Raw genomic sequence first — 115710 nt, 5'->3', positions numbered from 1 at the left:
GTCCCAATTGTATATGTATTTATGTTTGTTGACCCGATCCCTCTGTGTCCGTCTCTGACTTTTCTGAGTTCCCTTCCCCTCTCTTTGCTCCTTCTTTTTCTCTCCTTCTCTCCCCATTCTGCCATTCTTGTCTTTCCTTGCTGCCCCTGTACCCCCGTTCCTCGATAATAATAATAATTATGATGGTCTTTGTTAATCGCTTACTATGTGTCAAGCACTGTTCTATGCCCTGGGGCAGATACAAGCTAATCAGGTTGGGCAGAGTCCCTGTCTCATTTGGGGCTCACAGTCTGAGTCCCCATTTTATAGTCGAGGTAACGGTAGCACAGAGAAGTGAAGTGACTTGCCCGGGGTCACACAGCGGACAAATGGAGCCCTCTGCCCTGCGCCCCAGGACCCTTTGACCACCTTCTGCTGCTGCCATTTCCTGGGGCTCGAGGCTCCATCCTCACCGTGCTCTCCCACCAGTCAGCTCTGGGGATAAACTCCACCTCTGGGGTGGGCTTCCATCCCAGCCCCCCCTCCAGGTCGTGTTCCAATCATCAATAGTCAATCAGCGGTATTTATTGAGTGCCTATTATGTGCAGAGCACTGTATTAAGCATTTGGGACAGTACAGTATAATAGTTAGGCACAGAGAAGCAGCATGGCATAGCAGAATACGAGCCTGAGAGTCAGAAGGTCACGATGGTGATGATGATGATGGTATTTGTTAAGTGTTTACTATGTGCAAAGCACTGTTCTAAGTGCTAGGGTAGATACAAGGTGATCAGGTTGTCCCACTTGGGGCTCACAGTCTTAATCCCCATTTTACAGATGAGGCAACTGAGGCACAGAGAAATTAAGTGACTTACCCAAAGTCACACAGCTGACAAGTGGCCGAGCTGGGATTAATAATAATAATAGTGGTATTTGTTAAGCACTTACTATGTGCAAAGCACCATTCTAAGCGCTGGGGGGGGGGTGCTACAAGGTGCTCAGGTTGTCCCACTCGGGGCTCACAGTCTTAATCCCGATTTTACAAATTAGGTAACTGAGGCACAGAGAAGTTAAGTGACTTGGCCAAAGTCGTACAGCTGACAAGTGGCAGAACTGGGATTAGAACCCATGACCTCTGACTCCCAAACCTGGGATCTTTCCACTAAGCCACGCTGCTTCCTCATGGGTTCACTTGTCTGCTGTGTGATCTTGAGCAAGTCACTTCACTTCTCTGGGCCTCGAAACTTCATCTGTAAAATGGGGATGGAGACTGTGAGCCCCATGTGGGACAGGGACAGTGTCCAACACGATTTGCTCATATCCACCCAAGTACTTAGTACAGTGCCTGGCACATAGTAAGTGCTTAACAAATACCATTATCATCATTATTATGATGATAGCATATATCATCGGAGAAGCAGCGTGGCTCAGTGGAAAGAGCACGGGCTTTGGAGTCAGGGCTCATGAGTTCGAATCCCAGCTCTGCCACTTGTCGGCTGTGTGACTGTGGGCAAGTCACTTAACTTCTCTGTGCCTCAGTTCCCTCATCTGTAAAAGGGGGATGAAGACTGTGAGCCCCACGTGGGACAACCTGATTCCCCTATGTCTACCCCAGCGCTTAGAACAGTGCTCGGCACAGAGTAAGCGCTTAACAAATACCAACATTATTATTATTATGATGATTTTCATTCTTGCCATAAAGGAGCCTCCAGTCTAGTGTGGGAGACAGACATTAATAGAGAAGCAGCATGACTCAGTGGAAAGAGCCCGGGCTTGAGAGTCAGCGGTCATGGATTCGAATCCTGATTCTGCCACTTAGCTGTGTGACTGTGGGCAAGTCACTTAACTTCTCTGTGCCTCAGTTCCCTCATCTGTAAAATGGCGATTAACTGTGAGCCTCACGTGGGACAACCTGATTACCCTGTATCTACCCCTGCACTTAGAACAGTGCTCTGCACATAGTAAACGCTTAACAAATACCTACTTTTTCTTTTTAAGATAAATTACAGATAAGGGAAGCAACAGAGTGTATCTGGACACGAGCTCTTTGGGGGTGATTATCAGAGTGGTTAAGAGGGCATAGACTCACCTGTGAAGGAGACATAGCGGGTGGTGAATGGGATGAGAAAATGAGGGCATAGCCAGGGAAGGCCTCTCGGAGGAGGTGTGATTTTAATAAGATTTTGAATACAATAGAGTAGGTAATAATAACAATAATTGTGGTATTTGTTAATCGCTTACTATGTCCCAGGCACTGTACTAAGCCCTGGGGTGGACATGAGTAATTTGGGTTGGGCACAATCCCTGCCCAGAAGGAGCTTACAGGCTAGAGGGGGAGATGGACATGAAAGTAAGTTACGGATGGGGAAAAATGGGAGACTGTAAGGGTATGGACATGAGGGATGAGTGGCGAGGGTGATCGTCAGTGTGTTTAAGGGATACCCAGCCAAGCTTGTAGGTGGCACAAAGGGAAGAATAACTTGGGGAGATGAGGGCTCAGTCGGGGAAGGCCTCTTGGAGGAGGTGCGCTTTCAGTAAGGCTTTGGAGGGAGGGGAGAGTGATCTTCTGTCGGATATGAAGGGGGAGGGCGTTCCAGGCCGGAGGCAGGACGTGGGCGAGAAGTTGGCGGTGAGAGAGGTGAGATGGAGGGGCAGTGAGTAGGTTGTTGTTAGAGGAGCGAAGTATGTGGGCTGGGTTGGAGTAGGAGACCAGAGAGGTGAGGTAGGAGGGGGCAAGGGGATTGAGCGCTTTTAGGCTGATGGTGAGGAGTTTCTGTTTGATGGCAGAGGGAGGTGGGCAACCACTGAAGGGTCTCGAGGAGTGGGGAGACAAAGTCTTGACCCGCTCTTACTGCTGTTGGAGGGCTTCACTTCACTCTCCTTCCCCTCTTCTCTCGGTCAGGGGCTGTGGGCCATCTGGCTCAGCCGGGTCCCTCGTCGTGGTCTCCGTCCCCACCGCCAGGTTCAGCCGGGCCCCGAGTTCCCGGTTTTTGTCCCTTTCCGTGTGTCACCCATTCACCCCAGCTTCCCCCTTGGCCTGGCTATTCCCAGTGCCGGCAGGGCCTCCTGGGAAGCCACCCCCTCCATTCCTTCGCCTCTCCCAGGACTCTGGATTCCAATCCTCCGAACGGAGCAGCATTTCTTTTCCTCTTTCCCGACCCCTCTTGTTGTCCCTGCACGCCCCCCTCCCCCGACCGGCCAACCACTCCCGGCTTCCGTGGAGATTGAAGGGGTTCTGGCTGGAGCTCATGTTGTAGGCTCAGTGAAGAGTGTGGCTTAGTGGATAGAGCGCATGCTCCGAGCCAGAGGACCTGGGTCCTGATCCTGCCTCTGACATTTACTGCTGGGTGACCTTGGTGCAGTCACTCAACTTCTCTGTGCCTCAGTTTCCTGTAAAATGGGGATTCAATACCTGTTCTCCCTCTCACTTAGTGAGTCTCATGTGGGACAGGGACTATGCCTGGCCTGATTTTATTGGATCTACCTCGGCTTTTAGAACATTGCTTGGTCCATAGTAGGCGCTTAGCAAATACCATAATTGTCACTGTTGATCCCAAATTACAATGATTAAGGTATTGCTTTAGCACTGTGACTCTGGGCCAAGCACTATGCTCAATGCTGGAGTAGATGCAGGATGTTCAGGTTGGGCACAGCCTCCGTTCCTCCTCTGGGCTCCGGATCTGAAAGGGAATGAGAGCAAGGATCTCAACTCCATTTCGCAGACTGGGAAATGGAGGCTCAGAGAGGGAAAGCGACTTGCCCAAGGTCACACAGCAGGCCGATCGTCTCAATCAATAGACGACAACTTACTCTCTGTCCTTTTAGCTCGTCTATTTCTCGGCCTACCCCTCACCCACGTCCTCCCTCTGGCCTAGACCCCCCTCCCACTCCATATTCGACAGACCGTCAGTCTTCACACCTTCAAAGCCCTCCTAACATTCAATAGTATTTATTGAGCGCTTACTATGTGCAGAGCACTGTACTAAGCGCTTGGGATGAACAAGTCTGCACCGTCAAAGCCCTCCTAACATGTCATGTTCTCCTCCAAAAGCCCTTCCCCGACTAAGCCCTCATTTCCCTGCCCTATTTGCCCTCCCCTTGCTCATTGTCTCCAAGCACTTGGGTCTATACCCCTTAAGCTCATCGATGCTCACCTCAGCCCTACAGCACTTGGGAGTCAGAGGCATGGGTTCGAAACCCAGCTCTGCCACTTGGCAGCTGTGTGACTTTGGGCAAGTCACTTAACTTCTCCGTGCCTCAGTTACCTCATCTGTAAAATGGGGATTAAGACTGTGAGCCTCACGTGGGACAACCTGATTACCCTGTATCTACCCCAGCGCTTAAAACAGTGCTCTGCACATAGTAAGTGCTTACCAAATACCAACATTATTATGTCCCACACCAGCTGTCATTTATTTTAATGTCTGTCTTCCCCGCTAGACTGTCAGCTTCTTGTGGGCGGGGAACATGTCTACCAGCTCTGTTACACTGTACTCTCCCAATTTATTGAGCACTCTGGACTGCAGCACTTAAATATATGATTTAGTGGAAAGAGCATGGGCTTCGGAGCCAGAGAACGTGGGTTCTAATCCCATCTCCGTCACCTGTCTGCTGTGTGACCTTGGGGAAGTCTCTTAACTTCTCTGTGCCTCAGTTATCTCATCTGTAAAATGGTGTTTAAGACTGTGACCTCATATGGTGCAACCTTGTATCTCCCACAGTGCTTGGAACAGTGCTTGGCACATATAAGCACCTAACAAATATCATAATAATAATAATTATTAAAACAATGCTTGGCACAGAGTAAATTCTTAACAAATACCATCATTATTATACATATCTGTAATTTTATTGATTTATATTGATGTCTGTCTTCCCCTCTAGACTATCAGCTCATTGTGGGCAGGGAATGTATTTGTGATATTGTGACACTGTAATAATGTTGGTATTTGTTAAGTGCTTACTATGTGCAAAGCCCTGTTCTAAGCGCTGGGGGTATACAAGGTGATGAGGTCATCCCTCATGGGACTCACAGTCTTCATCCCCATTTTACAAATGAGGTCACTGAGGCCCAGAGAAGTGAAGTGACTTGCCCAAAGTCACACAGCTGACAAGTGATGGAGGCAGGATTAGAACCCATGACCTCTGATTCCCACGCCTGGGCTCTTTCCACTGAGCCACGCTGCTTCTCTACTCCAGTGCATAATACAGTGCTCTGAACACAGTAAGCACTCAATAAATACAATTGAATGAATGGAAGCTTGTTGTGGGCAGGGAATGTGTCTTCCAACCCTATTACAGTGCACTCTCCCAAGCGCTCCATAAGGGTCTCTGCAGACAGTAACTGAGTCACTTCACTTCTCTGGGCCTCAGTTCCTTCACCTGTCAAATGGGGATGAAGACTGTGAGCCCCACAGGGGACAACCTGATTACCTTGCAGTGTGGCTCAGTGGAAAGAGCCCGGGCTTGGGAATCAGAGGTCATGGGTTCGAATCCTACCTCTGCCACTTGTCAGCTGTGTGACTGTGGGCAAGTCACTTCACTTCTCTGTGCCTCAGTTCCCTCCTCTGTAAAATGGGGATGAAGACTGTGAGCTTCACGGGGGACAACCTGACTACCCTATATCGACCACAGCGCTTAGATCAGTGCTCTGCACATAGTAAGCGCTTCATACCAACATTATTATTATCATTACTATTACCCCAGCAATTAGAACAGTGCTTGGCACATAGTAAGCGCTTAAGAAATACCAGCATTATGATGAGGCGCTCAACAGATAGCATTGATTGATTGATATTTATATCAATATTACATTTACATCGATACAAATAATTTCATATAATTAAGATCTATATATTAATAATATAATGCTAATTAATATGAATAATATTTATATCAATATATAAATATTCTATTTATTGCTATGTTTCAATGAGATGTTCATCCCCTCGATTCTTTTTATTGCTATTGTTCTTGTCCGTCCGTCTCCCCCGATTAGACTGTAAGCCCGTCAAAGGGCAGGGACTGTCTCTATCTGTTCCCGATCTGTCCATTCCAAGCGCTTAGTCCAGTGCTCTGCACATAGTAAGCGCTCAATAAATACGATTGAATGAATGAACTGATGGCTGGATTGAGGAGAGAGGAGATGTTGCTTGTTGTGCTCAGGTGCGGACGCCGGGGGCGCGCGTGTGCTCTTTGTTTCCCGCTCTCTTCCCGGTGGCGCTCTCCGGCGCCCTCTCTTGGCAGCTCCAGGGAGCGGCCCGGGCTCCGGCCCCGCCCCAAAGCCCCGTCACGAAGCCCCGCCCCCTGTCAATCAAGACGGCCCCGGGCTCCATCCCAGGCCGCGCCCACGGGCCAATTCATTCATTCATTCAATCTTACTTATTCATTCATTCAATCGTATTTATTGAGCGCTACTGTATGCAGAGCACTGGACTAAGCACTTGGAAAGTACAATTCAGCAGCAAAGAGGCAATCCCTGCCCGCAACGGGCTCACATTCTAGAAGGGGGGAGACGGACATCAGAACAAGTCAGCAGGCATCAGTAACATCAATATAAATAAATAGAATTAGATATATGTATATATATACATCGGGACAAGTAAAGCAGAAATTCCCCTTCCAGTTATCGCCCTATCTCCCTACTAACCTTCCTTTCCAAGCTTCTAGAACGAGTCGTCTACACTCGCTGCCTAGAATTCCTTAACTCCCATTCTTTCCCGGACCCCCTCCGATTTGGCTTCCGTCCCCTCCACTCTACCGAGACCGCTCTCTCTAAGGTCACCCGTGACCTCCTTCTTGCCAAATCCAATGGCTCCTACTCTATCCAGCGTGGTTCAGTGGAAAGAACACGGGCTTTGGAGTCAGAGGTCATGAGTTCGAATCCCTGCTCTGCCACTTGTCAGCTGTGTGACTGTGGGCAAGTCACTTCACTTCTCTGGGCCTCAGTTACCTCATCTGTAAAATGGGGATTAAGACTGTGAGCCCCACGTGGGACAACCTGATTCCCCTGTGTCTACCCCAGCGCTTAGAACAGTGCTCTGCACATAGTAAGCGCTTAACAAATACCAACATTATTATCCTAAGCCTCCTCGACCTCTCAGCTGCCTTTGACAGTGTCCCCTTCTCCTCCACACCTTATCTCACCTTGGTTTCACGGACTCAGTCCTTTGCTGGTTCTCCTCTTATCTCTCTGGCCGTTCATTCTCGGTCTCCTTCGCTGGCTCCTCCTCCCCTTCCCATCCACTAACTGTCGGGGTTCCTCAGGGGTCAGTTCTTGGCCCCCCTCTGTTCTCCATCTACACTCATTCTCTCGGTGAACTCATTCACTCTCACGGCTTCCACTATCATCTCTATGCAGATGACACACAGATCTACATCTCTGGCCCTGTCCTCTCCCCTTCCCTTCAGGCTCGTATCTCCTCCTGCCTCCAGGACGTCTCTACCTGGATGTCTGCCCGCCACCTAAAACTCAACATGGCCAAAACTGAGCTCCTCATCTTCCCTCCCAAGCCCTGTCCTCTTCCTGACTTCCCTATCACTACGGATGGTACAGACCATCCTTCCTGTCTCTCAAGCCCGCAACTCTGAAATCCCTCTCTCGGACCATAACCTTCTCACCTGCCTCATCTCTCACACTCCCTCCCCCTGCAAATCTTCGCTACTGCCCCACAGAGACCTCCGCTCTCTCGATCCCATCCGTCTTTCCAATAGCATCTCGCCTCACCTTGCCGCCCTGTCCTCTCTTCCCACTCTCGACGATCAGGTCTCCGCTCTCAACTCCACCCTCTCTACTCATCTCGACTCTCTCGCCCCCCTTTCCCTCCGCCGCTCTCGCGCCACTAACCCACAGCCCCGGATCACCTCCTCTGTCCGCCTCCTACGCTCCTATGCTCGAGCCGCTGAGCGCTGCTGGCGAAAGTCCAAGCACCAAGCCGACCTCACACACTTAAAATTTATCCTTTCCTGCCTTAACTCTGCCCTCTCCTCCGCCAGGCAAAGCTTCTTCTCCTCCCTCATCGACACCCATGCCCGTCACCCCCGCCGATCGTTCCGGACCTTTAACTCTCTCCTTAGGCCCCCTGTTCCTCCCCCTCCCCCATCTCTCACCCCTAATGATCTGGCCACCTATTTCCTCACGAAAATCAACACGATCAGGTCTGAGCTCCCCAAAGTCACCCCTCCGCCTCTCCCCTCCCCCCCAACAACCCACTCCCCTACCTTCCCATCCTTCCCTGCAGTATCCTCAGAGGAGATCTCCTCCCTCCTCGCAAGTGCCACCCCCTCCACCTGCGCCTCGGACCCCATTCCCTCTCACCTTCTTAAAACCATCGCCCCTGCCCTCCTCCCTTCCTTAACTTCTATTTTTAACCACTCAATCTCCAAGGGCTCCTTCCCCTCTGCCTTCAAACACGCCCACGTCTCCCCCATCCTAAAAAAACCCGCTCTTGACCCCACTTCCCCCTCCAGTTATCGTCCTATCTCCCTACTACCCTTCCTTTCCAAAATCTTAGAACGAGTCGTCTACAATCGATGCCTAGAATTCCTTAACTCCCATTCTCTCCTAGACCCCCTCCAATCTGGCTTCCGTCCCCTCCACTCTACCGAGACTGCTCTCTCTAAGGTCACCCGTGACCTCCTTCTTGCCAAATCCGATGGCTCCTACTCCATTCTGATCCTCCTTGACCTCTCTGCTGCCTTTGACACCGTCGACCATCCCCTCCTCCTCCATACCTTATCTCACCTTGGCTTCACGGACTCTGTCCTCTCCCGGTTCTCCTCTTACCTCTCTGGCCGATCATTCTCGGTCTCCTACGCCGGAGCCTCCTCCCCCTCCCATCCTTTAACTGTTGGAGTTCCTCAAGGGTCAGTTCTTGGCCCTCTTCTGTTCTCCATTTACACTCACTCCCTCGGTGAACTCATCCGCTCTCACGGCTTTGACTACCATCTCTACGCAGATGACACGCTGATCTACATCTCCGCCCCTGTCCTCTCCCCCTCCCTTCAGGCTCGCATCTCCTCCTGCCTCCGGGACGTCTCCACCTGGATGTCGGCCCGCCACCTCAAACTCAACATGAGCGAGACTGAGCTCCTCATCTTCCCTCCCAAGCCTGGTCCGCTCCCAGACTTCTCCATCACCGTGGATGGCACGACCATCCTTCCCGTCCCGCAGGCCCGCAATCTCGGTGTCATCCTTGACTCGTCCCTCTCGTTCACCCCACACATCCTATCCGTTACCGAGACCTGCCGGTATCACCTCTACAATATCGCCCAGATCCGCCCTTTCCTCTCCACCCAAACGGCTACCTTACTATTACGGGCTCTCGTTATATCCTGGCTAGACTACTGTGTCGGCCTTCTCTCTGACCTCCCTTCCTCCTCTCTCGCCCCGCTCCGGTCTATTCTTCACTCCGCCGCCCGGCTCATCTTCCTGCAGAAACGATCTGGGCATGTCACTCCCCTTCTTAAACAACTCCAGTGGTTGCCTATCGACCTCCGCTCCAAACAAAAACTCCTCACTCTAGGCTTCGAGGCTCTCCATCACCTTGCCCCTTCCTACCTCTCCTCCCTTCTCTCTTTCTACCGCCCACCCCGCACGCTCCGCTCCTCCGCCGCCCACCTCCTCGCCGTCCCTCGGTCTCGCCTATCCCGCCGTCGACCCCTGGGTCACGTCCTCCCGCGGTCCCGGAACGCCCTCCCTCCTCACCTCCGCCAAACTGATTCTCTTTCCCTCTTCAAAACCTTATTTAAAAATCACCTCCTCCAAGAGGCCTTCCCAGACTGAGCTCCTCTTCCCCCTCTACTCCCTCTGCCATCCCCCCTTTACCTCTCCGCAGCTAAAGCCTCATTTTCCCCTTTTCCCTCCGCTCCTCCACCTCTCCCTTCCCATCCCCACAGCACCGTACCCGTCCGCTCAACTGTATATATTTTCGTTACCCTATTTATTTTGTTAATGAATTGTACATCGCCTCGATTCTATTTAGTTGCCATCGGTTTTTACGAGATGTTCTTCCCCTTGACGCTGTTTAGTGCCATTGTTCTTGTCTGTCCGTCTCCCCCGATTAGACTGTAAGCCCGTCAAACGGCAGGGACCGTCTCTATCTGTTGCCGACTTGTTCATCCCAAGTGCTTAGTACAGTGCTCTGCACATAGTAGGCGCTCAATAAATACTATTGAATGAATGAATGAACCTCGGTGTCATCTTCGACTCGGCTCTCTCGTTCACCCCACACATCCAATCCGTCACCAAAACCTGCTGGTCTCACCTTTATAATATTGCCAAGATCCACCCTTTCCTCTCCATCCAAACAGCTATCTTACTGGTACGAGCTCTCGTAAAATCCCGGCTGGATTATTGTGTCAGCCTTCTCTCTGATCTCCCTTCCTCCTGTCTCTCCCCACTCCAGTCTATTCTTCTTTCCGCTGCCCGCCTCATCTTCCTGCAGAAAGGCTCTGGGCCTGTCACTCCCCTTCTTAAAAACCTCCAGTGGTTGCCTATCGACCTCCAGACGAAACAAAAACTTCTCACTCTAGGCTTCGAGGCTCTCCATCACCTCGTCCCTTCCTGCCTCTCCTCCCTTCTCTCTTTCTACCGCCCACCCCGCACGCTCTGCTCCTCTGCCGCCCACCTCCTCACCGTCCCCCGTTCTCACCTATCCCGCCGTCGACCCCCGGGCCACGTCCTTCCGCGGTGCTGGAACACCCTCCTCCTCACCTCCGCCAAACTCTCTTCCCCTCTTCAAAACCCTACTTAGAGCTCACCTCCTCCGAGAGGCCTTTCCAGACTGAGCTTCCCCTTTTCCCTCTGCTCCTTCTGCTGCCCCTCTACCACTCCCTTCACCTCCCCTCAGCTAAGCTCTCTTTTCCCCTCTCCCTCTGCTCCTCCCCCTCTCCCTTCCCCTCCCCCAGCACTGTGCTCGTCTGCTCAATTGTATATATTTTCATTACCTATTTATTTTGTTAATGAGATGTACATCACCTTGATTCTATTTATTGCTATTGTTTCAATGAGATGTTCATCCCCTTGATTCTATTTATTGCTATAGTTTTTGTCTGTCCGTCTCCCCCGATTAGACTGCCCGTCAGTGGGCAGGGACTGTCTCTATCTGTTGCCGATTTGTCCATTCCAAGCTCTTAGTACAGTGCTCTGCACATAGCAGGCGCTCCATAAATACTATTGAATGAATGAATGAATGAGTTAAGTGATGCATCCAAGGTCACAGAACAGGCAAGTGGCAGAGCCGCGATTAGAATCCAGGTCCTCTGGCTCCCAGGCCCACGCTCCCACATCCCGTTGCCACATCGTGAGGACTCGGGTCAGTCAGCTGCCACCTCTCCCCGATTCGCCCGTTCAGCTCAGGTAGGGAGTGCCCGCAGCCAAGGCCTGACCGTGGTGTTTGCCACCGGCTCTGAGGGTGGGATGGAAGGGAGCTGCCCCAACCCCAGGCTCAGGCTGCAATCAGTGTCAGTCAGTCCATCATATTTATTGATCGCTTATTGTGTGCAGAGCACTGTACTAAGTGTGTGAGAGAGTACAGTAGAAGAATAAACACATTCGCTGCCTACAGCGAGCTTACAGTCTAGAGGGAGAGACAGACGTTAATATAAATGAATAAATGATAGATTCACTCATCCATTCAGCTGTATTTATCAAGCACTTACTGTATGCGGAACACTGGACTATGCACTTGGGACAGCGCAATATAATGCTAAACAGACACATTCCCTGCCCACAGCGAGCTTATAGTCTAGAGGGGAAGATAGATGTTAATATAAACAAATTGCAGATATGTATATAAGTAGTGTGGGGCTGGGAGGCTGGAGGAAAAAAGGGAGTGAGTCAGGGTGACGCAGAAGGGAGTGAGAGAAGAGGAAAGGAGGGTTTAGTCAGGGAAGGCCTCTTGGAGGAGATGGGCCTTCAATAAGGCTTTGAAGTGGGGAAGAGTCATTGTCTGTGAGATATGAGGAGGGAGGGTGTTCCAGGCTGGAGTCAGGACAATTTGGCAGCGAGAATTTGGCAGCGGGATAGACGAGTTGGAGGTAGAGTGAGAAGGTTGGCATTAGAGAAGCAAAGTGTGCGGGCTGGATTGGAGTAGGAGAGCAGCAAGGTGAGGTACGAGGGGGCCAGGGGATTGACGGCTTTAAAGCCGACGGTGACGAGTTTCTGTTTGATGAGGGGGTGGTTGGGCAACTGCTGGAGGGTCTCGAGGAGGGGGAAACCTGGCCTGAACATTTTTGTAGAAAAATGCTCTGGGCAGAAGAGTGAAGTATGGATTGGAATGGGGACAGACAGGAGGCAGGGAGGTCAGGAGAAGGAGGCTGATACAGTAAGTCAGGCAGGATAGGATAAATGTTTGGATTAATGCAGTAGCAGTTGGGATGGAGAGGAAAGGGAGGATATTAGCAACGTTGTGAGGATCGGGCTGACAAGATTTAGTGGTGGGTCGAATATGTGGGTTGAATGAGAGAGAGGAGTCAAGGTTAAAGCCAGGGTTACGGGCTCGTGAGACAGGAAGGATGGTGGTCCCGTCTACGGTGATGGGAAAGTCAGGGGAGGACAGGGTTTGGGTGAGAAGTCATTTTAAGTTTGAGGTGATGGGAGGACATTGAAGTAGAGATGTCTTGAAGGCAGAAGGAAAGGCAAGACTGCAGAGAGGGAGAGAGATCAGTGCTGCAGAGGAAGATTTGGGAATCGTCCACACAGAGGTAGTAGTTGAAGCCATGGGAGCGAATGAGTTCTCCAAGGAATTGAGCGTAGCTGGAAAATAGAAGGGGACCCAGAACTTTGTCTTGAGGGACCCCACAGTTAAGGGGTGGGAAGCAGAGGAGGAGCCCACGAGGGAGATTGAGAGTGAGCGGCCAGAGAGACAGGAGGAGAACCAGGAGAGGACAGTGTCTGTGAAACTGAGATTGGATAACGTTTCCAGGAGAAAGGGGTTGTCGACGGGGTGATGGTGCCGTCTATAGTAATGGGAAAGTCACAGGGAGGACAGGGTTTGGGAGGGAAGATAAAGAGTTCTGTTTAGTACAGAGCACAGTACTAAGAACCCGGAAGAGTACAACACAACAATATAACAGACACATTCTTTGCCCAAGAGCTTACAGTCTAGAGGGGGAAACAGACATTAATACAAATAAATAAATTATGGGTATGGGCATAAGTGCTGTGGGGCTGTGGGGGGGGGATAAAGGGAGCAATTTAGAGTGACGCAGAAGGGAACGGAAGAAGAGGAAATGAGGGTTTGGTCAGGGAAGGCCTCTGGGAGGAGATGGGCCTTCAATAAGGCTTTGAAGGCGGGGAGAGTCATCACCTGTGGGATTTGAGGAGGGAGGGCGTCCCAGGCCAGAGGCGGGACGCAGGCCAGGGGTCAGTGGTGAGATGGACGAGATGGAGGCCCAGTGAGAAGGTTGGCATTGGAGGAGCAAAGGGTGCGGGCCGGGTGGGAGGAGGAGAGCAGTGAGGTGAGGTAGGAGAGGGCAAGGGGATTGAGCTCCTCCAAGCCGATGGGGAGCACTGTGCCCTCTTAGCGGTGCTGTAATAATAATTAGGGGATTTGTTAAGCGCTTACTATGTGCCAAGCACTGTTCTAAACGCTGGGGTAGATACCAGCTAATGAAGTTGTCCCACGTGGAACTCACAGTCTTAATCTCCATTTTACAGATGATGTCACCGAGGCCCAGAGAAGTGAAATGACTTGCCCAAGGTCACACAGCAGACAAGTGGCAGAGGCGGAATTAGGATGTAGTCCTCTGAGTCCTAAACCCGTGCTCTTGCCGATTGGTCCTGCTGCTAGTTGTGGGCAGGGAATGTCACTGTTCGTTGTGGTAGTGTACTCTTCCCATCGCATATGGTGGTGCGCTGTGCCCACTTGGTTTTATTTTATTTTATTGGTATTTATTGAGCTCTTACCATGTGCAGAGCATTGTACTAAGCGCTTGGAATGTACAAATCGGCAACAGATACAGTCCCTGCCCATTGACGGGCTTACAGTCTAATCATAATGTTGGTATTTGCTAAGCGCTTACTATGTGCAGAGCACTGGTCTAAGCGCTGGGGTAGATACAGGGTCATCAAATTGTCCCACGTGAGGCTCCCAGTCTTAATCCCCATTTTACAGAGGAGGTAACTGAGGCCCCGAGAAGTGAAGTGACTTGCCCACAGTCACACAGCTAAGTGGCAGAGGAGCATTAGAACCCATGACCTCTGACTCCCAAGCCCGGGCTCTTTCCACTGGGCCTCGCTGCGGGGTGACGAGCGGCGGCCACTGGGGGGCGCCCTGATCCCACTCGGAAGCACCATCACCGGCGGTGACGAGCGGCGGCCGCTGGGGGGCGCCGTCACAGGTGGTGACGAGCAGCGGCCGCTGGGCGGCGCCCTGATCGCATGTGGATGCGCCATCGCCGGCGGTGACGAGCGGCGGCCGCTGGGCGGCGCCCTGATCGCATGTGGATGCGCCATCGCCGGCGGCGCCGAGCGGCGGCCGCTGGGGGGCGCCCCGATCCCACTCGGAAGCGCCATCGCCGGCGGTGACGAGCGGCGGCCGCTGGGGGGCGCCCTGATCGCATGTGGAAGCGCCATCCCAGGCGGTGCCGAGCGGCGGCCGCTGGGTGGCGCCGTCACAGGCGGTGCCGAGCGGCGGCCGCTGGGGGGCGCCCCGATCCCACTCGGAAGCGCCATCGCCGGCGGTGACGAGCGGCGGCCGCTGGGGGGCGCCCTGATCGCATGTGGAAGCGCCATCCCAGGCGGTGCCGAGCGGCGGCCGCTGGGTGGCGCCGTCACAGGCGGTGCCGAGCGGCGGCCGCTGGGGGGCGCCCCGATCCCACTCGGAAGCGCCATCGCCGGCGGTGACGAGCGGCGGCCGCTGGGGGGCGCCCTGATCGCATGTGGAAGCGCCATCCCAGGCGGTGCCGAGCGGCGGCCGCTGGGGGGCGCCCCGAACCCACCTGGCGGGGCGCGGCGGCCCCACCTGGGCGGCGCCGCTGCGGGCCGCCCCGGACAGGGGTCACGACCCCCGGCCCCCGGGCCCCGGCCCCGCCCCGCCCCCCGGCCCCTCCCCGAGCCCCGCCCCCACCCCGCCCCACCCCCATCCTCCCCGCCCAGCCGTGGGACAGTCCTGGCCGCCGGGCACCGGTCCCTCCCTCTGTCCTTGTGTCCGTCCGTGTGTCCGCCCTCGTCGGAGGCGACCGGAGCGCTCAGCCGGTCGGTGCCCGGGACCGTCCGCCAGCCGACAGGTAGCACCGGCCGGCCCTCCGCTTCTCCGTCCCTCCGTCCCTCCGTCCTGCCGGACCTGCCCGGGGAGCGAGGGGGTCTCTGTCTGTCTGTGTGTGTGAGCTTGGGATTGTGCACGAGTAAGTGTGTCTGGGAGTGTGCATGGGGTGTGTGGGTGTGAGTTTCTGGGGTGGGGAGGCGTGGAGGGGAGCAGCTTTGTCCCCGGCCCGGGGGTGGGGGGCACACAAAGAGCCGGGGGATGGGGGATGGGGGGAGGAGAGGGATGGGAGGAGGGGGATTCACTCATTCATTCGTTCAATCGTCTTTATTGAGCGCTGACTCTGTGCGGAGCACCGTACTAAGCGCCTGGAATGGACAATTGGGCGACAGCTAGGGGAAGGGAGGAGGGGGGTCCCGACTGGGGTGGGAGGGAGGGGAGGATGAGGGGGGACAAGGAGGGGAGGGGGCCCGGTCCCGCCCAACAGCAACAGCAGCTGCTTCGACTCCCGCCCCGCTCCTTTGTTCCGTTGCTTAGGGCGGCATCTCTGGGTGCGGAACGTGTGAGTGTGTGTGGGCACCCCGGCCCGGATGGGGGGACCCCCCCCCGCGCCCCCACCCCCAGTCCCTGAGCTCCTTCAGGGCCGGGGTCTCCTCTCTCTCTCTCTCTGTAGTCGACTGTCCCGGGCGCCGAGTCCGGTGCCCTGCGGGCGCAAAGCGCTCAGTAAATACAACGGGATGAATGGATCTTTGTGTGGAAGGTGCGGCCGTGGGCCTTTGTGAAGGTGCCGTCCGGGGGATGGCGTCCGCCCACTCGGTTGTGCTGGACTCCCCCGACCGCTCGGTACGGGGCGAGGGGGCGCAGGAAGCGCTCAATAAGTACCGGGGATTGAATGATCGTGTGTGAGTGTGGGAGGCAAGGAGGGCAGGCAAAGCTAGCTGTCTGTCTGTCTGTCGGGAAAGGAGTCCGCGGCCCAGCTGGGCCCCCGGCCAGCGCTTTGTGCGAAGGGGCAGCGAATAATCGTCGTGGGCGGCAACACCAAGTTGTGCGATTGGCCGTCCGTCCCCGGCCGGGCGCTCAGGGACCTGCCTGCCGGCCTGCATGCCCGCCCAGGGGGTCCTGCCCATCCTCGGAGTCCGGCCTGCCCGCTCCCAGGGTCCTGCCCACCCTCGGGGTCCGGCCTGTTTGCCCTCGGGGTCCGTCCTGCCCGCTCTCGGGGTCCTGCCCATCCTCGGGGTCCGGCCTGCCCACTCTCAGGGTCCTGCTTGCCCTTGGGCTCCATCCTGCCCGCTCTCAGGGTCCTGCTCGCACTCGGGGTCCGGCCTGCCCGCCCTCGTGGGCTTGGGGGTTGGGGTCTGGGCAGATATCCGGGGTCAACAGGCAGCCCTCCGGCCCACAGAGGCAGACAGAGACAGACAGAGAGAGAGCCCAGAGCCCAGAGCCGGGCCCACCCGCACTGACCCGAGACTGACCCGGACTGACCCAAGCGCTCCTCCCCTCCACGCTGTTCCGCTCCTCTCCTGGGGAATCGGACTGAGACACCAGAGACAGAGAGACAGCTCTAGACTGTCAGCTCCTTGTGGGCAGGGAATGTAACTGTATATTGTTGTATTGTCCTCTCCCAAACGCTTAGTACATCCTCTGCGCAGATTAAGTGCTCAATGAATAAGACTGAATGTGTGTGTGTGTGTGTGTGTGCAAGCTCTATACTGTCAGCTCACTGTGGGCAGGGAATGTAACTGTTTATTGTTGTATCGTCCTCTCCCAAATGGTTAGTACATTGCTCCAAAACAGTAAGCGCTCAATAAGTACGACTGAATGAATGAGTGTGTGTGTGTGTGTAAACTCTAGATTGTAAGGTCATTGTGGGCAGGAAATGTACCTGTTTACTGTTGTGTTGTCCTCTCCCAACGCTTAGTACAGTCCTCTGCACACAGTAAGCGCCCAGTAAATTGTGTGTGTGTGTGCACGTGAAATCCCTCCAAAGTCTTTCCCAGCAGATAAAGCCCCTTGGGGAGGAGCAGCAGGGTGGGGAGAGGGGCCCTGGGCCCAGGACTTGGGGCAGCTGTATTTTAGAATGGATTTGGCGTGGCAGGAGGGGTTTCTCTGCGTGAGGAGGACCTGGAGGACCTGCAGGCCCGTGTTACTCCTGCCGGACACGTTCTGGCCCCGGGGGATCCCTGGGGCGGTGCCCTGGTCTGCTCCAGGCGCAGGGGTTCAGGGGATGAGCAGGGGTGGGGGGAATGTCTGAGAGTCTCTGCCTCCAGTGCCCCAGTGTGCTCGGGGGCGGAGCAGGTATCTGACATGAGGTGGGGGTCCTCGTCTGAGGTAGAGCGGGCAGTTGGCCGGGGCCTGGTGAGGTGGGAAGGGGCAGTTATGCGGGGCGGGGTAGTGGTCTGTGTCAGGGAGGGGCAGTGGTCCGGGGTGGGGCAGGGCAGTGGTGTGGGGCGGCGTGGGGCGGTCATCTCTGGCGTTTGGGGCAGTGATCTGTATCGGGGTGGGGCAGGGCAGTTGTCTGTGGCAGGAAGGGGCAGTTGTGTGTGTGTGGGGGGGGAGGGCAGTGGTCTGAGGTGGGCAGGACAGTTATCCGAGGCGGGGTGGGACAGGGCAGCTGCGGGCCCCTTGAGTGGTGACCGCCAAGGGCTGGATGCAGAAGCCGGAAGGAAAGAGGAGGGAAGAGGGTCCAGTATATTGTTGGCGGTTCCCAGGGGGCCTTCCGTGCTATTGTTTGGCAGCTTGCAGCATCTGGCGGGGGCTGGCAGGCACCCAGCCAGCCTGTCCCCCGCGCTGACGAGTAACTGCTGCCGTGGGAGCCCTGAGGCTCGGGCCGGGCCCGCCCCGGCCCGCCCACTGGCCCTCCTCCCACTGGCCCTCCTCCCACTGGCCCTCTGCCCACTGACCCCCCACCCGCCCACCCACCCACCTGGCAGCCTGATCCCAGCTGGGCAGGGAATCCGGATGCTTCCTGGGGAAATCCTTAGAGGGGAGTGGGCTGGGCCGTTGAGGGCCGGGATTTTGTCTACTCACTCTGATGTCCTCTCTCCAGAGCTCAATCCAGTGCTCTGCACACAGTAGACAATAAGCTTCTTGAGGGCAAGGGATCTTATCTACTAATTACATCCCTAAAATCCACCTCTTTCCATCCAAACTGCTCCTGTGTTGATCCAAGGCCTTATATCCTATCCCACCTTGATTATTCATTCATTCAGTCAGTCATTTATCGAGGACTTATTGTGTGCAGAGCACTGTACTAAGCACTTGGGAGAGGACAGTGATAATAAATAACAGATTGTCTATCTTCTTTGCTGTATTGTACTTTCCCAAGCCCTTAGTACAGTGCTCTGCACACAGTAAGCAGTCAATAAATACAATTGAATGAATGAATAATAATGATCTTACTGATGTGCCAAGCACTTACTATGTGCCAAGCACTGTTCTAAGTGCTGGCGTAGATACAAGGTAATCAGGTTGTCCCACGTGGGGCTCACGGTCGTAATCCTCTTTTTACAGATGAGGTAACTAAGTGCGCACTATGTGTCAGGACTGTTCTAAGAGTTGGGGCAGATCCAAGCAAATCGGGTTGGACACAGTCCCTGTCCCATGTGGGGCTCACAGTCTCAATCCCCTTTTTAAAGATGAGGGCATTGAGGCCCAGAAAAGTGAAGTGATTTGCCCAAGGTCACAGAGCATAAAAGTGTCAGAGTGAGGATTAGAACCCCATGACCTTCTGACTCCCGGGGCCCAAGCTCTATCCACTCCGCCGTGCTGCTTCTACATTACAGCAATAAACAGTCACATTCCCTGCCCACATTGAGCTTACAGTCTAATAATAATGGTGGTATTTGTTAAGCGTGTACTATGTGCAAAGCACTGTACTAAGCACTGGGGGGATACAAGGTGATCAGGTTGTCCCATGTGGGGCTCACAGTCTTCATCCTCATTTTACAGATGAGGTAACAGGCACAGAGAAGTTAAGTGACTTGCCCACAGTCACACAGCTGGCAAGTGGCGGAGCTGGGATTCGAACCCATGACCTCGGACTCCCAAGCCCGGGCTCTTTCCACTGGGCCACGCTGCTTCTCAGACTAGAAGGGGGGGAGACAGACATCGATACAAATAAATGAAATGACGGATATGGACATAGTGGTGTGGGGCTGGGAGTGGAGATGAGCAAAGGGAGCCAGTCAGGGCGACGCAGAAGGGAGTGGGAGAAGAGGAAGGCTTCTTGGAGGAGATGGGCCTTCAATAAAGCTTTCAAGTGGGGCAGAAGTGTCAGAAGTGAGGAGGGAGGGAGTTCCAGGTCAGAGGCAGGGTGTGGGCAAGGGGGTTGGTGATGGGCGAGGCGAGATTGAGGCAGAGTGAGAAGATTCGCAGTAGACGAGAGGAGCGTATGGGCTGGGTTGGAGAAGGAGAGAAGTGAGGTGAGCTAGGAGGGGGCAAGGGGTGGAAGGCTTTAAGACAATGGTGACGAGTTTTTGTTTGATGCGGAGGTAGATGGGCAACCACTGGAGTTTTCTGAGGAGCGGGGTGACATGTCCCAAACCTTTTTGTAGAAAAATGACATGGGCAGCAGAGTTCAGTATGACCTGGATTAGGGAGAGAGAGGAGGCAAGGAGGTTGATGCAATAATCCAGGCGGGGTAGGATAAATGCTTGGATTAACGTGGTAGCAGTTAGGATGGAGAGGAAAGGGTGGATTTTAGCGATGTTGTGAAGGTGGAACCGGCAGGATTTGGTGACGGATTGAATACGTGGGTTGAATGAGAGAGAAGGGTCAAGGATAACGCCAAGGTTACGAGCTTGTGAGACCGGAAGGATGGTGGTGCCCGCCTGTGTCTCCCCGCTTCCAGAATGTGAGTCCACTGTTGGGTAGGGATTGTCTCTGTTGTTGCCAAATTGTACTTTCCAAGTGCTTAATACAGTGCTCTGCACACAGTAAGCACTCAATAAATATGATTGAATAAATGAATGAATGAATGAATGAATGAATGAATATAGTGATGGGAAAGGCAGAGAGAGGACAGGGTTTGGGTGGGAAGTTAAGGAGCTCTGTTTGGGACATGTTAAGTTTGCAGTGATGGGAGGTCATCCAAGTAGAGATGTCTTGATGGCAGGAGGAGATGTGAGACTGCAGAAGGGGAGAGAGATCAGGGGAGGAGATGTAGATTTAGATATCATCCGCATAGAGGTGGTAGTTGAAGCCGTGATTACTGCATCAGCCTCCTGGCTGACCTCCCTGCCTCCCGTCTCTCCCCGCTCCAGTCCATACTTCACTCTGCTGCCCTTTTCTGCAAAGCCATTCGGTTCACGTTTTACTACTCCTCAAGACCCTCCAGTAGTTGCCCATCCACCTCTGCATCAGATAGAAACTCCTTCCCTTCAGCTTTAAAGCCCTCAGTCAGCTTGCCCCCTCCTACCTCGCCTTCCTGATTTCCTACTACATCCCAGCCCGCACACTCCTCTTCTCGAACACCAACCTACTCACTGGGCCTTCATTCCGCTGAGCTCTCGCCTACATCCTGCCTCTGGCCTGGAACACCCTCCCCCTGTATATCCGACAGACAGTGACTCTCCCCGCCCCATTAAAGCCTTACTGAAGGTCCATCTCCTCCAAGGGACCTTCCCCCACTATGCCCTCATTTCCTCTTCTCCCACTCCCTTCTGCACATCCCTTCGCATCCTTTATTCACCCCTCCCTCATCCCCGCAGCACTTTATATACACAGCTGTAATTTATTTACATCAATGTCTGTCTCCCCTTCTAGACAGTAAGCTCTTTGTGATCGGGAAATGTGTCTATCAACGCTGTTATATTGTAGTCTCCCAGGCGCTTAGTACAGAGCTCTTCCCACAGTAAGTGTTCAATAGATATGATTGATTACTCTCCCAAATGATCAATGCAGTGCTTTGCACACGGTAGACTGCAGCTCCTTGAGGTGACCTAGGGAATGTGGTTACTTTCATTCATTCAATCGTTTTTATTGAGTGCTCAGTGGGTGCGGAGAACTGTACTAAGCACTTGGGAGAATACAGTACAAAAATAGACACATTCCCTGCCCACAACGAGCTCACTAGAGGGGAAGACAGACATTAATGGAAATAAGTAAATGACAGATATGGACATTAGTGCTGTGAGGGTGGGTAAGGGGGATGAATAAAGGGAACAAATCAGGGCAGAAGGGCGTGGGAGATGAGGAAAAGTGGGGCTTAGTCAGGGAAGACCTTTTGGAGGAGATGGGCCTTCAATAAGGCTTTGAAGGCGGGAAGAGGTATTGTCTTTAGGATATGAGGAGGGAAGGCCTTCCAGGCCAGAGGCAGAAGGTGGGCGAGAGGTCGGTGGCGAGATAGATGTGATGGAAGCCCGGTGAGAAGGTTGGCATTAGAGGAACCAAGTGTGCACGTTGGGTTGGAGTAGGAGAATAGCAAGGGGAGGTGAGAGGAGACAAGGGAATTGAGGACTTTAAAGCCAATGGGGAGGAGTTTCTGTTTGATGATAACTAAGGCTCTTGGACTCCCTGAAGTACTTAGTACACAGGATAAGTGCTCAGTAAATATCGTTAAAGATAGATAGATGGTACTTGGTAGAACACCCTCCTCGCTGTAGAAACCTCAATACAAAGCTCTGAATTGAAGTCAGTCACTAAACTGAGCCCCTGTTTCCCGATCTATAAAATGGGGATAAGATCTTTGCTCTCTCAAACCCTCTCCCTGATGGGACAGGGATTGTCCAATATGATTATCTCGTATCAACTTCAGTCAAAGGCATTTATTGAGTGCTTACAATGGCCAGAGCACTGTACTAAGCATTTGGGAGAGTACATTTTAATAGAGTTAGTGGGCCTGATGTTGCCCTCAAGGAACTTAGAATCAAGCCGGGGAGACAGATGATAAAAGTACAGTAGCAGAGAGGAGAAGCACAGAGTCTAAGGACATGCTCATTATTATTATTATTGTTGTTGTTATGGCATTTGTTAAAAACTTATAATGTGCCAAGCACTATTCTAAGTGCTGGGGGAGACACAAGGTAATCAGGTTGTCCCACGTATTGCCCACCGTCTCCATCCCCATTTGACAGATGAGGTAACTGAGGCACAGAGAAGTGAAATGGCTTGCCCAAGGTCACTCAGCAGACAAGCGGTGGAGCCGGGAATAGAAGCCACAACCTCTGATTCCCAAGCCTGGATTCTTGCCACTAGGCCATGCTGCTTCCCCCACAGCTTCATAAGTGCTCTGGGGCTGGGGGTGGAGCGAGGATCAAAGGGCTTAGGGAAAACAGACCAAAGTTCACAGGTGATGCTGAGGGGAGGGTGAATAGAGAGAGAAGATTGATCAGTCGTATTTACTGAGCGTTTACCGTGTGCTGGGCATGGTACTAAACACTTGAGAGAGTACAACACATTATGAGAGACACATTCCTGGCCCTCAGCGAGCTTACAGGGAAACCGATCAGGGAAGGCTTTCTGCAGATGTGACTTGAGGAAGGCCTTGAGGACGGGGAGAGTGGCAATCTGCCAGATGTGAATAATAATAATAATTATGTTGGTATTTATTAAGCACTTATTATGTGTCAAGCCCTGTTCTAAGCTCTGGAGTAGATACAAGGTCATCAGGTTGTCCCACTGGGGCTCACAGTCTTTCTCCCCATTTTCCAGATGAGGTCACTGAGGTCCAGAGTAGTTAAGTGGCTTGCCCTAGGTCACATAGCAGACAAGTGGCAGAGGCGGGATTAGAACCCACATCCTCTGACTCCCAAGCCCGGGGTCTTGCCACTAAGCCACGCTGCTTCTCACCCAGCCACCCTGCAAAGTATAACATAATATAAGAGACACATTCCCAACCCAAAACGAGCTTACATGAGAAACTGATCCGGGAAGGCTTTCCAGAGATGTGATTTTCGGAGGGCTTTGAGGACGGGGAGAGTGGTGGTCTGTCAGATGTGGAGGCGGTCCTGGCCAGGAGGGAGGACGATGTGGGGTAAGGATGGGCGGCACGCTCAATAAATACGATTGAATGAATGAATGAGATAGACAAGATCGAAGGACAGGGAGTAGGTTGGTGTTAGAGGAGCGAAGTGTGTGGGCTGGGCTGGAGTGGGAGAGCAGCGAGGTGAGCTGGGGGAGAAGCAATTGAGCGTTTTAAGGTCGTCGGTGAGGAGTTTCCGATCGATACGGAGGTGGTTGGGCCAGGAGGGGTTCCTGGAGGGTCTTGAGTGGGGAGATGCGGACCAAACGTTTTATAGAAAAATGGCTTGTGCAGAGCTGATGAAGCAGTCCGTGGCTGAGTGCTGTGAGGGGTGGGAGGCTTCCTGGAAGCAGGGGGCTTCTGGGCAGCCAGCAAGGGCCCCCAACCTGAACCATGGGCCTCTCCGAGCCCCCAACCCCTGCCCCGTGGCAGCTCCAACAGTACAGCCAGCCGTGGACCGGTGCTGACAATAATCAATCCATCAATCAGTGGTGTTTACTGAGAACTTACTGCGTGCACGGCAGCATGGCCTAATGGCTAGACCCCCGGCCTGGGAGTCAGAAGGACCTGGGTTCTAATCCTGTCTCCGCCACTTGTCTTCTGTGTGACTTTGGGCAAGTCACTTTGCTGGGCTTCAGTTCCTTCGTCTGCAAAATGGGGATTAAGACTGTGAGCCCTATGTGGAACCGGGACTGTGTTCAACCTGATTACCTAGTATCTACCCCAGCACTTAGAACATTGCTTAGCACAGAGTAAGCGCTTAACAAATGCCATCATTATTGTTGTTATTATTATTATAGTTACCAAGTGCTTGGGAGAGGACAGAACAGCAGATTGGGTAGACCCGTTCCTTGCCCACGAGGAGGTTACAGTCTAGAGGGGGAGTCAGATGTTAATAGAAATAAATTAGAGTTCTAGACATAAGGGCTGTGGGGCCGAAGAAGGGGTGAAGAAAGGGAGCAAATCCAAATGCAAGAAGCAGCGTGGCTTAGTGGAAAGAGCCCGGGCTTGGGAGTCAGAGGTTGTGGGTTCTAATTCTGACTCCACCACTTGTCTGCTGTGTGACCTTGGGCAAGTCACTTCACTTCTCTGTGCCTCAGTTGCCTCATCTGTAAAAATAGGCATTAAAAATTGTGAGCCCCACGTGGGACAATCTGATTACCCTGTATCTACCCCAGCGCTTAAAACAGTGCTTAGCACATAGTAAGCGCTTAACAAATGCCAACATTATTATTATTATTATTAGAAGGAGTGGGAGAAGAGGAAATGAGGGCCTCGTTGGACACATGGGATATCCCAGACATTGTGGCATCCTGTGCTGTGTCCATCCCGGACAGACCCCTGGCCATCAGATAGTCACCATGGGGTCAACCAGACAGTCACCATGGGGTCAAACGCAATGGCTGAACCCCCATTCCCCCCCCCGCCCCCGCCCCCCGCTTCCCCTGGGGCTGGGCCACTGAGGGGGTGAGGGAGAGGTGCTATATAAAGGAGCGGCTGCTAATTCCAGCTCTGGGGACAGGCGGGGTGGAGAGCCGGTGGTTTTTCAGGAGATTTTTTTAGGAGTTTTTCTGGGATAATGACAGGCGGAGGGTGAGGGCGAGTCCGGAGTGAGTGGCTGAGGGCGGAGCCCAGGGCAGAGGCCGGGGGTCCGGCTGTGGGGCCGGGGGCACCGGGAGGCCCTCTGACCCCCTGGATCTGATATGCCCAGACACGGTGGGGTGGGGCATTCCCCTCTGTCCACGCTGGGCCAGGCCTGTGGTCCATTAGGTGGGTCAGGGTACCTGGGGGAAAGAGAAGCGGAGTGGTCTAGTAGAAAGAGCCGAGGCCTGGGTTCTAATCCCCCCTCCTCCACTCGCCTGCTATGTGAAGCAGAGAAGCAGCGTGGCTCAGTGGAAAGAGCATGGGCTTTGGAGTCAGAGGTCATGAGTTCGAATCCCAGCTCTGCCACTTGTCAGCTGTGTGACTGTGGGCAAGTCACTTCACTTCTCTGGGCCTCGGTTACCTCATCTGTAAAATGGGGATTAAGACTGTGAGCCCCATGTGGGACAACCTGATTCCCCCCGTGTCTCCCCCAGCGCTTCGAACAGTGCTCTGCACATAGTAAGCGCTTAACAAATACCAACATTATTATTATTATTATGTGACCCTGGGCAAGTCATTTCACTTCTCCTGGCCTCAGTTCCCTCATCTGTGAAATGGGGATTCAATGCCTCTTCTCCCTCCTACTTCCAATGTGAGCCCCTTGTGGGACCTGATGATCTTTTATGCTCTCCGGCACTTAGGACATAGCTTGGCACCTTGTAGGTGCTTAACAAATACCCAATTATTGTTATTATTCTGTCCCAGCTTCTCTAAGGGCCTGCTGGGCGACCTTGGGCAGGCCGCTTACCCTCCCTGGGCCTCCATTTCCTCCACTGTAGAATGGGATATAAATTTGTAGAATGCAGAGGGGCTCAGTGGATAAATCATGGGGCTGGGAGTCAGAAAGACCTGAATTATAATTCTCGTTCCCGTCACTTCTCTGCTGTGTGACCTTGGGCAAATCATTTCACTTCTCTGGACCTCAGTTACCTCATCTGTAAAATGGGAATTAAGAAGGTGAGCCCCATGTGGAACAAGGGACTGTGTCCAACCTGAGTAACTGGTATCTACCCCAGTGCTTAGAACAGTGCTTGGCACATAGTAAGTACCTAACAAGTATCAGCTTGTTGGTGTGGGGAATGTGTCTGTTTATGGTTAAATTGTCCTCTCCCAAGCGCTTAGTACAGTGCTTTGCACACACAGTAAGCGATCAATAAATACAATTGAATGAATAAATAATTTTTCTCCCCCTCTAAACTGTAAGCTCGTTGTGGACAGGTAATATGTCTATTTATTCTTTTATTGTCCTCTTCAAAGCGCTTAGTACAGTGTTCCACACACAGTAAGCGTTCAATAAATGCGATCTAATGAATCCACCTCTTTCTTCTCCAAGACTATGAACCCCATCGTGGGCACAGGCTGGGTCAGATCTGATTATTCCATGTTGGCCCGAGTGCTTGGCACACAGTGAGCACCAAATTGATACACACAGGCCAACTTGGAGGCCAGCTTGCACGGAGCTGGACCGTGATGGAATTCCTCTGCCTTTCTCCGGTGCCCGGGCCAGGCATTGCCCACAGCTGGTGCCTGGCACACGCCGGACCCCGCGGGCACGTGCTCGTCCCCAAGGGTCCGTGCCCGGCCCCACGGGCACACGCATGTTAAGCTCAGGCGGACTCCTGTCGTCACGCGGGAGGGACCGGGCCGGGGGAGGGGGCGGTCACCCCTCTCTGTCCCCCGCTGGTGCAGAGACGTCTCCGGGCCGTTTCCGGACTGGCCTGGGCCATCTGGGGCTGCTCTGCCCACGGGACCCTAAATTTAGGCTTTAATTGTCAGGCCCGAAAGCCGGCCTTGCCCTGCCCTGCCCTGCCCTCCCCTGCCCGAGGTCTGGCTCAGGGTGGACAGCGGGGGCGTGCGAGGAAAGGCTATTTCGAGGCGCCCCCTGGACGGTCATTGGCGGGCAGTCACTGGGCATTCAGGCAATCAGATCCTGGGTGGCCCATCTCCTCCAAGAGGCCTTCCCTGACTGAGCCCTCCTTTCCTCTTGTCCCACTCCCTTCTGCATCGCTCCGACTTGCTCTCTTTCTTCATCCTCCCAGCCCCACAGCATTTAGATCCATATCTGTCATTTATTTATTTGCTTCTAATAATGTCTGTCTCCTCCTCTAAACTGTAAGCTCACTTGGGCAATAAAAGTGTCTATTGTATTGTTCTGTAGTCCTCTCCCAAGTGCTCAGTCCAGTGTTCTGCCCCTGTAAGTGCTCAATAAATCTGATTGACTGACTGACCCTCCCCGACCCCCGGGAGGGGGCTGCTCTGGGGGCCTAGAGGGGTCCAGGAATTAGGAACAATGCCCCTCTATGCCTGGGAAGGAAGCTGTTCTAAGGCCTGGTTTGGCCCCTCTCATTCATTCAATCAATCATATTTATTGAGCGCTTTCTCTCCTCCTTGGTTCAGAATCCACTGCGACCCCTCCTGCCCTCCTCTGTTTGCCAAACATTTTTCATTCCCTGGGCATGGGCAGAGTGCTCTTAATAATAATTATAATAATTATGGTATCTGTTCGACACTTACTATGTGCCGGGCACTGTACTAAGCGCTGGGGTGGATACAAGCAAATCGGGTTGGACCCAGACCCTGTCCCACTTGGGGCTCACACTCTCAATCCCCATTTTACAGATGAGGTAATTGAGGCCCAGCGATGTGAAGTGATTTACCCAAGTTCACATAGAATACAAGTGGTGGAACCAGAATTAGAACCCGTGACCTTCTGACTCCTAGGCCCGGGCTTTACCCACCCTGCCCCGGTCCCCATTTCTGAGAGAGACTCGATGGTGCTGTCTAGGCTGGAGCAGGGGCCGGGGCCATGTGGCCCGATGTCATCACCAGTTAGAATCGGCCACGTGCTGAGCACTGTGCTGAACACTGCACCAGCTACCTGAGAGTCAGATCCAACAACTGGCGGGCCGGCATCGATAGAGCAGCAATAATTGGTATCCATTAAATGCTTAATGTGGGCAGAACGCTGTTCTAAAAGCTGGGAGCAAGTACCCAGCTGGAAATTAGACACGCACGTTGTCTCTCGCGAGGCTCTCCACCCGAAAGGGAGAGAAACAGATAGATTCTACCCATATATGATGGATGGGGAGAGGGAGGCTCAGAGTGGGTTGGTACTTGCCCAAAACCACAAAAGTAGAGCTGAGACTCGAATCCAAACCTCCTAATAATAATCAATTGTATTTATTGAGTGCTTACTATGTGCAGAGCACTGTACTGAGTGTGGGAGAGTACGATTATAATAATGGTGGGATCTGTTTAGTGCTTCCTATGAGCCAAAAATTGAGCTGAGCGCTGGGGTAGTTACAGTCAATCAATCGTATTTACTGAGTGCTTTCTGGGTGTAGAGCATTGTACTAAGCATTTGGGGAGAGCCTAATCTAACAGATTTGGTAGACACAACAATCTCACAGTCTAGAGGACGGTCAGAAACAGTGAGTCCACATGGGATTCACAGTTTAAGGGGGAAGGAGAGCAGGTATTGAACCCCCATTTTACAGTTGAGGAAATTGAAGTCAAGAGCAAGGGACTAGACCAAGCCCACGCAGCAGGCAAGTGATTGAGTTATTGGGACCGGCCTCTGCCTCTTCGTCCTGTTCCACTAAGCCACGCTGCTTCTCACTGATTATTATTATCATCAAGTGCCGTTGAGTCATTTCTGATTCGTAGCGACTCTATGGATATACTTTCTCTAGAACATCCTGTCTAGAAGCAGCGTGGCTCAGTGGAAAGAGCACGGGCTTTGGAGTCAGAGGTCATGGGTTCGAAACCCGGCTTGGCCACTTGTCAGCTGTGTGACTTTGGGCAAGTCACTTAACTTCTCGGTGCCTCAGTTACCTCATCTGTAAAATGGGGATTGAGACTGTGAGCCCCACGTGGGACAACCTGATTCCCCTGTGTCTACCCCAGTGCTTAGAACAGTGCTCGGCACAAAGTAAGCGCTTAACAAATACCAACATTATTATTATTATTATTATCCTGTCTGCTGCCATAATCCATAACCTTTCTAACAGTTTTTCTGTTATGGTTGTTACGGTCTCTCTCCATCTAGCTGCCGGTCTGTCTCTTCCACGTTTTCCCTGGACTTTTCCTAGCATTAGTGTCTTCTCCAGAGCATCAGTCCTCCTAATTCTGTGTCCAAAATATGCTCATCCAAGTCGAGTCATTTGGCCTTCCAAGGACCACTTGAGCTTAATTTGCTCCAAAATCCATCTGTTTGTTTTTCGGGCAGACCAGGGTATTCACAGAAGCCTTCTCCAACTCCACATTTCAAAAGAACTTTTCTATCCTCTTAGAAAGAATCCTTTCTATCTTTCTATCCTACTTTTTCACTGTCCAGCTTTCGGATCCATATACTGTCAATGGAAACACCATAGAATTGACAATTTGTATTTTCGTGGCAATTGTTACATCAGCATGTTTCATGACTTTTTCTAGGCTCTTCATAGCAAGTCTTCCTAACATTAATCTTTGGTGTATTTCTTGTCTACTAGTTCCTTGATTATTGATTCTTAACTACTGTTGCAAAATCAGTCAACTACTGTGCTCAGAGGACTGTACTGAGCCCTTGGGAGAATGCAAGCGACTCTGTGGATACCATCGCTGCCTTCAAGAAGCTTACAGTTTACTGTATGCAGACCACTGTACTGAGCGCCTGGGAGAGTTCAGTCACAATAGTAGAGGTGATCCTTGCCCTCAAGAAGCTTCCAGTCTACTGTGTGTAGTGCACTGTACCGAGCACTTGGGAGAGGACAATAGAGTTAGTGGACGTGAGCCATCCCCTCAAGAAGCTTACGGTTTACTGTGGGCAGAGCACTGTGCTGAGTGTTTGAAAGAGAACAATAGAGTTAGGAGACTGCTGTTTCCAAACTTTTGACCTTTTACCACATAAGTCCATCTTGCTCTAAACTAATACAATTGCTGATTTTGATTTTATTCACTTTGGGGAGATTTTTGTTTGAAGGGGAATATAGCCAATGATACTTAAATGATTTTCCCGTACTTTGGGATCTGAGAGTAGAGTGAGCACAGCAGGGGACCCAGCTGCCTTATGGAGAGCCGAAAATTGGGAAACCGAAACCCGAGGGAGGGCAGAGGGAGCGTTCTAAGGACACGGAAAATAGACAGCGCTACATCTCAGCTGAAAGCTGAGATAGAGCCACCGACTAAGGAGAACCAGCACGACACCCAGTCAGCAAGGAGGGAGTGGCTCCCTCTCATCAAAACCTTCCAAAAATGAACCAGAGACAAAGGAGGCAAAATAGAAAACAGCACCACAAGCTCAAGGGAAAAGTTTTTTTGTGCATCCACTCAATCCATTAGTGGTTTTTATTGAGCGCTTCCTTTTCATTCAGTTGTATTTATTGAGCGCTTACCATGTGCGGGGCTCTGTATAAGCACTTGGGAGAGTTGTTGTTGTCTTATTCTGTCGAGTCGTGTCCGACTCATAGCGACGTCATGGACACATCTCTCCCAGAACGCCCCACCTCCATCTGCCATCATTCTGGTAGTGGATCCTCAGAGTTTTCTTGGAAAAAATCCGGAGGCGGTTGACCATTGCTTCCTTCCATACAGTAAACCTGAGTCTCCGCCCTGGACTCTCTTCTGTGTCGCTGCTGCCCGGCACGGGGATGTTTTGACTTGTAGCAGCTGGTCTGCCACTCGCTAGACACTGGGCAAGCTAGGAATGGAATGGACAGGCCTCTGCTTGACTCTCCCTCCCATAGCCGAGACTAGTAGAGGACTGGGAACTCTCCAGGTGCCACCCTGAGAGGTGGCTTGGGAGAGGAGAATACAACAATAAACACACACAATCGCTGCCCACAACGAGCTGACATACATGCTATAGGGGAGCACTGTACTAAATGCTTAGGAGAGCGCAATCTACCAAGAGTTGGTGGACTTGTTCCCTGCCCACAAGAAGCTACAGTCTAGAAGGGGAGGCAGACATTAGTAGGAATAAATAAATTACAGATATAGACATAAGTCTTGTGGGGCTGAGGGAAGGGTGAATAAAGAGTGCAAATCCAAGTTCATTCAATCATATTTATTGAACGCTTACTTATTGAACGCTTACTGTGTGCAAAGCACTAGATGAAGCGTTTAAGAGAGTACAATACAACAACAATCACATTCCCTGCCCACAATGAGTTTACGGTTTAGAGGGTGAGAGGGACATTAATAAAAATAGAGTACAATATTATACCACGATATTATAACACAGTATTATACAACGTATTTATAGAACAAGATTCTGGCTAAATTCCCTTCTATCTTTGCCCTGCACACGCCGATGTCCCGATGTGAAAATGTGAAGGGATTACATTTAGGCTCACGGGTGAAAGGAAGTTGAGCGTTTCATTTTTAAAGAGATCGAGTGAGTCGTCTGCGGTAGCCTGCTTCCGCTAATGCCAGCCTGAGTCGAATCACCCTCCGATGCCTTCTTCACCCAGCTTTCTCTGCCGTGGCTGATAAATCAAAACTTCAGATTTTTATCTGCAAGGGTCTGGTGGAGGAGGGCAGGTGGGTAGAGTCTAGCTGGCCCCTAACACTGCCGGAAGGAAATATTTGTATCTAGAAGAAAGGGAGGGAGGGAGAGGTAAAAGAAAAAGAGAGAAAGAAAGGCTTACACACTTGCTCTTTCCTTGGAGTTCAGCTCGAGTTAGCTCCTGTTCTAGTAAATTCACATGAAAGAATGACTTATGACATGTGTGCTCTAGTAATAATAGTAACTTTGGTATTTGTTAAGCACTTACTTTATGCCAGGCACTTACTCAGGGCTGGGGTGGATACAAGCAAATCGGGTTGGAGACAGTCCCTGTCCTACATAGGGGCTCACAGTCTCAATCCCCATTTTCCAGATGTGGGAACTGAGGCCCAGAAAAGTGAAGTGACTTACCCAAGGTCACACAGCAGACTAGTGGCAGAGCTATTAGAACCCGTGAACTTCCGAGTCCCAGGCCTGTGCTTAGTTCTGTCTTTCTCGCTAGCTGGGATGGGGTCAGAAAGGTAGCGTAAGCCAAGCATCCTTAACTGCATTTGGATATATACATATCCCAAGTCTGGGCACCTTTTTTCATAACGCTTGCTGAGCGCCTTCTGTTTTCAGAATGCTCTGCCGGGCACCTACTTTTCATTCATTCATTCATTAATTCAATCCTATTTCCTGAGTGCTTACTGTGTGCAGAGCACTGTACTGAGCGCTTGGAAAGTATAATTTGGCAACAGATAGAGACAATCCCTACCCAACAATGGGCTCACACTGTGCCAGAGCCGCCTGTGCTCCAAGCGTTTAGTTTCCGGCTAAGGAGAGAGAGCAAGAGGTCCTTCAATGGCCGAGCTTTACCATGAGCGGTTCGGACACCGATTGATTACGCGCTTACTATGTGCCAAGCACTGTAATAAGTAGTGGGATGGATACAAGCAAATCGGGTCGGACACAGTCCCTGTTCCACATGGGGCTCCCGGTCTCAAACCCCATTTTGCAGGTGAAGTAACTGAGGCCCAGAGAAGTGAATCAGATGGCAGGTGTGGGGGTCATCCGTCCGGCCAGTCTTCCGGGGAGCCCTCGGACCAAGCCAGGGGGTGGGCTGTGGTGCGGTGATGGGCGGGGCGCGTTCGGTGCCAGCGAGGCTCATTGGGCGACTCCCAGCAGCGGGGAGAGGTCACCTGGCTCTGCTTTCTGGTCACAGCTGGCCCATTTTGGGTGGGCACGGAGCCCAGCTGGCGGAGTCTGGTGGTGTTCCTGATAACCGGGTGATGGACATCTTCCAGAGTGGGGAGCCCAGCTGGTCTGGGGGTTGTTCCTGAGGGTCTGGGAATGGGCATCTTCCAGAGAGCTAAACTCCGATCCGGGGATGAGGTTTTGGGGATACGAGGCTTGGCGACCCCCACCCACAGTGGGGAGCCGGGGGGTGGGGGCCAGAACCAGAACCAGATTTAGGGCAGGAATTAAGCACTTACTATGTTCCAAGCACTGTACTAAGCTCTGGCTCAGATGCTTGGCATCTTAGTAGAAAGAACCCGGGGTTCTAATCCAGACTCCACCACTTATCAGCTGTGTGACTTTGGCCAAGTCACTTCACTTCTCTGTGCCTCAGTTACCCCATCTGTAAAATAAGGATTAAAATTGTGAGCCCCATGTGAGACAACCTCATTACCCTGTATATACCCCAGTGCTTAGAACAGTGCTTGGCACATAGTAAGCACTTAACAAATACCATTATTATTATTATTATTATACACGAAAATCAGGTTGGACAAAGTCCCTGTCCTGCAAAGGGCTCTCACCGTTCAAGAGGGAAGGAGAACCGGTATTGAATCCCTATTTTACGGATGAGGGAACTGAGGCATCGAGAAGGGGAAGAGACTTGCTCAAGGTCACCCCAGTAGAGTGGGGATGGCCGTTAGGCTGCCCTGCCCCTCCTCATTCATTCATTCATTCAATTGTATTTATTAATAACAATGATGGTATTTGTTAAGCACTTACTATGTGCCAAGCACTGTTCTAAGCCCTGGGGGAGATACAAGGTAATCAGGTTGTTCCACGTGGGGGTCACAGTCTTAATCCCCATTTTACAGATGAAGTAACTGGGGGCCCAGAGAAGTGCAGTGACTTGCCCAGAGGCACACAGCAGACAAATGGCAGAGCCGGGATTAGAACCCACAACCTCTGACTTCCAAGCCCATGCTTGTGCAGAGCACTGTACTGAGCGCTTGGGAAAGTACAATAGGTCACTAAACGGTGTCATTTGCTGCCCACAATGAGCTCACGGTCTAGAGGAGCCGGGCCAAGCCCCGTGACCCCTGCTGGGTGGCAGACCACGACTGCTTGGTTTCTTCTCTGGCAGGGGACGCCGGCGGGGCCGGAGGGCGGCCATGGCCAAGATGGAGGCGAAGTCGTCGCTCCTGGACAACATGATCGGCGTCGGGGACATGGTCCTCCTGGAGCCGCTCAACGAGGACACTTTCATCGACAACCTCCGGCAGCGCTTTGACCACGGCGAAGTCTACGTCAGTGTCCCCCCGGCCCGGTCCCTGTCTGCCTTCCTCCCCTTGCTTGACTGGTTCCTGGCCCTCAGCCTCATTCCAGCCCGCTTCCCGCCCTCTAATAATAATCATGATGGTATTTGTTAAGCGCTTACTATGTGCCAGGCACTGTACTAAGCACTGGGGTGGATACGAGCAAATCGAGCTGGGCGCAGTCCCTGTCCCACCTGGGGCTCCCTGTCTCTATCCCCATTTCACGATGAGGTCCCTGAGGCCCAGAGAGGTGAAGTGCCTTGCTTAAGGTCATACCTTCCCCACCCCAGGGTGGTCCTGACGTCCACTTTCTTTGTCTCCCTCCCCCGTCCCCCATCCCCGTGCAGACGTACATCGGCAGCGTGGTGGTGTCTGTGAATCCCTACAGGCCGCTGCCCATCTACTGCCCGGAGAAGGTGGAAGACTACAGGAACCGCAACTTCTACGAGCTCAGTCCTCACATGTGAGTACACGCCGCCCACCGGGCCTTCCCCGTCCTCTCCCTGTCCGCGTCCCCGGTGCCTCTGGTTGCCCAGCGGGCCCAGGGACCCCAGCCGACCGCAAGGCACGAGCCCGCTGCCTCTGCGGGCCGTGAGAGATCTGCCTGTGGCTGTCATTTTATTTTCTACTTATGTCTGTCTCCTCCTCTGTGTATTCAATGGAATTTGAGTGCTTACTATGTGCAGAACACTGCGTGAAGTGTTCTAGACTGTCAGCTCGTTGTGGGCAGGGAATGCTGCATCTGTTTATTGTTATAGTATACTCTCCCAAATGCTCAGTGCAGTGCTGTGCACACAGCGCTCAAGAATAATAATAATAATATGAGAAGCAGTGTGGCTTAGAGGAAAGAGCATGGGCTTGGGGGTCAGAGGTCGCGGGTTCTAATCCCGGCTCGGCCATTTGTCAGCTATGTGACCTTGGGCAAGTCACTTAACTTCTCTGTGCCTCAGTTACCTCATCTGTAAAATAGATATAAGACTGTGAGCCCCACATGAGACAACCTGATGACCTTGTATCTACCCCAGCTCTTTGAACAGTGCTTGGCACATAGTAAGCGCTTAACAAATACAACATTATTATTATTATTACAAGGATGGTATTTGTTAAGCACTTACTATGTGCCAGGCACTGTTCTAAGCGCTGGGATAGAAACAGGCAAATGGAGTTGGACGCAGTCCCTGTCCCATGGGGGGCTCACTGTTTCAATCCCCATTTTACAGATAAGGAAACTGAGGTCCAGAGAAGTGAGGTGACTTGCCCAAGGTCACACAGCAGACAATAAATACAAATGAGTGACTGATTGAGAGATGGACCGCCCTCTACCAAGCCTCGGTCCCCTTGGGGTCTGGCGACTTTTGGCAGGACCCCGTCTGGACCCCGAGGCCCGGATGGGTGGGTTCCCAGTGCCTGCAGGATAAGGAATTCAGTTATATTTATTGAGCGCTTACTATGTGCAGAGCACTGTACTAAGTGCTTGGAAAAGGAATATCTCTGGACTGGGCACAGGTTCATAACGAGGCAAAGCCAGGGCGGATGGCCAGAGCTTCCGAGCTCGGCTGCCGTTTGTGCTCCATAAATGCAATCGATCGATCGATTTGGCATGAGAGAAGTGGAGTGGCCTAGTGGAGGGAGCACAGACCTGGGAGTCAGAAGACCTGGGTTCTAATCCTGGCTCTGCTACATGTCAGCTGTGAGACCTTAGGCAAGTCCCTTCACTTCCCTTTGTCTCCTTTACTTCATCTATAACGTGCTGATTAAATAGTATTTGTTAAATGCTTACCATGTGCCAGGCACTGTACTAAGCACTAGAGTAGATACAACCGAATCAGGCTGGACACAGTCCATGTCCCACTTGAGGCTCACAGTCTTAATCCCCATTTTACAGATGAAGTAACTGAGATACGGAGAAGTGAAGCAGCTTGCCCAAGGCCACACAGCAGTCAAGTGGCGGAGCTGGAATTAGAACCCAGGTCCTTCATTCATTCAATTGTATTTAATCATATTTATTGAGCGCTTACTGTGTGCAGAGCACTGTACTAAGCACTTGGAATGTACAGTTGACACAGCAGGCAGGCGGCGGAGCTGGGATCAGAACCCATGACCTTCTGACTCCCAGGCCTGTGCTTTCTCCTCTACACCGTGCTGTTTCTAGTACGGTGCCTGGCACACAGGAAACGCTTAACAAATACCATTAACAAAAAAAAAAGAGTCCCTGGAACCATAGCTATGGGAAGAGAATCTGGGACAGTCGTGATGGCTTTATTTTTGCGGCTAATCATGGGCCACGGAGAGTGCATAAAGAATGTTTATTTTAGGGAATTGGCATTATGTGGCTCTCAAAGTCCACAGACCCTGAGAACATCACAGGCCCCGTGATGGGGAACTTCTGAAATGGGGCTGACTTGCATCCAATTAAATGGCATCCACTCTTGGGGAGTCCTTGCTGAGGAGTTTTAAGTTTCTTTTTACGTGTGTGGGTGTCAGTGGTATTTACTGAACACTCGTTGTGTGCCGTGCACTGTACTATTCATTTATTCATTCAATCAATCATATTTTTTGAGCGCTTACAGTGTGCAGAGCACTGTACTAAACACTTGGAAAGTACAGTTTAGCAACAGATAGAGACAATCCCTACCCAACAACGGGCTCAAAGTCTAGAAGGGGGAGATAATAATAATGGTATTTGTTAAGCACTTACTATGTGCAAAGCTCTGTTCTAAGCTCGGGGCAGGGTGGGGGGAATGCAAGGTGATCAGGTTGTCCCATGTGGGACTCACAGCCTTAATCCCTATTTTGCAGATGAGGTAACTGAGGCCCAGAGAAGTGAAGTGACTTGCCCTAAGTCACACAGCTGACAAGTGGCAGAGGCAGGATTGGAACCCATGACCTCTGACTTCCAAACCCAGGCTCTTGCCACTAGGCCAAGCTGTATGCTAAGTGCTTGGAAGAGTAAAGTCGATCAGTAAATGACAGTTGACTGAGCTGACTGACAGTGTGATGGGTAAGGGACTGTCACCTAATTCTGTCTTTCATTATGCCCGCAGGGCAGAGGGAATATAAACTCTGGTGCCCCTTTCACGCCCGTGACAAGGATTTGTGCCAGTGTCGAGGCTGTGGGGGCGATGGAGTCAGTGTCCCCGGGTTCTGGCTGTGGGAGCGATAATAATAATAATAATTATTATTGTGATATTTGTTAAGCACTTACTATCGTCCAGGCACTGTACTGAGCGCTGGGGTGGACTAAGCGACTTGGCTTGGTGGCAAGAGCGCGGGCTTTGGGAATCACAGCACGTGGGTTCTCATCCCGGCTCTGCCACTTGTCAGCTGTGTGACCTTGGGCAAGTCACTTCACTTCTCTGGGCCTCAGTGACCTCATTGGGAAAATGGGGATTAAAAGTGCGAGTCCCATGTGGGACAACCTGATTACCCTGTATCTACCCCAGGGGGCAGAACAGTGCTTAGCTCATAGTAAGCACTTAATAAACCATCATCATCGTTATTATTATTATTATAATTATTATTAAGTGGTGTCCGGTGTCCCCGGGTTCCCCCCCACGCCCCGGGGAGCCGTCCTTCTGACTCCTGGGGATCTGTCTGTTTGTCCTCCGGGCAGCTGGGCGAATGTGTGCCGGCAGTGACCGGGACCGGGACAGGCCCGTAAACCATCAAGGTGTGTCTGAAGGCCGGAATGTAATTTGTTGTGGGAGCGGCTGCCGGGAGGAGGGGAAGCCTCTGAGGCCCAGCGACGCGGAGCGAAGCAGGCCGGGCAAGGCCAGGATCAAATGAGAAAAACCCGGCAGGCCCTGGACAGGGGTGGGGACCTGACCGTCTTTCACAAGCAACAAAGTGGTTTGGAGCAGCACGACCTCCTGGAAAAGAGGCTGGGCCCGGGAGTCTGAGGACTTGGGTTCTAATCCTGACTCCGCCACTTACCTGCTAGGTGACCTTGGGCAAGCCACCTCACTTCTCTGGGCCTCAGTTTCTTCCTCTTTAATGTGGGAATGGGAGTGAGAAGCTGTGTGGTCTAGTGGCTAGAGCCTGGGCCTGGGAGTCAGAAGGACCTGGGTTCTAATTCCGGCTCCGCCACTTGTCTGCTGCGTGACTTAGGGCTAGTCACTTCCCTTCTCGGTGCCTCAGTTCCCTTATCTGTAAAATGTGAGTGAAGACTGTGAAGTCCACGTGGGACAGGGACTGCATCCAACCTGATTAGCTTGTATCTACCCCGGCGCTTAGAACAGCACTTGAACCATAGTATGCTCTTAACAAATGCCATCGCTATTCTTATTATCATAACAAATGCCATTGTTATTCTTATTATCATAACAAATGCCATCGTTATTCTTATTATCATATCAGATCCGACACAGTGCTCGGCACCTAGTAGATGCTGAACCCCATAGTCAACTAATTACTTCGGGGCTTGGGCAGGAAGTGTGGACCAGAGGTCAGCGGATGTAGCAGATGTATGTGTTCAGAAGTCCCTGTCTGAAAATGTCCTTTTGTCATTTAGGGGCTGCTGCTGGTGGGGTTTGGGGGCGGGGTGGGGGGGGAGGCAGGAAGGGGGAGTCCGGGACCCCCAGGGAGAGGGAGGGTTCTCTCCTGCTGTTTTCCGTAAAAGACAAAGACACCCACAGCATGAGGTAGAGGACGCAGGAGGCTTGTGTGACCTCTAGATCTGGGGCCGGAAGGAGTGAGCCAGAGGACTTGAAAGAGCCCGTGGAAGTGAAAAAGGGACCGGAAATTGGCTGGCAGGAAGTGGAAGGAAATTCCAAGCAGGAAGTAGAGGGAAATTCCAGATTGAGAGGACAAACACAGTGAAGCGTCGATAACCGCACACAAGACTGCGCTTTGGAGGCCCAGGAACCCGAGCCAGTCGAGGTGATGGAGCTTCTGGGGAAGTGCATTCCACTGCTAATGGTAATTGTGGTATTTTGTAAGTGCTTACTTTGTGCCAGGCACCGAACTAAGCGCTGCGGGGGTTACAAGCAAATTAGATTGGACACAGTCCCCGTCCCACCTGGGGCTCACAGTCTCAATCGCCATTTTGCGGATGAGGGAACTGAGGCCCAGAGAGGTGAAGTGACTTGCCCAAGGTCACATAGTAGACAGTTGGTGGAGCCGGCTTGAAAACCCATGCCCTTCCGACTCCCAGGCCTGGGCTCTAGCCACTATGCCATGCTCCTCTTCTAGTCATTCTTACATGTCTATGTAATGATAATTGCAATATCTGTTAGGTGCTTTCTGGGCGCTAAGCACTGGGGTGGATACAAGACAGTCGGGTGGGAAACAGTCCCTGTCCCACTCGGGGTTCACTGTCTTAGGGGGAGGGGAAAAAGGGATTGAATCCCCATTTCACAGAGGAGGAAACTGAGGCCCAGAGAAGTGAAGTGACCTGCCCAAGGTCTACAACTGGAACTATCAAGGCCTTAATCGGGTATTTTTGCCTGTTGTGGGTAGGGATTGTTGCTGAATTGTACTTTCCAAGTGCTTAGTACAGCGCTTAGCACAAAATAAGCACTCAGTAAATATGATTGAATGAATGTTCTTGGCCCCAGGTTCTTGAGGAGTGGGGAAACGTGCAGTGAATGATTTTTGTAGAAAAGTGATCCAGGCAGCAGAGTGAAGGATGGACAGGAAGGACAGGAGGCAGGGAGGTGAGTGAGGAGGCTGATGCAGTCATCAAGGCAGGATGGGATAAATGCTTGGATCAGCGAAGTAGCGGTTTGGATGTGAGCAAGGATTATCTCTATCTGTTGCCGAATTGTCCATTCCAAGCGCTTAGTACAGTGCTCTGCACAGAGTAAGTGCTCAATAAATACTATTGAAAGAATGAATGGAGAGAGAAGGGCAGATTTTAATGATGTTGTTAAGGTTTGAACCGACAGGATTTGGTGACCGGTCGAATATATGAGTCGAAGGAGTGAGAGAGATGAGTCGAAGAAAATACCAAGGTGTGGGCTTGTGAGACAGGAAGGATGACGGTGATGTCTACAGCGATAGAAAAGTTCGAGGGAGGCCAGGGCGGGGGGACTTTCGTCATTATTGTACAGTGAATATAAATCAGATGAGGAAACTTCTGTGAGAGAGGGAACCCCTGGATTCCCCCGATTTCCTCCCAGAGACGTAACCGCCCCCAAAGGACCGGTTGTTTGTGGGCAAGTAGCATCTTGCTTTCGCTAGCGTCAGCGTTTGGGTTCGAGGTCTGGCCGCGGAGACGGTTTTGTGGAAGTTGGGGGAGACTTCAGGAACCCGCACAGCTCAGCTTCCAGCAGGCAGCCCAGCCCCGTTGATCAGGGTCCACGTCACTGACTTTCCTGGAACTGGAATGTCTGACCACGGGCCCGTCCCGCCCTCTCCCGCCCTCCCCACCCCCCAGGAAATGTTGGGAAATGAGAGGCTCCTCCGCCTTCATTCACAGAGCCGGGAAGGGGGACCCGGGGCTCTGATCTGCCTGGAGACCTCCCATCCATTCACTCAATTGTATTTATTGAGCACTTACTGTGTGCGAAGCACTGTACTAATAATGATGATGGTATTGGTTAAGCCCTTACTATGTGCCAGGCACTATAGTAAGCGCTGGGGTGGATACAAAGCAAATCAAGTTGGACACGGTCCCTCTCCCACGTGGGGCTCACAATCCCTATCCCCATTTTATAGATGAGGTAACTGAGGCACAGAGAAATGACTTGCCCAGGGTCAGGGAGAGCACCATAGAACAATAATACACATTCCCTGCCCACAGTGCCATTACAGTCTAGAGAGGAGGGGGAGCTGGAACATTCGGTCTCTGACTCAGTCAGTCGTATTTATTGAGCGCTTTCTTACCATGTGTAGAGCACTGGACGAAGCGCTTGGGAGAGGACAGTAGAACAGACACATTCCCTGCCCACAGTGAGCTTCCAGTTTAGACGAGGAGGCGGACAGTTCTGCTTCTCGGGCCATTGGGTCGGTGGGGGCCTGAGGATTAGAGGCCTGCGTTGAGTCCTCCTGCGTGTGGGTCCTTGTGGGTTTTTTTCTTTTTTTGAAGAGATCGCCGCTCCACGGTGAGGCGGCTGGCGAGGGCCCGAACCTGCGACCCTCCTCCAGAACCTCCCATCCCGGGCGTGTGTGTGACCCCTGGGCCGGACGAAGAGAGGATTCATTAAATAATGATAATAATAATGGTGGTATTGGTTAAGCACTTACTATGTGCCAGGCACTGTACTAAGGGCTGTGATCGATAGGAGCAAATCAGGTGGGACACAACAGCGAGTGAGAGCGGAGGGATATTTCCGGGGATCGTTTTCTGCCTGGGTCCGTCGACGTCTGGCCTGCCCCACCCCGGACCGGCCGGCTGACCGGTTCTCCTTCCTGCGGTCCTGGGGCGGGGGCTGGGCTGGGAACAGCGGGAGTCCAGTCGTTTCCCAGTCGTTTCCCTCGGGAACTGGCTGACGGCCCCATTCAGCTGCAAGGGACTGTGGGTCACCTCCCAGCAAGTTCAGTGTCCTTGAAGCGCGTGCCTTCCCTCGTGTACCACCACAGTATATAACCTCCCCCTGTGTACTTCTGCAGTACGCGTCCCCCCACCCCCCATGTTCCGCCACAGCATGTGCTCTCCTCTGTGTATATTGCCACAACTTCTAACTCCCTCCCGTGTGTGGCCGCAGCATGTACCTTCGCCCCCATGTACCACCATAGCACGTGCTTTTTGCCTGTGTACTGTCGCAGCGCAGAACTTTCTCCTGTGCACCATCATGGTCAGGACCCTCAACCCGTGTACCATTTGAAAGCATATGTCTTTCGCCTGTGTATCGCCACAGCGCATAACTTCTTGCTGCATACCACTTCAGCACGGACCCGCCCCCCCGTGTACCGCCACAGCACGTGCCCGTCTGGGGAACGCACGTCGTGCGGTCGGAAGAAGGGGGGTTCGCCCGCATCCCGGGGTATGTGCTCCAACGCGGTCCTTCCCGGGAGCGGGGCCCCCTGGTAGGGCGAGGGAGAGGGGGACGGGGGAGAGCCAGGCCCCAGGGGCGGGGCGGGTGGCAAGCACGATGCTGACACGCTCAGAAAATAACCCGAAGCAGATGGCTGGCTCTCGTCTCCGGCTCGGAATGCTCTGCAGATGCCCGGAGCCGCGGTGATTATCCGGCGGTTTCGGGGAGAGGCCCGAGGCCCAGGTCGCCTTGGCCAGAGGCGAACCCGGCCGCCGGCCTCGGAAGAAATAGGACGTCAGAGTGGCGGTGTTTGCCGAGCGCTCGTTATGTGGCAAGCACTGCGCTAAGCCCCTACGAGGTGCGAAGTGCTGGAGGAGATACAGTACATGTAGGGCTCCTCACAGTCTAAGGGAAGGGAGAACAGCGATTGAATCCCCCTTTTGCCGATGAGGAAACTGAGGAAGCGAGACGCTAAGTGGCTTGCCCGAGGTTACAGAGCACGCGGGTGGTGGAGCCAGGATTAATAATGATAATTGTGGTATTTGTTAAGCACTTACTTTGTGCCGGGTGCTGTACTAAGTGCTGGGGCGGATACAAGCAAATTAGATTGGGCACAGTCCCTGTCCTTCGGGGGCTCCCAGCCTTAATCCCCATTTTACAGGTGAGGGAACCGAGGCCCAAAGAAGTGAAGTGACTTGCCAAAGGTCACACAGCAGACAGGTGGTGCAGTCAGGAATAGAATCCAGGCTCCTTGACCCCCAACCCTGGTCTTCCCAGTAGACCACACAAATTATATATTTCAAACTATTTTATTTATATCAATATCTGTCTCCTCCTCTAGACCTTGAGCACCTTGTGGGCAGGGAAGGCTTATTCCAACTCCATTGTCCTGTACTCTCCTAAGTGCTTAGTACAGTACTCTGCACCCAGTAAGCGCTCATCTGTTAAAAAAAAAAAAATGGAGGCTAAGACTATGAGTCCCAAATGGGATAGGGACTGTGTCTAACCCAAATATCTTCTAACTACACCAGTGCTTAGTACAGTGCCTGGCACATGGTTAAAGCTTAACGAATACCGTAAAAGAATAAATAAATAAATCGGGTTAACAGTGATGATGATGGCGATGGGATGGTGAGCTTAGACTGTAAGCCCGTCAGTGGGCAGGGACTGTCTCTATCTGTTGCCGATTTCTATATTCCAAGTGCTTAGTACAGTGCTCTGCACATAGTAAGCACTCAATAAATACTATTAAATGAATGAATGAATGAAGTCAGGCCCAGCGTTGAGGTGGGAGAGCTGCGAGGGGTGGTCTTGTGTTGGGAGCGGGGAGTTCAGAAAGGGTAACGGTTTCCCCACCTGGCAGTGGCTGGGAGAGATGGGAAATTGGAAATTCCCTTCACATCCGAATTCCGCTAAAGGACCTCCTAACGTCCCCTTCCCCATTGCCCTCTCTCCCTCCAGCAGTGCCCTCGCCTCCGAGGGGCCCGGACTTCTGGACCCCCCTCTCTCCCTCCACTCCTAGGGACGGTTAATGGTTCACGGGAGGAATTTGGTCTGGAAGCGGGGCCCAGACTGGCTTCTCACCAGTTGTGGTCCAGGGGTTCCACCCCGACTCCAACTTTCCATGGAGTCATTTCCTCGCCACAAGCGAGAGGCCTTGGTAGCCCCTGGGGCTGGTCGTGGCAGTGAGCCTGGCTTTTCTCTGCCCTCCCACAATGAGATGGAAGGATAAGCTTGCACTGCAACCTCTAGACTGTGAGCTCGTTGTGGGCAGGGAATGCATCTGTTTATTGTTATAGTGTCCTCTCCCAAGCGCTTCGTTCAATGCTTTGCACAAAGGAAGTGCTCAGTAAATACAATGGAATGAACTGCAATAAAATCCAACTGTTGTGGAAGCGCTGTCTCCCCTCAGCTTCATGGACACTGTCTTCTCCGTTTCTCCTCCTATCTTTCTGGCTGTTCATTTTCAATCTCTTTTGTGGGCTCATTCATTTAAAATCGTATTTATTGAGCGCTTCCTGTGTGCAGTAATAATAATAATGGTATTTGTTAAGTGCTTACTATGTGCCAGGCACTGTACTAAGCATTGGAGTAGGTACAACAAATCGGGTTGGACAAAGTCTCTGTCCCACATGGGGCTCACAGTCTCAATCCTCATTTTACAGATGAGGTAACTGAGGCCCAGAGAAGTGAAGTGACTTGCTCAGGGTCACACAGCAGATGAGTGTGGAGCTGGGATTAGAACCCATAACCTTCTGACTTCCGCGCCCATGCTCTATCCACTGCGCCATGCTCAAACTAAATATGTCCAAAACAGAACTCCTCATCTTCCCTTTCGGATCCTCTCCTCCCCCCGCCTCACTTCCCCAAGCCAAATGATCCCATCCAACATCTTCCCTGCTTTCAAAGCTCACGACCTTGGCATTTTCTTTACACCCCCATCTTCAGTTTCTTGCTAGATCCTCTCGGATTTCCTGGAATCACCCCTGCCTCCGTTCCGGCAGGCACCACCCTGCTGGTGCACATCTTTTCTGCCCACGTTACAATACTGTCCTCTCCCAAGCACTTAGTACAGTGCTCTGCACACAATAAGAGCTCTATAAACGCAATTGAATGAAGTCACAACCTTCTGACTACTTCGGTCTCAGCACCTTTGTCCCCATGGTTGCATTCATGCATTCAATCGTATTTACTGAGCACTTACTGTGTGCAGTTGCATGCTTGAACTTAGTGCTTTGACTGTTGTACTATTTAAGCACTTCTTCCTTCTATCTGGAAATTATCATGTGAATTATTATTATTATCAATAATAATAATACTAAATTTAAGTGCTTAGTGTGTTTCAAGCACTCTTCTAAGCACCGGGGTAGATGCTTGTTAATCAAGTTGGACACAGTTCCTGTCCCTCATGGAACTCACAGTCTAAGTAAGAGAGAGAACGGGTATTGAATTCCTCTTTTACAGTTGAGTAAAGTAAAGTGAGTTGAGTACAGAGAAGTGAAGCGACTTGCCCAAGGTCACTCAGCCCTCAAGTGATGGAGCTGGGATTAGAACCCAGGTCCTCTGACTCTCAGGTCTGGGCTCTTTCCACTAGGCCGATTGCCCCCCTTTAGATTGTGAGCTCCTCATGGGCAGGGATAGTGTCTCTTACATCTGTTGTCCTTTATCTCAAGCGCTTAGTACAGTGCTCTGCCCTCCGAAGGCACTCAGTAAACTCTATTGATTGAAGTGGTGTGGCTTAGTGGAAGGAGCGCGGGCCTGGGAGCTGAAAGACCTGCTTTGGAATCCAGGCTCTGCTACTTGCCTGCTGGGTGATCTTGGGCAGGTCATTTTACTTCTCTGTGCCTCAGTTTCATCCTCTGTAAAATGAGCGTTAAATACTTGTTTCCCTCCTTTGTGTACTGTGAGCTCCATGAGGGGCAGGGGCTGTCTGACCTGATGATCCATTATTCATTCAATAGTATTTATTGAGCACTACTATGTGCAGAGCCCTGTACTAAGCGCTTGGAATGTACAATTTGGCAACAGATAGAGACAGTCCCTGCCCATTGACGGGCTTACAGTCTAATCCGGGGAGACAGACGGACAAAAACAAGACAACTTAATCGCAATAAATAGAATCAAGGGGATGGACACCTCATTAACAAAATAAATAGGGTAGTAAAAATAAATACAAATGAGCATTATCAACCCCACTGCTTACTGCAGTGCTTGTCACATGGTAAGAGTTTAATAAATGCCCTTCTTATTGTTTTGTTATTATTGATTTTAAGCCAGAATAAAGCCCCCCTTTTCCTAAGCTCCCCCTGCCCTTCCCATCGCACTGACTCGCTCCCTTGGCTCTACGGCCCTCCATATCTATAATTCTATTTGTTTATATTAATGCCTACTTATTTGTTTTGATGTGTACATATGTATAATCCTATTTATTTATATTGATGCTCTTGATGCCTGTTCACTTGTTTTCATGTCTGTCTCCCCCTTCTAGACTGTAAGCTCATTGTTGGGAAGGGATTGTCTCTATTGATAGTCCAGTGCTCTGCACTGTAAGCGTTCTGTAAATACGATTGAATGAATCAATCAATTAATTAATTAATTAATTTTAAAGATGTTATAAAACGGTGACCTACATGCAGACTTAGGATTTTGGGTAGCGGTGGTGGTGATAGTGTGATCAATATACATGTTTATTGTTGCCAAATTCTGCTACCTCAGCAATCTGCTAGCAATAGTGCTCACATTCTGTTACCTTGGCCGTCCATTAACCAAAGTGCTCACAGCACTTACGTACATATCAGTGCTTTAGCTATATTAATGTTTGTCACCCCATCTAGACTGTAAGCTTGTTGTGGGCGGGGAATGTGTCTGTTTATTGTCATATTGGACTCTCCCAAGCATTTAGTACAGTGCTCTGCGAACCATAAGCGTTTGATAAATACTACCGACTGACTGATCGACCTTCAGCTACCTTGGCAGTCACCTAGCAACAGTGCTCACATTTTGCTACCTCAGCAGTCTGCTCTCCAGCCACACAAGGAAGGGCAAGGAAGTAGCAAATAGAATCAGAAGGCCAGCGGGGCACCTGGGAGCCGGACAGAGCACATCACCACCAGACCATCTAGAGTCAGACCGCAAAGAGAAGGTCCTTAAACCCGTGATGTTATCCGTCCTTCTACTAGATCTGAGAGCACCGAGTAAGGCTTAGTAGCAAGAACACGGGCTTGGGAGTCAGAGGATTTGGGTTCTCACAGCTCCACGCTTGTCTGCTGTGTCAGCTTGGACAAGTCACTTCACTTCTCTGTGCCTCAGTGACCTCATTTGTAAAATGGGGATTAAGACAGTGAGCCCCACATGGGACAACCTGATTATCTTGTATTTATCCCAGCACTTAGAACAGTGCTTGGCACATAGTAAGCGCTTAACAAATACCATAACAATAATAATAATTAAAGTACTCTCAGACACTGGAAGTCCAAATGCCTGGAAAAATGCCCCGTGTGAAGGGTGGAATCCCAAGAAGTGATTTAGGAATAAGGAATCTCTCTGTAAGGGTCCGCCCACGATTTCAGTCAGGCTGAGGGCGGTGGCCCGGTCCTCCTGGGGGTGGCCACGGTGAGCACTTCTAGCTTCACAAAGGCGCCGTTCACAGATTCGGCCACCCCCGAAGCTAGGCTGTTCGTCCCAGGGCCTTGGAAGAAAGCTTGCCTGTGGCCAACTCTCACTAAACCTCTCAGGGGTTCGTGCCCGGGCTCCTCCCCCCATCCCAAGCAGTGAGTGATAATGATAATATTGATCAAATTATGGTACTTGTTAAGCGATTACTGTGTGCCAGGCACTGTTCTAAGCACTGAGGTACATACAAGTTAATCAGTTTGGACACAGTCCCTGTCCCACATGGGGCTCACAGTCTTAATTCACATTTTACGGGTAAGGGAACTGAGGCACAGAGAAGTGAAGTGACTTGCTCAAGGTCAAACAGAAAACATGGGGTGGAGCCAGGATTAGAACCCACGTCCTTCTGACTCCCAGGTCAGGGCTCATCAACTACGCCACGCAGCTTCTACAGTGCCCCTCTCGTAATGAGTGCTTGGTGCCTACTTTTGATGCACTTATTGATCCTTCATCATCGTCATCATCAGTGTTATTTAGTGTTACCGTGTGCAGAGCAGTGTTCTAAGGACTTGGGAGAGGCCAATGCAACAGAGTTGGTAGGCCTGTTCCCTGCCCACAGTGAGCTTCTAGTCTAGAGGGGGAGACAGACAAATTTGTTTCCCTTGGCAGAAGAGGTAGGTGTTTTCTGTTGGCATGGGATGTGCCCAGTTCTGGCTGAAAGCTGGCAGTGCCCCTGTTATACCTGGAGGCCTCTCTGTGAGGGTGGGGCCGAGGGTGCTTGTTGGGGGGAGGGGGCGGAAGGGTGTCACCTCCCCTTGCCTTCGAGGAGCCGCCGCGCTGGTGAGGGAGATGGGCAGACCCAAATTATGCACCCAGTGAGAGTGGGGAAGGGGAGAGATGACTCGGAAACCCCCGCAAACAGCCAGAATGGAAGAAACGGAGGTGGCCCCCTCACCCAGAAGCCCTCAGATCTGAAGGGGGTTGGGGGGATGAGCCCAGGGTGGGGGGCTGCTGAGTGCTGCTCTTCTGAGACTAAGAGGAACCACCCCACTCCCTGCCCCCTCGCCGCCAGGTCCTCTGAAGCCCCAGGAAGGATGCTGGGTGGGGGGATGAGGGAACCCGAGCCCCTTGAACCCCCTGTCCGGAGTGCGAAGTGCACACCCAGAGGCAGTGGGAGACATGAGGCTTAAGCCTGGTTTCTCCCCGCAGCTTCGCGCTGGCCGACGAGGCCTACCGCTCCCTCAGAGACCAGGACAAGGACCAGTGCATCCTCATCACCGGGGAGAGCGGCGCAGGGAAGACAGGTAGGACAAAGAGCCGCCAACGTCCGGTGGGGACGGCCCAGCTGGGCCGGGGGTCGGCCGGGGGGTGTGCCGCAGTGGAAGGGTCCCTAGCCGGCTATGCGCTCTGGACCCTGGCCCAGGGGTGGCTGCTTTTGCCCTGGGGTGACCGGTCTCCTCTGGCAGGAGGTAGGGCAGAGGGTGGCGGCGGCGGTGACGGTCAGCACATTGTCCTCTGGGGGTGGGGCGGACCGAGGGATGGGGGAGGAGGTTGGGGGGACTGGAGCTTGGGGGAAGAACTGCCAGATGTCAAGGGGGAGTGACCTGAAGGGTACAGAATGTGGGCGGGGGGTCAGCGGTGATGCACATGACATGAAGGGACTGCGAGGAGGTTGGTATTAGAGGAGCGCAGTGTGCGGGCTGGGCTGGAGGAGAAGAATAGCAAGTTGAGGTAGGAGGGGGCCAGGGGGTTGAGGACTTTAAAGTCAATAATGACGAGTTTCTGTTCAGGTCCCACGAGGAGGAGAGACAGGTATTGAATCTCCACTTTGCAGATGAGGAAAATGAGGCCCTGAGAAGTGAAGTAACTTGCCCAAGGTCACAGAGCGGACAAGTGGCGGAGTCAGAATTGGAACCCAGATCCTCTGACTGCCAGGCCCGGGGACTTTCCACTAGGCCACACCACTTCTCTGCAGGCTGACCACTGAACTATTTTGGGTGAATGTTGCAGTGGATCTCTAATGAGCTCATAAGGGGAGGGGGCTGGAAAGAGGATTGGAGAAGGAGCCACTCAGTGGGGTGAAATGGAGGAGAAAGAGGAGTTTGTCACTCAGTGTGAGCTTGCTGTGGGTGGGATGTGTCTGTTATCATACTCTCCCAAGCACTTAGTAAGTGCTTTGCACACTGTAAGCGCTCAATAAATACAATTGAATGAATGAATGTGGAGGTGGATGGGCAACCACTGGAGGATCTTGAGGGGTGAGGAAACTTGGCCTGAACGATTCTGTAGAAAAATGATCTGGGCAGTTGAGATGGACCGGAGAAGGGAGAGGCTAGAGGGAGGTTTTAATAGCGGTATTAGTGGTCATAGGAGTGGTAAATAGTTGTAGTAGTAGGAACAGCAGCAGGAATAATAATTATGGCGTTTAAGTGCTTACTATGTGCCAAGCACTCTTCTACGTGCTGAGGGAGCAGTAGTCGTAATTTCGGCAGGAGTAGTAGCAGCAGGAATAATAATTATGGCATTTAAGCGCTTACTATGTGCCAAGCACTCTTCTAAGTGCTGAGGGAGCAGTAGTCATAATTTCGGCAGCAGTAGTAGCAGCAGCAGGAATAATAATTATGGCGTATAAGCGCTTACTATGTGCCAAGCACTCTTCTATGTGCTGAGGGAGCAGTAGTCATTTCAGCAGCAGCTAGTCGTAATTTCATTAGCAGTAGGAGGAGGAGGAGCAGCAGCGGTAATGATCTCATCTAACTGTGGGATTTGTTAAGTGCTTACTATGTGCCAGACATTGTACTAAGCCCTGGGGTAGCTTCAAGATCCCTAGGTTGAGCACTGTCCCTGTCCCACCTGGGACTCACCATCTTAATTCTCATTTTATAGTGGAGGAAACTGAGGCACAGAGAAGTGAAGTGATTTGCCCAAGGTCACACAGCAGACAAGTGGTGGAGTTGAGATTAGAACCCGGGTCCTCTGACTCCCTGTAATAACAGCAGCAGCATTAATCGAGTACCCGATTGGTGCCGTGCACTGTACTGGGAGCTGGGGAGGTCGAGAAGGAAGAAGTGGTATGGACCTTGCCCATAAGGATCTTCCACTCCCCCAGGGTAAGGTGGGAGAAGATGCGGAGTCGCTTGATACCTGGAGGTAGAGCGGACCTAGTCAGAGCTCATGCCAGGGCAGGAGGTGGGGTTGGGCCTGGAGGTGGGACTGGGGCAGTGACAGACCACTCGGCCCCACTGACTCTCTCCCAGTGATCCAGCACGGACCATCCCACACCCCAGACTCTTTCTTCTCCATCCCTGACTCTCTCCCAGCGACGCAGCACGGACCATCCCACACCCTGACTCTCCCTTCTCCATCCCTGACTCTCCCCCATTGAGCCGGCAGGGACCATCACACACCATAGTTGTTTAGAAACTGAAATGGCGAGTAACAGAGACGCCGGAGAAAACTTGGATGAGAAACCACGAAGGGCCACGTTCTCAGTGGGGCTGGAGAATGGGGAGGTGGTTCGATGCCCCTCCGCCTTGCTCACTGGCTGCTCTGTCCATCCCGCTCTGTCCATCCCACCGTCCATTCCACTCTGGCCGGCCCGCTCTGTCTGTCCCGCTCTGTGAATCCCGCTGTCTGTCCCGCTGCCTGTCCCATTCTGCTTGTCCCACTCTGTCAATCCCTCTCTGTTGGTCTGTCCATCCCGCCCCACAGAGGCCAGCAAGCTCGTGATGTCGTACGTGGCGGCCGTGTGCGGCAAGGGAGCCGAGGTCAACCAGGTCAAGGAGCAGCTCCTCCAGTCGAACCCGGTGCTGGAAGGTAGGTGGTCCCTGCCTCCCTCCAGCCCCTCCCCTCCCCCCGGCCCGGACCCCCAGACCCTCGCCTACTGCCCCGGCCCACCCGCAGATGGGACGGGAACACAACACTCTGCTCACAGTAGGTGCCTAGTACAGCACTCCGCTTACAGTAGACACCCAGGTCGGTGCTGTATACCAGGAGGTCCTCAGTACCGTGCTCTGCTCACCCTAGACTCCCAGTACAGCACTCTGCCATCAGGAGAAGCCCAGTACAGATCTTTTTTCACAGCAGGCACCCAGTACAGTGGTCTGCACCCAGTAGGGGCATACCATAGACATCTGGTACAGTGCTCACATTTGGGCCCTCATACTGTGCTCTGCTCACAATAGGCCTTCCGCAGATACCATCGATGGCTGGATGGATCAGTGGATTGATTCACTGCTCACCTCCCCAGTCAGGCTAAATCAAGCACATAGTACAGAGCTTTGCACCCAGTAAGCGCACAGTAAATACAATTGAATTGAACGAATGAATGGAATATTTCTTTTATGTTCTCCAGCGTTTGGCAACGCCAAGACCGTGAGGAATGACAACTCCTCGAGATTCGTGAGTGCCCGGTCCCGTGCCCCATTGCTCCCTCCCCCACCGCTCACCCCTGCGCCTTGGGAGCTGTCTGGCCCGGTGGCATCGGGGTTCCGGGGGGAAGGGGAAGAGGGGCAGGAGGAGGAAGAAGGGAGGGGGGAGGAAGAGTGGAGAGGGGAAGGAACTGTTGGCCTGGCGTCTGGTCACTATGGACGGAAGAGCTGGCGTCCGGTCCGGTCATTGTGGACGGAGGCACTAGCCAGGGCTGGTGCCTCGCTGCTGGGAAATAATAATAATAATAACAATCATGGTATTTGTTAAGTGCTTACTATGTGCCAGGTACTAGTTCTAAGCGCTGGAATAGATACAGATTCAGAGGTTTGTGGGTTCTAATCCTGGCTCTGCCACGTGTCTGCTGTATGACCTTGGGAAAGTCACTTCACTTTACTGGGCCTCAGTTTCCTCATCTGTAAAGTGGGGGTGAAGACTGTGAGCCCTCTATGGGACAGGGATTGTATCCAACCCAATATGCTTGTATCTACCCCAGCATTTAGAACAAGCGCTTGGCCATAGTAAAGTGCTTAACAAGTGCCATAGTTATAATTATTATTGTGGCCTCAGGCCCTGGGCTAATTGTGGCCCCAGGTGTGGGGATAATTCTGTGGTGTGTGTGTGTGTCTGTGTCTGTCTGTCTCTCTACCCCGCCCTGTGATATTCCCTTATAAAAATCTGATTTAATAACAATTATGGCATTTAAGTGCTTACTATGTACCAAATACTGTTCTAATTGCCGGGGTAGATACAAGCTAATCAGATTGGACGCAGGCCCTGTTCCACATGGGGTTCCCAGTCTTAATCCCCATTTTACAGAAGAGGGAACCGAGGCACAGAGAAATAATAATAATGGTATTTGTTAAGCACTTACGATGTGCCAAGCACCATTCTAAGCGCTGGGGGAGATACGAGGTGATCAGTTTGTTCCCACGTGGGGCTCCCAGTCTTCATCCCCATTTTACAGATGAGGTCACTGAGGCACAGAGAAGTGAAGTGTCTTGCCCAAAGTCTCACACAGCTGATAAGTGGCAGATCCAGGATTGGAACCCACGACCTCTAACACCCAAGCCCAGGCTCTCTCCACTAGGCCATGTGGCTTCCCACATTCTCCTCCTTCCCCCACCCCGGGCACCGAGTGTGTAAACAGGTTCTCTCTGCCTCATCCCCGCTGGGTTCCTCAACTCAGTAAACACCTCTCACCTGAGCGTCAATGCCCTGGAGTCCAGTAGCTTTTCAGGTGGAAAAGTCACTAAGCGTCACAGGGAGAAACCTCCTCCCCGTAGCTGGCAAAGGACAGGTCGTGTGCCATATCAATAATCATCCTGGCATCGGGGGTTAAGCACTTACTAGGTGTCAAGCTCTGTAGTAAGCGCTGGGGTAGATAAAAGATCAGATTGGAAACAGTCCCCTGTTCCACATGGGGCTCACAGTCTAAGGAGGAGGGAGAACAGGGATTGAATCCTCACTTTATAGAAGAATAATAATATGTTTCTAATACTAAGACCAAATGATCAAGTTTGATGGCGCTGAAGGGTCGGGTGTGAATCAGGGAAAGACTTACTGGAGGTGATGGGTTTGGGGGGTGGTTTGGGGGATGGGAGGGAGAGCTGGAGTCCACAGATATGACAGGGAATATGGGTGAGTGAAGGGGTTGGGGAATGAGGAGGTATGTGTGTGTGAGAGAGTGGAAGACAGAGAAAGCTGGGGAGACATGGCAGGACATTTGTATATTGCAGTGGTTCTGCACACAGTTAAGCACTCAATAAATACAACTGAATGAATGATAAATTGAGCGGACCAGCAAATACTTAGATTATTTCTCCTACAGGGCAAGTATATGGACATCGAGTTCAACTTCAAAGGCGATCCCCTGGGTGGAGTTATCAGCAACTGTGAGTATCTGCTTGGCCCCTGAAAAGAGAGAGAAGCAGCAAGGCCCCCGGTCTGGGTACCAACAGCCCCGTCCTGGAAGTCAGAGGACCTGGGTTCTCATCTCCGCTCTGCCACTTATCTGCCCTGTGACCTCGGGCAAGTCCACTTCACTTCTCTAGGCCTCAGTTCCTTCATCTGTAAAATGGGGGCTCAATACCAGTCCTCCCTCCACCCTGTTTGTTGTAGATTTTTTATAGTATCTGTTAAGCACTTACTGTGTGCCAGGACCTGTACTAAGCGCTTGGATAGATACAAGGTGAACAGATTAAACACAGTCCATGTCCCGTGTGGGACTCACAGCTTTAATCCTCGTTTTACAGATGAGCAGCATGGAATAGTGGATAGACCCCAAGCCTGGGAATCAGAAGGTCACGGGTTCTAATCCTTGCTCTGCCACTTGTCCACTTTACTTCTCTGTGCCTCGATTCCCTCATCTGTAAAATGGGGATTGAGACTGTGAGTCCCACATGGGGCAGGGACTGTGTCCGTCCCGATTTACATGTATCCACTCCACTGCCTAGTACAGTGCCTCACACATAGAAAGCGCTTAACAAATATCACAATTATTGTTATTATTAGATGAGAGAACTGAGCCACGGAGATGGCAGTGACCAGCCCAAGACCACGTAGCTGATATGTGGAAGAGCTGGGATTAGAACCCGGGTCCTCTGACTCTCAGGCCCAGGCTCCTTACTCTTAGACTGTGAAGTTTGTGTGGGACAGAGACTGTGTCTGAATGGATGGTCTGTATCTACCCCAATGCTTACAGCAGTGATTGACACATACTAAGGGGTTGAAAAATCCCATTATTATATCAACAATTACTATTTTGAGGTCAGGGCTTCTGGCTGGGATTCTGGGCAGAACAGAGTGTCATTGAGACCTAGTGGATAGAGCCTGGACCTGGGAATCAGAAGGACCTGGGTTCTAATCTTGACTTCACCACATGTTTGCTGTGTGACCTTGGGCAAGTCACTTCACTCCTCTGGGCCTCGGTTCTCTCATCTGTGAAATGGAGATTGAGACTGTGAGCCCCATGTGGGACATGGACTCAGTCCAACCCGATTAGCGTGTGTCTACCCCAGTGCTTAGTACAGTACTTGGCTCATAGTAAGTGATTTACAAGTACCATTAGAAAAAAAACAATGATCCCTCTCTCAGGTGGCGAATGCAGATGTCTGAGTGGTATCCTGCTCTTAGATGATGATAGCAGATGTCTGAGCAGAACAGACATATAATATAATAATGAATAGTTACGGTATTTGTTAAGCGGTTACTATGTGCCAAGCACTGTTCTAATCGCTGGGGTAGATACAAGGTAATCAGGTTGTCATTCATTCATTCAATAGTATTTATTGAGTGCTTAGTATTTGTTGAGTGCTTACTATGTGCGGACCACTGTACTAAGCACTTGGAATGTACAATTCGGCAACAGATAGAGACAATCCCTGCCCCGTGATGGGCTCACAGTCTAAGCGTTGTCTCATGTGGGGCTCACAGTCTTAATCTCCATTTCCAGATGAGGTAACTGAGGCCCAGAGAAGTAAAGTGGCTTACCCAATGTCACACAGCAGACAAGTGGCAGAGCCGGGATTAGAACCCAAGACCTCTGACTCCCAAGCCCGGGCTCTTTCCACTAAGCCATGCTACTTCACCTGTGAGAAGCAGCCTGGCATAATAAAAATATAATAATAATAGTAACAATAACCATGGAAATTGTTAAGCGCTTACTATGTGCCAGGCACTCTACTAAGTGCTGGGGTGAATACAAGCAAATTGGGTTGAACACAGTCCCTTTCCCATGTCGGGTTTACATTCTCGATAGTGGTAAGAACTTGGGTGTCAAAGGACGTGGGTTCTGATCCCGGCTCCGCTACTTGTCTGCTGTGTGACCTTGGCCAAGTCATTTCACTTCTCTGGGCCTCAGTTTCCTCATCTGGAAAATGGGAATTAAGATTGTGAGCCCTATGTGAGAGAGGGACTGTGCCCAACCTGATTACCTCGTCTCTACCCCAGCGCTTAGACAGCGGATGGCACCTAGTAAGCGCTTAACAAACACCATACTTATTATTATTAACAGAGCAGGATTCCGCTTTCAGATGGTGATTGCGGATGTCCGAGGGGAAGAGAGCGGGATCCTGCTCTCAGACGGCGATTGTGTTCCCTGGACTCGGGGCGGGGCGGGGGGCTTCCTCTCCGAAGGGGGCCGGGGGTCGGTCCTCCCGGTTCCGGCTTCCGAGAGACGAGGAAGAGCGCCAGGCTCAACCACGTTGCGAGGAGCGTCCGGCCATAGGCACGAACGGTCCCCCGAGGGAGGGCCTGAGTCCAGGCCGCGGCAGGCCGGACGGACAGACGCGGGCCGTGGCGGGGGTGGGTGGGGCCGGTGTTCCAGACCTGGGGAGGGGGCCGTCGAGACCAACGCGGAATCGCTGGGGCCCAATCCCTCCTCCCCTCCCCGCTCCCCCGGAGGGCTGTGGTCCAGAACTAGCCGCGCGGACACGTCTTCCCCTAGCAGGGGCCGAGCACGTCGAATCCGTTCCCACAGGAAGCGCGGGCCGCCGGAAATAGCTCAACACTCGGGGGGCTTGGACAGATTTAGGGGTTAGAGGCCCATCCGGGGTCACCTGGGGTCACAAGGGAAGGAGGAGGAACACGCAGGAATGACAGAGGGTTCTAGGAGGCCGAGACCACCCCTCGGGGGGAGCTTGGTTAGGGACGGCGGAAAAACTGGGCCCCAGACCATCTGAAGCACTTGGGAGAGAACGATAATGAATAATAATCATATTTTATAAGATATATTATTTAAATGCTTAGTACAGTGTTCTGCAGCACAGTGAGCGCTCAATAGATATGATTGAGTGAATGAATAATAATGGTATTTGTTAAGCACTTACTAGGCATGTTCCCCACCCACAATAAACTGATGGTTTAGACGGGGAGACAAACATGAATAGAAGTAAATTTTGGATGAGGACATAAGTGCTGTGGGGCTGAGGGTGGATTGAATAAAGGGGGAAAAGCCAAATGAAAGGGTAATACAGAAGCGAGCCGGAGAAGAGGAAATGAGGGCTTTGTTGGGGAAGGTCTCTTGGAGGAGGTGTGCTTTTAATAAGGTTTGGAAGGTGGGGAGAGTAATAATGATAATAATAGTGAAAATTATGGTATTTGTTAAATGCTTACTATGTGTTGGGGAAGGCCTCTTGGAGGAGGGGTGCTTTTAATGTCTTGGAAGCTGGGAAGAGTAATACTGATAATAATGAAAATTAGGGTATTTGTTTAAACGCTTACTATGTGCCGAGCACTGTATTTTATCATATTAAGCGATGGTGCAGATACAAGAGAATCAGGTCCCACATGGGGGAGAGACAGGTATTGAATCCCGACTTTGCAGATGAGGAAAATGAGGCCCCGAGAACTGAAGTAACTTGCCCGAGGTCACAGAGCAGATAAGTGGCGGAGTCGGAATTGGAACCCAGATCCTCTGACTCCCAGGCCCGGGGACTTTCCACTAGGCCACACCGCTTCTCTGCAGGCTGACCACTGAACTAGTTTGCGTGAATGTTGCAGTGGATCTCTAATGAGCTCATGAGGGGAGGGGCCTGGAAAAAGGATGGGAAAAAGAGCCACTCAGTGGATGAAATGGAGGAGGGGAGTTTGTCACTCATTCTGAGCTTATTGTGGGTGGGATGTGTCCCTTGTTAAATTGTACTCTCCCAAATGCTTAGTACAGTGCTTTGCACACAGTAAGTGCTCAATAAATACAACTGAATGAATGAAAGGGTTTCCTTGGTGGCAGAAAGTCTGACTTGAAGAGATGGCTCAGATACTGATTGGAGAGGGAGTGAAATTGTGGTGTGCATGTTTGTGAGTGTGTGATAAATAATAGCTGTAGTAGTTATTAAGCGCTTACTGTGTGCCAGGCACTATACTAAGGGCTGGTAGATAAAAGCGAATTGGGTTGGACACAGTCCCCGTCCCCCATGAGGCTCACAGTCTCAATCCTCATTTTACAGATGAGGGAACTGAGGCCTAGTGAAGTGAAGTGACTTATCCAAGGTCACATAGCAGACAAGTGGTAAGCGGGCTGTATCCACCACGCCAGTAGACGCACATACTCATGTGAATGCAGCTAGCTGGCCAGCCATTTGACGGTCCGAGGAGCCGTGCGTGTCCGTCCAGGAGAACGGCCTAACCAGTGTCCTGGGCCGGCTGGCTGGCTGGGAGACCCCTCCATTGCCGGAACCCGGCTTGGCCGGCGGTGGGGGAGGGGGAGGCGTCTCAGAAGCATCAATTATTAGAGAAGCAACATGGCCTGGTGGCTAGAGCACGGGGCTGGAGTCAAAAGGTCCTGGCTTCTAATTCCGGCTCCACCACTTGCCTGCAGTGTCATCTTGGGCAAGTCACTTCATTTCTCTCTGCCCCATCTATAAAATGGGGATTAACAATAATTATGGTATTTGTTAAGTGCTTACAATGTGCCAAGAACTGTTCTGAGCACTATAGAGCGTGAGCCCCGTATTGGACGGACTGTGTCCAACCTTATTTGCTTGTATTCCTCCCCCTGCCGCGCCACTCCCAGTGCTTAGTATGGTGCCTGGCTCATAATAAATGATTAACAAATACCATAATTATTATTATTAGAGCCTTCCCGATAGTGAATTCCTGGGTCTCACAGGCCTTCCGGAATCAACGGGCTCGAGCTGAGAACATAGGAATTAGGCCCGGGGTTTCGGGAGGGAGACGTCTGAGGGGGCGGCCTCGTGGGGGACTTAATTCAGATCGATATCAATCTAGTGGTGCAGAAAGAATTGCAAGTTGCCGGTTTGGAGAAGATTCACCCCTTCTCTAACCCAGGTAGCAGAGGTTGCTCGGCCTAGTGGAAAGAGCCCGGACGTGAGAGTCAGAGGACCTGGGTTCTAATCCTGGGTCCACCTTTCACCTGATGTGTGACTGTGGGCAAGTCACTTCACTTCTCTGCGCCTCGGTTTCTTCATCTGTAAACCGGCGATTCAATGCCTCTTCTCCCTCCCCCTTAAACTGTGTGGGTCAGGGACTGGTCCTACCTGATTATCTTGTAGCTGCACCCGTGCTTAGTACAGTGCACCTAGTAAGCACTTAACAAATGCCATAATCATTACTGTTATCGTTATTATTATTACTGTTATTATTAACACTCACCGAGGGGGAGAGGGAAGAGATGGGGAAGAGAGAGGGAGGGACAGAGAAGGAGAAAGAAGGGAGATTGGAGAGGAGGGAAAAGAGAGGGGGACAGGGAAAGAATGACTATGTTTTTAACTCCCAAGTAAGACTTGGGGTCTGGCAGGAGTCTCCGAATTCTCTGGAAATGGAATAAAGAGATGATAATAATAATAATTAAGCACTCTGTGTCAAACATTGTTCTAAGCACTGGGGAAGATACAAGACAATCAGGTTGGACACAGTCCCTGTCCCAAGCAGGGCTCACAATCGAAGTAGGAGGAGGAACAGGAATTGAATCCCCATTTTACAGATGAGGGAACAGAAGTACAGAAAAATTAAGTAACTTGCCCGAGGTCACACAGCAGGCCCAAGGGAAACAGCTTGGCCTGGTGGAAATAACCCAGGCCTGGGAGTCAGAGGAACTGAGTTCTGATCCCGGCTCCACCACATGTCTGCAGGGTGACCTTGGGTAAGTCACTTAATTTCCCTGGGCCTCAGTTCCCTCATCCACAGAATGGGGATTCAATAACTGTCCTCCCTTTAAGGCTGCAAAGCCCCATGAGGGACCTGATTATCCTGTGTCTGCCCCGATGCTTAGTACAGTGCCTGGCACCACATAGTAAATGCTTAAGAAATATTATTATTGCTTTGTGGCTGAGCCGGGATTAGAACCCAGGTCCTCTGGCTCCCGGGCCTGGGCTCTTTCCCCTAGGCCAGGCTGCTTGAGTTTTGTCAGGGGTGCCAGGTGTGTAGTAAAATGTTCTGTCTGGAGAGATTTCCCGAATGAGGCATTTCCCAAGCTTTTGTCCTGGGGCCATCTGGCCTGGGGGGTTTGTGCACATTTTGTGCATATTTTGGCACAGTGAAGCCCCTGGCTTTCCCAACTGTGCTAAAAATACGGGGAAGTTTTCCCTTGAGGAACTTCTAAAGGAGAAGCAGGAAACGTGGAGTTAGCGTGGAAACTGGCTTCAGCCAAACAACTCACACACAGCTGGGTTTGCACTGCTTAATCCGCAGGCTGCTCTGCACAGTCCTGGACTCTCCCAAGCGCTCCGTTCAGTGCCCGGTATGCAGTAAGCGCTCAGTAAAGACCCTCGACCGATCCCACGGCGCCAATATAAACAGGGTCTGAGTAGTGCAGACCCGAGTGCCCTGTTGGAGGGGGGATGTTTCTCGTGGACAGGGAACACATCCCACGTAGCCACCACCCTCTCCTAAGTGTTTAACACAATGCACTGCACCCAGTGGGCGCTCAGTACAGATTACCACGGTTGTTGCTCTCAGTTGCATCCATATCCGTGAGGCCAAAGTTTTTTTTAGCTCCCTGAGTGTGCTTATTCTCTCTAGACTCTAAGCTTCTTTGTGTTTTTGTTGTTTTAGTGATATTTATTAAACGCTTTCCGTGTGTCAAGCACCGTTTTAAGCACTGGGATAGATACAAGTTTATCAGGTTGGACTCTGTCCATGTCCTTCATGGGGCTCACTTTTTAAATAGAAGGGAATAAGATTTAGTCCCCATTTTACAGTTAAGGGAACTAAAGCCCAGGGAAGTGAAATCACTACCCAAGGTCACACAGCAAGCAGTTGACAGAGCCGGGATTAGAACCCAGGTTTTCTGACGCCTGGGCTGTTTCTACTGGGCCACACTGCTTCTCTTGTGGGCAGCTGTGTCTATCAACTCTGTTGTATTGTCCTCTCCAAAGTGTTTAGTACAGTATTCTGCACACACTAAGCGCTCAGTAAATACCACTGATTTTTCTTCTGGGCCCAGGGATAATAATAATAATAATGATGGCATGTGTTAAGCACTTACTATATGCAAAGCACTGTTCTAAGCGCTAGGGAGGATACAAAGTGATCAGGTTGTCCCACGTAAGGCTCACAGTCTTAATCCCCATTTTCCAGTTGAGAGAACTGAGGCACAGAGAAGTTAATGACTTGTCCAAAGTCACACAGCTGACAAGCAGCGGAGCCTGGATTTGAATCCAAGACCTCTGACTCCCCAGCCCCTGCTCTTTCCACGGAGCCACTCTGCTTGTAGCACGATGAACTGAGCAGCTGGTAAGAGCTCCTGGGCCTCCATCATGGCCAGTTGGAAGGAACATGAACTATGAATCTTTAGACTGGAAGCTCACTGTAAGCAGGGAATGTCTGTTTATTGTTTTATTGTTCTCTCCCAAGTGTTTAGTACAGTGCTCTGCACACAGTAAGCACTCATAAATACGATTGACTGACTGTGGGCAGGGAATGTGTCTGTTTATCATTATATTGTACACTCCCAAGTGCTTAATATAGTGCTATGCATAGAGTAAGTGCTCAATAAATATGACTGAGAGGGGAGAGCCAGTTCTACCTGTAGCCGGCCTCCTGCTCTGTGACCTTGGGCAAGTCACGGAACCTCTCTGGGCCTCAGTTTCCTCATCTGTAAAATGGGGACAAATGCCCCCCTCCCCGGCTGCCGCTCCTCCCTCTCAGACGGTGAGCCCCGCGTGGGAAGGGGACCGTGTCCATTCTCCCGCGGAGTGAGCCGACGAGGAATTCTTGTCGTGCAGATCTCCTGGAGAAATCCCGCGTCGTGAAGCAGCCCAGGGCCGAACGGAACTTCCACATTTTTTACCAGCTCCTCGCTGGGGCGTCGGAAGAATTGCTCAGTAAGTGCCCCCGGGCCCAGCCTCCAGACCCAACCCTCAAACCTAGGCATGACGGGGGGCTGCCTGACCCTGAGCATCTCCCTCCTGCCCCCCTCAGCGGGGTGAAGGGCTCCCTTTTTGCCAGTCGCGGGCCCCCGGGGGAGCGGGCATGGAGGAAGCGTGTCCAAGCGGGGATACTTTGGGGTGATGTGTAAGGTAAACTCCACCTGGAGCGCGACATTAGCATCTACAACTACCTGAACCTGGACTCGGCCAGCGTGGACGGCGTGGACGACGCGGCCAACTTCCGGACGGTCAGGGTGAGTCGGGGCCGGGGCGGGTGGAGGGTGGGAGACAGGGATTCACAAGCAAGTGACCCTGCCCCACTCACTGAATCCTGTTGGTTCCTCCTCCTCCACAACGTTTCTAGAATCCACCTCTTCCACTCCATCCAGCTGCCACCCCCCGATCCACGCTCTTCTATCCCGCCTTGATTCCTACGTCAGCCTCCTTACTGACCTCCCGGCCTCCTGTCTCTCCCCACTCTAGTTCATACCTCGCTCTGCTGCCCGGATCATATGTCTACAAAAACGTTCAGTCCGTGTTTCTCTCCTCCTCAAGAACCTCCAGGGGTTGCCCATCCACCTCCCCATCAGACAGAAACTCCTCACCATTGGCTTCAAAGCCATCCATCCCACTGCCCCCTCCAACACAGGCCGCACACTCCGCTCCTCTAATGCCGACCAACTCACTGTCCCTCCATCTCATCTATCTCCCTGCCGACCCCTCACCCACATCCCCCTTCTGGCCTGGAGCACCCTCAGTGAGTCAACCGACGCTATTTATGCAGCGCAGACTGTGTGCGGAGCACTGTACTAAACACTTGGGCAAGTATAGTACAACAGAATTGTCAAAGATGTTCCCTGCCCACAACGAGCTTTCACTCTATAGGGGGAAACTCTCCCCCCGCACCCCTGGAAAAGATGCAGCATGGTGTAGTGGATAGAGCACAGGCCTGGGAGTCAGAAGGTTATTAGTTCTAATCCCAGCACCATCACTTGTCTGCTATGTGACCTTGGGCAAGTCACTTTACTCCTCTGTGCCTCAGTGACCTAATCTGTAAAATGAGGTGACTGAATTGCTTGTAACCACCCCAGCACTTAGTAGAGTGCATGGCACATAGTCAGTGCTTAACAAATAGCAGAGTTATTATTATTATTATATCCTACAGACCATCACTCTCCCCCACCTTCATTCATTCATTCAGTCGTATTTATTGAGCACTTACTGTGTGCACAGCACCGTACTAAGCGCTTGGAATGGACAACTGGGCAACAGAGAGAGGCAATCCCTGCCCAACAACGGGCTCACAATCTAAAACGGGGAGACAGACAGCAAAACAAAACAAGTAGTCAGGCATCGATACCATCAAAAGAGATCGATAGAATCATAGATATAGACACATCATTAATAAAATAGAGTAATAAAGAATATATACAAATATAGACAAGTGCTGTGGGGAGGGGAAGGGAGTAGAGCAGAGGGAGGGAATAGGGGTGTTGGGGAGGGGAGGAGGGGCAGAAGGAAAGATGACATCTCGACCAGGAAGCCTGATTCACCTAGCTGATACTCTTTGCACCCTCCAGGAGTTGAGAATCAGGGATTTATAAAAGTTGCTCTTGAAAGTCATTTGCCATTGTTATTTTTGCCCTCACTGAAATCCTTAAGACACTTCGATATTCACCCGACCCCAACATCGCTTATGAAAATATCCATATTCTACCATTTCTCCATCCATAATTTATTTTAATGCCCATCTCCCCCAGCAGATTGTAAACCCCTTGTGGACAGGGAACTCTGTTTTATTGTCCTCTCCCAAGAGGTTGGTCCAGTGCTCTGCACACAGAAAGCGTTCCGAAGATAGCGTCAATCGCTTGATCGTTGGATTGGCCGGCTCGTTTTGGTGACCGTTGATGCGCTTTGGCTTTCCAGAATGCGATGCAGATCGTGGGCTTCCTGGATCAGGAGACTCAGTCGGTCTTGGAGGTGGTGGCTGCCGTCCTGAAACTGGGGAACATCGAGTTCAAGCCGGAGTCGCGAATGAACGGTCTGGATGAGAGCAAAATCAAGGACAAAAACGGTAGGGGCCTGGGGGGGATCTGAAGGCTTGGGGAGTCTTGGGTCCTGGGGGTCTCTCTTTGCTCTCCATACAGTCACACATCTTGGAAGCAGTGCAGCCTAGTGGAAAGAGCCCAGGCCTGGGAGTCAGAGGACCTGGATTCTGATCATTCATTCATTCAATAGTATTTATTGAGCGCTTACTATGTGCAGAGCACTGTACTAAGCACTTGGAATGGACAGTTTGGCAACAGATAGAGATAATCGCTGCCCAATGACGGGCTCACAGTCTAAGCGGGAGAGACAGACAGCCGAGCAAAACAGAACAAAAGAAAAACAAGACAACGACATCAAGATAAATAGAATTAACAAAATAAATAGGGTAATAAATAATATATACAAATGAGCACAGTGCTGAGGGAAGGGGAAGGGGGAGGAGCAGAGGGTGGAGAGGAGGCTGCCCCTTGTCAGCTATGTGACCTTGGGCAGGGTCTTCACTTCTGCTCATAATGGGCAGGGAGAGTGCCTGCAAATTCTGTGGTAGTGTTCTCTCCCAAGCGATTAGTACAATGCTGTGCACATAGCACTCAGTAAATACCACTGAATAGGTTGATTCTCTGGGCCTCAGTTCTTTCTTCTGCAAAAAGAGAAGTCGGTACTTGTACTCCCTCCTACCTAGATTGTGAGCCCCATGTAATAATTGAATAAAAATTATGGTATTTGTTAAGCGCTTACTATGTGCCAGGCACTGTCCCATATAATAATAATAATGATAATAATAATAATAATGGTAAGCACTTACCATGTGCTGGGTTAGAGACAAGTTAATCAGGTTGTCCCACATGGGGCTTACAGACTTCATCCCCATTTTTCAGATGAGGTTACTGAGGTGCAGAGAAGTGAAGTGACTTGCCCAAAGTCACACAGCTGGTAAGTGGCAGAGTCGGGAATAGAACCCACGACCTCTGACTCCCAAGTCCGGGCTCTTGCCACTAAGTCACGGATCTGATGATCTTGTATCTACCTCAGCACTTAGTAGAATGCTTGGCGCCTAGTAAGCGCTTAACAAATATTGCAATTATTATTATATTAATATCACCATCGTTATTTTGGAAGTGTCCTCGGAGAAGCAGCATGGCCTAGTGGCAAGAGCCCGGGCTTGGGAGTCAGAGGTCACGGGTTCTAATCCCGGCTCCGCTGCTAGTCATGTGACCTTGGGCAAGTCACTTAACTTTTCTGTGTCTCAGTTACCTCATCTGTCAAATGGGGATTAAAACTGTGAGCCCCACGTGGGACAACCTGATCACCTTGTATCCCCCAGCGCTTAGAACAGTGCTTTGCACAGAGTAAGTGCTTAACAAAAACCACAGTTTATTTTTTTTTAAATGGGGATTAAGACTGTGAGCCCCAGGTGGGACAACCTGAATATCTTGTATGTACCCCAGCGCTTAGAACAGTGCTTGGCACATAGTAAGCGCTTAACAAATACCATCCTTATTATTATTAAGTGGCGTCTCTCCTCAGGTTGGGCAGCGGCAGGGTGGGGACACGGAATCAGAAACGGGGCCCCAGTCATCCAGCCCATGCTGCCCTGCCCGGCTCCAGTAGCCCCCGGGGCTCTGGGCTCCTTGGGGCCGGCGTCCGGCCCAGGGTCCAGACTGAAGGGACCGCCACTGACTGGCGTTGAAGGACCGGGGAGGGGGCGGTGAGGCCGGGAGGGGTCAGCGGGGGGGCGGCCGGGAACGGGGGAGGGAGCATCACCTCCGGCCTTGTCTCATCAGAGCTGAAAGAAATCTGCGAGCTGACCGGAATCGACCAGGCGGTGCTGGAACGGGCCTTCAGCTTCCGGACAGTTGAGGCCAAGCAGGAGAAAGTGGCCACCACCCTCAACGTGGCCCAGGTAATCCCGGGGTGGAGACCAGGTCGTGAGGAAGGACGGCCAAGCCACACGGCATCTCCCTGGCCCTGCTCGGCGGAAGGCTCACACGGGGCTCCTGAGAAGCAGTGCAGCCTAGTGGAAAGAGCCCGGACTTGCCCTTTGGAGAACCTGAGTTCTCATCCTGGCTCGGCCACTCGTCTGCTGGGTGCCCTTGAGCAAGTCACTTCACTGCTTTGGGCCTCAGTTCCCCTGTTTGCCCTGCTACTTAGAGGGTGAGTCCGATGCAGGACGGGCTGTGTCCTACCTAATTAGCTTGTATCTACCTCAGGGCTTAGAATGGTGTTTGGCACATAATATGCGCTTAACAAATACCATTAGGAAAAGAGCCCTGCCTGGGGTGGCCTGTCTAAACCGGCTCCCATTTAAATCCAGGACAGGGATCCTGTCTGTCAAGTCCAAGGTCCTGGACTCTCCCAAACACTTAGTCAGTAATCTGCACCTAGCAAGCACTCAATAAATGCCACTAATTGATTGATCCAAACATTATTATATTAAATGTGGCCCAGTTTTCAACAGACCACAGCGAACGACGTTGACCATTTTATCGTACAAAGCCGAGCCTCCTGCCACATCTCTCTGTTCCCGTTGACCCCCGGATAGAACAGAAACCGATACCCAGTTACCCAACTGATAGTTGTCGTTTCCCCGATGTTGTTTGCTAAAAAGTCTGTCGGTCGAGCCTCTGTTCTGAGCACCTGCTGTATGTGGAGCACTGTACAGAGCACTTGGGAGTAGTTCCCCGGGCCCTTGGGGTTTCCATCTTGTGTCCAGCCTGATTTCTCCATTTCACCTCCGCCTCCCGTTTCCAACCCCTTCTCTCCCTTCTGCCTCTCCCCAAATCTCCCACCATAAATATTCACCTGTCACGGGGCTTGGTCTCGTCTGCTTTCTAATTCATTCGGTCGTATTTATTGAGTGCTTACTTTGTGCAGTGCTCTGTACCAAGCTCTTGGAAAGTACAATTCTAATGAATTAAACCACCCACACTAGGATGCTGAGTAGGCACCTGCTGGGTGCCGGGCACTGTACTAAGCCCTGGGACGGATACCGGATAATCCGCCCTGAGCCAGGCCCCGTCCCCGATGATGCTCACACTTCAGAGGCCAGGGCTTGGATCATATCACAAAGAAGGAAACGGAGGCCCAGAGAGGTTCAGGGTTGGCGGAGGTCACCCAGCCAGTCGGGGATGGAGCAGGGACTGAAGCGGGTTCCCTGCCCCCAAAGCCTGTCCACACCCTGGGTCCGGGCAGAGAGCCCTCAGCGTGAGCCGCCTCTCCCACTCTGGTTCAGGCAGGTGACACTTCCGGGGTTGGAGATGCCTCGGTGTCCCTGCTGGATGTTAAGATGGGGGTCCCCAGGGGTCTCCACTAGTGTTCATTTCACTCCCTGACACCTTGCTCTCAGGCCACTTGGCTGGACTCTGAAGGGCAGTCCGAGGCTGGTCAGTTCTGGCCCGGGCTTGCCTCCTTATTTTATTTTATTTTTTGGTATTTGTTAAGCTCTTACTATATACCAGGCACCATAGGCACCGTACTAAGCGCTGGGGTAGATACAAGGTAATCGAGTTAGGCATAGTCCCTGTCCCATATGGGGCTCACAGCCTTAATCTCCATTTTACAGAGGAGGGAACTGAGGCCCAGAGAAGTGAAATGACTTGTCCAAAGTCACATAACAGACAAGTGGCAGAGCTGGTATTAGAGCCCAGGTCCTTCTGACTCCCAGGCCTGGGTTCTAGCCACTAGGCCACACTGGTTCATGGTGGTTGTCCCTTTCTCAGTGGGGAAGGACAACCAGGGGCAGCGGGGGGTGACCGAGGGGCAGCAAAGGGATGATAGGGGACAGATGGGGTAACGGGGGGTGGCCTGGGATCTGGGAGGTGGTGGCCAGGGGATGTTGGGTGGGGGGAAAGGCGTGAGGGCTGGTCAGCGGGGAAGGGGATCCGCCCCTGGCCCACCTTGGTCCCCCACGACCCCATTGGACGGTTTCTGTGTGGGTCTGTGTGCCGTAGGCCTACTACGCCCGCGACGCCTTGGCCAAGAACCTGTACAGCAGACTCTTCTCCTGGCTGGTGAACCGCATCAACGAGAGCATCAGGGTACAACCACACGCAACCCCCCACCCCCCGCGCGCACGCCCTGCACACGCCCGGGACCCGGACACGGCCCACAGGGAGCCTCCGGTCGAGCGGGGGCAGAGCGCCTTGCTGAGCGCTGGGGAGAGGACAGTACAGTTGGGAGACACGATCGTTATCCTCAAGGAGCTTCCGATCCACTTCGTGCAGAGCACTGGACTGAGCACTTGAGAGAGGACAGTAGAGTTAGTAGGCACCATCCGTGTCCTCGAGGAGCTGTCAGTCTCGCGGGTGAGACGGAACCTCCAGTGAATTTGAGGTCGGGGGAAGAAGAGATGGGAATGATGGACGTGTGGATGAGTGAGGGTTTAAATGGCAGAGGGGCAAGCTGATGTGGACTCCAGTGCTCTGGGTGAACTCGAGCAAGCGCCCAAACGTGGAGGCGGGTTGGGCGGGCGCGCCTGCGGAGGTGAGGGGCTATTTATAGTCATCCAGCCCCCTGGGGGTGGCGGGGATTCCAAGGGAGCAATTCTCTGCCTCGTGGGAGAGCGTAGTGCATTCAGTGTCCCCCAAGATCAATCTGGCAAACCAAAATTCCACTCTTTCCTCCTGAGGCCCAAACCAAGGTGAGGAAGAAGGCGATGGGCGTACTGGATATCTACGGCTTCGAGATTTTTGAGGTGAGACCACCCCCCTCCCCCCGGCCCCCGGCCTTCTCCCCTCCGCCCGCCTTCCTCAATGGGTGGGGAGGGGAGGGAAGGGGCACTGTGCCTCACAGGCCCACCTGGAGGGAGTCGTGGGCAGCTGCTCCGGACCACCTGCCACGTCGGACCCCTCGGTGGGAGAGCCGTCAGAGGCAAGGCGAGGAGTCAACCGGCAGCCCGACAGCTATTGTACCGGGAGCCTACTGTGTGCAGAGTGCTGTGCTGGGCACCCGCTGTGTGCTCAGAGTACTGTACGGGGAACATACTGTGTGCAGAGCGCTCTACTAGGTGCCTACTGTGGGCAGAGGGCTGTATTGGGTGTCGACTGTGTGCAGAGTGCTATACTGGGTGCCTATCGTTTGCAGAGCACTGTACTGAGCACCTACTATGTGCATAGTGTTGTACTGGTTGCATAGGGCATGCAGAGTCCCTTTTGTTTGCAGAACTCTGTACTGGGCACTGACTGTGTTCCCAGTTCTGTATTGAGTGCCTCCAGTGTGCGGAGCGCTCTCTTGGGTGCCTGTTGTGTGTGGAGTGCTGTATTAAGTGCCCACGGTGTGCAGAGTGCCATACTGAATGCCTGCTGTGTGCAGAGTACTATACTTGCCACCTTTGGTGTTCCCAGTACTGTATTGAGTGTCTCCTGTGTGCAGAGCATTTTACTGGGCTCCTGCTATTTGCAGGGTGCTCTAGTGGACTCCTGTGCACCCTGGACTGTATAGGATACCTCCATTTGCAGAGCGCCGTAGTGGACTGGACGTGTTCCGGGCGCAGAGCGCTGTAGTGGACGGCTGGAGCATACAGGAGTGCTCTGCTTTTAAGATGAATCCGTGTCCCCAGCCAGTCGATCGGGAATCAGGACTCGGGAATCAGGCCCAGCCCAAGGTGTTTGGTTCTGAGGCTCCGGCTCGGCTGGAAAACATCCCGAATCCCGCCCCCCGCAATGCCTGGCAGGTCATCCCTCCCCCGAGGGGATGCCCTTCGACCCGAATTGGGAGCGTGCGGATCGGGGGGAGAATCGGATCAGTTGCAGGCTTGTCCCCCATGGGGCTGACATTTGAAGATGGAGGTGGAGCAAGATTCCAAACTCTATTTTACAGATGAGGAAATTGAGGCCCAGAGAAGGTGGGCGAGTGACTTGCTCAAGGTCACACCGTAGGCCAGTGGCGATGCTGAGACTCAGACCCGGGCATCCCAGCTCCCAGCCCCAGGTTGCAGACACTAAGCCACACTGCCCTCTTTCTTGCTTCAGAATATAGTCGGCACCCTCCCAAGCACTCAGCATAAGGTTTGGCACACAGTAGACTGGAAGCTCCTTGCTGATAGGGTTTGTGTCTAGTAACTCTATTGTACCCTCCCAAGTGCTCTGCACAGCGCTGTGCACGCAGCAGACTATCAACTCCCTGAGGATATGGATTATGTCTACTGACTCTGCTGTCTTCTCCCAAGCAATGTGGGTCAGTGACTAGAGCCCGGGTCTGGGAGTCAGAGGACCTGGGTTCTAATCCTGGCTCCTCCACTTGTCTGCTCTGTGACCTTAGGAAAGTCACTTAACTTCTCTGTGCCTCAGTTACCTCATCTGTAAAATGGGGATGAAGACTGTGAGCCCTACTTGGGACAACCTGATGACCCTGTATCTACCTCTGCAGTTAGAACAGTGCTTGGCACATTAGTAAGTGCTTAACATATAAAAAAAATGCCATTTTTTTAAAAAAAGTGCTCAGTCCAGTGCTCTGCACGCAGTAGACAGTAAATTCCTTGAGGACAGAGACTGTGTCTGCTAACTCTGTTGTCCTCTCCTAAGCATTCGGCACAGTGCTCGGCACTCTTTGAAGTTCAGAACCATGTCTCCTAGCTCTTTTGCCTTCTCCCAAGTGCTCAGTCCAGTGCTCATGGAGGAGGAGGAAGACAGGAGAAGGAAGAGGGGGAGGAAGTGGGAGCAGAAGGATGAAGGGGGGATGAGAAGGAGGCAGAGAGGGAGAAGAAGGAAGAAGGGGATGAAGAGAAGGAGGGGGAGAGGAGGAGGAAGACAGGAGAAGGAAAAGAGGGACAAAGAGGAGGAGGAAGGGGGAGGAGGAAGAGGGGGAGAGGGGCAAGGAGAAGGGGTGAAGAGGAGAAAGATGAGAAGGAGGGGAAGTCAGAGGAAGGAGGAGGAGGAGGAAGAAAGGAGATTTATTGAGCTCTCTTGGTTCAGCATACTGTACTAGGCTCTCAGGATGTACAGAATAAGGAAGTGCACAAGGAGCTTCCACTTTAACGGGGATGACAGAAAAATGTTAACTGGAGAGGTGGAAATAAATGATGAGTGGACTTCTCTGTTATATGGCCTTCTCCCAAGCACTTAGTACTGTGCTCTGTACACAGTGAGCGCTCAGTAAATACAAATAAGTGATTAACCTGTGCTCCATGAGTGCTGAAGAGGGTATAAATAAGTCCATCGGTGTTGGAATCGGCTAATGGATGATGTGGCACAGGATACTGGGAGATGAATCAGGGAAGGCTTGTTGGAGGAGGGGGGATTTCAGGATAGACTTGAGGGTGGCGAGAACTGGGGTCTGTCTGACGTGAGGATGGAGGGAGCAGAGTGAGAGAGTGGTAGGAGATGGGAGAGTTGGGGGTGAGAGGTGGCTAGAAGGTGAGCATAGGAGGAGCGGAGAGGGGCGTTGGGGAAAAGCGGGACAAGAGAGCAGAGCAGGGAGGTGGGGGCGGGAGGGGGAGAGCCCAGAAGCCAGCATGGAGGAGGTTTCGTTCGATGCGGAGAGATACCGGGAGTCGGGGGAGAGTTTGGAGGGGAGGAGAGAGGCGGGCCGGGCATCCGGGAGGACGGGATGGTGGCGGCCGGGTTTCCTGCCATTGGGACAGATCCCGCGGGCTGCATGCCCTTGCTGTTGGGGGGTCGGGGGATGCCACGCACCCCTGGGTTCCCTGAAGCGACGGCAGGGCCGGGGATGCGGCTGGTCAGAGCGCCCAGATCTCTCTTGGTGCCCGCTAGGCCCCGGACAAGACATCGACGGGGTGGGGAGCGTGGGGCCCGAGGGCCAGGGTGGCTGTGAGGCCAAGGTCCTGCCCACCCAGAGGCTGCCCGCCCTGCACCGGGGAGAGCCGGGGGCCTGGAACGCCAGGCCGGCGTCATCCCTTCCGAGCTGCTCGGGGAAGAAGGAATGCCGTGGTCGGATCTGTGGGTTGGCTTCTCCCACAGAAATGGAACCTTTCCTTGACAGCCACTCCTTTTGTACAAAAATAGTCACGCCGACCAGAATGCTCAGCTGGGTAACTTCTGGACGCCTACTCGGGGCGGAGCGTCGTACTGGGCACCTACTGCATGCAGAGCACTGTACTGGGCGCCTACTGTGTGCAGCCTGCTGTATTGGGCATCTACAGTGTGCAGAACATTGTACTGGGTGTCTGCTGTGTGCAGAGCACTGTACTGGGTGCCTGCCTTGTGCAGAGCATTGTACTAGGTGCCTGTTGTGTGCACAGCAGTGTACTAGGTGCCTGTGGTGTACAGGATACTGTGCTGGGCACCTCCTGAGTGCAGAATGCTGTACTGGGTGTCTGCTGTTTGTAGAGCACTCTTGCAGGGTGCCTACCATGTACAGAATGCGGTACTGGGCACCCGCTGTGTGCGGAGTGCCATACTGGGTGTTCACTGTGTGCAGAGTACTGAGATAAGTGCTGAGGAGCATCCAGGTCAGAGTCAGAGCGTGAGCCCTCCCGGCCCTCCTCGGAAAAGCCCCCATTCTCCATGGGCCGGGGCCCCTGGAAACTGTCAGCGGAGGCCGCGGGGCGCCCCCACCCCTGTTGTAGCGCTGTGGAGAAGGGGGATCTGGATTCTGACTGGGGCGCCCCCGTCCCCTCGCCTCCCATCCAGGACAACAGCTTCGAGCAGTTCATCATCAACTACTGCAACGAGAAGCTGCAGCAGATTTTCATCGAGCTGACGCTGAAGGAGGAGCAGGAGGAATACGTCCGCGAGGTCAGAACCTCCTCCGGCCCTCAGACCCCTTCCCACCTCCTTTCCCCCCACCTCCCCCACCCAGCTCCCGGATCCCCGGCTCTCAGACCCTGCAGCCACTGGACACCCAGCTTTCAGATACCCTTCCAGAACCCTGTGCCTCGGCACCACCCCCCCCCCATTCATTTGATCATACTTATTGAGCACTTACTGTGTGCAGAGCACTGTACTAAGCGCTTGGGAGAGTACGATACAACAGACACAGTCCCTGACCACAGCGAGCTTACAGTCTAGTTGGGGGGAGACAGACATCAATATAAATAAATAAATGACAGATCTGGACATAAGCGGGTGTGGGGCTGGGAGGGAGGAAGAACAAAGGGAGCGAGTCAGGGCAATGCAGAAGGGAGTGGGAGAAGAGGAAAGGGGGAGCTTAGTCTGGGAAGGCCTCTTGGAGGAGATGGGCCTTCAATAAAGCTTTGAAGTTGGGGAAAGTAATTGTCAGATTTGAGGAAGGAGGGAGTTCTAGGCCAGTGGCAGGACATAGGCTAGGGGTCGGCGGTGAGATAGGTGAGATGGAGGCACAGTGAGAAGGCCTCTGGCTCCTGGCTTCGGGCTGCCCCAGCCCCTCGCCACTTGGCTCCTGGCCCCTCAGTTCCCGGCCCCCTCGGCCTCTGGCTCCTCAGCTCCCGGCCCTGGGCCACCCCTGCCCCTCGGATTCCGGCCCCTGGCCACCTCTGCCCCCTCAGCTCTAGGCACCAGACCCCAGGACGCCCTAAACAACCCCAGCCCCTTCAGCTAAAGGTGGCTTGGGGCAGCTGGGGGAGGGGTCCAGGCCACAGGACTGACTGTGGCCCTCCCACCCCCCGGCCCGCGAGCAGAGAGCAGAAGGGCGGGTGGGCCCGTGGCCTCAGTGGAACCAGAAGCCCCGCCTCGGGTCTCAAGTTCTCTCCATGGACCAGCTCCCTCCCTCCCTCCTTCCCTCTGTCACAAGGGGTAGGTGGGCGGTGGCGGAAGGGGGCGGGGGGAGCAATTTTCCAAATATTTGCATTCTTTCCCACTGCCAAGGAATCTGTTCAGCATCTATCTACATTTTCATTTCACTTCCCTCTCCAACAATGACCCCGACCCAAGGTTCGCGGCCGCCTGGGGTTGCGGGGGAGCGGGGGCGCTCCGGGGCGTGGGCATCCGTAGTCTTCCCAGGAGCAGGGCTGAAGGGGGACCCCAGACCCTGGCTGCTGACTTGGCCGGTAGCCGACACGGCTAGGAGTTGACCCGGCTAGTAGCTGACACGGCTAGGAGTTAACTTAGCTGGTAGCTGGTAGCTAACTTGGCAAGGAGTTGACTGGGCTAGTGGCTGACCTGGCTAGGAGTTGACTTACCTAGTAGCTGACCCGGCTAGTAGTTGACATGGTTTGCAGTTGACTCGGCCGGAGGCCAACATGGCTAGGAGTTGACGTAGCTAGGAAATGACCCAGTTGGTAGCTGAACCTGCTAGTAGCAGACATGGCTAGGAGTCGACACGGCTAGTGGCTGACCTGGCTAGTAGCTGACGTGGCTAGGGGTTGACTCGGCTGATAGCTGACGTGGCTAGGAGTTGGCTGGTAGTTTGCTGGCATTTGACTTGATTGTTAGTTACTCAGCTGGTAGCTGGCTTGGCCAGTAGTTGACTTGGCTGGTAGTGACTCGGCTAGTAGTTGACTTGGCTAGTAGTTGACTTGGCGGTAGCTGACTGGGCTGGTAATAATAATAATAATAATGATGGTCTTTGTTAAGCACTTACTATGTGCCAAGCACTGTTCTGAGTACTGGGAAAGATACAAGGTAATCAGGTTGTCCCAAGTAGGGCTCACAGTCTTAATCCCCATTTTCCAGATGAGGTAACTGAGACACAGAGAAGTGAAGTGACTTGCCCAAAGTCACACAGCTGACAAGTGGCGGAGCTGGGATTAGAACCCATGACCTCTGACTCCCAAGCTCGTGCTCTTCGCACCAAGCCACGCTGCTTCTCTCACGGTAGTTACTCGGCTGGTAGCTGACTCGGCTGGTAGTTGACTCTGCCAGTCACTGATTCAGCTGGTAGTTAGTTAGCCAGTAACTGACCCGGCCCTAGTTACTCAGCTGTAGTCGACTTGACTGGTCGTTACTCAGCAGGTAGTTGGGTCGGCCAGTAGCCAAGCCGGCCGGTAGTTGAGTGGGCCGGTGGCCAGCCGAGCGACCGAGCCGGTAGTTATTCGGCGGGCAGCCGGGTCAGCCCATCTGTCAGCCATCAGAGAAGCAGCGTGGCTCAGTGGAAAGAGCCTGGGCTTTGGAGTCAGAGGTCATGGGTTCGACTCCCGGCTCTGCCACTTGGCAGCTGTGTGACTGTGGGCAAGTCACTTCACTTCTCTGTGCCTCAGTGACCTCATCTGTAAAATGGGGATTAAGACTGTGAGCCTCACGTGGGACAACCTGATTACCCTGTATCTACCCCAGCGCTTAGAACAGTGCTCTGCACATAGTAAGCACTTAACAAATACCAACATTATTATTATGACTCCAACGGAAGTGTGGATGAAGCCGGCTGAGCCTCGACCCCAGGCCCACGTCTGGTCCGGATGGTTCCGTCCGGGCCGTTAATCCTTCTAACCTTTTGAACCGTTGGACAGCTGACCCCTGCCCGGTCCCGCCCGCCCTCAGGACCGGGAGAGCAACCATAGGGTGCCCATGGCGTGCAGAGATGCCGGGGCTCAGCGAGCCCAGTGGATCCCCCCAGACTGTGCCCTGGGCAGCGACTCATGCCCAAGTCGGGTGCTCTGCGTTCGGAGAGAGACGGGGAACATCCGAATGGACCCAGCCCCCTTCCTTGTGGCTCAAGGCCTGAGAGCAAGGGAGCGCGAGGACCTTAGCCCCATTACACAGAGGAGGTGGCTGAGGCCAGAGAGGTTCAGTGGTTTGTCCCGGGTCACACAGCAGCACGAGGAGCGGGATTAGAACCCGGGTCTCCCGGCCCCGCACCCTGTCCACCAGGGCCCATAGCCGCCCCGTGAAGCCGCTAGAGGAAGCAGAGTGTGTGGGAACAATGGTGGCTGGGTCAGGCCCGTGTCCGCTGACCACAGTCTCCTCCCCCTCCTCTTCCTCCTCCTCCCTGTGTTTCAGGGCATAGAGTGGACTCACATCGACTACTTCAACAACGCCGTCATCTGTGACCTGATAGAAAATGTAAGTGGTGACCTGGGGCTTGGGCAGGTCCCCTCTCTGCCCGGCCCCTCGGGGACAGCTTTTCCCACCCACCTCGGCGGACCCCCACGCACGAGCCCTGCGTCGGCTCGTGCTCAGTGCTGGGCCTCCTCTGGGTGCAGACTGTGAGCTCGTTGTAGGCAGGGAACGTGTCTGCCCACTCTGTTCTACTGGACTCTCCCAGGCAGTCAGTCCAGTGCTTTGCACACAGTAAACGCTCGATAAATACCATTGGTTGATTGCAGAGTGCTCTAGTAGGAGCTTAGGAAAGTAAAACACGGGTAAAAGTCCCAGGTCCCAACCTGAAGGAGCTTACTAGTGTCATTTGGAGTCTCTGACTGGGGACACTGGTCTAATTCAGTGATCACCCCACCCCCAGGTAGAAATACTTCTCCTCGTGGTGGAGGGATTGGGTTAGAACGGGTCTGCCAACTCTGTTGTACCATATTCTCCCAAGCGCTTAGTATAGTGCTCTGCTCCCAGTGAGCGCTAAATAAAAACCACTGGTGGATTACTCCCCCTAAGCAGCAGAAGTGTCATCTGGGACCCTGCAGCATGGACAGAGGGACAGATGGAGAAAGGAGGGATGGGGAGAGCTGCTGACTCTCTCTCTTTTTTTGAATGGTATTTATTGAACGCTTACCATGGGCAGAGAACTCTACTAAGCACTGGGGCAGAGGTTGGACACAGCCCCTGCCCACAATGAGCTTACAGTCTAGCGGGGGGACAGACCCTTAAGGTGGCAATCCCTAGCTAGTAAGAAGTAGACTGGTCTAGTGGCCAGAGCCTGGGCCTGGGAGTCAGAAGGACCTGGGTTCTAATTGCTGCTCTGCCACGTGTCTGCTGCGCTTAGAACACAAACGGGCTCCTGGCCATGCTGGACGAAGAGTGCCTTCGCCCGGGCACGGTGACGGACGACACCTTCCTGGACAAGCTGAACCAGGTTTGCGCCGCCCACCCGCACTTCGAGAGTCGCATGAGCAAGTGTGCGCGCTTCCTCAACGACACCTCGCTCCCGCACAGCTGCTTTCGCATCCAGCACTACGCCGGCAAGGTAACCAGGCCCCGGGGGGTGGGCTGGGGGCTGGGGGCGGGGCTGTGCTCTGGCAACAGCTCTCTCTCTGTCATGCAACCCACATGTCTAAAACAGAGCTCCTTATCTTCCCTCCCAAACCCTATCCTCCCCTGACTTTCCCATCAGTGTAGACGGCACCACCATCCTTCCCATCTCACGAGCCCCTAACCTTGGCTCTTGGCTCCTCTCTTGTTCAACCCACATAGTAAATCCCGTCAGTCCCACCTTCACAACATTGCTGAAATCCTCCCTTTCTTCTCCATCCAAGCTGCTACCACGTTAATACAATCACTCCTATCCGGCCTGGATTCTTGCATCGGCCTCCTTGCTGACCGCCCAGCCACCTGTCTCTCCCCACTCCAGTCCATACTTCACTCTGCTGCCCGCATCATTTTTCTACATAAACGTTCGGGACGTGTCATCCCGCTCCTCAGAAAACTCCAGCGGTTGCCCATCCGCCTCCACATCAAACAAAAACAGCTCACCTTTGGCTTTAAAGCCCTCTGCCACCTTACCCCTTCCTCCTCACCTCGCTTCTTTCCTTCTACAGCCCAGCCCGCACACTTTGCTCCTCTAGCATTAACCTTCTCACTACGTCTCGATCCCATCTATCTCGCTGTCGACCCCTCGTCCATGTCCTGCTTCTGGCCCGGAACGCCCTCCCTCCTCAAATCTGACAGGCAATGACTCTCTCCCACTTCAAGGCCTTATTGATGGCCCATCTCCTCCAAGAGGTCTTCCCTGACTAAGCACCCCCCCACCACTTTCCTCTTCTCTCACTCCCTTTGGTCTCCCAACTTATTCCCTTTATTCATTCCCCCTCCCAGTCCCACAGCACTTATGTCCATATCTGGCATTTATTTCTGTTGATATCCGTCTCCCCCGCCTCTAGACTCTAAGCTCGTGGTGGGCAGGGAATGCGTCTGTTTATTGTATGGTACTCTCCCAAGCGCTTTGTACGGTGCCCTGCACACAACAATGTCCGTCTGTCTCCCCCGATTAGACTGTAAGCCCGTCAATGGGCAGGGATTGTCTTTATCTGTTGCCGAATTGTTCATTCCAATAATAATGTTGGTATTTGTTAAGGGCTTACTGCGTGCAGAGCACTGTTCTAAGCACTGGGGTAGATACAGGGTAATCAGGTTGTCCCACGTGAGGCTCACAGTCTTCATCCCCTGAGGGATGAAGTGAAGGCACAGAGAAGTGAGGGAACTGAGGCACAGAGAAGTGAAGTGACTTGCCCACAGTCACACAGCTGACAAGGGGCAAGTGCTTAGTACAGTGCTCTGCACATAGTAAGCACTCAATAAATACTATTGAATGAATGAATGAACAATAAGTGCTCGAATAAGCAGAGATGCAGCATGGTGTAGTGGATAGAGCACAGACCTGGGAGTCAGGAGGTCGTGAGTTCTAATCCTCGCTCCGCCACTTGTCTGCTTTATGACCTTGGGCAAGTCACTTCACTTCTCTGGGCCTCCATTACCTCATCTATAAAATGGGGATCGAGACTGTGAGCTCGTCATAGGCAGGGGTGGTGGTCCCTCTTTATTGTTATACTGTATTTTCCCAAGCGTGTAGTATAGTGCTCTGTGTACAGTAAACGCATAATAAATACAATTGAATGAATGACTAAGACTGTGAGCCCCATGTGGGACAGGGACTGGGTCCAACCTGAGTTGCTTGTATCCACCCCAGCGCTCAGTACAGTGCTTGGCACATAGTAAGCGCTTAACAAACCCCATCATGATTTGTATGAATAAATACGATGGGATGACGGAATGCCGGAATGACTGGGCGGTGTGGCCGGCAGGTGCTGTACCGGGTGGAGGGCTTCGTGGACAAGAACAACGACCTGCTCTACCGTGACCTGTCCCAGGCCATGTGGAGGGCGCAGAGGCCCCTCGTCCGCCACCTGTTCCCCGAGGGGAACCCCGAGAAGATCAGCCTGAAGAGGCCGCCCACCGCCGGATCCCAGTTCAAAGCCTCCGTGGCCACCCTGATGAAGAACCTGCAGACCAAGAATCCCAACTACATCCGGTACGAGGGCGGAGGGAGGAGAGGAATGGGGGGCTCGTGGGGGAGGGTTGTCCCAATGCGTTTATGTCTGAGAAGAAGCAGCACAACCTAGTGGGTAGAGCACGGGCTTGGTAGAATAATAATAATAATGATGGTAATTGTTAAGCGCTTTCTATGTGCTAAGCACTAGGGTAGTAACGAAGTAATCAGTTTGTCCCACATGGGGCTCACAGTCCCAAATCCATGGTCTTTCCAGGTCGTGACTTCTAATCCCAGCTCCGGTACTCGCCTGCTGTAGTCTTGGGCAAGTCACTTCACTTCTTCACCTCAGCGCTTAGTACAGCGCCCTTCCCAAATGGGGCTCTCATTCTCAATCCCCATTTTACAGATGAGGTAACTGAGACATAGAGAAGTGAAGCGACTTGCCCAAGGTCTCACAACAGACAAGTGACGGAGCAGGGATTAGAACCCAGGTCCTTCTGACTCCCCCGCCTGTAGTCAGTCCACTAGGCCATGCTTATTCTCATTCAGCAATAACTTGCCTGCTGTGAAATTTTGGGCAAGTTACTTTATTTCCAAGTACCTCACTTTCCTCAACTCCAAAATGGGGATTCAGTAACCTCCTGCTTAGAGTGTGAGCTCCATGTTAAGTACTTAGTACAGTGCTTTGTGTACAGTAAATGCTGAATAAATACGATTGAATGAGTGAATGAATGCGGGACAGGGACTATATTCGGCCTGAATAACTTGGATCTACTCCAGTGCTTAAAATGGGGCCTGACACACAGAAAACAGTTAACAAACACTGTTTAAAAAAATAAATAAATTCCGTCGGGCCCACTTTTCTGTCCCTCAAACAGCAGCTGCACACAGCCTTCGGCCGGCGGCCCCGGAGATGGGTCACGTCCTAGCCAAAGTCCCTTCCCCGCGCGGGCCCGGCCCCTCCTCCCCACCGCCTTCCACCCTTGGGCCCTCAAAGAGTCTTCCAGACGTTTTGAGGGAGAAATGGAAAACGTCTGTCATCAGGCTTTCAACTTTGTCGTCCTCCCTGAGTGTCCAGTGTTTGTGGCTCATGTAAACAGGGCGGAGGCCCGGGGAGGGATGGACACTGTCCACCGCTGCAGTGGCTGGTGGGAGTCGGGGAGGCTCGAGGGGCTGGTTAGAAACAGTTCCCAACAGCGGAGGAGGTATTGCCAGAGGGCGGGAGGAGACAGAGGGAGATGGGAGAGGGAGGGAGGAAATGGGCCAGAGGAGACGGGTGGGAAACCCAGGGCTGGAAGTGAGAGAAAACAGGCATGAAATGATGGGCAGGAGAAATCGGGCAGGAGATGGGGGTGGGAGGAAACAGGCAGGAGACAGAGACAGGGGCGAGAGGAAATGGGCAGGAGATGGGGGTGAGAGACGGAGGAAGGAGGAATAGAGAAGGAGCACGGCGTAGTGGATAGAGCACGGGCCTAGGAGTCAGAAGATCATGGATTCTAATCCCGACTATGCCACTTGTCTGCTGTGTGACCCTGGGCAAGTTACTTCACTTTTCTGTGTCTCAGTTCCCTCATCTGTAAAATGGGGATTGAGACTGTGAGCCCCACGTGGGACAAGGAATATGTCCAACCCAATTTGCTTGTATCCACCCCAGCAGCGCTTCGTACAGTGCCTAGCACAAAGTAAGTGCTTAAATACCACAATTATTATTATTATTATTATGATTATTAAATGGTCGGGAGGAGACAGGAGGGAGGAAACGGGTTGGAGATGGTGGGCTGGGGAAAACGGGCAGGAGACGGGGGTGGGAGAAGATGGAGGTGGGAGATTGTGGGTGCGAAGAGACGGGTGGGAGATGGGGGGTGGGAGGAAATGGGTGGGAGATCGTGGGCGGAAGACGGGGGCAGGAGGAGACGGGAGGGAGACTATGGGTGGGAGATGGACGGCAGGAGGAGATGGGCGGGAGATGGGTGAGAGGCCAAGCAGGAGGGAGACATGTGCACTTCTCCCTGGACCCTTTGGAATGGAGCCAGAAGCTGGAAGAAGAAAATTTCCCAAGCAGTGGGGGCTAGGGGTCAGTCAGGTCCCGGGTCAGAGGCATTCGGTCTGACAGATGAGCTGGCTGGGTCAGTCAGTCTACCAGGCAATCAATCATATTTATTGAGTGCTTCTTTCATTCAGTTGCATTTATTGAGTGCTTAATGTGTGCAGAACACTGGACTAAGCGCTTGGAAAAGTACAGAATAACAATAAACAGACATATTTCCTGGCCACAATGAGCTTGCAATCTAGAGGAGGGGAGAAAGACGTTCATATAAAAAAATAAATGACAGATCTGGACAAAAGTGCCGGGGGGCTGGGAAGAGGGAGGAACAGAGGGAGCCAGTCAGGGGGACACGGAAGGGAGTGGGAGAAGAAGAAAAGGGGATGCTTAGTCTGGGAAGGCCTGCTGGAGGAAATGAGCCTTCAATAAGACTTTGAAGGCTGGGAGAGCAACTGTCTGTCTGTTTACTATGTGCAGAGCACTGTACTAAGCACTTGGGAAAGTCCAGTACAACAGAATTAGCAGTCACATTCCCCTGCCCTTATCTAGCTGGCAGTCTAGAGGGGGGAAATGAAGGACGGGTTGAGGAGCCAGCGCCTCGTCTGAGTTGTCGGAGCCCTCTGCCACTTGTCTGCTGTGTGGCCTGGGGCAAGTCGCTTCACTTCTCTGTGCATCAATTACCTCGTCTGGAAAATGGGCATGGAGACTGTGAGCCCCGTGTCGGGCAAGGACTGTGTCCAATCTGATTTGTTTGGATCTACTCCAGCACTTAGTACAATGCCTGGCACATAGTAAGCGCTTAACAAATACCCTTATTATTATTATACTCAGCATGGTAATGCTTTGGATAGGAAAGGGCAGATTTTAGCAATGTTGTGAAGGTAGAACCGACAAGATTTAGTGACAGATTGAATACGTGGGCGGAATGAGAGAGATGATTCGAGGACGACACCAAGGTTACAGGCTTGTGAGGTAGGGAAGATAGCGGTGTTGTGTACAGTGATGAGAAAGTCAGCGGGAGGACAAGGTTTGGGTGGGATGATAAGGAGCTCTGTTTTGGACATGTTTAATTGGAGGCGTCGGCGGGACATCCGAAAAGAGATGTCGTTAAGGAAGGGGGAAATGCAAGATTACAGGGAAGGAGAGAGGTCAGGGCTGGAGATGCAGATTTGGGAATTATCGGCATAGAGGTGGGAGTTGAAGCTGTGGGAGCCAATTCATTCAATAGTATCTATTGAGCGCTTATTATGTGCAGAGCACTGAACTAAGCACTTGGAATGTACAATTCGGCAACAGATAGAGACAATCCCTGCCCAATGACATGCTCAAGCCAATGGGACATAGAGGTGCAGGCTGGGTGGAGATGAGGTGGGAATCAGGGCTTCCAGCCACATGCGGTCTCCATGGTTCCCTACCACCCCTGGGGGCACTGGAGACCAGGGTGTGTCCGCCCCCTCCCACCCCCATACCCCCCCCCCGCCGGCTCCCCATGCATGTGCCCACTCACGTCCTGGCCAGCCACACCCAACCACCCACCCCCTGCCTGGTGATTCCTGCCTGGTGATTCCAGACTGAGCTCCCCTTCTCCCTCTACTCCCTCTACCGCTCCCCCTTCACCTCTCCTCAGCTAAACCCTCTTTTCCCCCCATCTCCCTCTACTCCTCCCCCTCTCCCTTCCCCTCCCCTCAGCACTGTACTCGTCTGCTCAACTGTATATATTTTCATCACCCTATTTATTTTGTTAATGAAATGTACATCGCCTCGATTCTATTCAGTCGCCATTGTATTTACGAGACGTTCTTCCCCTCGACTCTATCGCCATCGTTCTCGTCCGGCCGTCTCCCCCGTTTAGACCGTAAGCCTGTCAAACGGCAGGGACCGTCTCTATCTGTTGCCGACTTGTTCATTCCAAGCGCTTAGTGCAGTGCTCTGCACATAGTAAGCGCTCAATAAATACTATTGAATGAATGAATGAATGCCTGTGCCATGCCCAGCCTCACCCGGTACCCACATCACGCCCGCCCATATCCTTCCAGTCCATCCCATCCTGCCCATCCCTGACCCAGCTTGGCCACCACCGACACCCCTCCCTCCGCCGTGCCTTCCACAGGTGGGAAGCAGTGTGGCTTAGTGGATAAAGCCCAGGGCTGGGCATCAGAATAATAGTGATAATAATGATGGTATTCGTTAAGTGCTTACTATGTGCCAAGCTCTAACTTCTCTAACTAGAGTAACTGCTCTAAGTGCTGGAGTAGTTGCCAGGTAATCAGGTTGTCCCACGTGGGGCTCACAGACTTAATCCCCATTTTACAGATGAGGGAACTGAGGCCCAGAGAAGTGATTTTCCCAAAGTCACACAGCTGACAACTGGTGGAGCCAGGATCATTCATTCTTATTTAGCGCTTACTGTGTGCAGAGCACTGTAGTAAGCGCTTGGAAAGTATAATTTGGCAAGATAGAGACAATGCCGACCCAACAACGGGCTCACAGTCTAGAAGGGGGTAGAGAGACAACAAAACACCCGCATTCTGACTCTCAAGCCCATGCTCTTTCCACTAAACCAAGCTGGACCTGGGTTCTAATTCCAGCTTCATTGCTTGTCCCCTGGATGACCTTGGTCAAGTCATTTCCGTTTCCTGGGCCTCAGCCTCATCTGTAAAATGGGGATGAAGACTGTGAGCCCCATGTGAGACAGGGACAGGGTTCAACGTGATTTTCATGTGTCCATCCCAACGCTTAGTAGAGTACATGACACATGTAATTTATTCATTTTCTTAATTTATCTATTTATTCATTTATATTAATATCCATCTCCCCCTCTAGACTGTGAGCTCGTTGTGGGCGGGAATGTGTCTGTTTATTGTTATATTGCTTAGTACAAGCGCTTAGTACAGTGCTAGACTATGAGTTGGTTTTGGGCAGGGAATGTCACTGATTATTGCTGTATTGTACTTTCCCAAGTGCTTAGTACAGTGCTCTGCACACAGTAAGCACTTAATAAATACAATTGAATGAATGAATAAATGAATCTCTGGGCCTCAGTTTCCTCATCTGTAAAATGGGGATTTAGACTGTGATGACACATGGGACAGAGAATGTGTCCAACCCGATTTGCTTCTGTCCACCCTAATACTTAGTACAGTGCTTGGCACATAGTAAGTGCTTAACAAATACCATAATAATAGTAATAAGTATTAACAATAATAATAAATATGATTGGATAATAATAATAAAAAATGATGGTGGTGTTAAGGGCTTACTATGGGCCAAGCACTGCTCTAAGCGCTGGATAGATACAAGGTAATCAGGTTGTCCCATGTGGGGCTCACAGCCTTAATCCCTATTTTCCAGATGAGGTCACTGAGGCACAGAGAAGTGAAGTGACTTGTGGCGGAGCCGGGATTAGAACCTACAGTTTCTGACTCCCAAGGCCGGGCTCTTTCCACAAAGCCACAGTGCTTCTCAGTGATTCTAGTAAGCGCTTAACAGAGACCGTTGTTGTTGTTCTTCTTTATTAGGTGCATCAAGCCGAATGAGCAGAAGGCGGCCTACGTGTTCAGCACGGCGCTGGTGGGCCACCAGATCCGCTACCTGGGCCTGCTGGAGAACGTGCGTGTGCGCAGAGCCGGCTACGCCTTCCGCCAGCCTTACCAGCCCTGCCTCCACCGCTACAAGATGCTCTGCCCGCAGACCTGGCCCCACTGGCCAGGCCCCGCCAGGTACCCTCCACCCCCCGGCCGTGACCGCCGCCGCCGCTCGGCAGACCGGGCCTCGAAGCCTTCGCTCTTTCATTCATTCGTATTTACTGAGCGCTTACTGTGGGCAAAGCACTGCTCTTAAGGGAGGAGAGAAGCGGCGTGGCTCAGTAGATAAAGCATGGGCCTGGGAGTCAGAAGGTCATGGGTTCTAATCCCAGTTCTGCCACGTGTCTGCTGTGAGACCTTGGTCAAGTCACTTCACTTCTCTAGACCTCGTCTGTAAAATGGGGATTTAGAGGCTGAGCCCTATTTGAGACAGGGACTGTGTCCAACCTGACTACCTTGGATCAAGCTCAGAGCTTAGAACAGTGCTTGGTGCATAGTAAGCTCTTAACAAGTACCGTAATTATTAATTATTATTACAACAGAACAATAAACAGACACATTCCCTGCCCACAAAGTGCTTACCTCGCCAGTGGTCCCAGGATCCCAGGTGCCCAAGAGACAGACATGGTGGCCATCAGAGCCCAGTTGGTTCAACCGTGTTCAGTTCATCAGTCGGTAGTATTTGAGTGCTTACTATGTGCAGAGCACGGGACTAAGCACTTGGAGGAGTTCAGTATGACAGAGTTGGTAGACACGTTCGCTGCCCACAACGAGCTTCCAGTCTAGAGAATCAGATCTGGTCAGATCCAGTCATTTCCAATGAGATTCAGGGAAGCGGCCCGACCTGGTGGAAAGACCCCAGGCCTCGGAATCAGAGGATTTGTGTTCTAATACCAGATCCACCATTTGTCTGCTGTGTGACATGGCTTCTCTGGGCCTCGGTTCCCTTCTCCGTAAACTGGGAATTAGGACTTTGAGCCCCACGTGGGACATGATGAGCTTGCATGATGAGTCCCCGGCATTCGTTCATTCATTATCGTTCACTTATTGAGTGCTTACTGTGTGCAGAGCACTATGCTAAGCACTTGGGAAAGTACACTACAACAATAAACAGTGATAGTCACTGCCTACAATGAGAGCTTACAGTTTAGAGCTGGGGAGACAGACATCAATACAAATAAATAAAATGACAGATATAGACATAAGTGCTTTGGGCCTGGGAGGTTCGGGGGGAGAGCAAAAGGAGCAAGTCAGAACAACGCAGAGGGAGTGGGAGATGAGAAAAAGTGAGGCTTAGTCTGGCAAGGTTTCTTGGAGGAGATGGGCCTTCAGTAAGACTTTGAAGAGGGGCGAGTCATCGTAGGGCTGAACGCATACCGTTGTTGCCATTGTTCTTGTCGGTCTCCCTCAATTAGACCGTAAGCCCGTCACACGGCAGGGATTGTCTCTATCTGTTGCCGATTTGTTCATTCCAAGCGCTTAGTTCAGTGCTCTGCACATAGTAAGCGCTCAATAAATACTTTTGAATGAATGAATGAATGAATGAATACCATAAGAAAAAGGATCCGATCATTTGCTATCCGATCTGGTGTCACTTTTGGGCATTTCCAGTCAGATCCAATCAGTTCCAGTAATTTCCTGTCTTATCCAGTCAGATCTGATCAGTTCCGGTCATTTCCTATCAGATTTGGCCATTGCCGGCTTGACCCCGTCCATTCTGGCCGGTCCCCGCCAGATGCCCGAACCCCCCAAGCTGAATGTCGGGGAAGTGAGATGGAAGGGCTGGGTGAGCCGCCCCTCGGCCCACCCGCCCGCTGCCATCGGGGGGAGGGGGTCGGTGCCCGGGCGGAGACGACCCCTCGGTGGCTGCCCGCAGGGAGGGCGTGGAGAGGCTGGTCAGCCTGTTGCAGATCCCCCCGGACGAATACTCCTTCGGGCGATCCAAGATCTTCATCCGCAACCCGAGGACGGTAGGAACTCGGCCCGAGCCCTCTGGGGGACCTCAGCCCCGTGAGCCCTACCTCTGAGTCCTCCCACGCCCCACACCGGGGTCCTCCCGCCGGGAGTCCCGGTCTCACTGTGCGGGGTGGGCGGGCGGGGTGGTCCCGGGGCAGGCGGTGCCAGGGCCGGTCCTCAGCGCCGGTGTGTGTCCGCCCCTGTGGCCGGGCAGCTGTTCGAGCTGGAGGCCCTGCGGAGGCGGCGGCTGGAGGACCTGGCGACGCTGGTGCAGAAGGTCTACCGCGGCTGGAGGTGCCGCCAGCGCTTCCTACTCCTCAGGGCCAGTCAGATCCTCATCGCCGCCTGGTTCCGGCGCTACGCGGTAAGGCTGGGGGCCGGGGGGGCGGGGCGGGGCGGAAGGGGCCCGGCGGGAACACGCGCCACCGGGTCGCCTGTCCTTTCCGCTCACTGACCAGCGGCCCGGCGGGACAGGTCGGGGCCGTCCGACCCGCTCAGTGCTCACCGAGCGATGGCCCGGAAGGATGGGGTGGGGACGTCCTATCCGCTCGATGCTAACCGAGCAACGGCGGGACGGGATTGGGGTACCTTCTTTGCTAAGTGTTCACCGAGCAACAGCCTGGCGGGTTGGGGTGGAGGCATCCTCTCTGCTCGGTGCTCACCCGGAAGGATGGGGTGGGGGCGTCCTATGTGCTCGATGCTCACCGAGCAACAGCCCAGCACGATGGGGTGGGAGCACCCCCTCTGTTCAGTGCTCACTGACGAATAGTTCGGCGGGACGGGATAGGGGTGTTCTATCACGTCAGTGCTCACCGAGCAACGGCCTGGGCAGCGTGGGGACATCCTACCTGCTCAGTGCTCACCGAGCAACAGCCCGGCAGGATAGGGTGGGGAGTCTGGAGGTGCCATGTCTGCCACCGAGGCCCCACTGGGGGGGGTTTGGCCCCTTCCTGGGTGACTTGAGGGGAGCGGGCAGCCCTGGGGTCAGGCAGGGGGCCGGAGCAGGTTGGGTTTGAGCAGGGACGGGGTGCGGTGGGCCGGCCGGACAGACACAGGACATGGGGCTGGGCAGACGGACACAGGAAGGGGCAGGCAGGGCCGATGTACAATGGCCGGTCCCCGAATCCCACCGAGCCAGGGGCTACCGGGAGCTGGAGGGCTGTAGTCCAGAACAAACATCTACCCGCTCTATTATATTGGACTCTCCAAAGTGCTTAATAATAATAATGGTATTTGTTAAGTGCCTACTATGTGCCTAGCACTGTTCTAGGCGCTGAATAATAATGTTGGTATTTGTTAAGCGCTTACCGTGTGCCAAGCACTGTTTTAAGCACTGGGATAATATAATAATAATGATGGTATTTGTTAAGCACTTACTATGTGCCAGGCACTATTCTGAGCACTGGCGGAGATACAGTATCATCAGATTGTCCCACGTGGGGCTCGCAGTCTTCGTCCCCATTTTCCAGATGAGGTCACTGAGGCAAGAGAAGCTAAGTGACTTGCCCAAAGTCACACAACAGACAAGTGGCGAAGCCGGGATTAGAACCCATGCCAAGCCCGGGCCCATTCTGTTAAGCCACGCTGCTGTACTTAGTACAGTGCTCGGCACACAGTAAGCGCTCAATAAATAGCATCCATGATGGATCCTGGGGGGAGAGTCAGGGACAGGGAGAGGAGAGTTGGGGGTGTGGGATGGTCCGTGCCGTGTCACCGGGGGTGGGTCAGGGATGGAGAGGAGAGAGTCGGGGGGGATGGGATGGTCCGTGCTGGGACACCGCGGGAGAGTCCAGATTGCATCCAGGTTGCAGGAAAGACTTAATACCTGCATCTCTCCATCCCTGACTCTCCCCCGGTGACCCAGCCCAGACCATCCCACCCGCCCCTGTCCCCGACTCTGCCCTCTCCCTCCCTGAGTCTCCCCCGGTGACCCAGCCCAGACCATCCCACCCGCCCCCGGCCCCGACTCTGCCCTCTCCCTCCCTGACTCTCCCCCGGTGACCCATCTCGGACGTCGGTCCACGGGACGGTCCGAACCCCTCCAGCCTTGGCGGTGTTTGCGGCTGCCCGGCTCCCGGGGGGGGTCCGACTCCTGCTCCCCCCATCATTCTGGGGGAGACGCATTCCCTGCCGTCTTACTCCCTCTGGTGCCGAGCAGAAACCCGACTGGTGAAGGGGGTCGTCGGAGGGTGGGTAAGGGGCGGGCAGGCGGCCGGGGGGAGCCCGTCTGCACCCCGGACGAGGCCACAAGCTCCACTCTCCTCCTGCAGCAACAGAAGAAGTTCCAGCGCATCAAGAGTTCGGCCATCGTGATCCAGTCTTACACCAGGGGGTGGCAGGTGACTTCGAAAAGCAGCCGGGCGCCCCCTCGAGTGGGGTTCGGGGCGGCTGACCCGGGGGCTCTCCGGCCGGACCCCTCCCCAGCACGCACCGGACCACCGACCCGGCGGCCAGCCTGCTGACGGCAGGGCTTTCCCCGTCTGTGGCCGCGGGCCTTGACGTCATTCGGGGGGTGTTTGGCCGGGGTCCGTTTGGGGTCGAGCGCCGTGCTGGGCACCTGCCGGGTGTGCAGAGCACTGTGCTGGGTGCGTACTTTATGCAGAACTCTGTGCTGGGTGTCTGCTGGGTGCAGAGCTCATTGCGGGCAGGGAAGGTGTCTACCAGCTGTTACATTGCACTCTCCCAAGCGCCTAGTGCAGTGCTCTGCACTCAGTAAACGGTCAGTAAGTACCACCGATTGATGATTAATTGTACTGGGTGCCTACTGTATGCAGAGCACCGTGCTGGGGGCCTGCTGGGTGCAGAGCACTGTGCTGGACACCTGATGGGGAAGGGAAAAGCTGAAGCCAGTCTCAAGCGCCCTGCCCTCGCAGAGCTTCGAGCCTAATGCGCTGCTTGCTCTGTGCTTCTCCGGCTCTGTGCTCTCCCCTCTCCTCTCCCCCATTCTCTGTACTCTGCTCTCCTACAACGGGCCCCGTGCTCTCCCCCTCTTCCCTCTCCGCTCTCCCTCTCCCCGCCGTCCAGGCCCGGAAGCTGCTCTGCCAACTGAAGCACCGCAAGCGTTGCGAGGAAGCCGTCACCAAGATCGCCGCCTTTTGGCGCGGGACCCAGGTGAGCAGACTCCCCGCAACCGCCGTCCTGCCGCCCTGCCCGTCCCCTCTGCCCTCCCGCCGCTACCCGTTTCCCCCCCCCGCCCCCAATACCTCACCACCCCGGTCGGTCTCTGCCTACGTCCGCCCACCCGCGCCTGCGTCTCTCTCCGCCGCTGGCCACCCTGGGCCTTCAGCCTTCATCGTGACTTCTCTCTGTCTCCTTTCCCGCCCAACGGTGGGGGCGGAGGCGGTCGTGGGGAGGTAGAAGGTGACCGGGGGCAGGACTCGAAGGGGCCGTCTCCCGGTGCCCCGGCTCGGATAGGAGGTGCCTCGGACTCCCTCCCTCGCATTCGGGGACCCCACGGCTGTCGGAGCCTGTGGGCCCCAGGGCCGGCGGCTGGGCCGACGGCATGACGTGGATAATGATAATGTTGGTATTTGTTAAGCGCTTACTATGCGGAGAGCACTGTTCTAAGTGCTGGGGTAGATACAGGGTGATTAGGTTGTCTCACATGAGGCTCACAGTCTTAATCCCCATTTTACAGATGAGGAAACTGAGGCCCAGAGAGGTGAAGTGATTTGCCCACAGTCACACAACTGTCAAGTGGCAGAACCGGGATTCAAACCCATGACCTCTGACTCCCAAGCCCGGGCTCTTTCCACTGACCCACACTGCTTCTCTAATCACCAGGCCTGGGAGTCGGAAGGTCACAGATTCTAATTGCGGCTCCACCGCTTGTCTGCTGTGTGTGGCCTTGATCAAGTCACTTCACTTCTCTGGGCCCCCGTTCCCTAGTATGTCAAATGGGGATGGAGGCCGTGAGCCCCACGAGGGGCAGGGACTGTGTTCAATCTGATTTGCCCATATGCACCCCGGCACTTAGTACAGTGCCTAGCACGTAGTAAGCGCTCAACAGATACCACAGTTATTATTAGAATCATTACTATTAAACACGCACCGGACTGTGGGCGGGTCCAGGCTCCCCGGCCCCCACTGTCCCTTCGCTGATAGGCCACGGCCCAGACCGATCCGGCTCCCACCAACCCCGGCCCACGGAAATCCCCTGTGTCCGCTCCGCCTTCTTGCCGAGAGCCCTGCCCCGAGGCCGCTGCCCCCTTCCCCCAGGCCATTGACTCCCCCTTCCCTCTTGCTCCCCCACGGGTCTCCAGCCCTTCCCCCAACTCCCTCCCCCCCCCCGCAAGGCAGAATTCCCAGTCCGAGCAGCGAGGAGGCCGAACAGCGAGGAGGCCGGCGTGGTCTCGTCCGAGCTGAAACAGAAAATCCTGCTCAGCCGGGCTAGGCTGGCAGCCGCCAAAGAATTCCAGGAATTCCCGTGTCAGCGCTTTGTTTTCAGGAAGCCAGTCCTTCTGAAATTCCCGCTAATCCCCGGGCCGCAGGGCCGGGCTGTGTGAACGCCAACGGCCCCCTGACCCCGGGAACTGGATTTTACCCGTTTCGTTCCTCATGGCCTAAGCTCGTCGAGTCCCAGTCGGGCCTCCGCCCCGGTTTCCGCCCTGGCCTTCACACCCCAACCTTCTCCCCGGCCTCCTCCCCGCAACCTGGAAGGAAATCGTGTTTTCCTCGTTGAGTCTGAGAGCGGCCGGGGCGCCCCTCCACGGGCACGGCCCGAGGCTGGGGCGGATCCTGGGGTGTTAGCCCAGCAGGAAGCCAGGGCCAGGCTGGGGTGTGAAGGCCGGGATGAAAGCCAGGGCAAAGACTGGGGGGAAACGGGGATGAAGGCCGAGCTGGAGGCAGGGGTCTAGGGTCGAGGCCGGGGCGGAGGCTGGGAAGGAAAGTGCTAGGGGTGCAGACCCCCGGGGACCCCGGGACCACTGGCCCTCGCCCTGCCCACCGCCCACCAGACCTCCCAACTCCCACCCACCACCGGCCAGCCTCCCTCCGCCTGCCACCTACCGGCCTTCCGCCTCCAGCCTCCCTCGCCACCCTCCCCCGGCCTGTCTCCCCCACGTCCCTCCTGCACCTCGGGCTGCCCCTGACTCATGCTCTGAACCCCTCTAGGCGCGGCGGGAGCTGAAGCGCTTGCAGGAAGAAGCTCGGTGTAAGCGGGCAGTGGCTGTGATTTGGGCTTTCTGGCTCGGACTGAAGGTACTCGCCCCCCCGCCGACGCCGCGCCCCCTCTCGGGGAGCCGGCGGGGCCTCGGCCCCGGGGACGGAGGGGGCGGGGGGCAGTCCTGCCTCGTGCTAATTGGTTCTGGCTACCTGCCTGCCTGCTTGCCAGCCGCTCCCTCTGGGGATGCCAGCGTGCCACTAACCCGTGGGTGACCCACGAGCCTGCTTGCCCTAGGCCCGGCTTTGAGTGACCAGCGCTATCTACTGAGTGTTCACTGGGTTCGTTCGTTCATTCGAGAGAGAGCCTGGGCTCATTCTAGGGAGGGAGAGGTCTCTGGGCTCATTCTAGGGCGGGAGAGACCACCCCCAGATGATTCTAGAGAGGGAGAGAGCCTCCCGCCACATTCTACGGTGGGAGAGATCCCAGACTTGTTCTGGAGAGGCGAAAAGCCCCGACTCTGAGATCTCTGTACAGTACAGTGCTTGACACATAGTAAGCACTTAACAAATACCATTATTATTATTATCGTTATTGTCTATGGCTTGTTCCAGAGAGGGAGAGAGCTCTGGTTCATTTTAGAGAGAGACAGAACTCGGGCCTGTTCTGGAGAGGGAGAGATCCCGGGGTCAATCTGGAGAGGGAGATATCCTGGGCTTGTTTGACGGAGGGAATGATCCCTGGTTTATTTTACAGAGGGAGAGATCACCAACTCATTTGAGAGAGGGAGAGGTATCTGACTGATTCAAGAGAAGAGTCTGCCCCAGGCTCATTCTAAGAACAAGATTCCAGGCTTATTTTGGAGAGAGTTGTTTTAAATGGTATTTAAGCGCTTACTCTGTGTCAAACACTGTTCTCAGCGCTGGGGTTAATTAGTTCGTACCCAGTTGCCGTCCCATATGGGGCTCCCAGTCAAAGAAGGAGAGGGAACAGGGATTGAGCTTCTGGTCTTGTTCTGGAGAGGGAGACATCCGGAGCTCATTCTAGAAGGAGAGACATCCTGGGTTTATCTAGAGGGGGAGACATCCCTGTTCTGGAGAAGGAGAGATTCGGGGCTCATTCTAGAGAGGGAGATGTCCTGAGCTTGTTCAAGAGAGGGAGTCATCCCGGACTCGTTCTAGAGGGGGGAGACATCCTGGGCTCGTTCTGGAGAGGGAGACATCCTGGACCTGTTCTGAGGAATGAGAGATTCTGGGCTCATTCTAGAGAGGGAGACCTCCTGAGTTTGTTCTGGAGAGGGAGACATCCCAGGCTCGTTCAAGAGGAGAGATCCCGGGCAGGTTCTTCTCTATCAGCCGCGTCCCCCTCGGAGGGAAGGGACAGAACCGGCCGGAGCCCCCGAGGTCTGCCACCGCTGGGAACCGAGCGGAAGGGCCCCATCCCGAGCCACCCCGGACGATGGCGGCCCGGCACTGGACCGGCCCGGGCCCTCGGACCCCCTCCTCTGGGCCCGCACGCCCATCCTGCCTGCCCTCCTTCACCAGTGTTGACCCCCACCTCGCTCAAAACCTGACTCCAAAGCCCACCACCACCCTGCCCGGACGGTCCCCCGCTCATTCCGGCTCCCCTACCTCTAACCCCTTTGAGGAAGCCACCGGTCCTGCCCATTATCCCCCCGGGCAGCTCCCGTGGCCCCACCGGCCCAGAATTCGGCCCCCGCTGGGGCCGCCGGAAGGAACTGGACACCCACCGGACACCCACCCTTGTGGTTCGGGATGAACCTCCCCCCGCCCCAACACCCCTGACTCTCCCTCCAGAGATGGAACCCGTCTAAACCCCTCTGAGCCCCGCGGATATTTCCGGCTGCCCGATTTCCGGACCGGGAATAAAAAATGTTGGGGCTCCTGCAAATCTACCCGGCTACTAAATATCAGAGCGGTTCAAAGGTCGTCAGCAGAGCGTGGCTTCTTCAGACACCGCTTGGACCCCAGTGCCCTGTGGCCTTGCCCCGAGGAGGGCTGGAATTGATCCGTTCCTCCCAGAATCTCCCGCAACTCCCACGAGCCTCTCCCCCGCCCCCGGCCGTGGGAGCGCTGACCCCGGGCCACGGGACGGTTTTTATTTTTCTTCCGTCAGGTCCGCAGGGAGTACAGGAAGTTCTTCCGAGCCTACGCCGGAAAGAAAATTGCGGAGTTCATCCTGCAGAGGATCGTAAGTTCAGGCCCGTCACACGATGGGGCCCGTCGGGATGGGCCGCCAGGCCCCAGGGTGGCATGGCGGGCGGCAGGGACGGGAGGGCACGGGTGGCGTCTCGCCAGCCACCAGTCCTGGCGTCTACTGGCCTCTCCGAGGGATGCCATTAGCTCTGGCCCGTCAGTTAGTCAATTGTCACCAAATTCTTTGAAGGATTGGATGTCTGTCTCGCCCATTAGAATGCCAGCTGCTTGCGGGCGGGGAACCCTTGGCTATTCTGTTCTTCCCAAGTGCCCAGGATGGTGCGCCACCCCGAGCGGGTGCTCAATAAATCCTCTGAGCGCTTGCTGAGGGCGAGGCTCCATACTAAGCAGGTGGAAGAAGGCAGCGGTAGCAGATACGCATTCATGGCATAGTGCCTGTGTGACCTTGGGCAAGTCACTCTTCACTTCTCTGTGCCTCAGTTCCCTCATCTGTAAAATAGGGATTTTGAGCCCCATGTGGGGCAGGGACTGTGTCCAAACCGGTTAGCTTGTATCTCCCCCAGCGCTTAGAACAGTGCCTGGCACATAGTAAGTGCTTAAAAGATACCACAATTATTATTATTACTGTTATTATTATTATGCCTTCCCTGCCCTAGCCCCGGACCTTAGTGCTTGGCACAAAGTAAGCACTTAACAAATACCACAACTTTATTATTACGCATTTAACTATTATTTGCACTTAACAAATACCACAATATTATTAAATCACTATGATGATGATGCATTCCCTGCCCTATCCCAGCACGTAGAACAGTGCCGGGCACATAGTAAGCCCTTTACAAATGCCGCAATAATTATTACGATTATTACGCCGGGGACGGTAGGATACTCGGGTGTTGGGGTGGACGGCCCGGTGCCTGGCGGGGGGCTCCGGGGAGCGGGGGGGGTGGCGGCGGGCGGAGCCCGGGGTCTGGAGGAGGGTTGTTGGGGGGGCGCGGCGGTGGGCGGGGAAGGCGGTTCTCTCCGCCAGGTATTTCAGTCATGGAACGAAGAGCTGCCCTCCTGTCCAATGCAGATCCAAAAATACTTCCTGGAAATGAAGGCTAAGATGCCTTCCTTGTCCCCGATAGACAAGAACTGGCCCGCGAGACCCTACCTCTTCCTGGAGGCCACGCACACCGAGCTCAAGAGAATTTTCCACCTGTGGAGGGTGGGCGAGCCGCCGGGGGGAGCGGGGAGGGGCCGGCGGGCGTCCCCCGGAGGGCGGAGGGGAGGGTGCCTGGCTGGGACTGTTAGCTTGCTTTCTACCGACTCCGTAGTGCTTAGCGTAGTGCCCTGCACACAGTAAGCGCTCAATAAGTAACAGCGACGGATGGATTGATTTTGGAGGCTTGGGATTTCCATTCGAGGCAGTCCCCTGTAGCAGCCTATCCCAGAGAAGGCTTTTAAGGCGAGCTCGCCTTCCCTTAATTTGGGCGTGGTGTTCTCCCCGGTCGGGGGGCGGGGGGAGCAAGGAATGGAGAATTTTACTGAGTACGAGCACTGTGCTGGGTGCCTGGCATGTGCAGAACGTTGTATTGATGATGATGATGGTATTTGTAAAGCACTTACTATGTGCAAAGCACTGTTCTAGGAGTGTATGCTGGGTCCAGAGCAGATACTGTGCGCAGAGCACTGTGCTGGGCATCCGTTGTGGGTAGAGTACTGTACTGGGCACCTAGTGAGCGCAGAGCAGGTACTATGGGCAGAGCACCGTGCTGGGCATCTGCTGTGAGCGGAGAGCTATACGGGGCACCTAGTGAGTGCAGAGCAGGTACTGTGTGCAGAGCACTGTGTTGGCCAACTGCTGTACTGGGCACCTCCTGGGGGCAAAGCGCTATACTGGGCACCTAGTGAGCTCAGAGGAGATACTGTGTGCAGAGCACTGTGCTGGGCATCAGCCGCCGACAGAGCGCTGAACTGGACACCTTAGTTTGCGACGACTAACTGGTCGTGTGGTCCTTGCTCCGTATTGTCCGTCCGTCCGTCCGTCGGATTCCGGCAGTGTAAGAAGCACCGCGGCCAGTTCACGGAGCAGCAGAAGCTGGTCTACGAGGAGAAGCTGGAAGCCAGCCAGCTCTTCAAGGACAAGAAAGCTCTGTACCCGGCCAGGTGAGCACCGGCCCGGGCCCGCCCCACCTGCCCCGAGGCTAGGTTGAGCGGGCAGCGGGCCAACCGGCCTATCAGGTGGCCGCCGGGACCCGGGCCGTGCGGACACCGGGACGCCCGGGGGCGGGCTGGGAGACAGGCCCGGCGGGGAGAGCCATCGGCGTGGGCGCGGGGACACTTGCCGGTCACTCGTCTGTCCGTCCGTCCCCTCGCCGATGCAGGGATTTGGTTGGCCGACCACCACGGTGTCCCCTACCCCGCCGGCCGGACACCACAGGGGGACTAGAGCTGCTGCACTATAGCCTAGTGGGTAGAGCATGGGCCCGGGAGTCAGAAGGACTTGGGTTTTAATACCAGCTCTGCCGCTTATTTGCTGTGTGACCTTGGGCTAATCACGTCACTTCTCTGGACCTCAGTGACCTCATCTGTAAAATGGGGATTGGGATTTTAAGCCTCATGCGGGACAGGGACTGTGTCCAACCTGATTATCTTGTATCTACCCCTGCACTTAGAACAGTGGTCGGCACATGGCGAGCGCTTAACAAATACTACTGTTTCAGAGACAGGCTTAGGGCCTAGGTCGTGGAGAGTGTCGACCGAGTGCGAGGGACCGTACCAAATGCCGGAGAGAGTCCAGACGTGGAAAGACGCAGTTCCCTGCCCTCGAGGAGCTTCCAGTCTAAATGGGGAGATGGACGAAACTCATTTGTCAATTTGAAGGCAGGGATCGTGTCTGCTAACTCCGTTGTCCTCTCCCAAGCGCTAAGTCCAGTGCTCTGCACACAGTAGACTGGAAGCTCCGTGAGGGCAGGGATCTTGTCTGCTAACTCCTTATGCTCTCTCAAGTGCTCAGGCCAGTGCTCTGCACGTAGTAGCCCTCCAGTCAGTACTGTTGGCTGGTTGATAGTAAAAGCCAGAGAAGAATGAGGATGAAACAGAGCTTCTGGGAGAAATCAACGTCCAGACAAACGGAAAATATCTAAACAGACCCAAACCGTCCCCGGTCCCCGAGAATAGGCCCAGAGCGGGCACGTGCCCAGAGTGGGCCCTGCGGAAGGCCGGGAACGGGGTGGGGGTGGGATGGGGGGTAGAGAGGAGAGAATAAACGGCCTGACCTGAGCCAGGTCGAAGCCTCAAGGGAAAGGTCAGCAAGAGTCATACAATCCACATGGTTCTCCTTCTCCCTTCCTTCCTCCTCTTCCCTCCTCCCTGCCTTCCTAATAATAATAGTAATAATTATGGTATTGGTTAAGCGCTTACTATGTGTCAGGGACTCTACTAAGCACAGGGGTGGATACGAGAAGCAGCGTGGCTCAGTGGAAAGAGCTCCGGGCTTGGGAGTCAGAGATCATGGGTTCGAATGCAGGCTCTGCCACTTGTCAGCTGTGTGACTGTGGGCAAGTCACTTCACTTCTCTGGGCCTCAGTTACCTCATCTGTAATACAGGAATTATGACTGTGAGCCCCACGTGGGACAATCTGCTTACCCCGTATCTACCCCAGATCTTAGAACAGTGCTTTGCACATAGTAAGCACTTAACAAATTCCAATATTATTATTATTCTTATTACAAGCAAATCGTATTGGACACAATATCAGTCCCACGTGGGACTCACAGACTCCATCCCATTTCCCAGATGAGGGAACTGAGGCCCAGAGAAGTGAAGTGACATGCCCAAGGTCACACAGCAGACACATGGCAGAGGCGGGATTAGAACCCGTCACCTCCTGATTCCCAGGCCCGTACTCTAGCCGCTCCGCCATGCTGCTTCTCCTCTCCCTTCCCTTGTCGTTCCCCCCTACTGACCCTTTGGCGTGGCGGACAGAGCTCGGGTGTGGACAGAAGTGCTGTGAAGGAGTGGGGGTGGAATCAAAGCGGTTAAGAGGTAGACCTCTTGAAGGAAGTGTGATTTTTAGGAGGGTTTTGAAGATACGAGAAGCAGCGTGGCTCAGTGGAAAGAGCGCGGGCTTGGGAGTCAGAGGTCGTGGGTTCTAATCCCGGTTCCGCCACTTGTCGGCTATGTGACTTTGGGCAAGTCACTTCACTTCTCTGGGCCTCAGTTCCCTCATCTGTAAAATGGGGATGAAGACTGTGAGCCTCACGTGGGACAACGTGATTACCTTGTATCCCCACCCCCAACGCTTAGAACAGTGCTTGGCACATAGTGAGCACTTAACAACGGTCTCTCGGACCGGAAGGGGGAAGGAGGTCCAGGCCAGAGGGAGGATGTGGGCGAGGGGTCGTTAGCAGGATAGAGAGGTGGAGGTACAGAGAGGAGTAGGTTGGCGTGGGAGGAGCGGAGCGTGAGGGCCGGACAGCCGTGGGAGAGCGGAGGGGGCGAGGCGGGAGAGCCGGATGGGGACGCACTGGTTCCCGGTGCCGTGGGATGGCAGGAAACTGGGATCCCCCCCAACCCCGTCCTGTCTCTTCCTCCCCTCACGGCCGGTCAACCCCGTCCGTGTCTCTCTCTCTCTCCCCACCCCCGGCTCGCTGGTCCAGCGTGGGGCGGCCGTTCCAGGGGTCCTACCTGGAGATGGGCAAGAACCCCAAGTACAAGAAGCTCCAGGAGGCGGTGGAAGAGAAGATCATCATCGCCCAAGTCGTCAGCAAGATCAACCGAGCCAACGGCAAGGTCCGACCCGCCGTCTGACCGGCGGCCGAGTGGGGCTGGGCGCGGGAATGGGCGTCCTAGGCGTCGGGTGGTGGACTGGGCATCCCGGGGGCCGGGCGGTGGGGACTGAGCGCCTTGGGTGCTGGACTGGACATCCTGGGCACCCCAGGTATGGGACAGTGTGCTGGACACCGTGGTTGCTGGGTACCAGGCCCCCCGGGTACTGAGCAGCGTAATTAGACACCGCCAGGACCAATTGGTATACTGGGCCCCCCGGTATCGGCCGGAGTCCTGGGCACGCTGGGTGGCAGGTGGTGTGTGCTGGACCCGCTGGGTACCGAGTGGTGTACTGGGTGCCCCGGCAGTGTACTAGGTACCCAGGTGGTGGCCCGGGCACCCTTCTAGCCTGAGCTGGGGAGGGACACGTGAGGGGGCCTGCCACCATCCTACAGCAACAGTGGTAACATGCCCGGCCGAGAACACGGCGGAGCGAGGCCCATCTTCCTACTCTCCCCAGGGGCCGTTCGGAGGTGCCCGGCATCCACCCCACCGGGCCACCGGGCACCAGTCTAGGATGTGTGGGAAGCCCGGGGATACCCTCCCTGCCGCTGCCAATGCGGTTCTGGGTTCCGGTCCCGCTCGCCTCGTTCGTCGGCGGGGCCCGGCTTGGGGTGGAGGCCGTGGCCGGCGTTCCCCGCGGGGGCCGGTGTGAGCGAGGTCCTTCCGGGGTCTCCAGGGCAGTTCGAGGATCTTCCTGCTGACTAGCGACCACGTGGTCCTGGCCGACCACAAGTCCGGCAACATCAAGGCCGAGGTCCCGCTGGGCGACGTCACCAAGGTGTCCGTGAGCTCCCAGAACGATGGCTTCTTCGCCGTCCACCTGAAGGAGGTGCCAGCTGGGTCCGGAGCGGGGGGCCGGGGGTGGGGCGGGGGGCCGGCGAAGGGGTGGGGAGCATGGCGGGGGTCGGGGTGGGAAACTCGGGGAGTGGGCCGTGTCCAGGACGCCGGGCCGGGACCGCTTGGCTTCTCAAGGCCTCTGTCCCCCTTCGGTCCCAGTCCCGCCCCACCCCAGGCAACCCCCTCAACACGCGTGACGGTCAGCTCTGGACGACGGTCTGACCTCACGCTCCCTCCGGCCCAGGGCTCCGGCGCGGCCAGCAAGGGCGACTTCTTGTTGAGCAGCGACCACCTGATCGAGACGGCCACGCAGCTCTACCGGGCCGCCCTGAGCCAGACCGACCAGCCGCTCCACATCCAGATCTCGGACGAGTAGGCCCGCTCCCCTCTCCCCCGCCCCCCTACCCCCCGTGGCCCCGGTGACCGTCCGTTGTTCCCTGGGCAGGCGAGGTTGATCCAGCCGCGACACATGTGTCCGTCCGGTGCCCTAGGGCGCCCAGGCCAGCGGGGATCCGGAGGGAGCGGGGACCGGCTACGGGCCTCGGGGCAGCGGGCACGTGGTCCGATCCCGCGAGGGCCTGGGGCAGCGGCCAAGGTGGGTAAAGGGGCAGAGGCGCAGGGACGGCAGAGGCGGGGAGCGGGACTCCCAGTAGCCACACAGCGGAAGAGTCCTCCAACTCCCAAAGATGGCGGCCACTTCTGGGAGCCCCTCCCTCCATGGCTTAGTCAGTCAATTCTATGTACTGAGAGCTTACTGTACTAAGCGCTTGGGAGAGTACAGTGTTTAATGGATAGAGCCCAGGTCTGGGAGTCACAAGGACCTGGGCGTGGCTTAGTGGAAAGAGCACAGGCTTAGGAGTCGGAGGTCATGGGTTCTAGTCCCGGCCCCGCCACTTGTCAGCTGTGTGACTTTGGGCAAGTCACTTCACTTCTCTGCCTCAGTTACTCTCATCTGGAAAATGGGGATGAAGACTCTGGGGGACAGGGACTGTGTTCAACCTGATCAGTTTGGATCAACCCTAGTGCTTAGAATAGTGCCTGGCATGTAGTAAGTGCTTAACAAACACCATCATTATTATTATTGTCATTATTATTATTATTATGCGTCCACCATGGGGGAACACCATGTGGTGTGCCCCCTAATAAGAATAATTGAAATATTTGTTAAGTGCTTACTATGTGCCAAGCACTGTACTAAGCATGGTGGGGGGAGATACCAGATCATCAGGTTGAATCTAGTCCTGTACTAAGCTTGCGGGGAGATACCAGATCATCGGGTTGAATCTAGTCCCTGCCCACCGTGGGGCTGACTGACAACCTAAGGGCGAGAGAGAGCAGATGTTCAATCCCCATTTTACAGGCGAGAAGACTGTGGCACTGAGAAGTCAGGGGACTTTGCCTGAGTGCACTCCACAGGCAAGGAGTGGAACCTGGATCAGAACCCAGGCCCCCTGACTCCCAGGCCACGTGGCAGAAGGCGGTCCTGGGTATCTCCTGCGTGCAGGACTGTACTGGGTGTCCACCGTGTGGAGGGCAGCTCTGGGTGCCTCCTGCATGTAGAGAGCTGAAGTGATGATGATAAAACGATGCTGGCCTTGACTGTAGGACCTTGGACAAGTTCTTCTCTCCCAAGTGTTTAATACAGTGCTCTGCACACAGTAAGCACTCTCTGTACCTCTGTTGCCCCTTCTACAGCAATAGGGGAAAGTAAATCTCTTTTCCTCCCTCCCTCCCTTCAGTCCCCACCCTCTCCTTCCTTGCTCCTTCCCTTCTCCTCTCTCTCCCTCCCTTGCTCAGTCCCCTCCTCTTCTTCCTCTTTCTCCATTCCTCCCTTTCTCCTTCCTTCCTTTCCTCCTCCTTCTCTGTCCTCCCTCTTCCTCTCTCCCTTCCCACACTCTCCTTCCTTCTCTGTCTCTCTCTGTCTCCCTTCCCTCCGTCCGTCCCTCCCTCCCTCCTCCTCCTCCTCAGGGCCTGCCTGGCTTTCTGGCTCTCACACAGAAGATTTACAATGATCGGTCTCAGCAGCATCCCCCGGGTGGCAGGGGGACTGTGGGGCCCCACAGCTGACCTCAGCGTGGCTGACACTAGTGGGGACTCCGGCACTGACCTCAGCAGACCGTCCCCAGTGGTGACCCTGGCAGATTGTCACCGGTGGTGACCCCGGCAGTGACCCCAGCAGACTGTCCTTGGCGGTGCCCGCAGTGGCAACTCAGACAGTGACCTCGGTGGACTGTCCCCGACAGACCGATCCCGGTGATCATCCCAGTGGACTGACCTCGTGGTGACCCCAGCAGCAGGCCGACCCTAGCGGTGACCGCAGCAGACTGACCCCGGCAGAGGCCCCTCCCTGTTGTGGTCCGACCCTGGCGGTGGCCCCGGCGGTGACCCCGGCCCTCTGTCCCCGACAGGTTCCTGGTCCAGTTCCGGCAGGACAAGGTGTGTGTGAAGTTCATTCAAGGAGCCCAGAGGAACGGCGGCGTCCCGACCTGCAGGCGGAGGAACAACCGCCTCCTGGAGGTGGCCGTCCCCTAGCCGCCCGCCCGGTCACCCCGGCTCCGGCCCGGCCCGCGGGGACACCCCACCCCACCCGAGCCGGACCGGCCGGGCGCCCCTTTGGCCTCGTGGAATATTTAACCCTCGAAATACAGCCCTGCCGGTGACAGGGCTGTATTCCCGTGTTCTTTGTTCCGGCATTCACCCTTCTCCTTTCGTCGCCGGCGAGCCGGCACGTGACTGACCAACGATTCCCGCTTGTTCGTGTAGAGGCCTGTTTCCGGGGAGGGTTTGGCTTCCACGCAAAGGCAAGCCGTGCCCCGGAGCGACGATCACCCCCCACCGCTCCCCCCGGCAGCTGTCCACGCGGCCCTTCCCAAAGATGTCTGCCTGATCAGTTCCTCCCAAAGACGGCTGCTGCTTTGGGCCTTTCCAAAGATGGCTGCCGCTGGATGACCTCCCACAGATGGCTATCACCAGGGGAGCTCCCACAGATGGCCATCACTACAGGTCTTCCCAGAGACGGCTACCACCTGGGGCCTTCTCAGATATGGCTGCCACTATGACATCTCCCAAAGATGGCTTTCACTTTGGGCCTTCCAAAGATGGCCACTGCCTTGGGCTTTCCCAAAGATGGCCACCGAATCAGGTTCTCCCCAAGGCGGCTGCCGTCGAAGGCCCTCCCAAAGATGGGCAGCCCTTCGGGCCTTCTCATTTGATGGCCCCCACTTTGAGCCTTCTAAAAGACGGTTGCCACTTTAAGTCTTCTCAAAGATGGCCTTGGCATTGGGACCTCCCAAATATGGCCACCACCGTGGGGACCTCACAGAGACGACTGCCACCTCTGAACCCCTAAAAGATGGTGACCGATACAGGTCCCCCCCCCAGAGGTAGCCGACCCATCTGGGTCTCCCCAAAGATGGTTGCTATTTTGGGGACCCACCCGAAGATGGCTGCCAATTTGGGACCACCCGCCCCCCCCCCCAAATAAATAAAAATAAAAAATTGCCACCACTATGGGACCAAAAACTGATAAGGCTGTGCCAGAGCCTCGGGGGGGCCCCCCAGCTGGCTGGACTCTCGATAGAAAAGCACCCCGGGGGGCTGGCTCGGGAAAAGGTGAGGGGTTGGGACAGGGTGGTCCGACGTCGGATCGGAAAGTAGCCCTTCCGGGTTCGGAAGGTTCGTTCATTCGTTATCCCGCTGAGCAGGGGACAGCCCACTGCTGTCTTTGACTTTGTCTTTTGACTCCTCTCACTAGGGTGCAATTTGGAGGGAGAGTAAGGGCAGCGACGGGAGGGGAGGGAGGGAGAGACACAGAGATAGAGCATGGGGGTATACAGAGGTTAGCCCATAGTCAATCGTATTTATTGAGTGCTTATTGTCTGCAGAGTACTAGGGAGAGGAGAATATAACAGTAAGTGGACACATTCCCCTCCCTCAGTGAGCTTACAGTCTCACAGAGTGCTCACTAGATACCATTGATTGATGAGTGTGAGGAAAAGGGAAGGGGAGTGAGGGAAATGGAGGAAGAGAGAGGGTGTGAGGAGAGGGGAGAGAGAAGGGAAGGAGGGAGAGAGGTGGGGAAAGAGGGGTCCGTGTCTGAGCCGGGGTCCGGTGACTGTAACCGGCCTCGGGGACGGAGCCAGCGGGCAAATCAGGGATCAGCAAGCTTGCGGGGGCTTTGCGGACGGGGGAAGCTTACGATGTGTAAGGTCATAGTGGGCGGAGATTGTGCCTGCTTATTATTGTTCTCTCCCAAGTGCTTAGTACAGTGCTCTGCACACAGTAAGCACTCAGTAAATACGCCCAAATGAACGAAAGGAAAGAGCGAGAGTCCACCCGCCCTCGGACGTCGGCGTGGGGGCCTCCTCTCAGATGAGCAGGCCTCCGGAGTCCAGGCCGGGTCCGAGCGGGAGGGTCCGGGCCCGGTCGATGGCAGGGTGGCCATCTTCCCGGGCAGCGGCCGGCCGAGCACCCACCGCGGGGCTTCCCGGTCCCGTGGGTCTCCTGGGTCTGCGCTGGCAATGTCCTGGAGGGGGGCTGCCCGGGGGTGAGGGGGTCACCGGCCCCGGGGAGCTGCTCTCCAATGCCCACCCACCGGGATTTGGCAGCTGCCTAGTTGGTGAACTGGTGATGGAGAGGTGATCCCCCCAACCCACTCAACCCCGGGGCGGGCCCGAAGTTACCCAGGAAACCAGGAAGGCCCACTGGGATGGGGTGGGGGGCCACCCTTGAAATACCAACCGAGGACCGGTAGACGTTGGACTTCCGATGAGAGAGAAAATTAGGGTTCCAGTCCGGGCGGGTTTTGCTATTTTTGTCTTCACCGTATTTTTGTATTTAAAACTTTTCCAGACGTTGTATCCATAATGTACCTTGTTCGTACAAGCCCCTCACAAGCGCTCAGTACAGTGCTTTGTACGCAGTAAGCGCTCAATAAATAAGATTTAATTGAATGAAGACCGAGTGAGCGAGCCACCCACTCCAGGTTTTCGCTATAAATGATATTTCCGTTTATTCTTTTATAAACCAGAGGCGAGAGCGGAAAAAGCGACGGCGTCGCGAGGATTTTGTTTGAAATCGGGCGGGCCGTGAACACCAGTGGGTTGTGACTCCCGTCAGCATCGGGACTTTAGGGATTGGGGGAAGGGGTTGGGAGGCCAGGAGGACTCCTCAAGCACTGTTCTAAGCACTGAGGTAGATACAAGGTAATTGAGTTGTCCCACATGGGGCTCACAATCTTAATCTCCATTTTACAGATGAGGGAACTGAGGCACAGAGAAATTAAATGACTTGCCCAACGTCACACAGCAGACAAGTGGCAGAGCTGGGAGTTTAAAAAATACCAGTTATTATTATTTGGTTAGACACAATCCCTGTGCCACATGGGGCCCTCAGCCTAAATACGAGGGAGTAGGATTTAATCCCTATTTTACATTGAGGAAACTGAGGCACAGAGCAGTTAAAGTCAATCAGTCAGTAGTATTTATTGAGAGCTTACTATGTGCAGAGCACTGTACTAAGCATTTGGGAGAGAACAATACAACAGAATTAGCAGAAACGCTCTCGGTCCATAACGAGCTTATGGTCTAGAGGAGGAGACAGACATTAATATGAAAAAAGAATTCATATTCATGCCGGGGGTTGGGTGTGGGGTGAATAGCAAATGTCCGAAGGTCACGGATCCAGGACGTAGTTGACGTAGAAGGGAGAGGAAGCTGGGGAAAAGAGGGCTTCATCGGGGCAGGCCTCTTGGAGGAGGTGTGGCCTTGACAGTGATTTGAAGGTGGACAGAGTGGTGGTCTGGCATGTGTGGAGGGGGAGGGAGTGACTTGCCCGAGGTCACCCAGTAAGCAATTGGCAGAGGCAGAATTGGAACCCAGGTCTTCTAATACCCAGGCCCAGGGGCGACGCTGAAGGGAGAGTGAGCTGGGGAAGAGAGGCCTTTATAATAATAATAATAATGTTGATATTTGTTAAGCACTTACTATGTGCAGAGCACCGTTCTAAGCGCTGGGGGAGATACAGGGTCATCAGGTCGTCCCACGTGAGGCTCACAGTTAATCCCCATTTTACAGATGAGGGAACTGAAGCACAGAGAAGTTAAAAGTGACTCGCCCACAGTCACACGGCTGACAAGCGGCAGAGCCGGAATTCGAACCCATGACCTCTGACTCCCAAGCCCGGCCTCTTTCTACTGAGTCATGCTGCTTTATCAGTGTCCAGGCATGCACAACTGATGGCATTGGCCGAACATCTCCCGGGGCGGGGGGTTAGGACACCGTGCTGACCATTCTGGGCGGAGGTGGCCTTTCTCATCCACAGCAGGGCACTGTACTGAACACTCTGGGCCTTCTAGACTGTGAGCCCGTTGTGGGCAGGGATTGTCTCTATTTGTCTCTATTTCTTGCTGAATTGTACTTTCCAAACGCTTAGTACAGTGCTCTGCACACAGTAAGCCCTCAGTAAATACAGTTGAATGAGTGAATGAATGGTGGCCTCTTCCACCCACAGCACCTCCCCCTGGGGCAGGGTACTGTACTGAGCACTCTGATCTTTGGCGGCCTGTGGCTTAGTGGAAAGAGCCCGGGCTTGGGAGTCAGAGGATGTGAGTTCTAATCCCCACTCCGCTGCTGTGTGACTTTGGGCAAGCCACTTCACGTCTCTGTGCCTCAGTTACCTCATCTGTAAAATGGGGATGAAGACTGTGAGCCCCACGTGGGACAACCCGATTACCCTGTATCTACCCCAGCGCTTAGTACCGAGCTTGGCATATAGTAAGTGCTTAACAAATACCATAATTATTATTATCATCATCCCCACAGAACCTCCTGGGAGCAGGGCACTGTACTGAACACTCTGGACCGGGGTGGTCTTTCCCATCCACAGCACCCCCTGGGGCAGGGTACTGTACTGAGCTCTCCGGGCCTTGGTGGCCTTGCACCCCCGCCACGCCTCCTGAGGGCATGGCACTGTACTGAGCGCTCTGGGTTGGAGTGGTCCTTCTTATCCACAGTGCTCCCTCGAGACAGGGCGCTATACTGAGCGCCTTGGGCTGGGGCGGCCTCCCAGAGAGCCAATCCCCCTGCCTCCTCGGGCCCGCTGGACACCCGGGTTCCCAGGTCCGGCCCGGGGCCGAGCTTGGCGGGGGGGAGAGTTTGCGGTTGGGTTGGGTTGGGTTGGGCCGGGAATCAACAGCTGGGGACTCCGCGGGACGCAGCAGCTGCTCATAAATTGTTTAATGAAAACGTTAAAAATAGCCGGGGCCTCACATGGGGCCGCTCATTCCCAGCAGGCAGTAGGGCCCTGGGAAAATCGTCTCCTTCCCTGGACCGTCGGACGGACGGACGGACGGACGGACAGATAGAAGAAGCCGCCCCCGTCCCCCCTCCCCCCCGCATCCAAGAAGTGTGAGCTCTGTTGTCGGTACTTTCAATATCAACTTATTTTGAGGTTGGAGCGCCATTCAGTCTCCGGAGCCACTCTTTCTCTCTGCTGAGGCAGATCGAACAGCTTAGAATACCACAGACTTGTCTGGTTTGGTTTTGCTGTCTCCCCCATTTAAGACTGGGAGCCCATCGTTGGGCAGGGATCTTCTCTGTTGCCGAATTGCCCATTCCAAGCACTTAGTACAGTGCTCTGCACATAGTAAGCGCTCAAGAAATACGATCGAATGAATCCTCTCCCAACCCGTCTCCCCCTTCCCACGCTCTCCCCCACCCTTCACTATCTCCGCCTCCCTCCCCGCTGCCCTCCTCCCTCTTCTCTAACTCTTGTGTCCCCCGGCACCGTCCTCTCCCCTCCCCACCCTTGTCCCCCTCTCCTCCCCCCCGACTTTTCCCCTCTCTCCACCTCCCCCCTTCTCCTCAACCCCTCTCCCATCCTTCCCCCAACTCCGGACTTGCTTTCATCTTTCTGTTCTCTGGCAGAAACCATGATCTCACCCTGATCTCTTCTGTTTCTCCCCCTCCTCTTGCTTCCCTTCTTCATTCATTCATTCATGCATTCAATAGTATTTATTGAGCACTTACTGTGCGCACAGCACTCTACTAAGCCCTTAGGAGAGTTCGATACAACAATAAACAGACACATCCCCCCCCCCCCCCCGCCACGAGCTTACCGTCTTTTTACCCTTTTTTATACTCTTCCTCCTCGCTCCTCCTCCTTCTCTTCCTCTTCTTCCTCCTCTCCTCCTCCTTTTCTTCCTCTCTTCCTCCTTCTCTATCTTTTCCTCCTCTCACCTTCTCTTCCTTCTCTTCTTCCTCCTCTCTCTTCCTCCTTTTCCTTCTTTTCTCCCTCCTCTTTTTCCTCTCTCCGCTTCTAATGCCGGCTCTGCCACTTACCAGCTGTGTGACCTGAAAACCTCGTATCTACCTCAGCACTTAGAACAGTGCTTGGCACATAGTAAACGCTAACAGATAACAGATACCATTATTATTATTCCTTCTCTTCTTCCTCCTCTTCCTCCTCTCTCCTCCCCCTTCTCTTCCTCTTTTCCTCCTCTTCCTCCTCTTCCAGTATTCAATGATATTTCGTCAGCGCCTCCAGGGGTGGCGTTTACTGAGAGCCCAGTGCTGTACTGATCATCTAGGAGAGGCTGACCTACATGATAGAGCCTGCAGGGAGCAGAGAGTGCTGCTCAGCATAGACACCTTTCCATCGTCCACCTGCCTGGCTCCCTGGATTCGGCTTGCAGGGAGAGAAGATAGAAGCTCCTTGTGGACAGGGAACGCGTCTACCAACTCGGTTGTATTGGACTCTCCCAAGCAGTCGGTACAGTGCTCTGCACCCAGTAAGCGCTTCATAGATGCCACTGAAGATGATGCTGATCAGGTCCCACAAAGTCCTTGGTCTAACTGGTGGTCTAGAAGAAGGGAAAACAGATTCATTTTATCTCATTTTACAGATGGGAAAACCGAGGTCCAGAGGTAGATCGGCGACTTGCCCACGACCACAGAGCGGGCCAGCAGAGAGCTGAAACTTCAACGCGGGACTCCTGACTCCCATCCTTCGCTATTTCCATCATGCTTCACTGCCTTATCCCCATTTTACCGAAGGGGAAACCGAGGTCCCGAAAGGTTTGGTGACTTGCCCACGGTCACCCAGCAGGCCCAAGTGGGAGGTGGGGTTCAAGCTTGAGGAGGGGAGTCCCGGGGTCTTTCCACTAGGCCACACCACCTCCTCGGTGTGGATTTGTTGACGTTTGGCTATTTGAAGCTCGTGGCCAGATCTTCGCCACGTGGCCGCTTCTGCCACCGGGCAGAGGGTCAGCGGGGAACTCCTCAGCCCTGGGCACTCTGGAAGGCGCAACGGTGGGGAGCTCCTCGGGCCCCGGACGTGCCAGGTGGCCGGCCTAGACCCCCGCCAATGCTCCGAGGGCTGGTAGTGACAAGGGGTGGACAGTGGGTCTGGGCGGTGGATTCCAAGTGTCGCTGGGAGTCGGGAAGTGCCGGCTGACCGGCTTTCCTGCCTGAGCCCAGGTGCTTCCCGCTCAGCCCAGAGCTGCAGGCAGCCGACCTAGCTCTCCGGGGCATCGGCCCGGCCCCCCGCTCTGTGCCCGGCCGGGGAAGCGGAAAGGGCTCCAAGGCAGAGGAGCTGGGCTGGGCGGTGCTGCAGGGTCGACTGGGGGTCCCTGCAGCTCCCCGGCCCGGCCCCCTCCGCCCAAGCCCCAGGCCGGGCCAGCTGAGTGGCCTGGACCAGACTGGACCAGCCTCCCGGGCTTCCGGCCTTCCGGCCTTCCGGCCTCCCTGCCTCCGTTCTTGCTGGGACCTACCCGGGACAGCTGCTCCATGCGGTATAGATGAGGAACACACGGTGCTTCATGCAAAAGCATGCTGCTCCTTACAGAAACATTCAGTCCGTGTCTCTGTGCTCCTCAAGACCCTCCAGTGTTTGCCCATCCAATTCCGCATCAGACAGAAACTCCACACAATTGGCTTTAAAGCGCTTAATCACTCTGTCCCCTCCTACCTCACCTCCCTGCTCTCCTACTCCCACCCAGCACACTTTGCTCCTCTGATGCCAATCTTCTCTACCTCCATCTAGTCTATCTCACTGCCGACCCCTTGCCCATCTCCTGCCTCTGGCCCGGAACGCCCTCCCTCCACACATCCCCCAGACAATGACTCTCCCCTTCTTCCAAGCCTTCTCGGCCCACCTCCTCCAAGAGGCCTTCCCTGACTCTTCCCCCACTCCCCTCTGCATCGCCCTGATTTGCTCCCTTTACTCAACGCCCCCTCCCAGCCCCACACCACTTAGGTCCATAAAATAAAATCTTTTTATTTATTTCTATTAACGTCTGTCTCCCCCTCTAGACTGTAAGTTCACTGTGCGCAGGGAATGTGCCCGTTCTATTGTTCTATTGTCCTCTCCCAAGCGCCTAGTACAGTGCTCTTCACACAGCAAGTGCTCGATAAATACGATTGCCCGACATGCAGTATTCATGGGGAACACATGCTGCTCCATGCAGTATTCATAGAGAACGCGCTGTTCCATGCAGTATTCATAGGGAACATGCGCTGTTCCATGCAATATTCAAGGGTAATAGGCTACTCCATGCAGTATTCATGGGAAACACGTGATGCTCCATGCAGTATTCATGGGGAATAGGCTCTACACCACGCTATTCCTTGGGAACATGCCAGCTCTTCACACGAACGTGATCTTTGCTACCACAGAGATCTGCTCTGCACACAGTAAGCACTCGATAAATACCACTCATTGGCCGATTTAAGGAGATCTGTGGATTCCCAGGCTTAGTGGATCAATTTTGTGGGTTCCTCCTCTGCCTCCCGCCCCCTAACTGTGGGGATCCCTCAAGGCTCAGTCCTCGATCCCCCTCTAGTTTCCATCTACACCCTTGGAAAGCTCATTTGCTCCCTTGGCATCAACCACGACCTCTCTGTGGATGGTTCCCAAATCTCCACCTCCATCCCTGATCTCTCTCCCTCTCTGCAGTCTTGTGTTTCCTCCTGCCTTCTGGCCATCTTTACTTGAATGTCCCTCGAATTCGACATGTCCAAAACAGAACTTCTCATCTCCCCACCCAAACTCTGCCTTCCCCTTGACTTTCCCATCCTTGTGGTGTCAGTCGGTCATATTTATCGAACACTTATTACTCCTACTAATAATAATGGTATTTGTTAAGCACTTACTATGTGCTAGTCACTGTTCTGAGCACTGGGGTAGATACCCGGTAATCAGGTTGTCCCACATGGGGCTCACAGTCTTAATCCCCATTTTATAGATGAGGTCACTGAGGCCCAGAGAAGTGAAGTGGCTTGCCCAAGGTCACACAGACAAGTGGCGGAGCTGGGATTAGAACCCACATCCTCTGACTCCCAAGCCCGTGCTCTTTCCGCTAAGCCATGCTGCTTCTCGTGTGCGGAGCACTGTACTAAGCTCTTGGGAGAGTACGATACAGCAATAAACAGATGCATTCCCTGCCCACAACAGGCTGACAGTCTAGAGATCATCACCACCATCTTCCTTGTCTCACAAATCCATGACCTTGGCATGGTGATGATGACGATGATGGTATTTGTTAAACCCTTACTATGTGCCAAGTACTGTTCTAAGCGCTGGGGGAGACCCAAGGTAATGAGGTGGTCCCACGTGGGGCTCACAGTCTTGGTCCCCATTTTACAGATGAGGGAACTGAGGCCCAGAGAAGTGAAGTGACTTGCCCAAAGTCACACAGCTGACACGTGGCGGAGCCGGGATTGGCATTATCCTAGACTCATCTCTCTCACTCAACCCATGTATTCACGATCACCAAATCCTGTCGCTTCCTCATTCATAACATTGCTGAAATCTGCCTTTCCCCCTCTATTCAAACCGCTACCATTCTAATCCAAGGAATTGTCCTAGACCACCTCGATGACAGCGTCGGCCTCCTCGCTGACCTCCCTGCCTCCTGTCTCTCCCCACTCCAGTCCACGCTTCACCCTGCTGCCCGGATCATTTTTCTAAAAACCATTCGGTTTAGGTTTCCCCCCTCCTCAAGACCCTCCAGCGGATGCCCATCCATCTCCTCATCCAACAGAAACTGGTCACCGTCGGCTTTAAAGCCGTCCACCCCCCGACCCCTCCTATTTCGCCTGACTGCTCTCCTCCTCCAACCCGGCCCGCGCGCTCCGCTCCTCTCATGCCGACCTCCTCACTGTCCCTCCATCTCGTCTCTCTCATCGCCGACCCCTCACCCACGTCCTGCCTCTGACCGGGAATTTCCTCCCCCTTCAGATCCATCAGCGGATCGCTCGTCCCACGGTCAAGGCCTTATTGAAGGCCCATCTCCTCCAAGAGGCCTTCCCTGACTAATTAGAGAAACAACCTGGCTCAGTGGAAAGAGCCCGGGCTTGGGAGTCAGAGGTCGTGGGTTCGAATCCCGGCTCCGCCACTCGTCAGCTGTGTGACTGTGGGCGAGTCACTTAACCTCTCTGGACCTCAGTGACCTCATCTGGAAAATGGGGATTAACTGTGAGCCTCACGTGGGACAACCTGACGATCCTGTATCTACCCCAGCATTTAGAACAGTGTTCGGCACTTAGGAAGCGCTTAACAAATACCAACATTATTATTATTAAACGGGGCAGTGCAGCGGACGGGCAGATGATAATAGTAAGCGCTTAACAAATACCAACATTATTATTAGAGAAGTAGCATGGCTCAGTGGAAAGAGCATGGGCTTGGGAGTCAGAGGTCATGGGTTTGAATCCCGGCTTTATCACTTGTCAGCTGTGTGACTGTGGGCGAGTCACTTCACTTCTCTGTGCCTCAGTTCCCTCATCTGTAAAATGGGGATGAAGACCGTGAGCCTCACGTGGGACAACCTGATGACCCTGTATCTACCCCAGCGCTTAGAACAGGGCTCGGCACACAGTAAGCGCTTAACAAAAACCAACATTTTGGGGACTCAGAGGTCATGGGTTCAAATCTCAGCTCCGCCACTTGTCAGCTGTGTGACTTTGGGCAAATCACTTTCATTCATTCATTCAGTGGTATTTATCGAGCGCTTACTATGGGCAGAGCACTGTACTAAGCGCTTGGAATGGACAATTCGGTAACAGAGACACTCCCTGTCCATTGACGGGCTTCCACTTCCCTCAAATGTAAAGTGGGGTTAAGACTGTGAGCCCCACATGGGACAACCTGATGACCTTGTAACCGTCACAGCGCTTAGAACAGTCCTTTGCACATAGTAAGCGCTTAACAAATGCCATCATTATTATTTATTGCCATTGTTCTCGTCTGTCCGTCTCCCCCGATTAGACTGTAAGCCCGTCAAAGGGCAGAGACTGTATCTGTTACCGATTAGTACATTCCAAGCGCTTAGTACAGTGCTCTGCACATAGTAAGCGCTCAATAAATACTATTGCGTGGCTCAGTGGAAAGAGCCTGGGCTTGGGAGTCAGAGGTCATGGGTTCGAATCCCTGCTCTGCCCCTTGTCAGCTGTGTGACTGTGGGCAAGTCACTTCACTTCTCTGTGCCTCAGTTACCTCATCTGGAAAATGGGGATTAAGTCTGTGAGCCTCCCGTGGGACAACATGATGAGTTCGAATCCCAGCTCTGTCAGCTGTGTGACTGTGGGCAAGTCACTTAACTTCTCTGGGCCTCAGTTACCCCATCTGTAAAATGGGGATTAAGACTGTGAGCCCCATGTGGGACAACCTGATTCCCCCATGTCTCCCCCAGCGCTTAGAACAGTGCTCTGCACATAGTAAGCGCTTAACAAATACCAACATTATTAATATGATGATGATGATCCGCGAGGGAGGAGGATGAGAACCCCCTGCTGGTCAGAGCGCGGCATTACACCGACAGGACGGACGGTCAGCGAGGAAGGAGGACGGGGGCCCTCTGCTGGTCCAAGTGCGGCATTGCGCCGGCCGGGCGGGCGGCGAAGGAGGAGGACGGGGGCCCTCTGCTGGTCAAAGCGCGGCATTGCGCCGGCCGGGCGGGAGGGGTAGGGAGGAGGACGAGGGCCCCCTGCTGGTCAGGGCACGGCATCGCATGGGGCGGGGCGCAGAGAAACAGAGCGAAGAGGCTCCTACCCTGTGCAGAACTCTGCACTGTGCTGCTACTCTAATAATGATGGTATACTAATAATAATAATGATGGTGGCATTTGTCAAGCGCTTACTATGTGCCAAGCACTGTTCTAAGCGCTGGAGTAGATATAAGGTAATGAGGTTGTCCCACGCGAGGCTCCCAGTCTTCATCCCCATTTGACAGAGGAGGTCACTGAGGCACAGAGAAGTGAAGCGACTTGCCCAAAGTCACAGAGCAGACAAGTGGCAGAGTTGGGATTAGAACCCACGACCTCTGACTCCCATCAGTGGAAAGAGCACGGGCTTTGGAGTCAGAGGTCATGAGTTCGAATCCCGGCTCTGCCACTTGTCAGTTGTGTGACTGTGGGCAAGTCACTTCACTTCTCTGTGCCTCAGTTCCCTCATCTGGAAAATGGGGATTAAGACTGTGAGCCCCACGTGGGACAACCTGATTCCCCTGTGTCTACCCCAGCGCTTAGAACAGTGCTCGGCACATAGTAAGCGCTTAACAAATACCAACATTATTATTATTATTATTACCCCAGCGCTTAGAACAGTGCTCTGCACATAGTAAGCGCTTAACAAATACCAACATTATTATCTTTCCACTGAGCTATGCTGCTTCTCTGTGCAGAGCTCTGTACGGGGCTCTTAATAATAATAATAATAATGATAATTGGTATATGTTAAATGCTTAATGTGTGCCAGGCACTGTACTGAACGCTGGGATGGATACAAACAAATGGGGTTGGTCACAGTCCCTGTCCCACCTGGGGGTCATAGTCGCGATCCCCATTTTACAGATGAGGTCACTGAGGCCCAGAGAAGTAAAGTGACTTGCCCAAGGTCCCACAGCAAACAAGCAGAGGAACCGGGATTGGAATTTACGACCTTCTGACTCCCAGGCTCATGAGCTATCCATTATGCTGCTTTTCCTACCATAGATTGGGAGCCCAACATTGGGCAGGGATTGTAAGGGATTGAGGGATAGAAGCAGCGTGGCTCAGTGGAAAGAGCACGGGCTTTGGAGTCAGGGCTCATGAGTTCAAATCCCAGCTCTGCCACTTGTCAGCTGTGTGACTGTGGGCAAGTCATTTAACTTCTCTGTGCCTCAGTTCCATCATCTGTAAAATGGGGATTAAGACTGTGAGCCCCACGTGGGACAACCTGATTCCCCTTTGTCTACCCCAGCGCTTAGAACAGTGCTCGGCACATAGTAAGCGCTTAACAAATACCAACATTATTATTATTGTCTCTATCTGTTGCCGAATTGCACATTCCAAGCACTCAGTACAGTGCTCTGCACATAGTAATAGCTCAATAAATACTGTTGAATGAATGAATGAATACACAGAACTCTGTACCAAGCTCCTACCATGTGCAGAATTGAACAAGAAGAAGAGTGATATTTGGTAAGAGCTTACCATGTGCCAAGCACTGTACTGAGCGCCTCCCCCTCTCCCATCCCATCCCCTCAGCACTGTACTCATCTGCTCAGCTGTATATATCTTCATTACCCTATTTATTTTGTTAATGAGATGTACATCACCTTGATTCTATTTACTTGCCATTGTTTTAATGAGATGTTCTTCCCCTCGATTCTATTTATCGCCATCGTTCTCGTCTGTCCGTCTCCCCCGATTAGACTGGAAGCCCGTCAAAGGGCAGGGACTGTCTCAATTTGTTACCGATTTGTCCATTCCAAGCACTTAGTACAGTGCTCTGCACATAATAAGCACTCAATAAATCCTATTGAATGAATGAATACAAGTTAATCAGGTCCCACAAGGGGCTCCCTGTTTTGCAAATGAGGGAACTGAGGCACAGAGCCGTTCAGCGACTTTAGCAAGGTCACAGAGCAGAGGAGTCGGGATTAGAACCCAGGTCCTCTGTCTCCCAGGCCTGGAATCTTTCCCCTGGGCAACACTACTTTGCTGTACTGGGCTCCTCCCACGTGCAGAGCACAGCACTCAGTACCTATCCTTTATTGAGCACCGGGCTGGGAGCTAGCGAAGACAGAGCTCTGCTGTAGTACTCGTAGTAAGAATATTTATTGAGCGCTCACTGGGTGCTAAGCCTGCAACTGAGACCTAGGAAAGTACAAAACAAGTAGCTCCCGCTCTACTTGAGGGAGACCAGGAGCAAAGATATTTTCAGAGTAATAAAAGAAAGTAATTCAACGTAGAACTGAATAGTACTTATTCAAAAGTGCTGAAGTTGGGTATGACTACACTCGCAAGGGCTGGGGATGGTCGGCGGGTTGTTAAGCACTTATCGTGCACCGAAGCACTGTACTAAACACTGGGTTGAGTACAAGCTAATCAGGTTGGACACTGTCCATGTCCCACGGAGGGCTCTCAGTCTTAATCCTCATTTTACAAATATTAATAATAATAACTGCAGTGTTTGTTAAGCCCTTTCTGTGCTCCGAAGCACCGGACTAAGCGCTGGGTGGAATACGGGCTAATCGGGTTGGACACAGTCCCTGTCCCACCTGGGGCTCGTGGTCTCAATCCCCATTTTACAGCTGAGGAAACTGAGGCACTGAGAAGTGAAGTGACTTGCCCAAGGTCACCCCGGGGATACGGCAGATCTAGGATTAGAACCATTGACCTTCTGAGAAGCAGCGTGGCTCAGTGGAAAGAGCACGGGTTTAGGAGTCAGAAATCACGGGTTCTAATCCTGGCTCTGCCACCTGTCAGCTGTGTGACTTTGGGCAAATCACTTCACTTCTCAGTGCCTCAGTGACCTCATCTGTAAAATGGGGAGTTAGACTGTGAGCCTCACGTGGGACAATCTGATGACCCTGTATCTACCCCGGCACTTAGAACAGTGCTCGGCACGTAGTAAGCACTTAACAAATACCAATGTTTTTATTATTACTCTGACTCCCAGGCCCGGCTCTATCTACTACACCACGCTGCTGAGGCACGGGGACAGATGCTAATCAGGCGGCAGAGCTGGGATTAGAATCCAGGCCCTTCTGACTCCCAGGCCTGTGCTTTATCCACTAGGCCTCGCTGCTTCTTTTAACTGGGG

General features: G+C 53.6%; 1 protein-coding gene across 2 annotated transcripts; it reads left to right on the top strand.

The window, feature by feature from the left end:
- Positions 1-15087: 15087 nt before the first annotated feature.
- On the top strand, positions 15088-102549 carry MYO1B (myosin IB). Of its 2 annotated transcripts, XM_029068997.2 has the most exons (30): positions 15088-15209; positions 33635-33797; positions 34154-34269; positions 48044-48138; positions 50546-50650; positions 51189-51235; positions 53094-53157; positions 60949-61047; positions 61243-61346; positions 63019-63166; positions 64926-65044; positions 67092-67178; positions 67769-67834; positions 71730-71834; positions 74952-75014; positions 75886-76086; positions 77921-78147; positions 83671-83871; positions 85613-85706; positions 85907-86056; positions 87963-88031; positions 88717-88803; positions 90805-90891; positions 92930-93004; positions 94046-94180; positions 95015-95121; positions 97618-97750; positions 98466-98618; positions 98871-98998; positions 101035-102549. In XM_029068997.2, exons 2-30 carry the CDS (start codon positions 33663-33665, stop codon positions 101156-101158), a joined length of 3324 nt encoding a protein of 1107 aa, XP_028924830.1. In that variant the 5' UTR covers positions 15088-15209; positions 33635-33662; the 3' UTR covers positions 101159-102549. The 2 variants fall into 2 exon arrangements, with proteins under 2 accessions (XP_028924830.1, XP_028924831.1); XM_029068998.2 differs by lacking the exon at positions 90805-90891.
- The last annotated feature ends 13161 nt before the right edge of the window (positions 102550-115710 follow it).

The sequence above is a fragment of the Ornithorhynchus anatinus genome, chromosome 7, assembly GCF_004115215.2.
Source record: "Ornithorhynchus anatinus isolate Pmale09 chromosome 7, mOrnAna1.pri.v4, whole genome shotgun sequence".
NCBI lineage: Eukaryota > Metazoa > Chordata > Mammalia > Monotremata > Ornithorhynchidae > Ornithorhynchus > Ornithorhynchus anatinus.
This window is presented reverse-complemented; position numbering and strand designations above follow the sequence as displayed.

Coding starts and splice junctions, on each gene's coding strand:
- MYO1B (XM_029068997.2), top strand. CDS start 33,663: ATGGCCAAGATGGAGGCGAAGTCGTCGCTCCTGGACAACATGATCGGC. Junction 71,835..74,951: donor AGGAGGAATACGTCCGCGAG/GTCAGAACCTCC, acceptor CCTGTGTTTCAG/GGCATAGAGTGGACTCACAT. Junction 88,032..88,716: donor CTTACACCAGGGGGTGGCAG/GTGACTTCGAAA, acceptor CCCGCCGTCCAG/GCCCGGAAGCTGCTCTGCCA.